Below are 144,179 nucleotides of genomic sequence, written 5' to 3'. Positions count from 1 at the left end.
CATATATATTCACAGTTGTTTTAATTTGTAATATATAGTAAAGTGTAATTTATTCCTGTGATCAAAGTTGAATTTTCAGCATCATTACTCCAGTCTTCAGTATCACATGATCCTTCAGAAATCATTCTATGATCATTTGATGAAAAGGAAACATTTATGATTATAATAATTGTTTAAAACAGCTGTGGAAACCATGATGCATTTTATTTTTCAGGATTTTTTCATGAATAGAAAGTTAAATAAACAGCATTTATTTGCATTGAATAAAGCATGTATAAATCTTGTTATATTATAAATGCCACTTGATCAATTTAATGCATGTTTGATAAATAAAAGTATTAATTTCTCTTTTTTTATCTTACCACAAATGTTTGAATAGTTCATGATTTCCACAAAAATGACGCAGCACAACTGTTTTCAACATTGATAATAATCATAAATGTTTCTTGAGCATCAAATGAACATATTAGAATGATTTCTAAAAGATCATGTGACACTGAAGACATGAGTAATGATGATAAATTCAGCTTTGATCACAGGAATACATTACAAAGATTTTTTTCTTTTTTACTATATATATTCACACAGCTGCTTTACATTGGGATAATATTTCACTGTATTACTTTTTTACTGCATTTTTTATTTAATAAATGCAGCCTTGGTGAGCAGAAAACTTCTTCAAAAACATTTAACAATTGTAATGTTTCCAAACTTTTGATAGGTACTGTATATTTTCTGCCTTATTCAGTGATATTTTTTTTTTACAAAGCATAAAATCCATGGGGACTTAATGCACAAGTGTTTGTAGTACATAAACCAATCATAAAATTGGCATAACATATAGGGAAAACATTATAGATATTAGTGGTTATTGTTCAGCAGTGTATTTGATATATTACTGAATTAAAAGCAAGAGATGAGATCAATTAAATCTGTCAATTAGACAAAGGTCAGAAAAAAACTGGTATTACACCTGACATTTCTGTCCCCCTGATCGTCTTTGTATAGCCATTCACTATTTCATAGATGTCACGTTTATAAACGCACTACATTGGCTGGAACGTTACTTGATAATGTTTTAAATATGGATATTTTTCTTACACAAACGCGTCGATTCGCTTCCGAAGGCCTTTATTAACACCCCAGAGCCGCGTGGAGCAGTTATATGACGGACCAACCCAGTCTCACGGCAGTTCGTGACATAGTCACGAAATTTAATCTATTGATTCGTGTTCATGGACACGAATTTCCCAATTTTTTCGTGTCACTCAGCACAACTTTCAATCTAATGTAGAGACCGGGTATGGTTGTAACACTTTTTTCTTCAGCACCTAAAACTACCTCTTTTTTTTAGCTATATGTCTGAAACTTTTAGGCAAAGTACCCACGCTTGTCTACTACAATTGGCAACAATTTAAATTTCTCCAACTATATCACAGACTTTTTGAGATGATGACAAATACAAGGTGATCCTTTGTTACAACCTACCCCACTACTGGGGTAGGTTGTAACACATACTGGGGAAAGTTGTAACAGGTAGACAAAATGCACATAAACACAAAAAAAGGGTACTCCAAGTGTTATGCCACAACAACAGTTTTATTTTAAATGAATAACGTACTCGGTTACTTAACGTAACCTCGGTTCCCTGAGATAAGGGAAGGAGTACTGCGTCTTTAAGACGCTATGGGGATAGGTTCTCCTATTCTCGAATACTGAAGCATTTATAAAATCACGCAGTGCTACTGCACAGTCAAAACAGAGTCGAGACTACTCGCGCGCTATTGGCTGGCCAGTGGCAACTGCATGAACCAATGGCAGAACAGCGTATCTGAGCGAGCCTATGGGCGCTAAGCCCGAGACGCTGAACACAGAAGCCCGCGAACTGAGCGTAAAAGCCCGCGAAGGGCGCCCTTAAAATACGCTGTAATGCCCCAAAAACGTCAGGTTAATTCGACTGAAGCGAAGGTCACCCGTTGTTTTAGCGCCATTGCACGGCAGTCTACGCAGTACTCCTTCCCTTATCTCAGGGAACCGAGGTTACGTTAAGTAACCGAGTACGTTCCCTTTCGAACGGTCAGTTCGTACTGCGTCTTTAAGACGCTATGGGGGCCTATTTAATCCCGCCGTGCTATGAAGCGCAATGGTATGTACTCCCTCAGTTTGAGCACTATAAGGGGGCCCAAGACTAGAGTTATTGACATGTCATGATATATATTTATATATATATATCTCCCTTTTCATACTGGGCTCATAGAGGCCAGCAATTTAAGGGGAAAAATTTAAGTTATGCATTGAGCATATGAAGACCCAGATGCTTAACTAATAAGGACGGGTTACCCGTTAATACTTATTATTATACAGCAAGGATCTGTGCCTGCAGTGCAGGGACTTCTAGGCTGTAGAATCTGGTAAAAGTAGATGGTGAGGACCAGCCTGCCGATCTACAGATGTCACCAATAGACACTCCACTAGACCACGCCCAGGAGGAGGCCATGCCTCTAGTGGAGTGAGCTTTGACACCTATGGGACATTGAAGGCCCATAGTATCGTATGCTAGCGCTATTGCGTCAACTAGCCATCTGGCTAGACTTTGCTTGGTGACCGGCAGTCCCTTAGTGCGGCCACCAAAGCTTACAAAGAGCTGCTCCGACTGCCTAAAGTGGGAGGACCGCTCAATATATGCTCTGAGCGCCCTAACAGGGCAGAGCAGGTGTAACTGTCTCTCATCCTCAGAGGGTGGAAGAGCAGAAAGAGTGATTACCTGTGCTTTGAACGGTGTTGAAAGCACTTTAGGCACATAGCCATGTCTTGGTTTGAGTATGACTTTAGAATCACCTGGGCCAAATTCTAGACATGATGCGTTCACGGAGAGCGCTTGAATGTCACAAACACGCTTAACTGATGCCAATGCTAATAGCAGGGCGGTTTTCAGTGAAAGCGGTTTTAGTTCAGCCGTCTGCATTGGCTCGAAGGGAGGTCCTTTTAGTGCTCGTAGGACCAAAGAAAGATCCCAGGATGGCACCGTAGGAGGGCGAGGAGGGTTAAGCCTCCTAGCTCCCTTTAAGAATTTTATGACCATGTCGTGTCTGCCTACTGATTGGCCAGCTATAGGCATATGAGATGCGGCAATGGCTGCCGTGTAGACTTTGAGTGTGGATGGAGTGCGTCCTGCATCCAACATCTCTTGTAGAAAAACAAGTATCTGTGATATCTCACATGACACTGGGTTATGGTTCCTGGCTGAACACCAGTCAGAAAACACTGACCATTTAAGGGCATAGAGACGTCTAGTAGACGGGGCTCTAGCTTCACCGATAGTGTTCAGGACACTCACTGGGAGGTTCTCGAGCTCCCCTTGAGGGGCCAAACATGTAGCGCCCATAGTTTGGGACGGGGGTGCCATATTGTCCCGTTCGCCTGAGATAGGAGATCTTTTCTCAGCGGGACTGGCCAAGGGGATGCTGATAGCAGCTGAATCAGCTCGGGAAACCAGTGGTGGGTTCGCCAGAGTGGAGCCACTAGCAGGACTGTGTGCCCGCATTCCCTGATTCTTTTTAAGACCTGGGGAATAAGCGGTACTGGTGGAAAAGCATAAAGCAGGCAGCTGGGCCATTCGTGGGCCAGCGCATCCTTGCTCTTTGAAAAATAAATTGGGCAATGACAGTTGTCTTCGGAGGCGAAGAGGTCGACCTCTGCCCTCTCGAAAACATTCCATATCATTTGAACCGTTTGGGGATGAAGGGACCATTCCCCCGGGGACACGAGGCCCCTGGAGAGCATGTCTGCTCCCTGGTTCAGTCTGCCCGGCACGTGCACTGCTCTTAGCGAATGCATTCTGTCTTTTGCCCATAGGAGGAGATGTCTGACCTGTTGGTTGAGCCATCTCGACCTGAGCCCGCCTTGGCGATTTACGTAGGAGACCACTGTCGTGTTGTCCGTACGGACTAGGACGTGATGACCCAAAAGACGTGGTGAGAAAGTCTCGAGGGCTAGCACCACTGCCAGCATTTCTAGGCAGTTTATGTGCAACCGTGACTCCGCGTTCGACCATGAGCCGAAGGCAGGTTCGCCCTCGCACAGAGCACCCCAACCCGTGTTGGAGGCATCTGTGGTGACCACCATCCGTCTGGAAACTGTTCCCAAGCTCACCCCCGACTCGTAGAGGCGGGGATTCGACCACGGGGCCAAGGCTTTGACACAGCCGCGGCCCACTTTGATCCAAAGCTGGCCTGAATGCCACGCTTGGGGAGGAACCCGTGATTTCAGCCAGTACTGCAGGGGGCGCATTTGCATCATACCCAGCGGAAGTACTGGAGAAGCTGATGCCATAAGGCCTAGCATTCTCTGAAAAATTCTCAGGGGTCTGTTGGTTCCTGTTTTGAACGAGTGTGCAAGCTGCTGTGTAGTCAGCGCACGTTCGTTTGACAGCCACGCCCTCATTTGGGCTGAGTCTAAAATCGTTCCCAGAAAAGAGATCCTCTGTCTGGGAAGCAACGAGCTCTTGGCTGTATTTATTCTGAGACCCAGGCATTCTAGATGGCTGAGTAGCACAGATTTGTGAGATTGTAGCTCTTCCTCCGACTGGGCCAGTATGAGCCAGTCGTCGAGGTAGTTCAGAATGCGCATTCCCATTTGTCTTAAAGGGGAGAGAGCTGCATCCATACACTTTGTGAAAGTGCGGGGTGCTAGAGACAGGCCAAATGGCAGGACTGTGTACTGGTAGGCCTTCCCGTCGAACGCGAATCTCAGAAATGGTCTGTGACGTGGGATAATTTGGATATGAAAGTAGGCATCTTTCAGATCTACTGAGAAAAACCAATCCATCGGGCGGATTTGCGCAATGATTTGTTTTAATGTCAGCATTCTGAACGGCCGTTTGATAAGAGCCTTGTTCAGATGTCTGAGGTCTAAGATGGGCCTGAGGCCGCCATCTTTCTTGGGAACCAGGAAGTAACGGCTGTAAAACCCTGACTCGCTTTGAGCTGCAGGCACCGCCTCTATAGCTCCTTTCATCAATAGGCTTTCCACTTCGGTTTTGAGGACGTGGGTTACGTTGCTCTTCACTGAAGTGTAAGTTATGCCCGCGAATCGCGGTGGTTTGCGAGCAAATTGGAGCGAATAGCCTAGTTGAATTGTTTCTATAACCCACTGTGACACACCAGGGATTGCTTTCCAAGCCTCTGCCCAGTTGCACAGGGGTTTTATAGTGTCGAACGGCGGCGCGTTTTGCCGCGCGCCGACCGTCGTTGTTGAGGGTAGATGTGACTGAGGCGTTGTGAGCAGATGTAAGCACTCAGGAGAAGTTGGATGAGTTTTAACAGATGGGATCTTTTTATTTACCCCAATTAAGGCCAAAGAAAGGCAATCAAAATTAAGAAAAGAGAAAAAAAATATATACAAGAAAAAAAAAATACTATTTAGTAAATAAAATAAATGGACATGAGAGTCCAAAACAAAGAAAAACAATCATAATTTTACAGCTGCTTAGAAATTGACCTTTACACAAGTCACTATACTTAGGGTATCAACAGACTTATGTCTTCTCACTTCCCCCTCCCCTAGAGATTGAAACTACTAGTCTTTTATACACATGAAGGCACCCCTGGAATTGGCACATACCAATTCAATAATACAATGCAGGGGTGGCTCAGGTAAACAAACCATAAATGCTTAAAAACAGCTGAAATGCTACATCTATAAAATTAGAAAAATACAGAATATAATTTCTATGATTTCAGCTAACATTTGGCAAAGCCACAAGTCATATTAACAGCTAAACAAAAATAACTCAAAACTCCGGGTCACTTCCTATTGACCCGGAAGTCATAGCGCTATTTAAACCCCACCATTGCAACAAAAATTCCTTTACACAAACAAACAGGAGACGCTGGTCAGACTTAAAGATGGTATGTCAAAGCTATGTTCCTTTTAAACTAAATAAACAAATACATAATTAACAAAAACATGTGTTGCGTGGTTATTGTAACAAATTATGATTGTGAAGTAATGGCATGGTTTTAAACAGTCAAATATGTATTGAAAGTAATAGCTATAGCCGTAGTTTTAGATGTTAAAAGTGTGCACACGAAAGCTACGGGATTACTATGGTGTTTTGATGAAAGGCTAGATTAACCGCTGATTTAAAACAGTATGAGGATTAACAGAACACATTAAGACGCTATACAAACAAATACAAGCAACATTTGCACTCAGTCTTTGTGAACGGGAAAGGTAGCGCATCGCTACCGAGACAGTAGCTATGCGCCCTGTCACATACCCCCCCCCTTAAGAGAGAGCGTCCAGGTCCAGCTCATGACGCGAAAGAAAGTCAGCAATGACATTGTCCTTACCTGCCCTATACCTCACAGTAAACCTGTATGGCTGCAAGGACAGGTGCCATCGGGTGATTCTGGAATTAAAATCCCGCATTCGGTGTAGCCATTGCAAGGGTCTGTGGTCTGTCTCCAAGACAAACTCTTTGCCAACAAGGTAATATTTTAAAGTGTCCAGAGCCCACTTGATAGCAAGACACTCCTTTTCAATGGTGGAGTACCGAGTCTCGCGAGGGAACAGTTTGCGGCTCACAAACTGTATGGGTCTTTTGTCCTCCCCCTCACCCTGCAACAACACTGCTCCAAGGCCAATGCCCGAAGCGTCAGTTTGCACCGTGAAGGGTAAGGAAAAGTCAGGACTCTGCAACACCGGGTCGTGGCACATGCTCTCCTTGAGGTTGTGGAAAGCTGCCTCACACTCAGCCGTCCAGACCACCTTATTGGGACTGGTCTTGCGAGTGAGGTCTGACAGGGGAGCTGCTCGGCTCGAAAAGTTGGGGATAAAACGCCGGTACCATCCGACCAACCCCAGAAAAGATCTCACCCCCTTTTTGGTTGAAGGCGGCTGGGAGCTGCGGATGGCTTCCACCTTGCTGACCTGAGGACGTATGGTGCCAGAACCCAGGACATATCCCAGGTAGCACACTTCAGACCGGGCAAGCTGGCATTTGCTGGCATTCACTACCAGCCCGGCCTGCCGAATCCTTCGGAAGACATCACTGAGGTGTTGAAGATGTTCTTCCCATGACGAACTGTGAATGATGACATCATCGATATAAGCCGCGGCATGGTCCTCAGCGCCCCTCAGGACCTCATCCATGAGACGCTGGAATGTTGCTGCTGCTCCATGCAGGCCAAAGGGCATAACCCTAAACTGGAACAAGCCAGATGGAGCCTTGAAAGCGGTCAGTTCCCGTGCTTGGGGATTGAGTGGCACTTGCCAGTACCCCTTACACAAATCTAAGGTGCTGAGGAACTCCGCCTTTCCCAGGCGCTCCACCAGCTCGTCCACACGGGGCATGGGATATGGGTCAAATGCTGAGATGGTATTCAGTTTCGAGAAGTCAACACAGAAGCGGAGCCCCCCGTCCTTTTTTGGCACCAGGACCACGGGACTGCACCACTCGCTGTGTGATGCCTCGATCACCCCCATTTCCAGCATCGCCAACACCTCCTGCTTCAGCGCGGGGATCAGTCGCGCTGGAACCCTGGTGGTGGTCTGCCGGATGGGGCCTGGAGAAGTCAGCCGGATGTCGTGTGTGATGACGTCGGTTCGCCCCGGCTGGTCTCGGAACAGGCCTTTTGGGATTATTTTAAGCAGGTCCTCCTGCTGTTCAGTTGTCAAATGGGTAACGGAAGGGCAGGTTGACTCGCCGCCCGCAGTAGGAAAGTACTGCTCCGACGGCTCTTCTTCCTCTTCCACGGTCCGTGCCCACAGCTGGTCTTGGATAGAAGATGGTCGGTCAATCCATTGTTTTAGGAGGTTCACGTGGAAGATCTGTTTGGAGCGACGTCTGTCTGGCATTGAGATTTCATAGGTAACCTCGCCGACCTTGCGAAGTACCTTGAAAGGGCCTTGCCACTTCGCCAGCAAACTGCTTTCTGATGATGGCAACAGCAGCAGCACTTTCTGTCCGGACATAAAGGTGCGACTGCGTGCTGTCCGGTCATACCACGTTTTCTGCCTCGTTTGGGCCTGGGCCAGGTGTTGGTGGGCCCTGGAGCTCAGCTGGTCAAGCTTCTCCCGCATCTTCAGGACATAACTCACAATGTTGGTTGGCTGGTGAGGAGCGTCCCCCTCCCAACTCTCTCGGAGGATGTCAAGTGGGCCTCTCACTTCCCGGCCGAACAAGAGTTCGAAGGGGGAGAACCCGGTGGATGCCTGCGGTACTTCTCTGTATGCAAACAATAAGTAAGGAAGCCACTGGTCCCAGTCAGCTCCTGATTCTGACACGAACTTCCGCAGCATCGACTTCAGGGTCTGATTGAATCGTTCAACCATGCCGTCGGTCTGCGGGTGGTAGGGTGTGGTTTTAATGCCCCGGATCCCTAACAGGGAGTACACCTGTCTCAACGCCTTGCTGGTGAAGTTACTTCCCTGATCGGTTAATATTTCTTTGGGGACACCCACACGGGAGAAAAGTTGAATTAAACTATTGGCCACTTGCCTTGCCTTAGTATTTCTGAGGGGGAATGCTTCAGGATAACGTGTTGCGTAATCACAAATTACTAAGATATAGCGGTGCCCTGCCCTACTCCTCTCTAAGGGACCAACTACATCCATGGCAATGCGACTAAAAGGTGTGTCAATAATTGGGAGACTGATGAGGGGAGCTTTTAAGCCTCTTTTGGAGCGAGCAGACAACTGGCACTCTGGACATGACCTAGAGTACTCTGCTATGTCCTTACTGAAACCTGGCCAATAAAATCTTTGCAGGATTCTCTTCTCAGTCTTCTCCCTGCCTAGATGTCCTGACCACGGAATGCTATGACCTAGGTGTAACACTTTGGCTCTAAGAATCTTAGGAACAACTAACTGCTCTGTGTCTGCACTCACTCGATACAGTTTCTCATTATTGATAACAAAACACATGTCACCCTCCCTCATGGCTTCTCTAGCCTCATCATCGGACTTAACAGAGGAAAAGCAAGAGCTAAGCGTGGGGTCTTCCTGTTGAAGCTTCTTGAAGTCTTCATCAATGATTTCAGTGTCCTCTAGTTGTGGGAAGGACAGACTTTCCTGCACAGCTGTACCTGCCACCTTTGCTCTACGTCTCTCTGCCTTGGACTTTTTAGGTTTGTCCCCAGGACAACCCTCAAATGGTAACTCTGACCACACATTCGAGTCTAGTTTATTATTAGCCTGCGCTCTAGTTGTAACATAAGCACTGACTGTGTTCACACTTTGCAATAGCTCTGTAAGAACTGGCACATCCTGGCCTAAAATCACTGGGTAAGGGCATTTATCCAAAATCCCTACGGTTAACAAGTATTTTTGGCCATTAATCTCTATGAGAACCTCGCTGGTCTGGTGCTCAGACTCATCGCCATGGATGCAGCGAACCCTCACTTTGCCTACGGGCTGAAAATCAGACCTCAAACAGGATTGAAGAACGAAAGACTGACTACTTCCTGAGTCAACTAAAGCCTGGACTATCTTTCCACTTATCTTCACCGGGACAGTAACATCAGTAGACACACAAGGTAAGTGCTTGCTAGGGCCAGGTAGGTAACATAGTCTGGAATCAGACACTTTCTTTAGTGTACAATTAGGCCTAATGTGACCTTGCTGACCACAACCGTGACATATAGGTACTCTAGGTGTTCCAGTTGGAGTGGGGCTAACACTGGGGCTATTGGGGCTGTTAGAGGGCCTAAACACACGACCGCTACCACCTGCAGACCTACCAGAGGCGGTCTTCTCTGGCTCTCTCTGAACTGCTTGGTAGGGTCTTCTCCAGTCCTGCTGTTGTGGACCCAGGTGATAGCCTCTTCTGGTTTGTCTGGCAGCCATGAAGGTCTCCACCAGATCTGCTGCTTGCGCCGATGAACCTGGGGTGCGTTCTCTAACCCACACCTGAAGCTCAGGGTACAGCATGCCCAGGAACTGCTCCAGCACTATTTGGTCGCACACCTGGTCCTTGGTCCGCGTCTCTGGAACTAGCCACTTCTCCATCAGGTCCTTTAGCCGGGCTTGAAGTTCTTTCGCCGTCTCACCCTCCTTGATGGACTTGGAGCGGAAACGCTGGCGGTAGGTCTCGGCGCTGATGTTGAACTTGTTGAGAATGGCTTGTTTCACTTTCATGTAATCATGGCTGTCTTCAACACACATGGCTACGTAAGCAGATCTGGCTTTACCATTTAATAAGGGCACAAGGTACAATGCCCAAGTCTCATGGGGCCATTGACTTGCTGCTGCGAGCCTTTCGAAGGTGGTTAAATAGTGTTCAATATCTTCGTCCTCTTCATACGAGGACATCCTAGGGGGTTTCCACCCCCGCTGGAGGTTCAAAGGTGTGGCAAGGCCAAGGGCGGTGGAGTTGAGGGAGCTCTGCATCCTCGGTGCTGGGTGCTGATCTGGATGTGGCTGAGGAGTTGGTACATCTAGAAAAGGCATGTTGAGTGGATCAAAGGCTGTCGAAGGGCGGGAGCTAGGTGGGTCCATCTGCTGCAGTCCGGCTAATGACTGCCTTGTCACCTGCGTTGATGCTGGATCACCTCTCACCAATTGCTGTAGTTGCTTGAATTGGTGCTCCATACCTTTCCATCTCCGCTCTTGCCGGAGCGTCTCTGCGTCTATCTGGTCCTGCTGATGCCGTTGAGACTCCACCATCGTTCTCACAATCTTCTCCAAGCGATCTGTCCTGTCTTCGACCACAGGAGTGGGATGCCTGGGTAACTCTGTGGATTTGGGCCTGGCACCCATCACTGAACCATCTCTAGGGGGTGCCGTACCTCTGCCCTGATCGTCCATCTTGACTCACTGAGTGCTGCTCGGACACTGTTTACCCGGAAACCGCTGCCACCAAATGTTGAGGGTAGATGTGACTGAGGCGTTGTGAGCAGATGTAAGCACTCAGGAGAAGTTGGATGAGTTTTAACAGATGGGATCTTTTTATTTACCCCAATTAAGGCCAAAGAAAGGCAATCAAAATTAAGAAAAGAGAAAAAAAATATATACAAGAAAAAAAAAATACTATTTAGTAAATAAAATAAATGGACATGAGAGTCCAAAACAAAGAAAAACAATCATAATTTTACAGCTGCTTAGAAATTGACCTTTACACAAGTCACTATACTTAGGGTATCAACAGACTTATGTCTTCTCACTTCCCCCTCCCCTAGAGATTGAAACTACTAGTCTTTTATACACATGAAGGCACCCCTGGAATTGGCACATACCAATTCAATAATACAATGCAGGGGTGGCTCAGGTAAACAAACCATAAATGCTTAAAAACAGCTGAAATGCTACATCTATAAAATTAGAAAAATACAGAATATAATTTCTATGATTTCAGCTAACATTTGGCAAAGCCACAAGTCATATTAACAGCTAAACAAAAATAACTCAAAACTCCGGGTCACTTCCTATTGACCCGGAAGTCATAGCGCTATTTAAACCCCACCATTGCAACAAAAATTCCTTTACACAAACAAACAGGAGACGCTGGTCAGACTTAAAGATGGTATGTCAAAGCTATGTTCCTTTTAAACTAAATAAACAAATACATAATTAACAAAAACATGTGTTGCGTGGTTATTGTAACAAATTATGATTGTGAAGTAATGGCATGGTTTTAAACAGTCAAATATGTATTGAAAGTAATAGCTATAGCCGTAGTTTTAGATGTTAAAAGTGTGCACACGAAAGCTACGGGATTACTATGGTGTTTTGATGAAAGGCTAGATTAACCGCTGATTTAAAACAGTATGAGGATTAACAGAACACATTAAGACGCTATACAAACAAATACAAGCAACATTTGCACTCAGTCTTTGTGAACGGGAAAGGTAGCGCATCGCTACCGAGACAGTAGCTATGCGCCCTGTCACAGTCGTGTGGTGCGGAAGAGAAAGAAGACTCATTTGTTGAACATTCAAGTTCTTTATTGAACACGCAATAACAGCGGCAGAGTGCCATGGAGCGCGCGCAAGCGCGGGCTCGCTGCTCACATTTTTTATAAACACAATATGTTTCTCCCGGGCCGGAACAAAAACGGGCCGCGGGGAGAGAGTCTTTTGGGGGGCGGACCAACTTGGGCGGAGCTCACCCCTCCTCTCTTCCTGAGCAGCCGGTCAGGACTGCTTCCTGTGATCAGGGTCCAGCGTGATCTTAGGTCTGGGGCCCTGACGCTTCGGTGGGAAGCGCTTTGCCTGGTGATGACGCTGACGTTGGTCATAAGGTGGGCGGGGCTGCACGGGAGCGAGCGCGGGTGTGGTCGCGGTCGCAGATCTGCGCTGCGGTTGCTGCTGCTGGTACGGAGCTCTCGGCCGAGTTGAAGAGGCGGCGCTGGCTCTTTTAGGCAGAAAATGGCTCATCGCCTGGGACGCTTTCTGCGCCGTGGTGAAACGTTCCGCGAAACCGTCCACCGCGGGACCGAACAGACCATTCGGAGAAATGGGAGCGTCGAGGAAGGCAGTTTTATCGGCCTCCTTGATCTCCGTGAGGTTTAACCACAAGTGCCGCTCTAACACCACGAGACTAGCCATCGACCTGCCGATGGCCTGGGCGGTGGCCTTCGTAGCTCGAAGGGCCAGATCTGTGGCGCTTCGGAGGTCACGAAACACCTCCTGGTCTGGACCGGACTCGTCCATAGCCCGAAGGAGCTTCGCCTGGAATACCTGCAGGACCGCCATCGTGTGGAGAGCGGAGCCTGCATGGCCGGCGGAAGCATAGGCCCTATTCGCCAAGGCCGCCGTGGTACGGCAGGGCTTCGAAGGGTGCGCGATTTTGGGCTTCCAGCCTATCGCGGAGGGCGGGCAGAGGTGTGCAGCCACCGACTCCTCGAGCGGTGGGAGTTTCTCATAGCCCTTCTCGACTGCGCCGTCAATGGTGGAGAGCGCGTGCGAGGTGGATGGGCGGAGGCGAGCGGAGTAGGGAGCGCGCCATGACTTCGCCAGCTCCTGGTGCACCTCAGGGAAAAATGGGGCCGCTCTCTGCCGAGGGGCCTGCTGGCGCCCCGGGAGGTACCATTCATCGAGACGGCTAGGTGTGGGCTCTTCAGGGGCTGCCCAATCCAGGCCCAGCTCGCCAACGGCCTTATGGAGGACACGGATGAGCTCGGTGTCCGCACCAGCCTTAGCCGCGTCATTCCGCTGCTGAGATGTCGAGGGGGTGGGGTCGCCAACGGAGCCCGACCATTCCTCGGCATCGGAGGCGACGAGGGACACCGAGCCATCGTGTGGATCGTCCTCATCATTGCCGCCGAATGAGACCAGGTCCTCGGCGTCGAGCGGAGGAAGCAGGTCTGAACGAGAGAACGTTACTGGGGAAACGTCTCTCTGAGGCGGGGACGAGGCACGCGGGCACTGGGCCGACGTGAGCTCGCCCGCCTCAGTATAGTCAGCCCTCTGGCTCCGCCGCTTTTTCCGCCGGGGTTCGGACGGGAAAGGGAGCGGGAGAGCGCGAGGGGCGGGGTCGCGCTCTGAGAAGAACGCGATCCGCGAACGGAGGGAGGAGATGGGCATGCTCTCGCAGTGGGAGCAGCCGGACCCAGAGAGAGCAGTGTCAGCGTGGGCCTTGCCCAGACAGGTAATGCACTGATCATGGGCATCCTCCTGATGCAGAGTTGTGCTGCACCTAATACAAAATTGTGACATGTGTATTCTTAATTGTACTCAAGGATACACCGAAGTGTTTTCACCGGCGAGCGCAGGGGAGAAGGAGCGACAGCTCGCGGATGCTGGATGAGAGCGCTGAAGACAGACCGACTCTCACAAGGTCCGGGCTGGCTGGCTCGATTCCGCTGACGGCTCGTCTTTCACGGTAAGCTTCAGAAAAGGTATCAGCGAGGATTACAAAACTTCGCTGAAGGAGAAAAATCTGACGTTTTTGGGGCATTACAGCGTATTTTAAGGGCGCCCTTCGCGGGCTTTTACGTTCAGTTCGCGGGCTTCTGTGTTCAGCGTCTCGGGCTTAGCGCCCATAGGCTCGCTCAGATACGCTGTTCTGCCATTGGTTCATGCAGTTGCCACTGGCCAGCCAATAGCGCGCGAGTAGTCTCGACTCCGTTTTGACTGTGCAGTAGCACTGCGTGATTTTATAAATGCTTCAGTATTCGAGAATAGGAGAACCTATCCCCATAGCGTCTTAAAGACGCAGTACGAACTGACCGTTCGAAAGGGAACTGCAAATTAACAAACATATTTACCCCCATTCCACAGAACGAACAAATGAAAAGCATTATTTATCAGTCACAATAGTGACAAAAACAAACAAATAAATGCATTTTTAAGTCACAATCTTTTTAAAAGACTGGCATCGACTCCACGATCTGTTTTTCTCACCCAAGTTCTAGGCATTCTGTAGAATGATTAAAATCACAAAAAAATTCATATTTGTATGTATGGGGATGGTTGTAACACTTTTCAAACACGTGTTACAACCTACCCCACCACTGTCACCCACTGTTTAGCTAGCTGTATTAGCATGGTACTTTGAAATTAGCAGGAGGTTGATACACCATTCTTTACTTGAGAAACTAAAGTTTGACCTGATATAACTCATACAACATTATCTACAACAGTGGTCGCCAACCCGTCGATCGCGATCGACTGGTCGATCTTTATCCCTGGCCTGTCCCGGTGTTGTGCCTAATTCCGACCCCCCAGCTGGAGACTACCCTCCTTCGCGTGCACGCGCGCAGTACCGTCGTGTGTACTGTAGATGGCGGTTAAAACACGAAAAGTTCGGTCAACGTAATTAATTGCCTATTTAACCCTAATCTTAAACGAGACTGGCAAATGTCCATGGTATCTGTTTTAATAACGCATCGATAGCGTTTTCCCCCGTTTTTTTTTGTCTGTCAGCTTAGATGCTAAGAATGGTTTAATTTTACACTAAGGTGTTATGCTTTTCTGCAACTCTGCCACTAGATGGTAGCAAACACCTGGTTCAACTTCTTAAACGTCAAAAGGTTTGATTCAGACCCAGGCTTAGATGCAAAGAATGTATAATGGGTAATGCCACTTACACCAAAATGTGTATAATATTACAATAAACTAAACTAATGAACTAAAATAATTTTTATATTGCATGAAAATTATCATTTTAACCCACCTGCCTGGATTCCACCCCCCTACTTCTTCTGTCTGGATACCCAGAGAGTTCCTAAAATGGGTCTGATACACATACATCAGCAATACTGTGTGTAAAATTCCACATTTAACTCTATTAACATGAACAGCTGTAGTATTTTGGGGGGGTATTATTTAGGCGGGCCCATTTTAACCCACCTGCCTGGATTCCACCCCACTACTTCTTCTGTCTGGATACCCAGAGAGTTCCTAAAATGGGTCTGATACACGGACATCAGCAATACTGTTCAATGAAACATTTTATTTTATTAAAGTTTAGTTTGATTTATACAGATGTGTAAAATAAAAAAATAAAAAATATATAAAAAACATGAAAGAACAAGGATATAAAAATGTGTTTGTTGATGTCTGTTTAAGTTTAACAGGTATAACACTGAAAGTGCACTTTGGATGTCACCCTGACACAGCTGTCACATGAAATCTGAAATTTGGAAAAAAAATTCTGCAAGGTACTAGATAGACACAGTAACCACTGATGGGATTGTGATAAAATACATCAACTGTTAAACAGTAACTACTTACCCAGTCAATGTCACCACTTTCCTCCCCACAGACATGGCACAAATTGCTCAGGTCATCTAAAATAACCAATTCAGATGAGAAGATGTGTGAGTACATGAAGTAAGCCAATCAATGTACACTATGCATTGTAAAATACAATGTTGCCTATTTAAATCCAATTTGCAGTAGAAGTTCTTCTAAACAAATCTAAGACTCTAAAGATATCAAATAATCATTTAATTAACTAAATGGTGTTTGTCCCACTGCTTTGGTTTTTTGGAGACCAATTTACTCAGAGCCCTATAATACAATATTTGGTTTATAACAATTTCTACAAATGTCAATATAGATTTTAAATAACCAAATAACATTTACTGATGTAAAAGATCTTTGTATAAAATTGATGTATAAATTGAATACCTCTGTATGGTCCCATTCATCCTTTCAACTAGACCGTTAGTCTGGGGATGATACGGTGAGCACAAACTCCTTTTGATCCCAAGAATTTTGGACACATTCTGATTAATTTTATAATAAAACAAAACAATTATTTTTAATTATAGTCAATTTAAATAAATATTTTTTAAACTACATTTTAGCATGACAGCTTAAAATTACCTGATTTACAAACTCTCTCCCTTGGTCTGTGAGTATGCGCTTTGGAGCCTCAAACTGATAAAAAAAACTTAATAATGCAGTTTGTGACCTCCTCTGCAGACTTGCTTCTTAATGGATAGGCCTGTGGCCATTTGGTCACATAATCAATCATTACACATATGTATTGATAACCACTGTCTGTGAGAGTGAGTTTTCCTATCAAATCCATCCCCAAAAGTTCAAAAGGTTGTGTGACCTTGCAAAAAATAAGATAAAAATGGATAATTAGATTTAAATAATTAAATATTTGTTTTTCACAATTTACTGAATTTAATTAAATATTCAGTAAATTGTGTAAATATTCTGTTGCAATACAATTAAAAATAACATGGTGCAGGTGTCGAGGAAGGAAAGAAAAGTCAGTAATTATTGTTATAATTATGTAGGAATTGTTATAAACTTAATATTGTATTTAAAGATATTTACACTGACTAACAGAGTGCATGAGGGACTGACGGACGGACTAATTAATTACCTAATTACCTGTATAGGTGTAATTTTGACTTCCTCTTTGATGGATGCTTTGGTGGCCTGACATGCCACACATTCAGCCACCTGTTTAAAAAGATGTTATCAGTTAACATCAAAACAGAAGAAAGATTTTATTAAAATGGACTTTTGTTAAAAACTTTCAATGGCTTCATTACCCATTTGTCAATATCCACGGTCATCCCTGGCCAGTAAAACCTTTTGGATATGGCATCTTTGGTTTTTTTCTGTCCACAATGTGCCCCAATGCTGCTAGCATGAAACTCCATAAAACATTGGTTTGCATCCTCTGCACCGCAGACAACCTTCAAACTCAGTTCACGGACAGTACTTTTGAACCTTCTATAGTACAGCCGACCATCTGAACGATTCAATAGCAATACAATAACTATTAATTTAAGCATCAAGCATGAATATGACATGACACACTACAGTACAGTACATAATTATATTGATTAATCACATAGTTGTATAGTCACCTTCAATGTCATAAATAGCTGCCTTTTTTCGGAAATTGGACTTCTGGTCCTTGGGTAATCCCAGAGGATACCCACCACCTGTTTTGTAGGTCACAATACCACTATATGTTGCAGGGTCCATAATCTCCAGACCAAAAAGAAATTAACCAAAAGCACTGTCTTCATGCATCAACTAGTTCAGACCAGACGCGCCCCTCCCCCAAACCCCAACAAGCTGTACAACCCAGTCTAGGTGAGGATGCATTGAAAAAAATAATAAATCCTAATTTTACGGAAAATAACTCTAAATGTTTTTAAATATTTTCTTGTAATTTTGAATTATGTTTAAAACTATGTAAAATTACAAACAATAGATGTTAAAAAAAAAAAAAAAAAAAAAAAACGTAACTGTTATTTTAAGGATTATATCAATAATGACAAATTACAGTAATTCAATTTTTTTATACAGGGAAATCACTTTATTATTTATACAGTTTTTGTCTGTTTTCATAAATAACATACAAATTCATGTACAATCACAAACAATATCTTTAAATTAACAATTTGACCATTATTTTTTTAAGAATTCATTTCATTATTGACAAATACTTTTTTTTTTTTAATTATACAGGGAAAATACTTTTTATTATTTATACAGTATATTTTCTGTTTTCTTAAATTACATACTGGGTATCCAGACAGAAGAAGTAGTGGGGTGGAATCCAGGCAGGTGGGTTAAAATGGGCCTGCCTAAATAATACCCCCCTAAATACTACAGCTGTTCATGTTAATAGAGTTAAATGTGGAATTGTACACACAGTATTGCTGATGTCCGTGTATCAGACCCATTTTAGGAACTCTCTGGGTATCCAGACAGAAGAAGTAGGGGGGTGGCCCAAATGGGCCTGCCCAAATGATACCCCCTACATCTAATGCAACTGGATAATTTTCATGCAATATAAAAATTATTTTAGTTCATTAGTTTAGTTTATTGTAATATTATACACATTTTGGTGTAAGTGGCATTACCCATTATACATTCTTTGCATCTAAGCCTGGGTCTGAATCAAACCTTTTGACGTTTAAGAAGTTGAACCAGGTGTTTGCTACCATCTAGTGGCAGAGTTGCAGAAAAGCATAACACCTTAGTGTAAAATTAAACCATTCTTAGCATCTAAGCTGACAGACAAAAAAAAACGGGGGAAAACGCTATCGATGCGTTATTAAAACAGATACCATGGACATTTGCCAGTCTCGTTTAAGATTAGGGTTAAAATGGCAATTAATTACGTTGACCGATCTTTTCGTGTTTTAACCGCCATCTACAGTACACACGACGGTACTGCGCGCGTGCACGCGAAGGAGGGTAGTCTCCAGCTGGGGGGTCGGAATTAGGCACAACACCTGTTGTACTGCGCGCGTGCACGCGAAGGAGGGTAGTCTCCAGCTGGGGGGTCGGAATTAGGCACAACACCGGCACTTTGACTCCGAGTGTTGTTTTATACAATCGTGTGATATGGGAACATTAAAGGTTCTGTAATCAGCTGAAAACAGCCGCGACCATGTAACATCACGAGGTAAATTGGAAAACAGCAATACACACAACTACAAACTTGTCACTCTAGCACAACCAAATTCAATAGTTTATTATTATTTATTTATTTATTTTCGAAACCATAAACCTATGGTAATGAGGAGCATGATTTTACCTGTGACTACCATGCCCATACAGTTAAATGAAACTGACCTACAGTTAAACTCAGTTAAAATGTCATTACACTCTAAAAAAAAGGTTCTATATAAAAAATATATAAATATATATAATATATTCAAAAATGGTTCTTGGCTCAGGGGAGCCTTCTAAGAACCGTTTGCTTTTCCACGGGCTGAGAGCCACAACAGAGCCATGTATTACGTCACTGTATATGTCTCATCTTTCTCAGCAACGCTAGCGAGGCAGCGGGAAACACACACCAGGCTTGTTCAAGATGCATCGGCGCTGCGCACACCGATCCACGTATGATAAAAAACGCATGAGTGAATCAAAAGCATAAGGAGTCATATGCTCTCGCTGGACTCGTTATCATACTGCGATCGGTCTGCACAGCTGCGAACAAGCCTTCCATCAACAATGCAAACGTTGCGTTACTATTGATTCACATGGCTTTACGATCCTACATCGGCATCAAAACACAGCGAATTCAACGCATTCATGCAGTTCGCCGTAATTTGTATAGACGGAAATTACAAACGAGTAGCAGCTGTTAGCTCCATTAGCTGCTATAGAGTCTGGGAAACTACGTCATTGCGCATTGCATTATGGGTAGTCGCCGCCATGTTTTAGGACACGCTCAGGAGCGTACAATGATAACAAAGGTGAATCACCTGAGGAAAAAACGACTGTATTTACTTTAATACTTTTTAAGAACTCTTGCTTGCACTCACTTATAATAAATGGACTAATATTTGAATCTCTTACGTTCATGAGCGCTCAGTCGTGCGGCCAGGACATTGCACATATTCATCACGTTTCATGCAATCAGAAATCAGACGGCCGCCTTCTATCGCACCACACATTGGTTTGTCTTTTGCAGTTTATTATTTAATAGCCTAACTAAAAAGTCTGTATCTGATATATAAAATAATAAATATACTTATAGCTTGATCTCAGCCAGTGGATAATTTATTCAATCAACATAGCCTATATCATATCGCCCTAATTCCTTAACGTTAAAGCATTAAAGGATAACAGATTATGGCTCGTAATGCAGCTTTTGAAATTATTTGTATTTGAAAGCGCTTTAGCCTACAGTACTAAAAAGTTTTACTGGACTTAAATGGAAGTACAATATTTCCTTCTACTGAGAGAAGCTGAACAATGAAACATTTGCAGACGCGTTTCATGCATTCCCAGATAGCAATGAGTCGGCGGACCACCGGCGGTGATCCGGCGGCTGTAGAAGCGTCAGAATTGCGTAATCGCAAACATGTTTGACGGCGCACCGCCGGCGGCAGCCGCTTTTTAAAAGCGGCAGCCGGCTTCCTACCGCCTTCGTACCGCCGCCGGCCCGCAGGCAAACCGCCGTTCCGCCGCCTTTATACCAGAAGGCGGCCCGGCGGAGGCAAACGCTTTTTTCGAACGATCTGCCTCCGCTTATTGTGTAATAAATAATATATATATTTATTTATTATTCATATATTTGTAACATGCAGTTTATGATGGATAATAATTGAACAAACCAGATAAATTCCCATTTGGCATTTTTATTCCACATTTCAAAGTACATTAACTGTCAATGATACAAGATAATATAAATTAAATATAACAGACAATAAATAAGCTTAAATAGGCCTATAAATAACAAAAAACATTTACTAAAGAACCTGCATGTTTCCAATTAAATTTTGGTTTAAAAAAAAAAAAAAACAGCCTTACAAGCAAATTATAACACTTACAATATTTGTTAATAACAAATAGGTCAGCTCTGGGATGAAAAGAATTACCATTAAATATTATATCAAATAATGAGGATATTTGGTACCAAAGAATGTGCAGGATACCAAATAAATCGAGGTATAACATCACATTTAACAAGCCATTTCTAACAATAGCATAAATGGTAATAATTTAGAGTAAAGCTCTGGAGAAGAATAGAACAGTAGTAGAACAGAACATTATAACAAGCCTGACTATGGGTTCTCCGGTTTTCCCCGACCTCCAGAATGAGGCAGCGCAAATTGGCTTATCTTCAGTGATTTCTTGTGCGCCTATATAAAGGACAAACAACCTCGCCATCCCATATCTATCCAAGGAGCTGCCTTCAAGGCAGGGTCACAGGGAATAAAAAAAAAGTAATTTCCACAGTGAACAGTGTGGATTGGGTGAGTGTAGCCTGAAACTTCTGGCTTCTTTAGGGGTCTTGATGTTACTGACTGCAGGATAAAGAAAGGGTTCCAGGTGTCAGTAGTCAGCCTAGGTGTAAGAGGTCGGCTGTGGGTCCCTCTCAGCTGTGCGGCGTCTTTTTCCACCTTCACGATCAGATGCTCCTTTCAGGTAACGCATAGCGCTAACCTGGACCGCCTCATCAGTGGCATCCTGGGTCGCCGGGTTCTTCCGGATGGCTCCTGTAGAAAATACAGATCTGTCATTCCATGTGAATGTCATAAGGCCACACACATCTACTTAAATATATAACAAATTTATATATTTATATATATATTACTTTGAACAATGGTCTTCAGGAACATGTCTCTAAAACATGCTTTATCCCCTACACCCGTCCAGGTTGTATTAATGGAAAGGTGATTAGAGAAGATACTCTAAAGCATTCGCCACACGGTTGTCTTTAGGTCCCTCCCACATTTGATTGCCAAAAACCGAAGCTGAAAATACAAAAAAGTGTTACAAATTACATATCTCTGAAGCTTCTCATACATAAATATAAAAATGTGACAGGCTGTGATTCAGACTGTAGAATATGCAGTGTACAATCTTAAATTTTACTTTTTAGATTACCCTACAGCATTATAAACAAAATCAGCACACTTACTGGAGCTCTTTATCCTGCCTCAAACTGTTGTCAAGCAACGCCAAATGGGTTGTCTAGGGGGAGTAACAGACCCCCTGGCAGGGATAACTCTCCAAAAGACACATTGGCACTGAAATGTTGCAGCATAGTGTCCATTTTGTTGTCCATGCTATGCACAACATCGCCAAACTCTCCAAGACGTCGCAGCATTAGGGTCTGATCTGCACCTACAGGGGTTCACAGAATAAAAGAATAAAGCAGTCAGTCCTGGTCCCTCAACTACTAAACTATGACATTTACAACTAGGTCTACTACATGTACAGGTGGCCCCAGTGGGAATTAAACCAACAACCACAGGTGTTGTTTGCAAGTTGTACCTGATTGCCCAGTACGAGCAAACGTCGTCAACATTGTCCCAACTTGCTTCACCTGCTCATGAAGTGAGCCGCTGTCATCCGAAGCTACAAAATGAAAGGCATTTGGTAATTTTGGACCTACATCACAGTCAAAAAAGTAAAATTTAAGAAAGAGTGCATGTTCTCACCTGCTCGTGCATTGCTTTCCCTCAGGGCTTGGTTCTCATTCTGGAAATCTACATAAAAAATATTTTATTTTAATTATATATATATATATATATATATATATATATATATATATATATATATATATATATATATATATATATATCAACAACTACAGGCACAATTTTCCATACTGTTAAAGTTTCCAACATCTGCAATTTCCTGTTTGTCCATCTCAACTCCTTTCAATATTCTTCTCCTTATAGCCCAGTAACTAGACATTGTGACTAACAATTTATTTACCTTGAAAGCCGAAACGATTGTCCAACAATAGGTCTCTTGGATGAAGATAACCGATTGTGCTCTGGTCAAGGTATCTGCAAGAAAATGTGAACAAAACCGCATTAACGTTAAATACAGAATATACAGTAGCTATGCTGTGGGGGGAAAAACTGGTCAGCCAAATGTGGAACAGTAAAATGTATTCATTCAGTGTAGTGATTCAAGTAAACTGCATTGTCCTCAAACATAATAAGTACAGCAGTTCAGAGAAATAACTCATAAATGACCTTAAATGCTAGAAGAACAGTAGCAACACAGCACATGTTAGCTAACACTTGCTAAAACTGACCTAACGTTAGCAGCATGCTTGTTCGGACTAACAAAATAATTTAAATAACCTATATACATCATTCTGTTTTGTTAGAAAACACCAAAAGTTAAACTTAAGTCTTTCTAGATGTAAAGCTTTGGCTAACTTACCTACAGTAGCTAGATACATTTTAACATGTAGAACATGCTTGAACTCAGTGTGTAAAAAAGGCGAAACAGCACGTGTTAGCTAACACTGTGTATTGTGCACTATATCAGCGTGCGTGTCTGAACAAACTAATTAAAACAACCTACCGGTATATACATCAAAAATGAACATAATATTGTGTGACACAAAAAGGAAACATGTACTTACTTAAACGCTCGTAGTCGAGGATATTTTCTGATCTCCTCTCTTCAAATACTAAAACCATGTGATGAGCGGCCGCTGTTGGTAAATCTGTATGTTTTACCGGTTTGTCTTCCGTCTTTTTTAAGTATACTGCCCCTCTCGGCCGGTGGAGGTACTTCTCTGTTTTTTTTATTTTATTTTTATTTAAATTAGTACATGTATAGACAAGTACAATACAAAAAGTACAATGAGAGAAAAATAAAAATAATAAAGCATTGTGGTACAGTTCCGAATATGTAGAACAAAGAATAACAACAAATGTAACACTGTATATAAAATAAATAATAAAAATAAGAATTCTGAGATAGAAAATACTTTATAATATTAAGGCAGTCACATGAAATTGAAAAGCTTTCAGGTTTCTGTTTTTGTAAGCTTTTTGTTTTGCGACCTCATGTTTGAGAGGGTTTCAAATATTGTAAAAATCAGCTTTATAAGAGGTAATATTAGAGGGCTTCTTTTGAGTTATTCTTGTCTTATGAATGTAGAATTTTTCCTAAATAATTAATAATATATTTTTGTTTTTCAGAAAAATATGGGTTTTGAAAACAAAGTAAAATGTCATGAAGTTAGTTCTAATTTTTTGTCATGTCTATTTTAAAGTCAGTCCAAAAAGAAATAGAAAAAAGGCCAATACAAAAATAAGTGTTATCCTAAAATGAACTTTCAAACTTTCTTAACCCTCCTATTATGCTAAAAAAAAAAAAAGTATTACATCCATTATGGGTCAAATTGACCAACACTGTTTAAACACACTCGACATGCAAATAATCAAGTGAAAATTTAAATGTAATTTCCTAAACCTAACCTTATCATGGAATCAAGAGTCAAGAATCTGTTATAAACCCTAATGGCTTTGGAGCAAAAAAAACTAATATTTGATATAATTCACATATAGGCTATTATGATTTTATAATCGCTTCAAATGTGAGAACTAGTTAAAATGCTGTCAGTTCCACTCTATTTCCCAACAAGCCAAACATAGCCAACGTGGCTGGTCGAATTTGAGAGTAGAAATCCTTGTATTTCACAGCGGCTTGCCGCCAGCCGGCCGCGGTCCATTAGGCGGAGGCAACCGCCAGAGAAAATGAAGCCGGCGGCCCGCCGGCTAGTCGGCCGCGGCATCTCGCAAGAAATGGGAGTGACGTATTCGGCGGCAAACGTTTCATCACCGCCAGCGGGACGCACCTATAGCCGACAGCTTAGGGCCGGCGGCAAAAAGAAGCCGTGCCGATATTTTTTGCTATCTGGGTTATTTATGGTGTGAGCACAAGCGGTTCAGAAAATATTAATCTGTAATATCGGTTATAAATAATAAATACAAATTATAAAGACACATTTTGGCTAAGTTGTTTATTTCCGAGTGTTATGCTGCCTTCACGTGCTCTCGGAATTATTATAAATAGGAGTTTCCTAGGTAAAAATTGCACGTGAACGCGCTCCACCCCTCGAAATATGAACGAGATGAGTTCATACTTCATAATCACGACTTTAGAAGTGGGAATTGTCAAATTTCCGATAGCACGTGAAGGCAGCATTACTTTCACTTACTTTTGTTATTTCCAAGCTGGTAAACTGAAATATTGCGCATGATTTGAGATATGTTTTCCACGCAGGTTGTAAGAGAGGCAATGACAGTTCATAACACAGCAAGCGTTCACCATTCTAATGTGTTTTTAACTGTATAATACAAGTTTTAAAGTCTACCTCCACTACTACTCATTCTCTAATGTAGTGTCTGTGTCCTAAAGTCCGCGAATGCATTGCGTTGGTGACGTCACGTTCCCATTCTCTATTTCACAATGGCGGATCTCCAGGGAGGCCAAGATGGCGCTGTGGTAGGTGGACGCGTTCATAACGTCTCGTCAGGAAATTTTGAAATAGGACGATTATATAGCCATTATAATTAAGACTTTGCTATTTATGAAAGTGTAAGTGATTGCTCTCTTCACTTCACCCCCCTTGTGCCAACTTATCTATGGGTAGAAAGAAAAATAGACAAACTTCCAACGTGACAGCAAATGTGCCTATGTCAACTATGGAGCCTGTTCTAAATGCTGATGGAAATGATAACACCGTTTCCTCTATGGAATTGGTTTCGTCGGAGAATATTGAGGATCATAACTGGTTCGATTCACGTCCAGATTTGGAGAGGGGGTAAAATCTTTGCGTGGCAGGGGGAGCTCCCACAAAAACCTGCCAGTGCTGAAGGCAGCCGTCACAAAACCCGTCACTGTTCAAGGCAGCTCCTCTAAAACCTGCCAGTGCTGGAGGCAGCTGCCAATCCGGTAGATGCGTGTGAACGAGGACAACGCTGTTCTTTTTTTCACAATATGTAATTCCGCCGTTTTTACACAAACTACAGTACGCGAGAGACACTACGGTACGCACAATGGGTCAATATTCACCACTTACCAAACGCTTTTCGCCTGCCTCAAGATCTCTCACTGTTTTAAAGCTGCCAGACACACAGACTGAAGCACGAAAGCAACAGACAGTGCTATCATGTTCTTATTTTACTTATTTGCGACCTTACCATGTATTTTAATCCACTCATTTGTCTGTAATGGAGCGCGCGTCCCGTCACCTAAGCGTCCGCCAGTTTAACGTCACGCCTGCCTCGAGATCAACAGACAGTGCAGTCATGACCTTATTTACCACTTTAATTCATATTTTATTCCGTTATTTGTGTTTGTATGGAACGCGCGTCCTAAGCGTCGCGCCAGCCACAACGTAGCGTCTTACCTGCCTCAAGATCTCTCGGTGTTTTACAGCTGCTTAGACCCAGATTGATACAGGAGATCAACAGACAGTGCAATCTGTAAAACACCGAGAGATCTTGAGGCAGGTAAGACGCTGTGGCAGACGCAACGCTTAGGACGCGCGTTCCATACAAACACAAATAACGGAATAAAATATGAATTAAAGTGGTAAATAAGGTCATGACTGCACTGCCTGTTGATCTCCTGTATCAATCTGGGTCTAAGCAGCTGTAAAACACCGAGAGATCTTGAGGCAGGTAAGACGCTAAGTTGTGGCAGACGCCACGCTTAGGACGCGCGTTCTATTATAAACACAAATAGCGGAATAAAATATGAATTAAAGTGGTAAATAAGGTCGATTGTACTGCCTGTTGATCTCCTGTATCAATCTGGGTCTAAGCAGCTGTAAAACACCGAGAGATCTTGAGGCAGGTTAGACGCTAAGTTGTGGCAGACGCGACGCTTAGGACGCGCGTTCCATACAAACACAAATAAAGGAATAAAATATGAATTAAAGTGGTAAATAAGGTCATGACTGCACTACCTGTTGATCTCCTGTATCAATCTGGGTCTAAGCAGCTGTAAAACACCGAGAGATCTTGAGGCAGGTTAGACGCTACGTTGTGGCTGGCGCGACGCTTAGGACGCGCGTTCCATTCAAACACAAATAACGGAATAAAATATGAATTAAAGTGGTAAATAAGGTCATGACTGCACTGCCTGTTGATCTCTTGTATCAATCTGGGTCTAAGCAGCTGTAAAACACAGAGAGATCTTGAGGCAGGTAAGACGCTAAGTTGTGGCAGACGCGACGCTTAGGACGCGCGTTCCATACAAACACAAATAAAGGAATAAAATATGAATTAAAGTGGTAAATAAGGTCATGACTGCACTACCTGTTGATCTCCTGTATCAATCTGGGTCTAAGCAGCTGTAAAACACAGAGAGATCTTGAGGCAGGTAAGACGCTAAGTTGTGGCAGACGCGACGCTTAGGACGCGCGTTCCATACAAACACAAATAAAGGAATAAAATATGAATTAAAGTGGTAAATAAGGTCATGACTGCACTACCTGTTGATCTCCTGTATCAATCTGGGTCTAAGCAGCTGTAAAACACCGAGAGATCTTGAGGCAGGTAAGACGCTAAGTTGTGGCAGACGCGACGCTTAGGACGCGCGTTCCATACAAACACAAATAAAGGAATAAAATATGAATTAAAGTGGTAAATAAGGTCATGACTGCACTGCCTGTTGATCTCCTGTATCAATCTGGGTCTAAGCAGCTGTAAAACACCGAGAGATCTTGAGGCAGGTTAGACGCTACGTTGTGGCTGGCGCGACGCTTAGGACGCGCGTTCCATTCAAACACAAATAACGGAATAAAATATGAATTAAAGTGGTAAATAAGGTCATGACTGCACTGTCTGTTGATCTCGAGGCAGGCGTGACGTTAAACTGGCGGACGCTTAGGTGACGGGACGCGCGCTCCATTACAGACAAATGAGTGGATTAAAATACATGGTAAGGTCGCAAATAAGTAAAATAAGAACATGATAGCACTGTCTGTTGCTTTCGTGCTTCAGTCTGTGTGTCTGGCAGCTTTAAAACAGTGAGAGATCTTGAGGCAGGCGAAAAGCGTTTGGTAAGTGGTGAATATTGACCCATTGTGCGTACCGTAGTGTCTCTCGCGTACTGTAGTTTGTGTAAAAACGGCGGAATTACATATTGTGAAAAAAAGAACAGCGTTGTCCTCGTTCACACGCATCTACCGGATTGGCAGCTGCCTCCAGCACTGGCAGGTTTTAGAGGAGCTGCCTTGAACAGTGACGGGTTTTGTGACGGCTGCCTTCAGCACTGGCAGGTTTTTGTGGCAGCTCCCCCTGCCACGCAAAGATTTTAGTCCTACTGCAGATTTGAGTGATCTCCTTGCTACTCCCCTGCCTGAAACTCCCTTAAAACCCCTGTCAAAGAAAACAAAGCGGGAGCACATGGAAGGTAACGACTCTTCAGCGGAAATCCTGAAGGCCATTCGCGAACTTTCTGACAAATACGACACGATGTTTCTGAAAATCGACAAGAAAATCTCTGCAATTGATGCAACGACTGGATCTACTGCTAAGCAGATTGAGACTTTGTCGTCAACTGTTACTCAACTTGTTAACGAGGTAGCATCGCTCAAGGAGTCTCTGAAAGTTGTGACGACGGAGATTCAGGTGCTACAAAAGGTGAATAAAACCCTGAAGGAAGAGGTGGGTGACTGTAAGCGTTACACTTGGAGGTGGACATTAAAGCTACATGGCGTGAGAGAGAAGGATGGCGAGGATGTCCGGAAAGCTGCTATCGAGATCCTTAGCAACGTAGTTCCTGGTATCAGCGACAACCTTGAGGATGCAGTTGACATTGCACATCGTCTTGGGCAGAAAAGAAAGGATGGTTCCCACAGATCCATCATCATTCTTTTTGCTCTGCGTCGTTTTCGTGACATCGTTTGGCAGGCTGCCAGAGGATGCAAATTTCTCACAGAGAACAAGTTACGACTCACCGAAGCCCTTTCACCAGAAGATAGGGCTGCCAGAGAGAAACTTTGGCCCCTTGTGAAGAAAGCAAGAGAAGAGGGAAAGAAAGCATCTTTTCGTGGTTCGTTTGCCTTAATTGACGGGAAAAGATTCAACTACTCTGATGTAAAATAGTCAGTTTATGCGGTAAGCCTATGTTTCTTTAAAGGAATATGCTGAATAGCCTATATAAATGACTATGCTGTTTCTTCGTTTTACGTATGAGCGTGACCCACGTTACACTCAAGTTTATATAATCGACTCTTACTTTTTGCTCCTATCCATGAGCAACGAATTTTGTGCAAAAAAAAAAAAAAAGCTTTGTTCCTCCTCTCGTTGAATCGCTACTTTTGTTGGACCGCTAATTTTGTAATATCGCCTACATAACTACGGCTCGTTATACAGTGACATTTTTTCCCTTTTGTTTTCTAATAAATGTTTCGTGACGAGCAAGGCGGTGAAGTGAATTTTCTCGAATTTAACGTTTGAATTATCTTTGGTTATATATTGTTCCTATTTCAAAATAGATTTTGTTATTGTTTGTTCAGATATAAGAGGTACAAGATCTGTTTTCTGTGTTTAATGGACTTTAAGTTTAATTCCTTTTCTGTTGTATCCTTAAATGTTAGGGGTTTACGTGATGCAGTAAAGAGGAAAGCTGTTTTTTTATTTTGTAAAAGCAGCGAGTCGGATATAATTCTTCTTCAGGAAACACATTCGTGTGAAATGGATGTAAAATTTTGGAAAAATCAATGGGGAAATACAATTTACTGTAGCCATGGCTCTCATCATTCTGCTGGAGTTTCGATTTTGTTGCACAAGTTTAAAGGGAACATACTAGGAGTGAAATCTTCCGATGAAGGTAGATGGATTATTTTATCGATTCAGCAGGACAATTCAGTATTTACTATTTGTAATATTTATGGATGTAACTCCCGTTCTGCCAACAAGTCTCTCTTTTCTCAGATAACCTCTAAATTGAAAGAAGTACTTGCTAATTATCCAGACTCTTTTCTGATTTTGGCCGGGGATTTTAATGAGTGCTTGGATGACAACTTTGACAGATTTCCTCCCAGAAGCAACGATAGCTTGCTATCAAATATTAATATTTTATCATTGTGCACAGAATTTTCTCTTACAGATACATGGCGTTTTTTTCACCCTGATCTGCAGGAATTTACTTGGTCTAATAGTAATATGTCCTCCCAATCGAGAATTGACCTCTTCTTGATCTCTTCCTCAACTCTTCAATTTGTTAGAGAGGTCTCTCATTCTTTCGCACCCCTCTCAGATCATAAACAAATAAGTCTAAAATTGTGTAGCAACACTGATCAAACTTCAAAGTTACGTGGTTACTGGAAATTTAATAACTCTCTCTTAAAAGATGCATCCTTTAATGATGGTATTAAGAATTTGTTTTCAGATATATTTTTTGAAAATTTTAGTGATGGTTATAAAACAAAATGGGAATTCTTTAAATATAAGGCTAGGCAGATTGCCATTAAGAGAAGTAAAGAATTAAAAGCATAAAAAAATAAAAAAATAAATGAACTACTAAATAAAATCAATATTTTATTGCGAAAAACATTAGATCAGGAGGAAGAACTGCTTTTGAGAGAATTAAGTGTACAAATTAATCAAGTTTACTTGGATTTGGCTAGAGGGGTCTTTATTAGGTCAAAAGCCAAATGGCTAGAGGAAGGAGAGACTAATTCCAGTTATTTTTTTGCGTTAGAGAAAAGAAATTGCAGGAGAAATTCATTAACAGCTTTAAATATTAATGGTGTCAAGTGCACTGATCCTACCATGATCTCTAAGTTTATTACAAGCTTTTATGACAAACTTTACACTTCCGAATTTAATATGGATAATTGTAAGATTTTTGTTGAAACAATTAAAAATTATATTCCTATCATTGATAATGATTTTAAAGACCTTTGTGAGTCTACTTCAACAATTGAGGAAATTAAATCTGCACTCTTCTCTATGAAGAGAGGAAAATCCCCCGGTATTGATGGATTTTCTGTTGAATTTTACGTCCATTTTTGGGACTTAATAAAATCCCCTCTACTTTGCATGTACAAAGAATGTGTTGCTCAGAAAGAAATGACTACATCAATGAAACAGGGTATAATTTCTCTTATTCCAAAACCTGAAAAAGATTCCCTCTTAATTGATAATTGGCGACCAATTACACTCTTAACAGTTGATTATAAGATCTTGGCCTTGGTATATGCTAATCGATTGAAATTTAAGCTTAATCAAATTATAGCAGAAACGCAGTCAGGTTTTGTCAAAGGTAGGCATATAAGCAATAATATAAGACTTGTTTTAGATTTATTAGATTATGCTGATTTTGTACACTCTAAAGCCATTATTCTTTTCTTAGATTTTTACAAGGCTTTCGACACCATTGAACATGGATTTCTCCTGCACTCACTCAGGCTGTTTGGTTTTGGGGATTCTTTTGTTAACATAATTGAAATGTTTTATAAAGGAATTAGTAGTTCCGTCATAGTCAATATGCACACCTCCCAAAGATTTGTCATAAGGCGTGGTGTCAGACAGGGTTGCCCGATTTCACCCTTTTTATTTATTTTGGTTACGGAATTATTATCATTGAGTATTATGCACAATCAGAACTTAAAGGGTATCTCCATCTTCGATAGGGAAATTAAAATCTCGCAGCTGGCTGATGACACCACCCTTTTTCTAAAAGATAAAAGTCAAATCTCTAGCGCCATTCAGATTCAGATAGTTAAAAAGTTCTCGTATGCTTCTGGGTTAAAGTTAAATATGTACAAATGTGAGATAATGTCATTGCATAATTGTGATGACACGGTAATTGATAGTATTCCAGTCAAAGACACAATAAAGTATTTAGGTATTCATCTAACTAAAAATCTAGTTACCAGACAACAACTTAATTTTTCTAGTCGGATTAAAAAAAACCAAAATATTTTTAATCTCTGGTTACAAAGAGATCTCTCTCTCTATGGTAGGGTTCTCCTCTCTAAAGCAGAAGGCCTTTCTCGCTTTGTATATCCTTCCCTTTCTTTATATGTGACTGATTGTTCTGCTAAATGTGTCAATAAAATTTTCCTTGACTTTATATGGAAAAACAGGTCTCATAAACTTAAAAAAACAGTAATTTCCAATAGTAGAAGTGATGGGGGACTAGAAGTGTTAAATTATCATTAATGTGTTTAAAATAAACTGGCTTAAAAGATGTTTAATAAATCCAACATCTATATGGTTTTTTATTCCTAATTATATCTTTAATAAAATTGGAGGCCTACCTTTTATCTTAAAATGTAATTATATGTATAATAAACTCCCGGTTAAATTATCTAATTTTCATCAACAAGCTCTTCTTGCGTGGAAATTGTGCCACATCCACAATTTCTCACCGCATAAAGAACTTCTGTGGAATAATATGAATATAACCATTAGAAACAAATCTATCTTTTTCCCTAATTGGTTCAGTAGAGGTTTAATTTATATACTTTCTTTATTTGATAAATCTGGTACTATCTTATCCTATGAAAGCTTTATGACTGTTCATGACTTCCCTATTCCTTTTAAAGAATATAATACCGTGATTAAGGCTATTCCCTCTGGTCTAGTGCAACTGGTTAAGAGCCACATTTTGTACAACCAGAAAGATACAAAGGAGTCGGATTTGTTATTGAATGGCATTAGCATTTATGATAAGAAATGTAATAATAAACATATCCGACAAATTTTTTAGAAAAAAGACAAAATTCGCCCTAGAGGCAGATCTCATTGGGCTGCCCTAATCGACAATATAGACTGGAGAAAAGCATGGCTGTTAGCATATAAATATTTTATTCCTAATAAGACTAAAGAAATCCATTTTAAAATATTACATAAGATATACCCGGTTAATTTAACAATATCCAAATATGTTGATATTCTTAGTACTTGCTCATTCTGTGGACATGAAGATGAAACATTGATACATTTATTCTATTCTTGTGATTTGGTTCAAAAGTTTTGGTCTAATTTATATTCCCATTTAAATAGAACTCCCATTAATACACAATCTTTTAATTTGAAAGATGTTATTTGTTATTATACTGACTCCAGCAAATCTAAAGAATATATTTTCAATTTTTTTATTTTGTTTGCCAAATTTTTCATCCATAAACAGAAATTTATGAACTCACTTCCTACTTTTTCACACTTTTTGATCGAGGTAGACTCGCTGCTTAAATCTTTTAGGTTAACTAGCAATAAAAAATGTGATCGATTCCTGAAACAATATGAACAATTCTTTTGTAATGAATCTGATGTTCAAGTTTAACCAGCTTTCTCATGTATTGACAACCCCCCCACCCTTTTTTGTATTTGTATTTTTATTTGTATTTTATTTATTTATTTTATTTTATTTACTTATATTGTCCCTTGTCTTTTATATGTCCTTTTCATATGTATGTAAAGGTTTTTATTTTATTTTATATGCTTCCTTTAGATATTTGACTCTACATACAAATGTCTTTTATGTCTTAATTCTAATGTTCTCCTGAAAGTATTTGTATATTTGTACGGTTCTTGGATAATAATAAAAAAAAAAAAAAAAAAAAAAAAAAAAAGAGAAAGAATAAAATGAAAAATGGCGGATCTCCAGTTTGTGTTGGTCTTGTTGACCCCGCCCCCAGCGCCTGACGTAATCGGTTCTTACTTTTAGCCCTGTTCTAGCCCAGCAATGTTTTGGTGCTACTTAAGAACCACTTTTCCTGGCTCGGAGCTGGGGCTTTGTGTGTGGAAACACAAAGAACTGATTTGAAAGTAGGCTCTGGCTCCGATCTAGCTCTAGCACTGCCTTGGTGGAAAAGGGGTAAGAGGTTCTTCACCAGTTCTTTGACTAAGGTGCTATATAGCACCTCTGAAGAACCGCTGAAGAACCACTGAAGCACCAAAATTGGTGCTATATAAAAAAGGTTCCCCTATCATTATGAGTCAAGAACCATTTTTGCTGCCATATAGAACCTTTTTTTTTTTTAGAGTGTAGGGTAATTAAATTATAATTCTACAAAACAGCTTTAAAGCCTGGATCCCATGCATTAAAGGGATAGTTCACCCAAAAATGAAAATTATGTCATCATTTACTCACCCTCAAGTTGTTCCAAACCTGTATGAGTTTCTTTGTTCTGCTGAACACAAAAGAAGATATTTTGAAGAATGTTTGTAACCAAGCAGATAGAGCAACTATTGACTACCATAGTAGGGCAAAAAAACTATGGTAGTCAATAGTTGCTCTATCTGCTTTGTTACAAACATTCTTCAAAATATCTTCTTTTGTGTTCAGCAGAACAAAGAAACTCATACAGGTTTGGAACAACTTGAGGGTGAGTAAATGATGACAGATTTTAAAAGCAGTAAATTCACTTTAATGTATCCTAGCTCAAAATCAGTGGTTTACTGTCAAGTGCATTTGTCACTGTGTGACAAAAGTGCAATATTACGTTTGTTATCTGCATTTGCAGTAAGTTCGATAATATCCATCATTAGTTGTCCCTGTCCTAGATTTATTTATTTACTCCAATTTAAGGCCCTAACCCCAGTTAAAACATTCAAGAGGAACTCATGGGCCGAATTTTAGCCCCAGTCCAGCCCTGTGAAGAACCAATCATATTAGAGAAAAATTGATGCAATGGATCATATCAATGCACTCAGTACCATCGCAAGGGCTGTGCCAAGTTTGCGACTGCACAGGGCCTCCCGCCTCACCAGGGCCTCGCGTAAAAAGGCTTGTTTGAGATGCGCCTCGCCTGCAGTTCAGCCGAGACTGGGCGGCTGCAGTGAGGGGAGAAGTGAAAAAAGTGCAGGCAAGACGGACAGTTCTCTCTTCTCGTAGTGGATCCGACATCTGCGAGATCAAAGGCGGATATCGCAGGATTCACACTCGTGCGCTTTGTTGCTGATAAACTGGATGTAATTTAAGTTCTGTTACTTTTATATGAAAATATAAATGCAAATGCGCTCGACTGCAGAATCCGACACATCCGCCTTTCGCTCGCGAGAGTTTTTTGACATACGTCGGCATGACATCAGAGCAAGGCGGACCGCCCTCGGACACATTTCTAACCGGCATGCATCTCGCGCTGATCACCGGTGATCGGTTCTGCGCAGATTTTGCTCATCTCAAACAAGCCTAGAGATTCATGCGCATGTCAGTCAGCGCGGCATCACACGTAGTCAAGTCAAGTCAACTTTATTTATATAGCGCTTTTAACAATGCAGATAGTTTCAAAGCAGCTTTACAGTGTTAAACAGGAAAATAATGCAGCATAATTTTATTCAGCCGTCTAGCCATTCTGGAGAAAACAGTTATGTCATCAGTTGATTTCAATTATCATACAGTGACAGTGTGGGCTTTAGATCAGTAATTAGATCAGTAATTTAGTTTATATGGTTAATTTAGTTTAATAATTAGATTTATTTGGATATTTAGTTGAAAAATTGTGAAAAATTTTAGCGTACGTGAAGTTCACAGAGCTTTATTCACAGTCCATTCAAAAATTCAGATTTTGGCCGCATCTGAAATTAGCCTGGCTCCGCCCTCCTACGTACTTGTGCTCAATTTTCATTTTCCTTCAGTACTCCGTCTGGGACTGCGGTATATTCTTAGGTTTTCTCCGAACAAATTTTTACGGGTCCAATTAGCGAACAGAGGGAGTGGCTGAGAAGGATGACGTTGATGTTGTGCTACACTGTAAAAAAAATTCAGGTCTCCAATTGAAAATTTTCTAGTGACTGATCACATCTACATTTTTCAGTTGGCCAAATAGAATTTATGTGAATTGATGCAACTTAATTCACAGAAATTCAATTTGGCCAACTAAAAAAATTAGATGGGATCAGTCAATAGAAAATTTCAATTGGATTTTTTTTTACAGTGTAGTTTGAGTTGTAGTTCAGTAATGGCGGCGTGGAAAGATGCGAGCGAAGCCATTCATTCCGTTGTGGCACCGCTGCCGATAGAGTCAAAATATAATAATATCATGAAATGCTAAAGTGAGGGTTAGCCTATATCTTGCCTCTATAATACTCACCGAGCAATATTACACTATCGGCCCATTTCACAGCGTGATTTCTTGACTGCCACAAATACGGCCCTAACAAAATATAGATTTGTTCACTTTTTATTGTACTGTTTTTTTTATTGGCCTTTGAATTAGCTTTATTGTGTGGTTAAAAAAAGTAATTCAACAACTTCATTAAGTAATTGACAGTACTCTGATCCAATATAGGAATCGTCTGATTGACAGTCCTCTATTCCAGTGTTTCCCAACCTTTTTTCAGTCATGGCACCCTTTGAAAATGTTCTCCATTTTGTGGCACCCCCTTGCATACGTTAAGCTAGGGGTGTAGCGGTACATATGGCTCATGGTTCGGTTTGTATCACGGTTTTAGTTTCATGGTTCAGTATTTGCTATGTTCAGGGAAAAAAGGACTACTGTCAAATAAAAATAAAGAAAATAATAAGAACAAATAATTTAAATACAAGCAGCAGCACAAATAAATACTATTGAGCAAAGATGCTAATAAAATAAACTATGCTTTTCAGGTTTTTCAGGTACGTCTAACATTAGTTTTCAGGTACAGAAATGGATAAAATGTAAAATAACATTGCATATTTGACTGTATAAATTAAAGATTAATCCTATTAAACTTACAAAAGCTATCCAATCAAGAGAAGTGAGTGATGTCCTTGTCTTTTGTTGTTTGACATTAAACAGACAGCAGTAAATGCTACTGCCCCTTTAAGACCTGTTATTCGGTGTACAATCTGCCTAGATCCCACACACCTTCTACCTATTTTTAGTTTACAACCTCAGGCTAGGTAAAGCAGGTCAAATCCTTAACTAGATCATAAATATATATTCATACTCACTTTCTAGAAGAACAGACCCCCTCCGTGTCTGGTTCAGATCAACTCGTTTAGAAAGCAGAGACGTGGCAAACGATTTCTTTTTATAAATCAATTATAAGTAGATTTATTTTTCCAATAACAAAAAGTTTTACATACAATCAAATAAAAGTTTACAAAAAGAAAAAGTCTTAAGTAACAAAAGCGGCAGTTCACAAGTGTCACCAGCAGATGTCAGGCTCGGATCATCAAGCAATGGAGAAGCAGCATAATGCTCTCAGCTTCTGGTGTTCATACAGAGATCAATACCTTATATACCATTTCATTATCACACCTCTTCATCACATATTCAATTACACAGGCACAGTTCATCCAATCCTAGATTTTGAACGATTGTCAACTCCCTCAATTCCTTCAACATTTTAGTATATAACGCTCTGTATTCTTTCATTCTTCTTCTTCTGGCTTGTTTCCTTAATCTCCTCCTTCGTCTCGTCTGCAAGACATCATCCTGGGTAAAACCTGTTTCTTCATTCAATACTTGGTTACATTTATAAATGACTTTTATACATATGACTTAGTGTTTTTCTTCATCTTTTTAATAAAGCAGATTGCCTAAAACATATCTCAGCGTGTTCATTTCAATTATTCAATCAAATACTTTTACAAAGTCTTTGTCTCCATGTCTTTACTATAAAACCAAATAAAACATTTTTACCAAACCATGTGTCTGCATTCTTGCTATGAATCAAAGTAAAACATTTTTACAATATCATGTTGTCATGTTTTCCCATGCTTACAAAGTCATTCATGAAAGTTGTATATAAAAAAACCTCCTTTAGGCTCCTCGGCCTTATCAACAGCTAATACATAAAAGTTGTAAAAAAAACTTTTTATAAAAGTCTCTTGGCCATATAAACAACTTCTTTATTTCACTTTGCTGCTTCTGTTCTACATGTGGCTCTTATAAAGTCCAGTATAAAGGTTCTCTATAAAACCTCCACTACATTTTCTATATATTTCCAACATCATAAAACCATGCATAACATATCTGTGTGGTTAACATATGCCTCTTTACATTTGGCATCACCCTTGGTTACACATTGGGAGCAAGACCTCCATACATTAGGCCGTCTCCCTGTACATACATTGGGAATAAAAGAATCAATTTCATCATTATTCTAACATGCCCCTTATGCAAATTTTAGTCTTTTATTTCCAAATCAAGATAATTCACATAACACTTCCTTTTCTTATCATACTTGGTTAATTGAGCATAAACCTGTCCAGTTTCAGTATAAACATTTCTTTGAGATATGTTCATGTATCTCGCCACCCAGGGTCTCCTGTTCATTGGTCTGATTAATTCACCACCTATTATTTTTCCGTTAATTCTGGTTGTGGAAGGCCAATTTTTTGTACTTTGCTTAATAATCGTCAGGTATGCTCCAAATCTCTTACGCATCCATTTACCATTAGTTATTTCATGCGGACATGCCCCAATTAACTGCCCATCAGGAGCTTCACAGATAAAGGTGCGGCCCCTCCCATTACTCAGACAAGCTTGACACTGGCTGAATTTCGGGATAAAAGTCTCCGGTATTACTACCTCGCTCTGGGCCGTCGTCACTTTCCTGGGGTTCCAATAGGTCAATTGGGGATTGACATTCGGCCTCTCTCTCAATTGGAAGTCCCGCATCTCTTTTAGCTATAAGATAAAATATCCCATTATGTTTAATCACTTTCAAATCACGGCCCCTTCCTTCTGCATACAATTTATGTACAAATAATTGCTCTTCCTTACTCCACAGTCTATGAGCCAATAGGTCGCTATACACTTCTTTCTCCACTGGGTGGAGCTCCATGAACATATATTTCAGTTTCTCCATCATTTGTACATTAATCACCTCTAACATCTTAAACACATCAACACAGTATTCCATCACATCTCGTTCATTGTACCATATTACATTATTGGTTTTTAGCAAAGCATTTGTTGCACAGGCTACCCATGCACAGAATAACTTCTGTCTCCGGCCACAATAGTTCATGGCATCTCATGCATTCGTCTTATACTCTGCTCACACTCCTTATAGGTTTGACTATTCCCCGAGGGGAGTCCCGGGGCCCTTGAGCCAAACTGTTTGATCTCGGTCTGTCCTGCTCACAGCACTTAATATATTTGCCCAATCTCCACGCAGCTACCATACATAATCGTAATACCTTTCCTAATCCTGTGCACTCGATTAGAATCAATACAAATACTACTGTCATCATGGTCAATATCAGTTTAAAGTTATTCATTAGCCACTTTATTGATTCATAGGTATTCTCTCCGATTCCGGCCATTTTTTAAAAATTTCTTTTTCACCTTATCATTTATATTTTGAATTCCCTCTCTCAATGTTGCTCTTCTGGGCTCTATGTCATGTAGTTGTTTGTTGAAGAATAGTTTTTTAGCCAACATAAAATAGAAAGGAAATGGTGGCATACATCTACCATTCTCTTGTGAACTGAAGGTTCCTAAGGTGTCAGCATAAATTGTTTTTTCAGTAGCTACTGGTTCTGAAACCATTCTGCATATTCCTTGATTTATTTCATTTCTCCTCCAATTCCCATCTACCTCTTCATTGTTACACGTCCATCCCGTGTACATCCATCGGTAGATACTTGCACTCCACACTACTGTCCAAAATCTTTTGAAGTCAACCATTTTTTCCTCTTTTGACAGTTTTCCCCTATCACCCCATGTCATCATAAATGCGGGCTCAGGGATATTCTCTTTTCCATGGTACTCCTTTATTTCTTTAGGAATTTTCCACAACATAACTTCTTTATCTCTTTTCGCTCTCACCCTTACAATTGGAATTGGATAATATTTACCTAATAGGTTGTTGTCATAACTGACAACTACCCCTTCTCCTTTCTCCATATCTGTTATTTTGATCGGAATTACTTTTTCATTCTCTCTTGTGGCTACATCTTCCAATATGTCAAATAATCTAAACTGAAGTATCATCTGATCTGTCATTGTGCTATCTTCCGTGATTATATCTATCCATTTTTGAGAGTGCTCCAACATAGTCATTAATTTTACACCTTGACTTATGATTCCATTTGCATTACTAAACAACAACCAATGTTCTCTGTCATCGTAATTATTTTCTGCTCCGTCCTCGTCTACCTCGCACTTCCATTTCTTCATGCACTCACATCCGATCCAACTCATCTCATGTTCCTTACAATCTTTACCATTAAATTGTTTAATCAATTTTTCTATAACTTTTTCTCTCCATATATTGTGCAACTTCCAATTATAGCTTGTTTCGGCGCATTTCTTTAAGTCATTATCACTACACTCTTCCCAGGATTTGTTCGTTTTAATGCTTATCTGATAAAGCTTCTCCTCGTTCTTTCCGAACTTATTTCGTTCCAAAGCTATTTCAGCTATTCTTGTACTTTCACTATACCACTTCAATCCAGGAATTGGATTACTTAGTTTTTCTCTTGTTTCATACATCGTGTACTTTTCGTCTGTGAATTCTTCTTTACATTCGATTCTGATGTTTCTATCCTCTACTCTTTTCATTTTTTCCTCGTTTGTCTCAGGCGACTTCTCCTGCTCTAACTCTCTCCCTTTCTCACTCTGCCCTTCGTTTATCAGAAAGGTTGTGTCCACCTCATAATCTGGATCAATTTGTACTGTGTCTATTTTTTCCTCTATTCCTGCATCATTAAGTTTAGTTCTAGTCCATAATACAATTAAGGCTATCACAATGATGATTACCGCTCCCGCCACAACGGGTCGCTGCGTACACGTCTGATTCCACCTTCGTTCTGTCCTGGGATTTCTTGACATTGAAGGCCCCCGTTGGTTCTCGGCCTCCATTCCTGTAATACATCAAGCTTCCCTTGGTGTTTTAATTCTCAAGTGCTTCACAAATTCACCAACTCTAGTCTTCCTTACGAGTCTTGTGTAATAAGTATTGAAGAGATTTTTAATACTTCAATTGGGCTTATTTCCCCTTCTTAAAAATCCTTCAATATCCATTCCCCTTCACTGCAATTGCAGGGTTTAAAGTATTTCCATACTTACATTGCTTGATGATCCGAGCCATGCTGTACTGCCCATTCTTCACTATATTACTAATTTCAGTAGGCCTAATCATTTTTCTATTGTTGGCTTTTTTGCCAGCCACAGTCTCTTTCATAGCTTTTATTTTACACTTTGGTTACATAGCTGTCTTTTAGCTATATCCTTTTGTTTTTTGATTCTAATAACCTTCAACTTCCATCCAGAAATTTTACAGCTCACACACTGAAATCTCATGGTTACTCACTATCATTTAGTTAAAATGAGGTTATTTTTGCTCCACACGCCATTCTGCTCCAGCTGGACCGTGTGCTTATCTATGATTTTCATTACTCTGTCTTTCTTAGTTATTAAATCTTTGAATGGTTTAGTTGGATGTTTATTTGTTAATTTTATCCACACAGAATCTCCCACCTGACATCTATCCTCAGGTTGTTCGATTTCTGTTTTGGCTTCTCTAATCCCCGTATTCATATTAACGAAGTACAAAGCCTCTTCCATATGTTCATCCCATTCCGTATTGTTATAGTTTGCCCGAAAAAAGCTTTTCAAGCTGCCGATTGATCGTTCACTCAATCCATTGCTTTCTGGACGATAACGTACGGACTTAATCAATTTGATATGTTTCTCCGCTAGCCAGTTTTCAAGCTGATTTCCTACAAAGTACGATCCATTATCTACTCTGATGAATTCTGGTCTATTCCATGCGGACATCAATTCACTAAGTGCTCTGATTATATTTTTAGCACTAGGGTCTTTTAATGGCTTAGCCCAAATCTTATTCAGATATGCCTCCACTACTATTAAAAATAATTTATTACCCTTTTTAGTGCGTGGGTTGAGTGGACCAGCTATGTCCAAGTCCCACTCTACATTTGCCTTGTCTGGGAGTATCCTGCCATAATCTTTCCTGATTGTTCTGTGATATCCCTTTCTCATGCAGCTCTCGCATTTCAGCTTGATATCTCTATATTTCTTCCTCCAATTAGGAATATTTATGTTATTGTCTGACAGTATTTTCCCCATTAGATTTACACCGGGGTGTTTTAAACAGTCATGCAGCTTTTGAAGCGCACCTGTTCCCTTATCCTCGATTATAACCACTCTCCTTAGCCTGGCTAATTTATCAACTGCTTCATTCCCTTGTGATAATTCTGTCTTCTCCTTCGAGTGACCCTTTTGGTGGATTACGACTAAGTCTAAATCTTTCACTAAAGAATTTATGTCCTTCCACAGCTGTTCATGTTCAATGGGCTTTTTATTGTACTTACAGAAACCATTCTGTTCCCAAACTTCCAAGTTTTCATTCAGACTTGCCTCCACATATTTACTGTCAGTGACTATAACAACTTGTTTGGCATTCATTTCTTTCAATTTTTCTAGTGCCTTAAGCACTGCCATTACTTCCGCGGTTTGGGCTGTACCAGGACAAGATCCCTTGTCTGTTACTTCGTTACCTTTTTTCTTTTTGATTATATACGCCCAATGGGCTTCGTTGTCTGCCAAAGTTTTAGATCCATCAGTATATACCATTATGCCTTTAAACAATGGTAAACTTTTCTTTTGACACTTCTTGCGTTCTTTGTTTATTACAGTTATACTGGGATCCAACACTATGTTTTGCCATCTCTGCCATCTGGTATTTTGGGCCTTAGCATCTTTGATCTTGTTTTTGTTCAGATGAGCCATTACCATTTCATCTGTATTAATCAGTATTTGCCTTCCTCTAGCCAGACCTTTTATCTCTGCATATCTCTTGCTGATTGCAGCCAATTTCTTCTCAACTGGTAGAAATTTTTTCTCTGGGCTCTCCCAGTTTCCTGTCATAATGCGTATTGGTATACAGCTTTTTTCGTTTCGCATTATTAGTTGATAACCAGCCTCGTCTATATCAAGATCAACCTCTAAATCTTTGTCATCCTCTCTGCCTTCCAGCTGTCCTGAACATAAGATTGCTTCCTTTAAAGCACACAGTGCATTTTCTGCCTCCTCAGTCCAGCTCAGTCTGTCTCCTTTAATCGTTGCGTAGATTGGTTTTGCCATTTGACTAAATTTAGGAATTACGTCCCTGACATAATTCATTAGCCCCATCATTTGTTGTACGTTTTTGACATTCTCTGGTGTCTTTATCTCAGCTATTTTTTCCTTCATCGTTTGTGTAATGCCTCGATTCCCTGCAGATACCCAGAATCCTAGAAATTCAACTAGGTCTGTCATGACTTCACTTTTCTTTATGTTGATTTTTAGTCCTGCCTCTGCTATTCTTTTCAGCACTTCTTTCACGGTTTTTACGTGTTCTTTCTCGTTTTCATTCGTAATCAAAATGTCATCTATGTATACTTCCACGGGCAGATCTTTTAATATTTCCATCATTACTGCCTGAAACACAACTGATGAGTTCACATACCCTTGTGGCAAACGCTGGTATAGATAATGTTTATTTCCAACAGTGAAGGCAGTTTTCTCTTGACTATTCTCTGATATTGGGACAGCCCAAAATCCATTAATCAGATCCAATTTCGTTAGAAATTTGCCATCTTTCATTTTCTCAATTGTGTCTCTTGCATTAATCAGGTATCGACGGTCTGGACGGGTCAGTTTGTTAAGGGCCCTGAAATTTGTCACCATACGAAATCCTTGATTTCCAGGTTTCGCCACTAATTGGACGGGACTGTTTGTGATAGCTGAAGTTACTTCCCTAATAACTCCCTGCTCCACTAATTCTTTTATTGTCTGATCCAATTCATCTTTACCCAATTTGTTTATCGGATATTGTCTCTGTGGTTTATGTGTTCCGCCCAAAATCTCATGTGCGTATTTTTGGTCAACCAAACCAGTGTCGTTTTTATATTTTCCACATGGAGCTTCTCTCAATGCTTGTATTAATTCTTCCTTTGATTCTTCACTACCAATCATCTTCTTTTTGATGCGAGTTAACTCCTGTTCCGTATCTACCTCCTTCAATCTCAGCACCTTTTTAAGATCTCTTCCTGCAAGTAAATTCTCATTACCTTTTATCATTTTTACACCAAACTTTTCTCCCATTGGTTCCTCTTCTATATTTCCATTGTATGTCTGAACTAGCACTTTTCCTGTGTAATTTATTGGCTCTGTCGTGGAGGATATCTGAGCTCCTGTATCTAACAGGAATTCCACACCTTTCACTTTTACAAACAAATCTTCATCTCTTTCCAAAACTCTCTCATCACAGATATTCTCCTTCAACAGGCCAATTTCGTTTCATTGTTCATTATTTTCTGTGTTGTCTCTATCTCGGACATTTTGTCCTTTTTGCGTGGCTTCTTGTACTTCTGTACTGTGAGTCACTTTGTTTCTGCCAAATCTTTTCACACTGGAATCAGTGCCTCTGCGTTTTTGAATCACTTGATCTTTCTGTGCTGAGGTTAACTTCTCCCATTCTCCTGCTGGAACATAACTTGTTTTTTGCGCACTACTATATCTGTCATCCTTAAAGGGTTTTCTGGCACTATTATTCTTCTGCCATGCTGGCTTCCTTGCATTCCAGGTTCTGGGCCTATTAGACTGACCTTTCTCACCCTGCCTAGCTTGGAATCTTGTGTTATATGGTCTCGCGTTCTCCACGGTGGCTCTCTGTTTATTCATTACTTTATCTTTTTGTTGTTTTTGAACCCTAGCTCCTTGTGGTTCCTTTCTTTTCATAAACTGACTATTTAAATCATATTCAGCTAGTCTCTCTTCTATCTGTTTTTTGGTCGTGCTATTTAGTATGGTTCCTAATTTTTGCCCTCCTGGTATTTTACGCCCTACGTCTCGTAGCAGCCTTACTTTATCTGACATTGGGATTTCATCCTCAATTGATAACCATACACTAAGTAAGGGCATTTGCTCTCTGTTTGCATTTACTAACATATCTTTCCATTGTTTGTATTTGTCTTCAACTCCTGTAAGGTCTCTAACCTTTTCTAAGGCCTTCGCCGTTATGGCATGTCCTGTGCACGTGTGCACTAATCTTGTTATTGCCTCAGAACCTAAGCCAGCCTGCGTTGCCGCTTTAATGATTCTGTCCATATAACTGCAGTAATCTTCATTTGATTTCTTTGAACCTATTTGGTTTCTCACAACGTCAGTTAATTTTAACTCTAATAACTTTGCTTGGACATTTTGCTCCTCACTTCTCTCTCCCTCTGTTCTCCGTGGAGTGCTGAACTGCAGCTGCCTTACTGGAGTTTCCCCATCACTGGGGGCCTCCCGTCTCTCTTGATATACGGCCTCCTGGCTTTCTTCCTCCCAGATTTCTTCTGGGGCCACATTCAGATTCTCAATTTGTCTACAAGCTCTATTTGTTTCTAAATCTCTTTGTAATTGTTTATTCTGATTCTTCAATATTTTTATCATATTATCTAATTCTTTTACTATTTTTCTATTATACTCATATCCTTCTTGGAATAAAGTTTGCTTGCCTGCCTTCGACCAACCTTCTTGTTCGGCTATTTCTGTCGCAGACGGAGACATACTGGCAGTCTTTATTTGACCATAAGTTACTTCCTTTTCAGGTATTACTCTTTTATTCCATTTACTTAACAATTCCTGATCTCTCTTCTTTCCACTGGGATTTCTATACTTAGTTCCCCTTAACTCTACTTCTGGCCAATCATTCTGTATTTGTTTTGTTACTCTCTGTAATGTTATTTTTACACCTTTTTTGTGCTTTAATCTAGTCTCTTTTCTGAGCACTATCTCTTCCTCACTGATATCACAATCAGTACTAATCCTTGTGGAATTTAATTCCTCATCTTCACTCTCCTCAGAACTTGAATTGTTTTCTCTGTCAGTTCTTTTTCCTGTTACTCCAATCGGAGTTCTATTTTCAGAAACTAGGTTTCTTCGCTCACCTAGCTCAGTTTCTTCCCTAGCTTCATCCATATTTCTATTTATTGCTCCTTGCCTTTCAGGAGTATTACTTCTCTCATCAATTGTTTGTTCTTCTGACATTTTCTTCAGAAACTTTTTAATTGATTTCATATACTTTTGTTTAACAACTTTCTGGATGGAAGTCACAGCTAAAATCGCAATTTGCTCTTATTGTCGATTTTACTTCATCAAGCTCTCTCTATCCATATCAGCACTTAGTATATCTTTGATATTACACTCTAATATGGATCTGCTTTTCACTATGATTCCCATTCAACGATGTGCACTTCGTTGAACAGTTCACATAGTCTATACTAAATCTCTTGTACTAAAGATTTAGCCAATCTCTATTTTTTCAGCCTATTAATGTATTTATCGGAGCGCGCTTCTCTTATACGAGCTCTCAACGCTTTTCTATATTCCGACTCAATACTTATAGAGATTTTAGTAGTGTCGTGCATGCACTTAATAACCCTACCCAGGTTATAATAATAATTCTTCCCTGAATTATTTTTCGTCTACAGGATTCCTTCCTTTTTTAGACTTTCATCTCACTCTTTGAGATTTCAACACTACTGGTTTAACCTTTCATTAGGTTTAATATAATTCGTTTCTAAATTATATTTTCGTTTGACTTTATAAGTCCTTCTAGGATTTTTCCTTAATCCTATCTTTAGGCTTTTTAATAACCCATTCCCAGGTTATAATAATAATTCTTCCCTGAATTATTTTTCGTCTACAGGATACCTTCCTTTTTAGACTTTTATCTCTTTCTTCGAGATTTCAAAACTACTGTTAGTTTTAACCTTTCATTAGGTTTAATATAATTCGTTTCTAAATTATATTTTCGTTTGACTTTATAAGTCCTTCTAGGATTTTTCCCTAATCCTATTTTTAAGCTTTCTTTCTTTTGTACGTTCTATACAATAGTCACGTTTTTTTTCAGCACTTTGTTTATTGATTTTGGCCAGAAATCAATAAGCAATCGTGCCCCGCTAGTTGGGCGCCATGTTATTCGGTGTACAATCTGCCTAGATCCCACACACCTTCTACCTATTTTTAGTTTACAACCTCAGGCTAGGTAAAGCAGGTCAAATCCTTAACTAGATCATAAATATATATTCATACTCACTTTCTAGAAGAACAGACCCCCTCCGTGTCTGGTTCAGATCAACTCGTTTAGAAAGCAGAGACGTGGCAAACGATTTCTTTTTATAAATCAATTATAAGTAGATTTATTTTTCCAATAACAAAAAGTTTTACATACAATCAAATAAAAGTTTACAAAAAGAAAAAGTCTTAAGTAACAAAAGCGGCAGTTCACAAGTGTCACCAGCAGATGTCAGGCTCGGATCATCAAGCAATGGAGAAGCAGCATAATGCTCTCAGCTTCTGGTGTTCATACAGAGATCAATACCTTATATACCATTTCATTATCACACCTCTTCATCACATATTCAATTACACAGGCACAGTTCATCCAATCCTAGATTTTGAACGATTGTCAACTCCCTCAATTCCTTCAACATTTTAGTATATAACGCTCTGTATTCTTTCATTCTTCTTCTTCTGGCTTGTTTCCTTAATCTCCTCCTTCGTCTCGTCTGCAAGACATCATCCTGGGTAAAACCTGTTTCTTCATTCAATACTTGGTTACATTTATAAATGACTTTTATACATATGACTTAGTGTTTTTCTTCATCTTTTTAATAAAGCAGATTGCCTAAAACATATCTCAGCGTGTTCATTTCAATTATTCAATCAAATACTTTTACAAAGTCTTTGTCTCCATGTCTTTACTATAAAACCAAATAAAACATTTTTACCAAACCATGTGTCTGCATTCTTGCTATGAATCAAAGTAAAACATTTTTACAATATCATGTTGTCATGTTTTCCCATGCTTACAAAGTCATTCATGAAAGTTGTATATAAAAAAACCTCCTTTAGGCTCCTCGGCCTTATCAACAGCTAATACATAAAAGTTGTAAAAAAAACTTTTTATAAAAGTCTCTTGGCCATATAAACAACTTCTTTATTTCACTTTGCTGCTTCTGTTCTACATGTGGCTCTTATAAAGTCCAGTATAAAGGTTCTCTATAAAACCTCCACTACATTTTCTATATATTTCCAACATCATAAAACCATGCATAACATATCTGTGTGGTTAACATATGCCTCTTTACATTTGGCATCACCCTTGGTTACACATTGGGAGCAAGACCTCCATACATTAGGCCGTCTCCCTGTACATACATTGGGAATAAAAGAATCAATTTCATCATTATTCTAACAGACCTAATGCATGGATATTCGTCGCCTTTTTCGACTGTATAAAGTTTCCTTAAGACATACAGACTATGTCTGCTAGAATACTCATCAAGATGGACATGTTGACATACTTTTTGTGTGAGTTTGTACGTTCAAGAGCAAGACTTGAAAGTAGGGTGACCACCTGTCCCGCTTTGCGTTGCGCACAGCATTTTCACCCCTTGTCCCGCACGTCGCATATTGAGAAAATATCCCGCATTTTCATCAGTCTGTTGGTTTTTAATTATCATATTAAGAAAACATGCATGCGTTCTTTTGCCTTTTTAAGAAAGCATTTCATTTAGTCTTTTTGCGGCATCGTTTTTCACCTAGACATATTTAACAGCGCTTCGTCAGAAGTAAATCCCGCCTTTCACAAATACAACAGCCGTTTTTAAAATCCTATCCAATGGTTGAAAAGAAGGAGTAAACACGGTCAATCAAGGGTTGTGACCGCTGTCAATCAAAATGTGGAGCGGTGATTCGTTCCATGTATAAAACGAATGGATAATTCGGTAAATTGGTTATATTCTTAATATATAATTTTACAATTTACAAAAATATACAATTTTCTTTTATACATTTTCAAATATAAAATACTATTTATACTATGGCTTGGCTCTTGTAATATTTAACTAGTGAACTAGTTATGCAGATATCAATAATCCCTGTGAGTGATGACATCATTGATATCAAGAATGAACTTTTTTACAAGTTAACATGTAATTCCTGATATCAAAAATAGACATTGGTAGATAAAAATGCAACTAAGTATTACTATTAGCTATTAGTATTAATGTTATTAGTATTAGCTATTATTGACTAACTATTAGTAAAAATAATCAAGAATTCACATTGCAAATAGTAAAAAAAATATATGTAATGCTTGATATCAAAAATGCATAAACTGTGAATGAATAAAAGCTAAAATGGCTCGCCATAGCATGTTAAAGTTTTTTTAAATTTTTGTAATACATATGGTGAAGCAATTCTTGATTTATGGTTATTATTAACTGAGGGATGTGCATCCACACATTGACCAGCATGTCCAGCTAATCAACATTTTAAATTCAATATAGCCTATAAATCAAGTCAATCACTGTCAAATTATCAATACATTGCTTTCCATCTTGCATAATTAGTGCAGTGCAGTTGTATAGAGTTTTTAACTACACATTGACTGAGACTAGATAATCAGTGTCTTGTTTTAAAAGTATGTATGTATAATGTGCACTTTTGATGAGGAGTGCCATCATTCACGCCCATATATTGTACAGTCTGTCTGGTCTCCACATATATTTCTGCTTGAAAAATGTGCATTTCATTTCGTGCATATGAATGAACGCATGATAACACACGCGACGCGGTTATCTTTTCCGAGCTGCAGTAAACAAACACCGTTGCACTTTGTCATTTATCAAAAACAAACGTAATAAATAATTGTATTTTACTCTCACTTTTGTCAGGCACAAAGTGATGCAAGAGATGCACTGCCTGCCTGCCCAGCTAGGTTAGCAAGACCAAAAAAACACAACAGAAATGCACATAAACTTTACTTTACTGACATCAAACTTAGAGAGAAGACAAGTTTACCTGATTGTTGTTCCCGCAGTTCACTTTCATGGGTTTTTTTTTTTTCCTCTTTTCATGACCAGAAGGATAGTTTCGCTTCATTTTGTCATGGATGTTGTAAACATTAATTGACGGTGACGTGACGCGCTATGACACGAGGAGGAGGCGGGGCCTTGAGTAATTTGCGGGGCCCTACGCAGCTTGCGTAGTGAGCGTATAGGGCTGATCGGCTCTGACACTAAGTCAGAACATTCTGAAGTTCTGAGCCGAGTTTGGAGTTTGTAGAGTTAAAACTTTAGGAGGAGTTAGATTTGTAAATTTTAGGGTCAGAAGACAATAGGATTTCAGTAAGTTGTCTCTCTCAAGCCAACTTAATTATATGAATATTGTTGAGATTAATCACATTAAAGATCATCATGATCACATTGTGATTGAGACTGAGACAAGACCTTAAAACAATGGTCCCTACTAGGCCAACTATAACACTATTTAACATTATAATAAAGTGAATCTTCAAAAAGTTTAGAGGCTTTGGGCTATACATCAGCGAATAACCCCAAAGGTTATTCAAATTATGAATTAGCAACATGGACTAATTGACACTGATTTGAACTGGAAAAGTCTTACAAACTGACACTGTCACATACACGCACACATCTACATCTACTACACTATTTAACCACAACGCTCCACCTCCTGTTAACTTGAGACAGTTCAGATAAGGAAGTTTCGATGAGAACTGTAAACGGTTTAATGCCACACTCCAATTTTATTTTAAACTTAAGGTTTGTTATTACTTAAAATAATTTGGAAAGCTGCTCAAATGAAAATGGTTTACACAGTAATATTATATTGTGTGTGCTTATGGTATCTGGTTGGTAAGTAGAAATATATTTCTATATTTCCTATAGTTGTATTTATAATTAATACAAATTAATTCCAATATAAGCTACCTTTTCAATTTTATACTTTTTAAATGCTTTTTTTTCTCATCTGAAAAGTGTTTAAGACACATTTATTTCAGTGAGTTACTAAACTTCCATCTCTTACTATATCAGTTTCTCAAGCAATTTTGCCACTAAAGCTTTTAATTTACCAAAACCAATGCTGCTGTACTGTACTTTATTTGTTTCTGTAATCCAATGAGATCCCACTTCTAATGCTTGATTCACTAATAGTGTCAAATTAGTGGAAACAGAAAGATAATCAACAGTTTCACTAGTTAAACAAAAGAAAATTACTTTTTTGTGTGAGCCATGCGTTTAATCTGTGTTGAGTAACTGTTCTTCTTGGTTCTCTTTAGGTGTGCTCGGTGATTCAGATGAAATTATGTCAGTGTCAGTGATGGAGGGAGATTCTGTCACTCTAAACTCTGGTCTTACTGAAAAACAGATTGATGATTTTACAGAGTGGAGATTATACAGCACTCGCATAGCTAAAGCAAACATTCCTGAATATGATAATGATAGGAGATTCAAACACAGACTGAAACTGGATCAGACTGGATCTCTGACCATCACAAACACCAGAACCACAGACTCTGGACTTTATCAACTAAGCACCATTGTTGGGAGTAAGGAGATAATCAAAAGATTCAATGTTACTGTTGATGGTGAGTAGAGAATTGCATTGCAATTTTTCATGTATGTAAACACTATTTAATAATTTTCATAACACATTCAGGATGATTCATATATGGGAAAATCACGCTTATAGATACATTTCAGATGTATAAGCGTATCTATAAGTGTTTTTTAATTTTATTATTTAAATTTTTTTTTTAATGTTTGTTCTAATTATCAAATAAAAATTATCCAACATCGACACTCTGTCCATGACTAATTCCGCCTCATATTACATCTCATGCAAGGGGGGAAAGGATCACAGATTGTGTAGAACCAAAATAAATATGGTTAAAATATTCACACACACACAAAAAAAAATGATACGTTGGATTTACTTAATTGTTTTATGTGAACAGGTTCCACGTAATTGGGTTATGTTGAATTTAATTAACATTGTTTATTTCAGTAAACTTTAGTTTTTTACGTAAGGTTAATTCAATACCATTTAGTTAAATCAGGGGCTGGTTGCATAAACCGTTAAGACTAGTCTTAAAAGTTAAACATACATTTTTTTCTTTATAATTTTTTTTAATCAGTTACATAAAAACATAGACTGGCCTAATTTGATACGAAAAGTAAGACTGAATGCCACTTGCCTAACTGCTAGTGGCTCATACTAGATCTTAAGACACTGTCTTAACATAATGGCTTACACTGTAAAAAATACTGTGCCCATTTTACTCAATAAAATTGAGACAACTATTTGCATCAGCTTTTTGAGTACATTAAACTCATTTTATTTGTGTTTATCCTATTAGACTTTGCATGTTTTCAACTTGGACTCTTAAGTAATAGCAACTTAATTTTATCAATTTAGAAAATTATAGTTTTAAGTATATCCAATATAATCTTTTAAGTAAAAATATTTACAAATGTCTCCTTGTAAGCCACACATTAAGTTACTTTTTTCCAAGCTACTTTTTTTATATACATTTAATTATTTTCAAAAAAAATTTAAAGTACCATGAAACAGTAAACCAGCATCTCAATACAAAACATTTATTCATTTTAAAATGACAATGCAACTGTGCAAAACACAGTAGCTTATTTTTTCACCTTTACATAAAGCTGACTTCAAGTAAAAAAAACGTTATGTACTACAAGAGAGTATTTCATTTTCGTATAACAGTTTTTTCAATGACCATTGGTCTGTTTAACCAACTGAGAACAGTAATTCAGTCATCTAATTAAAACAATGTTTCGAACAATGTTAAAAACATAAAATTCAAATACATCACAATTATTACATCAGAAAAGTGAACACCAATTTAAAGGGTTAGTTCACCCCAAAATGTAAATTCTGTCATTAATTATTCACCCTCATGTCCTTCCAAACCTTCGTTCATCTTCAGACACAAATTAAGATATTTTTGATGAAATCCCAGAGCTCTCTGATCCCTCCATAGACAACAATGTGATGAACACTTTCAAGGCCCTAAAGTATAGGAAAGACATAATTAAAATAGTCCATGTGACTCCAGTGCTTCAAACTTAATGTTATGAAGCCACGAGAATACTTTTTGTGCGCACAAACGAACAAAAATAACAACTTTATTCAGCAATTTAGCTTTAGCCTGTTAGCGTTAGCCAAGCCATGTAATTCAAGGCAAATTTAAGTATTTATCAATACAAACATGTAGCTTTATCCTTGCTATATTTAAAGCATCAAACCATTGAACAGTTTATATTTAATGTCATTCTTACCTTTTTTAGTGTCGTTGGGTTGCCAGCAGTGCAAATTCAGTCCTGTCACCCATCAAAATGGCGTCTGTCATGAACATTTGTGTTTTTGCAACAGCCAAATCCACTTGTTTAGACTTTTAAATAAATTTTACTTAAAAAGTATCTCGAAAAGGCACACATCTAAAAAGCCCAGTAAACATTACTCAAGATAATACACGCAGCATTTAATTGTAAAAAACAAGTGTTTACAACAACATTATATTAAATAAGTTACTCAAAATATTAAGTAAAGTACCAAACATAGATTTATTTGTTGAAAATATAGAATTTATTTTTGTTACAATTACAACCCCACAGAGTCATTTTTCCCAGTGTAGTTTATGCAACTGGCCCCAGGTCAACATTCTTAATTTTGTCCAAAACTATTCAATTTAATTATTCTAAAATGAATATAAAAAACAAACCAAAACAAGTAATCCAGTTTAATTGATTATTTTTATTTAGTGAAATACAAATTTTTTTTTAAGGTCTTATTGGCTATCAGAAGATGGTTTTGCTACATCCATGGCATACCCAAAGTAGTCGTTTTTTATTATTATAACAACTTTAATTGTTATTAGCAGGTCCTCACCCCAAGCACACACTTCACCACAATGGTAACCTCAAAAACACTAACATAACAAAAACTTTTAAATACCAATATAACAAAACATTAAGCATTAAAAATTCTCTCCATTTTCTCATCTTGTTAAAAATGCATCAAAAATAGCACTTTATTTAAACATTTACTCTCCGAATTCAGCCCCTTTGCAAAGCATGATGGGAAGTGAAAGTCTTGTTTGATTGGGTTACTTGATTGAAACATGTTATTTCAAAATGAAAACATCAAGTTATGTCAAAGAGTAACGGTTTTAAGTCAGTTTAACATGAATGAATTACATTTGAACCAGAAACCTGATACAATTGTGTTAAATCAAGATGAATTGCTTAAATAAAGTGAACAGCATCATAAAATAATTTTTTGAGTGTTGTTTAGGATATGCATTTCATTTAGTCTAATCTCAGTAGTATTGCAGCACTACACAGCAAAAAGTAAAGTAAACAAAAAGTAAAACTGAGTAGATACACTCTGGGAGAGTGTGATACAGGAATTTGTATAGAGATTGGGGGTCATTGTAAATATTTTATCAATTTCTTTGATGACATCAGATCAAAATAACTTACAAGAACATTTAAAACGCAATGAAAAATGAGCTGTTTCCTGAAAAGCATACAGCAGCTGGACTGGATATGCATTTTAATTAAATGCCTAACAGAGATGAGGAGAAGCTATTCAAATGAATTAATTCCTCTTTAATGAGCCTTAATAATTGTGACTAACATATTTTATAAGAGAATTCTTTAGGAGAGAAGCTAGATGGTGCTTAGCCTACCTTGGCAGTTAAGAGCTACAATCTCAGATTTTGTATCTTTTATTTTGTTGCTGGACAATTCAAAAATGATTGAATTATATTTTATAATCTGAAATCATTATTAGGAGGGAAATCAGGACTGTCAGTATTGGCACTGATGTGACTGACTGACATCACAACAAACTCTCATTCAACACATGACAACACTGACAAATACAGCAGTCCTCTCACTTACTGATGATTTATTCACATTTCTCTGGTTCTCTAATATTTTCCAGTTGATCTGTCCAGCATCACTACACAACAAGAAAGTGTGAATACTGAAGGTAATGACACTGATATTCAGATCAACAGCACAATTGTGAATGTGATACTGATTTTATACAACAGTTCAATAAACTAAAAAGTTAATATTGAGTTATGTCATTACTAGGGGTGCAATGATACACGTATTCGTACCGAACTGTTTCGGTGCAGGGCTTTCGGTACAGTGCACGGGTGTACCAAACGGTTTCCGAGTGCAATCTTTAACAGTTAAAGGTCCCATGGCATGACATTTTCATTTTATGAGGTTTTTTAACATTAATATGAGTTCCCCTAGCTTGTATATGGTCCCCAAGTGGCTAGAAATGTTGATAGGGGTAAACCGAGTTCTGGGTGTCCTGCTCTGCCTTTGAGAAAATGAGAGCTCAGATGAGCTGATCTGGAATCTTCCCTTTTGTTATGCTGCACAACGAGGCTCTTACTGTATTCATATCAACGTCGTGTTTGCTGTTAGTTGTGGTCAAAGCATTTTGTGAGAGAAAAAGTGCTGCAATGATGAGATCACTGCAGCCTTTCATGTGATAGGAAAAGATCGAAAAAATAATGCTCGACAGCTGTAATGGTAAAAAAACGTAGTAAAAATATTCGAGAGGGGTTCCACATGTTACAAAGTTCGTAGAATAAGGAGGAAGAAGACAGGGTCAGCGTGACTGGGACTCGTGTTTATTCAGAACTCTCAGATTCAAACAAAATAAACTTGCGCGGACAGCGCTCTCAACAACTCACAACAATATAACTTTTCTCAGCAATCTTCCTCCAGCTCTCGTCTTTCTGGTCTACAAGTGCCCAGTCCGTCTCGCTCTCTCTGGCAGCGCTTGCAGACCTCGCTAAACCACGCCCAAATGGCACACTTCATGTGCACTTTCTGTCTTGTGGACTTACAATGCCCGCTGCGTGCGCGTGTCCGCTAAGTCCACAAGACCGCAGGGTGTCCCATTTGTCATTTTAGGTCTCAGAAGGGTCCCCTTCTGAGGTCGAAATGCGCCCTCGATGCGCACTTCTGCCGAGCCCGCACTGGTGCAGGTTACGCAGTGGACTTCTTCCCAGCAGGCAAAGCACCATTACGTCATGAAAGTGCGGACTCAGAGGAAGACCGCATGGGTTTAGGGTGCCATTTGGGACAGGGCCATTTTCACTGAAGTCTCACAGCAGACACGCCCCTTGAAATAGAGCATTCAAGCCAGAGGACTAATATCAGAATAGAAAAATGTCTTTTATTTCTAAATTATGACATTTATATGATGTAAAAATCATACTAACAATATAAGTACACCTCATGAAACATTATAAAATATATATTTTTTAAATCCACGCCATGGGACCTTTAACAGTCGGCTTGTTTTAAGCGTGGAACACACTTCAATCCGAGTTCCCACACGAATATATGAAGTATCCAGTCCATTTTATGACAAAATTCAAATGATAAATGCCGTTTAGTTTACAGCAATATATTCAATACATTTTAGTTATAATTTAATTTATTTAAGGACAGACACTTTTTTTTGTTCAGTAAACCACTGTTTAATAAAAATAAATAAAAAGCAATTTTGTAAAACTGCTGAACCGAACCGTGACTTCAATACCGAGGTACGTACCGAACCGTCAGTTTTGTGTACCATTACACCCCTAGTCATTGCATAATAGTCCATTAATCTTGTCTTTTTTTCTCTGCAAAAAAAAAAAAAGTTCCTAGCAAAGCCAAAGCAGGCAAGCTCCTTAAACTTTCTAAACAAATGCAATTGAGCCATAAACATGTTAAAGAAGGCTGTAGTCTCAGACGGTTAGTGAACAGACTGTGTGCATCTTAGGGTTAGGTAAAATATGGGTTAGGTCAGACTGACAGATTGTCTCTCACATCCTCCAGTGTCTCTGGTAGTGTTGATCTCTGCTGCGGCTGCTGGATCTCTGTTGATTGTTGCTGCTGTTGGGATCTTCTGGATCTGCAGGAAACACAGAAGAACAGACCAAGAAGGCAAGCTTCACCTACTGATGATATATCTGTAATAATAACATTTTAACACGTCTGTCATTGTTTTTTTTAAACAGTTCAGACTCGTGATGAAGGGATAACTTACGCTGATCCAATGTTCTACAAAAGAAATACACAAACAGCGGTAAGACAATTCTTGTTAGAGTTCACATTGTCCAAATTGAGACTTCTGACAGGGTCCTCCCCTTACCCCCCGCAGCTTGTCAGAGGCCCTTCCTATGGTCTAGTGCCCTCGGCACATGGCATGCCCGGTAGACCTGTGCGTTAATCCGGCCCTGCTTGTGTCTTGAAATGCTCAGGTGACAAGTGAATGCCTTATCAGCAGATATGTGTGATGCTGCTTTAGCATTTGGCCTAAACAAGGCATCTAAAAGCTGCCTACAGCTGCCTTAATTTCCGGAGTGCTACAGTGATGTTTTAAGATATCATTTCAAAGGCTAGATTACTAAATTTTGAAAAGAGCTATTGTATCTAAACTGCAGTTAAGCCTTTAAAGGGATATTTCACACTAAAATGACAATTAAGTCATCATTTACTCACCCTGGTGTTGTTCTAATGCTGTATGCCCTTTTTTCTTTTATGAACCATGAAAGCACAGCATTTTTTTTAAATGCTCCGCCCGCGCTAGTCCATATAATGGCAGTGAATAGCAGCCAGCGTCAAGCTTTAAAAAAGATACTAAAGTATCACAGAATGATCCCATATGACACGTGCCATGTATTACAAATGTTCTGAAGATATACAATAAGGTTTGGTGAAAAACTGAAAAACTTAGTTTTTTTAATTTAATGTATTATTTATTAAAAAAATTGTCTGTTGTCCTCATTCTTTAGACACTATTAGCACCACAGTTTACTCCGCCTCGCCCAAAAAAAGCATACAAGTTGTGAGAAATAAAGATAAATAAATATGTGACATGAAATACAATGGCAAGAAATCTCAACATTGTATCTGTGCACTTTCTTCACCGAGCTAAATATCTCTGGACAGGAACTTGGGTATCAGATGATTTAAAATGACAGTTGACAGATCCAATAACTTCTTGTTACGATGGACACAATGGATATATTCACCTCAGAGAAGAAGGTACATGAGTTCTCGCATTTTCATAATCTTTTTCTGGGTGAGTTTGAGTGAATTGCGGCGCTAATAGAGTATCTTCAAAAGGATTTTCATTAAATTATACATTAAATTTCATATTGTATACCCACAGAACACTTGGAATACATGGCTCGTGTCACAAGGGATCATTCTCTCATTTAAAGCTTGATGCTGGTCACTATTCACTGCCTATATATGGTTGAGCGCGAGCGGGACATTTAAAAAAAAAAATTACCTTTTGCGGTCCAAAAAAGAAAGAAGGGCATATGGCATTAGAACAACACCAAGGTGAGTAAATGATGACATAAAGGCACACGCCGACTTTTTGGGACTTCTTATTCACCGTATCCCCCAGAGTTAGATAAGTCCATACATACCATTCTCATCTCCGTGCGTGCCATAAGTCTGTCTGACCGCTAGCCTAGCTTAGCACAAAGACTGGAGGTAAACGGCTCCAGCTAGCCCTGCTCAATACGTGACAAAATAACGCCAACATTTTCCTATTTACATGTTGTGATGTGTATAGTTACATCGTGTACTAAGACCGACGGAAACTGAAAAGTTGCAATTTTCTAGACCGATATGGCTAGGAACTATACTCTCATTCCTGAGTAATAATCAAGGAACTTTGCTGCCGTACCATGAGTGCAGTGGAGCAATGATATTACACAGCGCCTGAAAATAGGCTAACTTCCGTCAACATAACCAGCGTGACAACCTGCTGGCACATGGAGCGTGCTGGGGACTATTTTCAGGCGCCGAGTAATAGGGGAGAGCGGGGCACAACCTAACGCTTTTTGACTGTCTCAGTTTGTGTAAATCCACTTGGGGTTCAGAGTATTTATTTTTTCCCACATTAATTTCCCACATGTCTAGTAAAATTATGTATTTTTTAGTGCTGTCAAACGATTAAAATATTTAATCGCGATTAATCGCATTAATGTCATAGTTAACTCACAATTAATCACAATTAATCGCACATTTTTATTTATTCTAAATGTCCCTTGATTTCTTTTTGTCCCATTATTTTTTCTTATTTTAATGCTCTTATCAACATAGAAAAGTGGATCGGCTTGCTTTGTTCAAATGTTTGTTTTATTGAAAAAAACATTGGCATACTTTAGTGTTCGATTTCACACCAACATTCTCACTTGGAGCAAATAATCTCACACAATGTAACACTGCCCATCAATAAAAGGGTGAAACAAATACTTTGTTGCACAAACAGCCCCTTCAACAGCCCTTTCTAAGGGATCAAAACAGGGTGATACAAAATAAAATTACAAAGTGCACATGCAAGGTAAACTAGGACTCCGCCTATAGTGCAGTTAAACCAGGGGTCGCCAACTAGTGAACTCCGGTCCGAATCCGGACCGCGAAGCCTTTTGACATAATGAAACAGTTAACGTTGCAATGCTCACTGTTACTACGTTCAGACCCAGACGCGCGGTCAAGCATGCAGTGAAGAAGAGACTGATGGTGCGCTCACACCGGACGCGAATGACGCGACATGCACACCGCTTAATCCGCGCCGCAGAATGTCTATTTGCGTCTTTGCATTGACTTAAATCACTCGCGCAAAACGCTTCATTCGCGTCTGGTGTGTAGGCTACGCACCATCAGAGCAGAAAGCAGCGCTCAAGACAAGCACTTTTAGTTGAAGACCCCTGAGTTAAACCATGGCTTAATACGTTTCTCATTTCGGCGTCTCACGCCTGCCATCCACGTCTACTCTTTTAATGGCCCAAACAAGTGTGGGCAGCCGCAGCGTGCCTGATGTTTTGTTTCCGGTCTAGCTACATCCGGAGTGGTGTTGTAGTTTTTCTAACGTTACTAGTTGTTGCAACAGCATGTGAAAAAACTACAAAGTTTGTTAGACCAAAAAGAACGTTAATCTCGCGATAAAAAAATTGACGCCGTTAAAATAGGTTTGCGTTAACGCCGTTAATAACGCGTTTAACTGACAGCACTAGTATTTTTGTTTCATTAATACAGTGCATACTTTTTTCTTGATATACCCCGAAAGAATGGAAGTGAAATGTGACAACATGCCCCATAGGTGGGGTACATTGCAACATGACCAAATAACAGCTTAAAATGTTACCTGGTATAATCAAAGAAATATACAAGACAAACTAAAATATTTTATCAATAAAATACAATGATTAACTTTTTAAAATAAAAGAATGTCATTTTTTAATCATTAAAAATAATGCAAATTTTTGCGTTTCACAACAAACACATCGCTAAACACAGTTATACAGCATAGTTCAAAAAATTATAATAATGAATAATTTCTGAACATTGACTCTCAGTCTTTATTCACATTTTTCTCATGGTTTCTCAAAAGAATTCATAAAAGTATAGAATATATTAGCATATTTCTAATAGGGGCACATTTTAACGCAGTGTTACAATGCACCCCACCAATGAGATTTAAACCCCGGCTCGTGTATTCTGTTGGTTAGATCAACATTAAAGAACCATCTCAACTGTTAAATAACAGATATAAGATTGAAATAATATCAGATTTGTCTTATTTTAAATAAACACAAAAAACAAAGATTAAAAATAAACTTAAGTAAGAAATTTACTTTTGCTATTGTTAAATAAATATTCAGTCATATCTTCTGAAGATTTTTAAAGGTCCCATGGCATGAAATTTTCATTTTATGAGGTTTTTCAACATTAATATGAGTTCCCCTAGCCTGAATATTGTCCCCAAGTGGATAGAAATGTTGATCGGTGTAAACCCGAGTTCTGGCTGTCTTTCTCTGCCTTTGAGAAAATGACAGGCCAGACGAGCCAATCCTGAAGTCTCCTGGTTTGACGTCCAAGCAGGACCGGTTACCTCCCTTTCCTCCGCCCAGAGAATCTGGCATGCCCATGCAAACGCTCGAGAGATCATGGGTTGTGAACGAGTGAATGTTGGCAGTTTCTCAGTGTTTGGATGTACAAATGAAAACAGAAGTCTTTTTTCAGTTCCTTCTGATCTGTGATCAGTGATTTCTGATGTGTAGCTAATTATTTATTATTCGTGCACACACTGCGGCTTCTCTCTCTCCAGACAGAACGGTGTTTTCGTGTTTTCTATCTTGTGAGTCAGTGTTTTTGTACGTCCTCGTCGCATCTATCGGTTCTAAAATGTGCATACACTCATGAGTTTCTGCTCAACATCGGCCTCACACACGCCGAAGCTCGGGCTGCACTGGCCGGTGGCCTTCAACATCCCCGACCCCCAGTACTGCATCTGACCCACAGCGGAGGCACCAAACGCGGCGTTAGATTAAGCAGAAGGGGGGTAAGCGTGAGCATATTCGGGCTAACCAGCCTAGCCCCACAATAAACTGGATTACATTCGATTACTGCTGTTGTGTCTGTGTTTGCGCTGTGTACTCAACGCACGTCACTGACGCTTTTATTTTATTTAAAAAATAATGCTATTATCAACACTTACTTTTAACTCGTTCATCTCGACAGCTGTAATGGTACTTTGCATGTGTTACAAAGTTGGTAATAATGATGAAGACGGACTCGGTGTGACTGGGACTCGTGTTTATTCAGAACTCTCAGATACAAACACAATAAACTCGCGCTCTCATAACTCAGTAGTTACTATAAATAACTTTGTTAGCAATCGCTGAGCTCAGTCTCTGGTACATTAGTGATGTTCGGTTCGCGAACGATCTTTCTTTTGAACCAGTTCTTTTTAGTGAACCGATTCAGTTCACCAAATCGGACTGAATCGTTCTAAACGGTTCGCGTCTCCAGTCAGCGCTGATCCATAATTTACTAAAGTTACTAACTTTCTGACATGAGTGACAGTCCCTCCGACTAGAAATAGACTAATAACCTGAAGTATATGCTGTAACTACAACAGTTCAGACATGCTGAGAACTGATGTGAAGTGAACTCAGGTCCATCCGTCTCTCTGGCAGCAGCTCGTGCCTGCTCGTGCCTCGTAGACCTCGTTAAACCACGCCCCCTCTGCTCATTTAAAATGCAAAGATGTCAGCCAATCACAACAGTGGGCGTTTTTACTGAAGTCTCACAGCAGACACGCCTCTTGAAGCAGGGCATTCAGCCACAGGGCAAACAGTAGTATAGACAAAATGCCTTTTATTTCTAAATTATGACATTTTATGATGTAAAAGTCATACTAACAATATAAGTACACCTCAGGAAACATTATAAAATAATAGAAAAATGCCATGCCATGGGACCTTTAAATTTTCATTATAGGGTGAACTATCCCTTTAACATGGACAAAAAATCTGACCTCTGATACAAAAAAAAATAAATAATAATAATTTGTTACATTTATATAGCGCTTTTCTGGGTACTCAAAGCACTTTACATATGGAAGGGGGGAATCTCCTCAACCACCACCAATGTGCAGCATCCACCTGGATGATGCGACGGCAGCCATATTGTGCCAGAACGCCCACCACACACCAGTTTATTGTGGAGAGGAAATAGAGTGATGAAGCCAATTAGTATATGGGGATGATTAAGTGGCCATGATGGACATAGGCCAGTGGGCAAATTTGGCCAGGATGTTAAACCCCTAATCTTTTTTCGAAGAATATCCTGGGATTTTTAATGACCACAGATACCCCTTTTCCACCAAGGCAGTGCTGGTGCTGGTTCGGTAGCCAGAACCTATTTTCAAATCGGTTCTTTGTCTTTCCACACCCATACCCCTTTTCCACCAAGGCAGGGCTGGTGCTAGTTCGGAGCCAGAGCCTAGTTTCAAATCGGTTCTTTGTGTTTCCACACCCAAAGCGCCAGCTCCGAGCCAGGAAAAGTGGTTCTTAAGTAGCACCAAAACATTGCAGGGCTAGCAATTGTCAGTGCGGTCACTGTCACACACACTGTCCTCTGGGATACTCTCCATTATTCTGAACTGAGTGCTTGACCTGTGCTGTCCCTGTTTGGTAGGCAAAATGCAAATTTGTCTCGGTATGTATGTGTAAAGTTGCCATTTAATGCCATAATATGTCATTTTTAAAGGTTATTTATGTTGATATATTTGTTAAATGTCTGTTTTATAACAATATAAGACAATTCAAAACATATTTGCAAAAACAGAACAGATATACTAGCAGGTTACAGAAATCAGACTTTATGCAATCTGACTCCACAGTTGCATGACGTCCACATGCGTGGACAGTTAGTTTTTGGTGTATAAAAATGAGTTCCCTTTCAGTCGGTCACGTTCGACGTACGTCGGACGTACCGACGAATTGGGATCACTTCAGGGAGCCCCTATCAGCTTCGAGATATAGAGAACAGGCCAATGGGCCATTGCAGTGCGAGATTTGCATCTCGCGCTCCGCCCCGCGCCGCGGGTATGAACAGGAAGCGAGAGCGAATGCACGCTGTCATTCACTTCGGAGCCGAACGGCGTTGATGAAGCAAGACTGCTTTTCTAAAAGAGAACCTATCTGCAAGAGAGATGCTCCAGAGAACGAGAAGGACGCTCTGTGTTGGCGAAAAGGCACAATCAGCGCGACCGCGTGCACACTGCTGCATCAGCATAACAAACTGCTGTTCTCACAGCAACTGTCGGTTTTGGTGAGGGCGTTTGTTTCAGTGAGTGCAAACACAGGACTGCACTTACCACCTGTGTGTTGCCGCGGTCTTCCCCTGGGTGCTTCAGCACTGTTGAAAGAGCGTTTCCTCATAAAAGAGCAACACGGGTGTGACACTGCATCTTTTTCAAGACGTCATTCCACTTGTGCGTTTCTGGATGCGGTTGTTTCCTGTCCTGACGGCCACGATCCCTCTTGCATAAACATGTTGAGACCGTGTTCGTGGGTGATCCGTGTTCTCTCGGGGGAACGGGATCACGTCGACGCGCTGGTCATCTCAACTTCTGCGTGAGGGTTTGAGTGTTCAGCGCGCCGTGTGCCATCTAGCTGCCGGGTGACAGCGCGGGTTGCCACGGCAACCCAGCGTGCGTCACTCGGCACCTCCGATGCGCGGTCGAGACTATGATGCCTCAAACGGGGTTGAGTCCCTTCACTTATACCCCGATCTAGTCTCTTTTCTGGTGCACTAGAGGGGGGACTATTTTGGCTGATAAGCCTGGGTGATCTGAGGATTACAGTGAGGCTTCCCTGCCGCGTACATCTCTGTGGGCCCCTCACTCCTCTATCGCATCGCAAGAATGTTGAGACTGTGTTTGTGGGTGGTCTCATGAGAGCATAGCCACCTCGGCGCGTTGTTCGTCTTGCCTTTTTCATAGGGGCTTAAGTGTTCAGCGCGCCGTGTGCCGTCTCACGGCCACACTCACTATCTCACATGTCTGCTGGTAGCTTACAGATGGGATTGCTGGTCCTTAAAAGGGGACCTAGCGTTTCATTTGGGGCTCTAGCAGAGGACAGATGTCAATCGCTGCATCGGAGAGAGGGCTGTTATGTGTTGAAAATGAAGATGATGCTGAGATTCCCACCGTAATATTGGGCGCTCGTGCTGAATCAGATTCATACTTGACAGCCATGCTTTCACGGGTGGCTGAGGCATAGTGCAACGCATAAATCGCCTTGCCTGCCCCTTGCCTTTTCTTGGATGTGCATTGGAAGGCTTTGGCATTGTGGAACTATTGGTGCCAAAATATGGAACAGCAATAGGGCCATAATCTGTATAAAGTTTTCCTCTCTCTCACTACCCTCATCGGTGGGGTGGCAGTGCCACTGGCAGGCCACCTCCACCCTGCTTAGTGCACGAGGGTAATTCTGAGCCGAGGTTGAGCTGCGCACAGCGCTGGCCCTTGGCTAGACGATGTCCACCCTGGTCCAGAAACACCATTGACCCGGATTCGGTCTGGAACTGTTCTTCCCCGGAGGAGGGCCGGGTGGAAAACCATTAGTAATTCTGTTCCGCCACTGATGTTAAAAACAGCCAGTGGTACCCAAATAAAAAAATAAGAGCAGTTCCAATACCTCTGGGTCTCGGGAGTTCAGGAATGGCAGCGTGTGACGCTACAAAGCCTCGCCGCTTTCATTCCCCTCCTCACAAGAGGGCGAGAATGGCAGTGTGTGACGCTACAAAGCCTCGCCACTCTCATTCCCCTCTTCTCAGCGGTGCGTGGACAACAGTGCGCGACGCTATGCCTCGCCACTCTTGTTCACCGCTGAGGCAGACCGTGCGCAACGCCACAAAGCCTTGCCACGCTCAGCCCCCTCCTTCATTTGGGGAGCGCGCTTGACGGTGTTCAACTTGACGGTGGTCAAGCTCCCATGCTTCGCCACCCTCAGACGCCTCTCCCTTCGCCAGCAGGGGGCACCGGCTGTGGGAACGCACTCAAGCGGCCTCCCCACACTCGCACGCCCCCTCCGTGGACGCAGGTAAGTGTTGCACAGCACACTCAGATCCCACTTCGGGCCGCTCACATGCCGTCCGAGTCAGATCCCTGCATTCCGCGTCGCTGCCCCGCTGCGGGTACGTCTGTGGTTAATCCCCTTGCTCGGTGTCTGGGAGCCTGGCTAGCGCTTCCCAGCCCGTCTCGGGGCCGTACCATCAGACTCGGCTATGTGATTCAGTTCGCCCGGCGTCCCCCTAAGTTTGGGGGCGTTCACTTCCCAGTAGCGAAGGAGAACGTCCCCGTGCTCCAGGCGGAGATCGCAGTCCTACTGGCGAAGGACGCGATGGAGCCGGTCCCACCAGCCGATATGAGGTCCGGGTTCTACAGCCCGTACTTCATTGTACCCAAGAAAGGCGGCGGGTTACGGCCGATCTTGGACCTGCGATTCCTGAACCGGTCCCTTCACAGGCTGCCGTTCAGAATGCTAACGCAGAAGCGCATCTTCAGGTGCGTCTGTCCCCAAGATTGGTTTGCAGCGATCGACCTGAAGGACGCGTACTTTCATGTCTCGATTCCCCTCAACATCGGCCCTTTCTGTGCTTCGTGTTCGAGGGACGGGCATGTCAGTACCGCGTCTTGCCCTTCGGCCTGTCCCTGTCGCCCCGCGTCTTTACGAAGGTTGCGGAGGCGGCCATTGCTCCCATGAGAGAGCATGGTGTTTGCATTCTCAACTACCTCGACGACTGGCTGATCCTTGGCCAGTCGCGAGAGCAGTTGTGCGGACACCGGGACAAGGTGCTCAGTCACCTCAGCCAGTTCGGACTTCGGGTCAACTGGGAGAAGAGCAAACTCTGTCCCACACAGAGGATCTCTTTTCTCGGTATGGAGATAGACTCGGTCGCCATGACAGCGCGCCTCACAGAGTGTTGAACTGCCTGAATTCGTTCAGAGGCAGGACAGCGGCACCACTGAACACTTTCAGAGGCTCCTGGGGCATATGGCATCCGCAGCCGCAGTAACGCCGCTGGGATTGCTTCATATGAGACCGCTTCAACGCTGGCTACACGACCAAGTCCTGAGATGGGCGTGGCGCAGCGGTCCCTCCGCGTCCAAGTGACTCCGAGGTAACGCCAACCTTCAGCCCGTGGTCGGACCCTTCGTTTCTACGGGCGGGAATTCCCCTAGAACAAGTGTCCAGGCATTCTGTTGTCTCCACGGATGCCTCATCCACCGGCTGGGGTGCCACGTACAACGGGCTTGCAGTTTCGGGTCTGTGGACGGGGCCTCAACTGCAATGGAATATCAATTGCCTCGAGTTGTTAGCAGTTCGTCTTGCACTCAGCCGTTTCAAAGTTCCGCTCAGAGGCAAGTACGTTCTGGTCCGTATGGACAACACTGCGACCGTTGCATACGTCAACAAACAGGGTGGTCTATGCTCCCGTCGCATGTCACAACTCGCCCGCCATCTCCCCCTCTACGAGGCGCCTCTATGCGTTGAAGTGGAACCTGTTCGTCGATTGGTGCTCTTCTCGCCGAGAAGACCCCCGAAGATGTTCGATCAGGTCTGTGCTTTCCTTTCTACAAGATGGAGCGAAGGCTGTCTCCCTCCACCCTTAAAGTCTATGTTGCCGCCGCTAATCATGAGCTAGTAGATGGAAAAGGTTCCTGAGGGGGGGAGGAGACTAAATCCGCCTCGCCCTCCCTCTATACCCTCTTGGGACTTAACTCTAGTGCTGACTGCACTACAGAGAGCGCCCTTTGAGCCTTTGCAGTCAGCTGAGTTGAAAATCTTGCCGTTAAAGACAATACTCCTGACTGCGTTGGCCTCCATCAAGAGGGTAGGGGACCTGAAGGCATTTTCGGTAGACGAATCGTGCCTGGAATTCGGGCCTGGTAACTCTCATGTGATCATGAGACCCCGGCCTGGACATGTGCCCAAGGTTCCCACTACTCCCTTCCGGGACCAGGTGGAGAGCCTGCAAGCGCTGCCTTCGAAGGAGGCAGACCCAGCTCTAGCTTTTCTCTGTCCCGTCCGTGCTCTCCAGACTTACGTGGACAGAACGCAAAGCTTCAGGACCTCAGAGCAGCTCTTCGTCTGTTACGGAGGACAGCAGAAGGGAAAGGCTGTCTCCAAGCAAAGGATGGCCCACTGGATAGTGGATGCCATCGTCTTGGCTTATGAGTCCCAAGACGTGTCCTGCCCGCTCAGGTTAAGAGCCCACTCCACTAGGGGTGTTGCCTCTTCCTGGGCGCTGGCTCGTGGCGCCTCGCTGACAGATATTTGTAGAGCTGCGGGCTGGGCAACACCTAACACGTTTGCTAGATTCTATAGCCTCCGTGTAGAGCCGGTATCTTCCTGTGTGCTCACTTCCCATAGTCAGTAACACCGAAGTGCCTGTTCTAGTGTCGGCTTGCTGCGCCATTCCCTCCCCTATGGTAGACGGATACGTGCGCTTATCTGCTCCAGTCGAGGTCCCCAGAACGGCGAACCCTGTTGAGTCCTCCGCAACCCATGGCAGTCAGACGTGGTGGAGCGTTCGACGCCAGGTCTAATGGTGCGTTCACACCGGACGCGATTCGCGCGATTCGCGCGAGTGATTTACATGTTAAGTCAATGCAGAGACGCGAAATGGCATTCTGCGGCGCGATTCGCATGAATGAGGCGGCGAGATTCGCGCGATTGAGGCGGCGAGAAGGACGCGACTTGAGCGTTTTGAACGCGCGATTCGCTCAAGTTGAAAAATCTGAACTTTGGCGGATATTTCGCGCCGCGTTAACCAATCAGGAGCTTGCTCTAGTAGTGTCAACAATGAGGAGAAAATCTGTATATTAATATCTGGTTCAGACAATATGATTATCACTGTGTGTGATAACATTAAATGACATGAAACACAACCCAGTCTCTTTTTGTTAAATGCAAGTTTATGTATGATCAATAATACAAAAGTATAAGTAATGTATAACAAGCTATACATGAAAAAAAAGCAAACAATGCAGTCAAACATTCAAAGTCAGTGCTAGTAGGCTAACGTTACAACTGCAACGTACAGTTATAGCCTAAAAATATAAAGTAATGAAACTTATCTTTGCCCTCAGCCTAAACGATTTGCCAGGGAACAAATTATAGATCCATGAGACCAAAGATCGGCCGTTACAAGACGAATTATAGCTCGAGACACACCACAGAGACATCAGAGCCAGCGGTAGACGGCAGAAGGACTGGCCGAGGAAAGGTTGCCCTCGCCGGCTTTCACGTGCGCTGAGCGCGCTGTCCGCTGGAGCTCACAGCTCCGACAACGGCAGATAAAATGTTCAAATAGGCACTGTTTATGTAGATAAACCACAGATTTGAGCTTTAAACAACTACATTATCGACTGAAAAAGTCTTAAAACTACGTTTTGTCACACATTAACAGTAGATATGAACAAAAAAAAGACATGTAAACACAGCCCATGTCAGCCATTTCTCAACGAGACGAGCTGCTGGCGGAAGCCCCGCCCATGACGCGAATTCGCATCTGTTGTGCAGTGAATGTCACGCGCGATTCGCGCGAGTAAACTCAAAATGTACACGCGTCCACCTTCGCGCGATTAGCGCGAATTATTCGCGCGAATCGCGTCCGGTGTGAACGCCACATAACACTCGTATGCATTGGTGGAACTTGTGTTAGGCTGGGTTCCATATGTTGTGACCCCCACGGCGGTCCCATATGTGTATTCTTCCACGGTATGGCTCCCTACGGCAAGCCTGTGTCTTTCCCTCGGCAGAGTCTCCTCTGCTGTCTCAGGAAGGTGTTGTCCCCCTCCTCTAATTCGCCGGGGCCACCCCTAAGACCTCAGTATGTTGTGCTGCCCACGGCCAGCCCATACGTGTATTCTCCACATGGTAACTCCCTCTGGGCATGATGTGGCTTCCGCAGCGGCCTTCACAGGCACGCTTTCCCAGCGTTATCCAATACAGTCAGCTGAGTGGGTCTTGCGGAACAGCAGCTTTGACTCTCCCTGCGTGAATTCCCTGCCTGCATCAGATGTCTGAGGGGCTCATCGCTGGGCGCTGGGCGCTGGAAGTGGTAGTAACTATGGCGTTTTCCAAAAGGATCCCAATTCGTCAGTATGTCCGACGTACGTCGAACGTGACCGACTGAAAGGGAACGTCTCGGTTACGTATGGTAACCCTCGTTCCCTGAAGGAGGGAGCGGAGACGTACGTTCCGTCGCCACAGTTGCTGTACCATCACTGCAGGGCCGAGTCACTAAGTTCGGCTCCTCAGTGAAAAACAGTGTGCATTCGCTCTCGCTTCCTGTTTATACCCGCGGCGCGAGGTGGAGCGCGAGATGCAAATCTCGCACGCCAATGGCCCATTGGCCTGTTCTCTATATCTCGAAGCTGATAGGGGCTCCCTGGAGTGATCCCAATTCGTCGGTATGTCCGACGTACGTCTCCGTTCCCTCCTTCAGGGAACGAGGGTTACCATACGTAACCGAGACGATTTTACCCTAAATTTTACTTTTTAAAATACTAACATATTCATCATACTTTACTGTACATACTAATATATATATATATTTTTTTAGCTCAATTGACCTTCTTATGTAAAAGTTTTTCACAGATATGCCTGGGGCATTTGGCACATGGCTATCGCTGTCAGCCATCTTGGATTAATGATGTCATCAAGCAATGAATATTTGGGATACAAGACAGTAGCCACTGTTAAAATATTGCTGTCAATCTACTGACACTGCCCTCAAGTGGTTTGGAGAGAATTACCAAGATAAATGAACCCTAAATGGAGTTAAATTAACTGTCCCCAAATGTGGACACCATGCATGAAATGGTTAATAATATTACTAAGCCTTTAATTCTACAGTATGAGATCCTGTGTTTTAATCAGATAATCTTTAAAAAGACATTTTACACTAAATATTTTGAACTCCGGCATCTATTAGACTCACTCAGACATCAATAATCAGCATATGAATCTCAATAATTGTGACATGCTTAATACCGCAATGCATTCTTGGAGCCATAGATGAGTTTTGTATGATGCACCCAGAGTGCATTGCAGCATGAAGCACATCATCGTTGTTGAGATTCATACACTGGTTCTTGATTTCTGTGTGTCTCAACAACGAAAGAGTATACATTTTTCTTGTGCAAAATGTGTTTTTAAAATCCTTCAGATTATTAGATTAAAACACTACTGATAGCTCACAGGACTATTTTTATCATCAATAATGTGACATTAACAGCACAACATTTTATATACTCAAAGACTAGACTCTGAATATGATCAGTGAATCAGACCACCACATGATGATTATATCTTTATCACCATCAAGTAGGCTAGGCAACATCATCTGATCACATTTCTCTTGCTGTTCTTGCCATAACAAACACAGTCAAGAGCCCAACTAAAGCAAACACTGATCACCATAACAGACAAAACAAAATATGTTCAACCAAACATCAACATCCAAACCAATGTTAAAGGGGTCATGAACTGGCTTTTTCATTTTTTTATACTGTTGTCTGGGGTCAACTTTTGACGTTTGCGTGGTTTTTACATTCAAAAACATCATAATGAATAAGTAATAGGCTCTTTTCTACCCTGAGCCTATTTTTGAGCCTATAGCTCTTGAAAACGATCTGGGCATGCCGCATTGAAGACTTGGAAGTAAACACCCACTGCCATGTTTGGATAACAGTTTTGCAAATTATAATGAGCTTCGACTCCGTCAGCAGGGGCGTAGCCGTCTTTTCCGAAGTGAGGGGGACAGAAATGTCAGGTATAATACCTGTTTTTTTTCTGACCTCTGTCTAATTGACAGATTTAATTGATCTCTTGCTTTTAATTCAGTTAGATATCAAATACACTGCTGAACAATAACCACTAATATGTATAATATTTTCCCCTATATTTTATGCCAATTTTATGATTGGTTTATGCACTAAAAACACTTGTGCATTAAGTACCCATGGATTTTATGCAATGTTAAAAAAATATCACGAACAAGGCAGTTTAGAAAAGTTTAAAAAATACAATTGTTCAATGTTTTTGAAAGAAGAATTCTGCTCACCAAGGCTGCATTTATTTAATAAAAAATGCAGTAAAAAGTAATACAGTGAAATATAATGCCAATGTAAAGCAGCTGTTATCTATGTGAATATATAGTAAAAAGAAATTAAGTAATTTATTCCTGTGATCAAAGCTGAAATTTCATTCTAATATGCTGATTTGCTGCTCAAGAAACATTTATGATTATTATCAATGATGAAAACAGTTTTTGTGGAAACCATGATACTATTCAAACTTTTGTGGTAAGATTAAAAAAGAGAGAAATTAATACTTTTATTAATTAAACATGCATTAAATTGATCACAAGTGACATTTATAATATAAATAAAAATTTCTATTTAATAAGTGCTTTATTTAATGCAAATAAATGCTGTTCATTAAATTTTTCTATTCATCAAAGAATCCTGAAAAATAAAATGCATCATGGTTTCCACAACATTTTTAAACAGCACAACTGTTTTCAACATTGATAATAATCATAAATGTTTCTTGAGCAGAAAATCCTCATATTATAATGATTTCTAAAGGATCATGTGACACCGAAGACTTGTGTAATGATGCTGAAAATTCAGCTTTGATCACAGGAATAAATTACACGTTTACTATATATTCACATAGTAAACTGTTTTATATAATAAATGCAGCCTTGGTGAGCAGAAGATACTAAACATTAAAAAGGATGTCAGTTAGCACTGCATTATTCATATACTTTATTGTCAATAAATACCTTGAGATGGCTTGAAAAACACACATGAACCATATATTGTCGAAATCATGTGTTTGTCGTCGCGTTTCATCAGTCATAATTATGGTTCAGCGCTGTTAATGCCTTTGGAACGTGATTACTTCTACAAATCCGTTTTGGACTTTCTGTGAGAGGGCGCCCTCCGGCTTCGAGTATGAATTAGAGTGTTGCACGAGAGTGTTAGCAGCACTCATGGTGTTCAGATCGCCTTGTTTTTGGATACGAATAAAATGACAGGTCATGTATATTTTATTTTGTGTATTTGAATTTAAATCTAGATTTATTCACATTGGCTTCTACGTTAACAAACTTGCCCGTGTAACAGACGTAGGCCAGTAAGAGCGGTGCGACTAGACGCCGGTTCGAATCCCCCACGGAACGGGTCGACTTGGACTGGCGAGACTCGGTAAAGTGCGGGGGACGAATGTACGTTTTATTAAAAGTGCGGGGGATACGTCCCCCCCCCCGTCCCCCGCGTAATCTACGCCCATGTCCGTCAGTACATGTGGGAATTGTTTTGAAAATGGCCACAGGGCTCGCAATACATCTTTATCAAACAAACACAATGATTCATCTCTCATCCACCCGCAATTCATTAGAATGTTATTTTTTATTACTTGGCCAGCCCGATCGGTGGTTATGACTGCGAACCTTGCATCACTAAAACACAGACACACATACACGTGAATCAGCTTCCGCGATTGTATTTTCCTTAAAATATCAAGTCAAAAGAGTGAACAAAGCACATCAAGAAAGGAATGTTATTTCACTATTTAAGATAGCCCGTCGGGCAGGCCGGTGATACATTTCGGTAGCCCGTCTGGAAAACACATAGCCCCGGGACATTGGGCTTTGCGAACCCTGCCCATACATGTTTGAGTCTGATCCCGAATCGCAGGACAATGAACCAACAACACATCAAACTGCATACTGCAGCCTGTGACCGCGTGCTAAGTTATGTTTAGACACATATTCAGTAGATGTCAAACGATCTGTAACAATGCAATACTGTCACATATAAAACATTTTTTTACTCACATTTCTGTCAGATCCAGCACACAGCATTGTTTTTAATCTCATTCAAATCCAGTCTCTTGTTTACAAACGAATCCACAGTGAAATGAAGCGAACAAACTTGCAATGTCTTCCCCACGTGAGCTGGATATTCATTAAAAATAAAGTTCAACCACGCATTCCTAATATTGGAATCTGAATGAAGTTTATGCTGCATGTTTATTACTTGGAAGTTCGATCCGGTTTAGCTCCACACACGTAGGCCTATGTTATTTATCTTTATTTAAGTCAGGCAAGAGTCTGTGGGCATTTCACTGCATTCTGACATCACAGGGAAGCACATTCTCATATCGATCGTTTGCTGAGCCAGCTGTCCATAAAAGCTTTTCTTTGACTAACAAGGAAGTTTTCAGCTCTGGATGTCCTCATAAATGTACTTTTGTTTCACACTTCACAGTAGAGATTGTAATAAATTTTTAATTATGTAATTATTCATTCATTTTCATTTGTCAATAGTAATTATCCATCTAAGACTATGCATGAGGAGCATGAGTCTCCAGATCCAGCGCCGATGTGCATCCTACATTTATTAAATTTACCCTTTTTAGGGTGAAAAAGTAATTTTGAATTTGATGGTCACATGTCAAAATTTGGGACAGTGGTTTTGGCACCACTACAGCTGTTGCCTCAAATAGTGCCCTATTTAAGGGTATGGCGGCAATTTCGGACACAGCCGTAATTACAAAAAAAGGCCTGGGTGTAGGGGTGAGCGGGGCACAACCTAGCGCGGGGTTAGTTGTAACACACATCGTTTAAAACTTTCCACGCATGCCAGCATGACGAAACTTAGTGTATTTACTAGTTGCCATATCAACATTATTTAGAGAAAAAAATACACCAAAATTAAAAAAAATCTTTGGAAGATATCACTGAATATTTATTTAATCATAGCAAAAGTAAATCTCTGTTTTTTGTTTATTTAAAATGAGACAAATCTGACATTATTTTAATCTATATATATTTTTTAATAATATCTGTTATTTAACAGTTGAGATAGTTCTTTAATGCTGAGGACACGAGCCAGGTTTAAATCATGGTTGTGCAGGTGAGGCATGTTGTCACACTGTTACAATGAGCCCCTATTAGAACTGTGAATCTCGCTGTCAGTCATCACAATTTCAAGAGTGAATCCCGCATTTATATGCGGATGGGCCTATATGTATTGAAGTGTGTCAAGAATGGAACACAAAAAGTTTTATTCAAATTTTGAATATATTATAGTCCTATTAATAATTTTTTTTATATCACATAGACAGCGTGCAAAGAGCGCTCCCTTTATAATCACTAAAAGCTGTCACTCATTCAATGAACACTATCTGACAAAGTTACTTTATATTAATCAGTGAAGCTTCAAGCTGACGACACAACGAATCTCTTATTTACATAATGGGTACGTCTCAATCAGCTCCCTAGCTTCCTAGGTCGTGAATCAATATATCATGTACATGAATGTGGCGACTCCCTGATCAGTGCCCTGACTACTGCACTAGGGAGCGGATTGAGATTAGCGCATGTGCAGAACTCAGCACTGGACAAAAACTTGAGCAGTGAGTGGATTCTAACTGAAACACCTGTGATTGGCCATTGCGTTCTAGAAATCAACAAACATGCCTGTGATTGGCTGCATTACTCACCGAAGCGAAAGCACGTTGGAAATTTAATCATTCGATGAGCGCAAATACAGATACGCACTAGATCTTTGGCCAACTATTTTTCTCTAATAATATGCGATTATTAGAAAGAAAACATATCCTCAGCAGTTATCTGCAGCTTTTCCCTCTAAAAGCAATCAGTAGCAGAAGCAGCAGCGGCAGTCATTTGAGTGAGCAAATTACACACTATTATCAAGTCTGTCTCCCTCTGTCCGGAGGGTGGCACAGGGATGTCCATGGGGTCCATGGCCAAGCCACCCCTGACCCCCACTCTGGTGCCGGTCCTGGTTTTGTGTGTTTTTCGCTGCTTTCACGCTGAAAAAAAATGCTGCCGTCTTTTTGCCACTCAGTGGGCATTACCAGCTGCATACCCTCAATTGGTGAAGTCGGAAAGGAGCTAGGTGGCGAGCCAGAAACTTCACGAACAGTCAGTAAGCGGAGTTGAGAGAAGAAAACGCATAACATCTTCCTGTATCTAACCTTCAAAGTAGTCCTGTGATGTGTTTTGATTGACACCCAGGGGTGAGCACAATCTCCTGATCTTAGTACAGCGTTTGTGTCTTAGTACAAACTCCTCTACACAAACATCGAAATGAAAGTGTTTTTTTTATTTCTTATCAGTATGATCTCAGGACACGAACAAAGAATCAGACAAGTAGACTCCAGACAGAGTCAGAGTAAGATCAAGACCAGATGAAAATGGTTTAAGAATGAACAGCTTCATTCAAGCCATCTTACTACTCTCGTTGAGTCTTGTGTTCTAAGTTAAGTTTTGCCGCAATGTTTCAGTCAACGATTCTACAGCAAAGCCTGCTTCAACTTCAAACCTCATCCACAAGACTTTTCATTCATCTGCCAACACACCAACGTGATTGGCTTCACAAGAAAGATGTCACTCCAGGCCCGAAAAGCCCTCCAGCGAAAGGAATCCCATAGACTGTATAAAACAATGTACATAGAATCCGTGACGTCACCCGTAGGTTTCTGATGAGCATTGTTGAAGCCCAAAGTGGGCGGAGCCGGCCGTCGCCATCTTGTCAGCGTGTTACCACACGTCACTCCCAGATAACCGAAAATAGGCAGAGGCGGGATGTGGGTGGAGCTGAGGTGGCTGGTTGCTGAAACAACACCCAGCTTGACTGTAGTGACAGCAGCGGCAATCCACCTGTCACTCATGTGGCAACGCCCTTAATTTTACAGAAATTTAAGGCTTAATATAATTTGAACGGATGAGTTATAAAAAAAAATTCACGCCCCTCAGAGTTGTCATGAAGGGCAATGGCTTCATAGACCAAAACCACTTTTATGTACCAGGCTGTAAACTTTGTGAAAAAAACAATTCTGTCGATTCAATATCAATGGGATTGACTCCCTTGAGTTGAGGAATTGCAGTTTAAGTCACTTCTGTGTTGGATTCAAGAGAGAAGGCTTGTTTGAGATGCGCCTCGCCTCGCCTGAAATTCAGCCGAGACTTTTGTTTAAACCAATAAGCATTAAGCAGTGTCGTCAGCAAGTCGTTTCCCATCATGGTTTTGATCAGAGCAGTCGGTGGAGAGCAACTGTGCCCGACTGCGCAATATGAAACAGCCACCTTGCCGCCGCGAGAGTTTGTTGGCACACGTCAGCATGGCATCAGAGCAAGTCGGACGTAACTCAGACACTTTTCTAACCGGCATGCATCTCGCGGTGATCACCCGTGATCGGTTCTGCGCAGATTTTTCTCATCTCAAACGAGCCTAGAGACTGGAAGGTTACCGCTTGGGAATCCCCAAAGAAACACAAACACAAGTAGCCCTCCAGATTTTAGCTGATCTGGTGCATTGATATAAAACTTAATAACCCCGCCTAAGAAACGATAGAAGGGTTAAATTAATGATGGATGGTTCGTTCAGGTAATGCTTATAAAGTGCAAAGTCTGGTTTATATTTTTAAAGAGAAGTGTCTTGTGTTATGTGCTTATGAATTTAATGTATTAAACTGCTTGTTACCTTGCTTTTAATTAGTGTTTTCACTATCGTTTGGATATTAATATCCGCAGCAGAGCTGATAGTTATGGCCCGTTCAAATGAACGCTTGGCGAGTAATTTTCTCGGCCGTAAAATGCAGGTGCTGGTCATATTTATTATTAGAATATCATCAAAAAGTAGAATTATTTCACTAATTCCATTCAAAAAGTGAAACTTGTATATTATACTCATTCATTACACACAGATTTATATATTTCAAATGTTTATTTCTTTTAATTTTGATGATTATAACTGACAACTAAGGAAAATCCCAAATTCAGTATCTCAGATAATTTGAATATTACTTAAGACCAATACAAAGAAAGGATTTTTAGAGATCTAGGCCAACTGAAAATTATGAACATGAAAAGTATAAGCATGTACAGCACTCAATACTTAGTTAGGGCTTAGTTGCCTGAGTCGATCAGTCTGTGGCACTGCTCAGGTGTTTGAGAGCCCAGGTTGCTCTGATAATGGCCTTAAACTCTTCTGCATTGTTGGGTCTGGCATATCGCATCTTCCTCTTCACAATACCCCATAGATTTTCTATGGGGTTAAAGTCAGGTGAGTTTGCTGGCCAATTAAGAACAGGGATACCATGGTTCTTAAACCAAGTACTGATTGCTTTGGCACTGTGTGCAGGTGCCAAGTCCTGTTGGAAAATTAAATCTGCATCTCCATAAAGTTGGTCAGCAGCAGGAAGCATGAAGTGCGCTAAAACTTCCTGGTATATGGCTGCGTTGACCTTGTACCTCAGAAAACACAGTGGACCAAAACCAGCAGATGACATGGCAACCCAAACCATCACTGACTGTGGAGACTTTACACTGGCCCTCAAGCAATGTGGATTGTGTGACTCTCCTCCCTTCCTCCAGACTCTGGGACCCCAAAATTTACTTTCATCAGAGAACATAACTTTGGACCACTCAGCAGCAGTCCAGTCCTTTTTGTCTTTAGCCCAGGCGAGACGCTTCTGACGCTGTCTGTTGTTCAAGAGTGGCTTGTCACAAGGAATGCGACAGCTGAAACCCATGTCTTGCATACGTATGTGCGTAGTGGTTCTTGAAGCACTGACTCCAGCTGCAGTTCACTCTTTGTGAATCTCCCCCACATTTTTTAATGGGTTTTGTTTCACAATCCTCTCCAGGGTGCGGTTATCCCTATTGCTTGTACACTTTTTCTACCACATATTTTCCTTCCCTTCACCTCTCTATTAATGTGCTTGGACACAGAGCTCTGTGAACAGCCAGCCTCTTTTGCAACAACCTTTTGTGTCTTGCCCTCCTTGTGCAAGGTGTCAATGGTCGTCTTTTGGACAACTGTAAAATCAGCAGTCTTCCCCATGATTGTGTAGCCTACAGAACTAGGCTGAGAGACCGTTTAAAGGCCTTTGCAGGTGTTTTGAGTTAATTACATTTACATTTATGCATTTGGCAGACACTTTTATCCAAAGCGACTTACAGTGCCCTTATTACAGGGACAATCCCCCTGGAGCAACATGGAGTAAAGTGTCTTGCTCAAGGACACACTGGTGGTGACCACTGGGATTGAACCAGCAACCTTCTGTGTATCAGTTCCATGGTTTAACCCACTGGACCACCATCTCACAATTAGCTGATCAGAGTGTGGCACCAGGTGTCTTCAATATTGAACCTTTTCACAATATTCAAATTTTCTGAGATACTGAATTTGGGATTTTCCTTAGTTGTCAGTTATAATCATCAATATTAAAATAAATAAACATTTGAAATATATCAGTCTGTGTGTAATGAATTAATATAATATACAAGTTTCACTTTTTGAATGGAATTAGAGAAATAAATAAACTTTTTGATGATATTCTAATTATATGACCAGCACCTGTAAGTGACTCTTTCGACCTCACAACTGTCATTTTTGCTACAATTTGCCATATCAATACAAAATAAAAGTACCTAAATGACACAACATGCTGAGGTTTATTTTTTTTAATGAAAAACCCAAATAGAGGCAATAATATATTATAATACCGGTAGATGACTTAAAAAACTATATTAATAAATAATATATAAAAATAATATTAATAATGCTAACATTAATAATATGAATATCCTAACATAATAATATTAATACAAATAAATGATTATTAAAAAGACAGTCCTGCAGAGTTTAGCTCCAACCCTAATCAAACACACCTGAAACAGCTAATTAAGCTCTTCAGGATTACTAGAAAGCTACAGGCAGGTGAGTTTGATCAAGGTTGCAGCTAAACTCTGTAGGACAGTGGGCCTCGAGGACCAGGGTTGAGAACCACTGCTATAGCCTTTACCAGGGGTAGGCAAGTTCGGTCCTAGAGAGCCGCTGTCCTGCAGAGTTTGACTCCAACCCTGAAAAACCCTCACCTGCCTGTAGCTTTAGTAATCCTGAAGACACTGATGAGCTGGTTCAGGTGTGTTTAATTGGGGTTGGAGCTAAACTCTGCAGGACAGCGGCTCTCTAGGACTGAACTTGCCTACCCCTGGCCTATACAGTAACACTTTCAAAGCATGGTTCTTTATGGAACCTTAAAAAGGGTTCTATTGGGTTCTGCTATTGTTACTGTTTAGAACCATTTTTCTTACGAGTGTAGTGATTGGGATTTCATTGGTTTTCTTTAGTTGTAAGTACTGTTCTTGAAAAACAGAGATATCCGAACATACTAAAGCATTTGTCTCTTTTGTTTTTTCTTTCAGAGCATTAAACAGGAGGATGAGGTGGTGTATGCGGGTGTTGTCACAAGACGTTAATTCGTTTTTTTTTGTGATAAGGTTCCTGCTAGAGATGCACCGATAACTCTGGATAACTTACCTAAATGCAACGTTAAGTGACCAGCTCTTTTATTGACGTCATTCCACAGTTGAAACACTGAGGGATTACATTAGACATAAGCTTTCAGTAAGTTGTACTGTATCTTTCAACATACCTTTTGAAGTTCATGTATGTTTTTTCATGCTATAACTTGAATTTAAGTGGAAGAAAAGACTCAAGCTTGAACCACTTAAACTTAGGCGCTACAGCAATCTGTCACATCACATTCTAGAGTGTCAAAATTCCATTTATTGTTTGAATTTTGTGATAAAATGGACAGAATTTGAAAGTTGTCAAGCACAAAGCTCTTTGCGATTATTAGATGGAAGGCGCTACAAATTACTCTTGGTGTAGGGAAAAACTGCAGACCTGGCAACCCTGGCTTGAACTACGGTTAATTCATTGGGTCAAATAGAGCCTCCTCTATTTTTGAACTGTAATGCGTTATTGACGCATTAAATTGCCCTAAATTCAAAACAAGAGCCATTCTTCACACACAGTACGAGTTGCAGTCTTACATGCTTTTCCGCACCCTTGATTGACAGGATCGGCCTACAGTCGGGCCTGATCATTGACTATTTTAAAACAATCAGCCGATAGTGAAAATAATTGCTTATTTTATATAGCCTACCGATTTAATTTTTTATTTAATTTTATATGCCAATACATCGGTACATCTCTATTTTCTGGTCATAATAACTGTCGTTATGCTTTCATTTGTGTTCTGATTTTTTTTTGATGAGGTTTATTTGTACTTAAGGTAAAAAGGTCAAACATTATAAGCATCATAAAACATGTTTATAGCTGAAAAGGTCATGTCTACAACTGTCTTGATGTTAGATTTCAATTAAAATTATATTATTAGCTCATACCAATTTGCCTCTACACATGATACACATCTTTATTTTAAAACATTTTAATCAGTCAGTTTGCCTTTTATTTGAGTTTTTTTTTTAACAGTACTGTAAGATCTTGTACATCATTGTGTTGTCCATGCTGTAAAAATGGCTAAAATGTTTTCTCTTGATTCAGAGCAACAGCCTTTTCAGTGTCTATACTGTTAAATTCCATTAATAAATGACTGATAAATGTTGTTAATATGTAAAATGACTATCTGAAAATAACTTTTTTTTCTAATATAATTTTTTTTTCTTTTTTACTTTTCAAAAGTGTGTGGTTCTTTCCTTGAACATTTGCAGTGGGGCGCAACCTAACATGGGACACACATGGTTAAGTCCCCCTGTGGTGAAAATCGAGTTTAAGGGCGTTTTCACACCTACCTTGTTTGGTCCGGATTTTCGGACTTTTCAGTTTGGTCCGAATAAAATTTTCAGGTGTGAAACCTCCCCCGTACCACGGTCCGGACCAAACAGACGAAATTTGGTCCGGCGAAAAGAGGTGGTCTCGGTCCGGATCAAACTGATCAAAGGTTCGGTTCGTTGTTAGTGTGAAATAATTTTCTGTATGGTTCGGACTTTCAGACCATTTACAGGAAGTTCCTGTTTATGTTTAAAAATTATAACGTTATTTTTAAATTCAATCTAGGCTACATTGATTATGAAAAGTGAAAATATGCGCAATATGTCAGAAGACAGAAAGTCAGAAATAATTTTGAACAAAATTTTGTATGATTTTGCTTAGAAAGCATTTCTTTAATGGGAATTTCGTTCTGTATAAATTGTATCTTAATTTTAATCAACGTTTAATCAGATAATTGCCTGGATTTAATAAATAAGAAGCAAATAGTCTATAGCAATAATCACGGGAGCGATCACATGCTTTGCACATGAACTGGACCGCGTCTCAAATAAACCCAAACTCAGCAGGCTACTTGCCTCACAAACATGAGAAATATGTGTATATAAAGCTTGAAATGTCATTTTTTAAACGTAACGAATAAAACAATAGTCAAGCAATGCGCACTGTTCAATAGTGGCAACGATATGCGTCCGTTCATTCAACTTGTCAAAGACGCTGACGTCAGACGCACGTCCGTTTACAAACCAATCAATGTCCAGATGCAGCCCACATAGATGATTACGAGTGGACGCAAGTGCGTCATGTAAAGTTCTTTAGTCCGCTCACATAATTGCAATGTGAAACCAAACCAAAACTAACCGAATATATAAAAAGTATCAAAACATGAACGTCGGTTCGGACCTTGGTGCGGACTTTCAGGTGTGAAAACGCCCTTAATGTTGTTTATAATGTCTATGTGGTGTTTTTAATATGCTTTAAGACAAACCATGTTGAAATTCAGCAGTCAACACCATTGCTGAGTATTTTGTCTCAAAAACGCAGTTTGAAATCACTGGTGTTTCTGACGTCACAAACTACCTTGTAACCAATCACGTGAACTTGCAAGCGTGCTATAGCATATCATTAGCTATGACCGCTCTGAAGCAGGCAAGTCTCAGTCATAATTTTTCTGATGATATGAAAAATCAGGTACATTTAGAGTGGGTAAATTATGTATATGATGTATATTATGGTGTTATGATAAAGTTTTTCAAAGTGTTTGTTATGCAGTTAGGACTGCACAATTTTCAAAGCAGTCAGATCACTGTTATTTTCACACTGCATGACTCTGGTATAGCATTCAGTCACTACTGTGTTCACACTGCACGATGGAACGATGCATCCATGCGTGATGAGATATTTTGCATGCTAAATATCTGGACCTGTCTGCGATTCAAAATCCTGCTGTGTGAAATGTGTTCTGACTGAAAATTATCATTTTATCAATCTCAGTTTATTTAAAGGGGTGATGAATCGAGAAATCAACTTTCCTTTGAGCCTTTGATATAAAAGTTCATTGTGATATAAGAATATCCTGTAAGTTTAAGAGCTGAAAACATCCTTGTTAGTCAAAGAAAACTTTTATAGACACCAGGCCCAGAAAACGAGAGATCTCAGAATATGTCGACCCTTGACGTCATAGAAGCACCGCCTCAAGCCCGCCCACCGTCTCGTGGAGCTAAACGGGTCGTTACAGAGCAATAAACGTTCCAGCTCACGTGCGTAAGACATTGAGCATTTGTTCGCTTCATTTCACCGCGGAATCGATTGTAAATCGAGGTCGAGACTGGATTTGCAGACATATTGAGATTTAAACACAATGCTGTGCCTTTTCTATTGGATCCGACAGGAACGGTGCAACACACTTATGTGAGTAAAACATGTTTTTTATATGTGTTCGTATTGCATTGTTACAGATCGTTTGATATCTATTGATTACATACCTTAGTACACTGTCACAGGCTGGAGAAGGTGTTATTGGTTCATCAGACTCGGACTTGTAACGTCAGTGCTCGCAAAGCCCAACGTCCCGGGGCTTTAGGTTTTTCAGACGGGCTATCACCGGCCTATCTTAAATAGTGAAATAACATTCCTTTCTTGGGTGCATGTCATGAAGGGCAAAATTAGCCGTTTAGACCAAAACCATAATTTGTACGGGGCTGTAAACATATTTTTTTTTTCTTTTCTGCTGTAAAGTTGGCCATTTTAACATGGGGCTCATTGAGATTCTGCTCCCTTCTGGAGCATGTCCCTTGATGAAGTGCAGTTTAAGTTACTTCCGTATTGGCGTCAAGAGAAACTGCGGGAGGTTGCCATTTGGCAACGGCCCACCGCTTCTCTATCCATCATCGTGCCAGCCAATAGCGCGCCAGGTGGATAAGTCTGTAATTGGTTCCCGCAAAAGTGTAACAGTAGAAATGAACAGGTTTCCAGACTGAGTTGCCGGGCGAAATCAAATCGCTGGCAGATCAGGCTGGGTTTACCCAGTCTATAATTTTATGTACAAAAAAGTTAATAATTATAGCCTATTTATTGACAAAACATAGCTTTTCTTATAGCCTATATATATTCATTATTAAATCACCATATTACATAATGCACATAATATAGGCCTATCCACAAATGCACACTGCAAATGAACATTAAGTTACACACAACGCAATACTGTGACAGGTTTTCAATGGACAATTAAATGCACAGCCATTCGCAATTTGTTCTCTGCTTCGAAAATATTAATGAACATGATGTTGCATACCTTTAATAACTTTTGAGGCTTATTTTGTGTAGTTTTTATATGCCGTTTGGATGGTTAAATAGCCGTGAAGAGCGGTTACACTCAGAGTGTGGATGAATCGCGTTTGTGTGAAGACAGGATCTATTGAAGAGAACGTAGTAAACGCAGAAACTCATACAAAGCGGAAATAACTGTCGTTTTTTGATCCATTAATGCATCCCTCACTTACTGTGTGCGATATCACTGTTTGTAGTGCCAGTCAGAGGAAAATGCCTATATATCAACGCTGTCATGAATAATTAAGCGACTGCTGTCATGAATTAAGCAACGCGTCTTCTCATAGGACAAAGACACGCAGTCTAATGAATAATTATGACGTTGACATGAAGACGAATTTAAACCAGGAAGTTGAAAATATAGCAAAAAGGTTTAAAATTAACTAGTTTTCTCCCACATTCAAAACTAACAGATGGTCACATGTCTTCCTGGCCTGGATGCCAGCCGAATTTAGCCCCGCCCACAAACATTTTTGCTCGGGCAATTCGGTCTGGACTCGCTCCATAGAGGAGGAATTATGCCCGAACAGAAACTGTTCGGACCAATGAAATTGTCAGGGCGGGCTTTAGACGATGATGGACAGATGATCAACAGTAACGTAATCATCCACGTCATCGAAGGCTCTTGGGAATTTGCTCTTATCCTAAATGGAGAACTTGTTCGTATATGCATTCACCTTCACTAGTTCTCTCAGAAACGATGATCGTGTTGGTAAGTACTCTGTGTATCCTTAAATTATTTCATTACTGGCAAAGATCGTTTACACTCATCTTTTTCTTGTAACGTTACTTAATCCAGCGTGCGTGCAGACAGGGTTTCCAAGTGTTTTTGCAATGTCGCGCACAATTGCTATTCAAAACTATAGCCCAAAACTATAACTTTCCGGGGGGTTCTCCGGAAAAAAATGGCGTTTGGTTAACAAAATATGTTATTTTGGCAAGGTTGCCTGCTAAAATTCGCATTCCTGGGTTTATATAATCACATAATTGGGGTCGCTTCAACCCGCGGACATGGAGAAAAACACGGACTTGGTAACAGTGCAGTTGAGTTCTGTTGACATTTGACAACTAACGTTACGCGTCGCTCCGTTGCTCTGATTGGTTGTGGGTCTATCCAATTGAGGTCTTTCCTGGCTCGGTTGAAACACGCCCCATAATCAAAGCTCAATGGAGCGGTACCAGACTCATATTCTGACAAGAATTGAGTATGGCCACGCCAGGCTAATGTCTTCCACGATGTTCAACACACATACTTCTGCTCAAATATTAGAAAATTTGGTTTAGGGTTTCATGTTTCATGACCCTTTTGTTATATTTTGCCACTGAATAATCTGTATAATTTGATTCATCTGGTAGGCTATTATGCGTTTCTACGCAGCTGTATTATATTAATAACACACAAAGTAGGCTATCTTCAGTAGTCAGAGCACTAGGCCTATAGCCGGGGAGGAATCATTTAAGTTTACCTAACCTAAAAAATAACCCAACAAAAACCCACTGTTGCTAAATACGAAAACTTATTCTAGCATAGCCTACTACTCTTAGTATTCCTGCTATATAAAGATATAGTAAAAAATAGTAAGAGTATAGTATGTAGGCTATGTGGTGGTTCCGAACTCTGCATTGAGTATTGATTCGACGGTCACATGTTTTCTTCAGTTCAGTCTCAAGTCAACAGAGATGTATGGGATCAGATTTCCGCCAAATGTATTGCAGTCATGCATAAAAAAAAATATAATAATATAACAAATTTTAAAACACATGTGAAAATATTACACACAAAACTGAAAAATCAATGCAAAGTTAACCAGAATCACAAACAACGCAGTCACTGAAATAAAAATAATAAGCGTAAATCAAATATTTAAAGCAGCACTAGGTAACTTTTCAACCTTTATAATATATTTTCAAACCTCTTGTGATGATACATCGACTTACAATAGGTTGAATGACACGTCTGCCATAGCCTGACGGGGTCTATATAGTTTTTAATCGTACTTTTAAACTTCGGGTTTCGGGTAGTAACCAGAGAAAAAAAAAGAACTACAAAATTCGACTGCTTTACGCCATATACGTCACTTCCACCACTACCCCCACTTCCTTAAATTTGGACGTGCGAGCCAAACTATAATTTGTTTGCCGAATGTTATAGTCATGGCTGAAGCAGCACAGAAAAATACGAAAGCAAAGGTTTTGTCGGAGGAAAGCAAAAAGAGGAAACGAGAAAGTGATCGGATTAAAGGCAGGACGAGGATCAACATTGGGCCAGTGTTTGCTCGTTGGCGTGAGCTAAAGGAGGAGGGTCTTGCAAATAAATACATAAGACGTACAAAATCATATTTTAGGATACATAACATGTCTGTGATATTGGTTTATATGTCTTGCCTCAAGCTATAATGCAAATCGATTTTTCAAATTTGCAGATTCATCTAGGGTAGCTTCTTGATATTATAATATTGACGATATATGGTTATTACCTACCACTCAAACATTGAATTGAAGTATCATATAGATTCCGTAAAACGGTAACCAATAGACTAGGCTACTATAATGACGCTGGCTTGTAAACGTGAGCATCGCGATCATTTGGCGTTTGAAAAAAATAAAACCCATGAAATGATATTCATATGACATGCTGAAACATATGCCACTGTACCTGGGATGAAGACATTTCACGCGCGACGCAAGCAGAACACCTGCATGTGAACTCCATAGACATGTGAACTCCTGCTGCAGTGTTCAGGGCTATCATAGTTGTCATGTCAACAAATGCACGTGCGATGCATCCACTGATGTAGAATGACAGTTTACGACAGTAGTAGAGGACAATACTGTTTCCCAACTGTAGGGGGACCCCGAGAGCAAAAACTACCTAGTGCTGCTTTAAACAAGTTTAAAATGATATTGCTCAAAACTGAATCATGAATTCAAAATTATCTGAATCGCTCACAAAATCATGTCTGCGTGGCGTGTCTGCGTGTCACTGTCTTTCCTTTTACGCAACAAAACAGGATTAATTTAAACACATTTCTTTATATGTATTTATCTCGTTATTTTATCTGACTCCATTAAAAGGTTTTCCAAATATGTTTAGTAATTTAGAAATCTGAATAAACGTTTGATTACTCTATTCCCTCTTTATTCAATATTTTACTCGTTCATTAGGAATCTATGTCGCTTTGAGGTCCTCATGCCGGCCGGACACGGGTCTCACGATCGCAAACTCGTCAGTTTCGGTCACTAAAACAGAGGTAAATGACTATACAGTTCAGAGTGCCGCTCTCAAGCTTGCTTCCTCTAAAAGTATTTTATTTAGTCCCCACAGATCTGTGTACACTTGAATTAAAGTAACATTATCTCTAGTCAGGGGTCATGGCCACTTCTTTAGCTATAAGTCGACCAATGTAATAGTAGTTTTGGGATGGCCATGCCATGGTTTCCCATGTACACTTAGCTAGAATAACTTTACTTTAAGCAGAGGTAAGACTCACTCTATTTAGGTTGGTTAATCAACATTAATGTATAATAACGGAAATTCCCTTTTAGTCTTCACAGTCTAAGTACACTTGAAATAGTACAAAAAGCTAGTCAGAATTCAAGAATCTCAGTTAGTGTGCTTTATGCTCCACTCAACTGTATTTTGGTCTGATACTCAGCCTGATACAGATTTGTGGTAACATACGCCTTCACGTAATCTACTTGAGAGAGATAACGTCAGAATAAATCAGAATAATTCCAAACGTAACAATTTATTTAACCAGGTAAGAAACATCAATCAAAATTCAATTCAAGGAATAAAAGCATCAATCAATCAATCACATGTAAAAACATTAATTCAAAAATCAAGGATTTTTTTAAATCTTTACCTGGTAGTGAAAAACTACACACAAAAAGCGGTGTGGGATATCTGGGTGCAGATTCCCAGATTCTTGCATCACCTTCCCTTAAATACCCAGATAATTCAATAAATCCACAAATGGTGGTGTTTGAGATTATAATTAGATTTTGTTCCCTCATTCAGGGGGGTCACAGACGGGCAATCAGAATGTGTATTTGAATGGGTTCTAAACATCTGTGAAGGAGGGTACTTATTTACATACAGGAGGCACTCTGAGTGGATGATCTGCGCGAGGTCACCTTTTGGTGATATACAGTATTTTTATCAGCTTATCTAACTTCTTGGAGGTTTGCATTATGCTTGGGAGAATGAGACCATTTTACCAGACGCACTTACACGTTTCAAATGATTCTAAACATGCATAGTTACACATTAAACACACTTAACGTTGCATAGACTTTGAATGGGTTTCAGGGTAGGTGAGAGTGAGTTACGCAGGGGGTGGTGTGCAGGGTGTGAATGTGAGGTGTGTGTGTCTCAGTGTGATGCGTCTCGGGTGGGGCTGTAGTGTATGCAAGAAAGTGTTCAAATGGTAATCTTTGGAAAAGTCCTTTGTTTCCGGGAAACTACGGTTTCTCTGTCCAGACTGGTTGGCACCTTACAGTTTACGTCACTCCAATGCGACTCATGCCGCAGTTCAGCCAGCCGCTGTTGAGCTACTGTATGAGTATAACGCGTTCTCTATCACTATATCTGCAAGGAAATACATTATTGTAATGTTATGAATATAATCTTAGGACTCTATTCTTTTGTATGATATACGTTTATGGGGGTTTCTTATAATTAAAGCAGTCAAATTAACATTATCACTTACTGACGCTTGACTGGCCATCCAGCAGCCACTGTTGAGCTATGAGTATAACACGTTCTCTATCATCAGTGGTGGAAGTAATAGGCTACAAATAACCAGAGACATATTGACTTTAGTAAAAGTAGAAGTACCACAATGACAACCCTACTTAAGGAAAAAAGTACCTGATTTGAAATGTACTTTATGAGAATTAAAAGTACTTGCATGACAATGTATTCTATTAATGTCTATTCTAATAATTAAAAAAAGTTTAATTAAGTTAGTTTTGGGTTAATGTAATTGGGCTTACCATCTGTGGCCCAGTTTGCGTAGAAAGAGCTCCAAAGATTAGGTAGATTTTCCTCCAAAGTGGAGAGCGACTTTCTGAAGATTTCGTTCATTTCTGAAGCTCATTCCGCTCGCCGCATGCTCAACCCAGAATGCACTATGTACCATGCTGGTTTAAATATAGGCTATCTGAAATAAATAGCTAGGGCTGCCCCCAACTAAAAAAAAATTCTAGTAGCTTATTTGTTCATTTAAGCCGTTGTTCACACAGCACTGGCGCCTCCATGTCATTGTCGGCTTACTCTGCTTTATTTGCTTATTATTATTAAATCAAGGCAAATGGTTGATAAAACATTGATTAAAATTAAGATACAATTTATACAAAACGAAATTCACTTAAAAGAAAGGCTTTCAACAAAACAAGTGTTCTCAAAATAATTTCTGTCCCCCATGTCTTCTGACACATTGCGCATCTTATCCTGTTCACTTTCATAATCAACATAGATTAAATAAATAAAAATTATAATTATAATATTTGAACATATTAAATTAAATACGTGTTTTAAAGGTGTCATGAACTTGCTTTTTAAAATTTTTTATACTGTTGTGTGAAGTCAACTTATGACGTTTATGTGGTTTTTACATTCAAAAACATCATTCACTCATGACAACTCTCGGAGTGAAATAGATTCAACCAGCATTTTATTAGCATAAAGCTTGGAATGTACATAGTGTGGAGTGTTATAAGTGAGGAGACTGGAGACAGAGATGCGTCGAGTCGACTTTACTATCCACTTCAAACATGCATTACTTTACAGCGTAATGTAAACAACAGTCACACAACGTTAACCCGGAAGTGCTTAACTCGAAACCCCGCTCCCTTTAAGGTACAGTCTCTAGGTGAATGTCTCTCTATTTAACTTGTGGGTCACCACACAGGCCCCCCCAGAATTCACCCATAATAACAGGCCCATACCGAACGGGTACTCAAAATAGAACAATCCAGCTCATAACAGTCCCTAAGAGTCAACGTATAGGGGGGCGGACCAGGCGACCGTACCGGCTGCGCTTAACAGGAAAAGGGCAAGGGGCAAGGGGCGGGGCAGGGACCGTGCCAGGGGAGAGGGCAGGGGCCGAGGCTGCTGCTGGAGGTCGCCCTCTCCGTGGGGGCTGGGCCAGCTGAAGCGGTTCGCCAATGTCCACAGGAGCAGGCTTGAGACGGTCTATAGCCACCCGCTCAGGCCTGCCCCCCATATCCACAACAAAGTTCTTAGACCCTCCGGCCAGGACACGGAAGGGCCCATCGTAGGGGGGCTGCAGCGGGGTACGATGGCCATCGTGGCGGATAAAAACGTACTTGGCTGACGGTAAATCCTTGGGCACGTAGGACTGGGGGAGGCCATGGTGAGACGTTGGAATGGGAACAAAAGCGTCTGCAATGTTCCTGGACACAGCACGATGGGCGGCAACCGACCAAGGGGCCGTGGCACCTGGAAGAAACTCCCCCGGAACGCGCAGGGGCTGGCCGTACACCAGCTCGGCTGATGAGGCTTGAAGATCTTCCTTGGGGGCGGAGCGAAGGCCAAGCATAACCCATGGGAGGCGGTCAACCCAGTTGTTGTCCGTAAGGCTAGCCCTGAGCGCAGCCTTCATGTCCCGATGAAACCGCTCGCAAAGTCCGTTGCTTTGTGGGTTGTAGGCTGTGGTACGGTGGAGCTTCACCCCCAGAACCTCGGCGACCGCCGTCCAAAGCTCTGATGTGAACTGTGGACCCCGGTCCGAAGAGAGGTCGGACGGTGTTCCGAAACGGGCCACCCAAGCCATAATGAATGCCCGGGCTACTTCGGCTGATGTAATGGAGGACAGGGGAACCACTTCTGGCCACCTAGTTGTCCTGTCCACCATAGTGAGGAGGTAAGTATAACCACGGGAGGGGGGCAGTGGGCCCACCAGGTCCACATTCACGTGATCAAAACGTCTCTCTGGCACTTTGAAGGGTGCCAAAGGTGCCTTAGTATGACGAGTCACCTTTGCACGCTGGCACGCCACACAGGCAGCAGCCCAGGCCCTAACGTCCCTCCGCAGGCCTGGCCAGACGAACTTGGCCCCCACCAGCTTGGTAGAGGCCTTCACCCCGGGGTGGGAAAGGCCGTGGATGGCGTCAAAAACCTTTCGCCTCCAGCCAGCAGGTACCATGGGGCGTGGTTGGCCAGTGGAGACATCGCAGAGGAGTGTAGCGTTGGCTGTGTCAAACGCCACATCTTTCATGAGCAGCGCCGTGGGGGCCGTCCTGTAGGCTTGTACCTCCGAGTCCGCAGACTGATCCTCAGCCATGGCTGCGTAGTCGAGACCCAAGTGGACGGATCCAGTGACTGCCCGGGAGAGGCAGTCGGCGACAAAATTATCTTTGCCGGCCACATGCTGAATGTCAGTGGTGTACTCTGAGATGGCAGAGAGCTGGCGCTGCTGTCGACCAGACCATGGCTCCGAAGACTTGGCCATGGCGAACGTCAGCGGCTTGTGGTCAACGAAAGCCGTGAACCGCTGGCCCTCCAACAGGAAACGAAAATGACGGGTAGCGAGGAAAAGACCCAGGAGCTCCCTGTCGAAGGTGCTGTATTTCCTCTCATTGTCACGGAGCTTCCTGCTGAAAAAGGCCAGCGGCTGCCAGGCTCCTCCTACCCACTGCTGGGGCGGTCGGAGACGGGTGCGCCAGCAGAGCAGCGTTGGCCAGCGCGGTTTTGGCAGCCTCCAGGGCCCCATTCATCTCCGGGGACCAATCCAACACGTCCGCCGGTTTTCCACCCCGCAAGGGGTCGTACAAGGGTCGCATAAGTTGGGCCGCATGGGGGAGGAAACGGTTGTAGAAGTTCACCATGCCCAGAAACTCCTGCAGGGACTTCACGGTGCGTGGGCGTGGAAAACTGGCTACGGCGTCCACCTTGGCCGGGAGGGGAACAGCCCCCTGCGGGGTGACGTGGTGGCCGAGGAAGGTGATGGACGACTCACACAAACTCGCACTTGGCCGGGTTAATAATGAGAACATGCTCACTAAGCCGGCCAAACAACTGCCGGAGATGCGCCAGGTGGTCGTCGGCGGACGCGCTGGCCACGAGAATGTCGTCCACATAAACAAAGAGGAAAGGCATGTCCCGCAGCACAGAGTCCATGAGGTGCTGAAACGTCTGCGCTGCCCCCTTGAGGCCAAAAGGCATCCGTAGAAACTCAAAAAGGCCAAAGGGTGTGATGACTGCTGTCTTGGGGACATCCTGCGGGTGGACAGGCACCTGGTGGTAACCGCGAACCAGGTCCACCTTCGAAAAGATGGTGGCGCCGGCTAGGTGGGCAGAGAAATCCTGTATATGCGGCACTGGGTACCGATCGGGGGTGGTGGCATTGTTCAGGCGACGGAAATCACCACAGGGACGCCAACCGCCATCAGCTTTGGTCACCATGTGCAGAGGAGAAGCCCACGGGCTGTTGGAGCGTCGCACGATGCCGAGGTGCTCCATGGTGGTGAACTCCTCCCTGGCGATCGCGAGCTTGCCGGAGTCGAGGCGCCGGGCCCGTGCATAAACCGGGGGGCCCACTGTGGTAATGTAGTGCTCCACGCCATGCTTAGCCACCGCCGATGAGAACGTGGGCGTGGTGATGTCAGGCAACTCAGCCAGTAGGCGTTGATACCGGTCTCCAGTGGCCAGCGTGTTTGACAGACAAAGCGCCCCCGCCCCTCCAAGCGTGCAGGGGTATGAAGCAAAAGAAAGGGCGTCGATCAGGCGGCAGTTCGTTACATCCACCAACGAGACGTAGACACAGCGGCCATGACGAAATCCCAGCCAAAACGCCGCCCGCCGAAACACACTTCCACATACCTCGTGCCATAAGTACGAATGGGTGTGCCGTTAGCGGCATCCATCGGGGGGCCATGGCCGGCAGCCATGGTGTCCACAGGCTTCGCTGGCAGGATGCTGCGCTGAGCCCCCGAATCGACCAGCAGCCGCCGGCCAGACAAGGCGTCAGTGATAAATAACAGCTTGCAGTCGCGGCCAACGCCCATAGCTGCTAATGAGCGCCGGCCCTGGCTTTTCCCTGGGCTCCAAAACTGCAAGGCTGGCGACATTGCTTGGCCTTGGCCCCAAACCTGGAGTGGTAGAAACACCACCCGTCCTCGCGCTGTCGGCGGGCCGTCACAGCAGCTGCGGTGTCCGGGTCGTCCACCGGGGGTGGAAATGGGGCAGACTGGTGTTGGGGAGGTAACAGCACATGAACAAACTGCTGCCGGTTGGCGAGGAAAATCCTGTCTGCCTCCACAGCCATCGCCCGGTAGTCTCTGGAGGAAAGGAGGGGGGAACTGGCCAGTGTGGTGCGAACGGGTGCTGGAAGCTGCCGCAGGAAAATGTGGGCGAAAAGGAATGATGGATCCGCTGCACAGCCAGCATCCTCTCCATTAACTCAGATGGCTTGCTATCGCCCAGGCCATTCAGGGAAAGCAGGCGGTCTGCTTTCTCCAGCTCTGACAGCTCAAAGAGGTTCAGCAGGAATGTTTTAAGCGCGTTGTACTTGCCGTCAGCCGGAGGAGCCTCTAATAGCGCCATAGCCCTGGCTGTCGTCGAGGCATCCAAAGCCGCTACTACATGGAAATATTTTGTAACGTCCTGTGTTATCCCTTTCAACTGAAACTGAGCCTCGATGTGCTGAAACCACGGCCGTGGATTGTTCTGCCAAAAGTCCGGCAACTTGATGGTGGCCGCATAGATCGCGCCGACATTAGCCGCGCCGCTAACAGCGGCCGGCGCCGCAGCCGCATCATTTTCACCACCGCCGTTGTGTGACATAATTCAACTCGCGTCGGGGTCACCAATGTGGAGTGTTATAAGTGAGGAGACTGGAGACAGAGATGCGTCGAGTCGACTTTACTATCCACTTCAAACATGCATTACTTTACAGCGTAATGTAAACAACATTCACACAACGTTAACCCGGAAGTGCTTAACTCGAAACCCCGCTCCCTTAAAGGTACAGTCTCTAGGTGAATGTCTCTATTTAACTTGTGGGTCACCACAATAGGCTTGATTTTGGCGGACGAGATCTGCTACGCTGCTGCTGAGCAAATACATAATGTTCAGCTTAGTCAAGATAAGACTAAGCTGAACTTTGCACAATTCTTCACGACTTTGCACAATTCTTCACAAACAAAACAACAACTATCAGCAATCAGTTCTCACCCCCACACACTGTGGAGTTTAGATCAGCCACTTCCACGACCGAACATACTCTCTCCTCATTTTCCACACTCACTGAGGCCGAAGTATCTAAACTTCTCCTCTCCAGCCATCCTACCACCCGTCCTCTCGATCCCATTCCCTCACACCTCCTTCAAGCCATCTCTCCTACTCTCCTTCCTGCACTCACACACATCATCAACACATCGCTCTGCACCGGCACTTTCCCTACCACTTTCAAGCAGGCTCGGGTAACTCCACTGCTTAAGAAACCCACTTTAGACGCATCACTCATAGATAACTACAGACCTGTCTCTCTCCTGCCATTCATAGCAAAAACTCTTGAACGAGTTGTTTTCAACCAGGTTTCATCCTTCCTCTCACAGAATAACCAGCTGGACTCGAACCAATCCGGTTTCAAAAGGGGCCACTCCACAGAGACTGCATTACTGTCGGTCACCGAAGCCCTGCGGATAGCTAAAGCTGAGTCCAAATCATCAGTCCTTGTCCTCCTTGATCTATCTGCTGCCTTTGACAGGGTAAATCATCAAATTCTTCTGTCCACCCTCTCATCACTGGGCATCACAGGGACTCCGCTCCATTGGTTTGAATCTTATCTCACAGGTAGGTCCTTCAAGGTTGCCTGGAGAGGAGAGGAATCCCAAGCGCATCAACTGACCACAGGGGTTCCTCAGGGCTCAGTGCTTGGACCTCTCCTTTTCTCCATTTACACTACTTCATTAGGTCCCATCATACAGGCACATGGCTTCTCATATCACTGCTATGCTGATGACACTCAGCTCTACCTATCATTCCAACCAGACGACCCCACAGTAGCTGCACGAATCTCCAGCTGTCTGGCTGACATCTCTGCATGGATGAGTAAAAATCACCTACAGCTCAACCTGGCAAAGACTGAGTTCCTCATCTTTCCCGCCAGTCCCACTATGCAACATGACTTCACCATCCAGCTAGGTCCATCCCTGATCTCCCCTTCAAAATCAGTCAGAAATCTTGGAGTTACATTTGATGACCAGTTGTCCTTCAGAGATCACATTGCTAAGACAGCTCGCTCTTGCAGGTTTGCGCTCTACAACATCAGAAAGATCAGACCGTTCCTAACAGAACACGCAACACAGCTTCTTGTCCAGGCCCTGGTTATTTCTAGACTTGACTACTGCAATGCGCTTCTGGCTGGACTCCCCTCTTGTGCGATCCAAACACTTCGAATGATCCAGAATGCTGCGGCACGTCTGGTCTTCAACGAGCCCAAAAGGACCCACGTCACACCACTCTTCATCTCTCTGCACTGGCTACCACTCGCTGCTCGCATCAAGTTTAAGTCGCTGACGCTTGCCTACAGAGCCACCACGAACTCAGCTCCTGCATACTTTGACTCGATTCTATGTCGTCACACCCCCACCAGAAGCCTTCGTTCAGCTAAGGAGCGAAGGCTTGTGGTACCATCACAGAGAGGCAAAAAATCCCTCTCCAGAACATTTTCATTCAACGTTCCCAGCTGGTGGAATGATCTGCCCACCGCCATCCGAAATGCGGATTCATTGACAACATTCAAAAGTCAACTAAAAACTCATCTCTTCCGTGAGCACTTAACCTCCTAAAAAAAAAAAAAAAACTTTCCTTTCCTCTTTTCCTCCTCTTTCCCTCCCTACTCTAGCCTGTGCTACACTGAGAAATGTACACGGACCAAGTATTTCAGGCACTTGTTGCGCTCACTTGACTCTTCACGACCAATCGCTTATTGTACCCCCATGTTGTAAGTCGCTTTGGATAAAAGCGTCTGCTAAATGCATAAATGTAAATGTAAATGTAATAAGAACAAGGAAGGCTGCTACAGAATTATGTAACCCCCTCAAAGCAGTGGACCTACTGGTCCATGCTGCATAAAGGAGGTGGCCGAATTACTCAGATCTGTACGCCAAAATATGTGTACTGCTGCTGCTCCTTAGGGCCCGTCCACACGGAGACGCGTATCACTGTATACGTATACATTTTTTATCATATTGGCGTTTCGTCCACACGGATCCGGCTATTTTTTGAAACCGGGTCCTAAAGTGGATAAATCTGAAAATGACACCCTTGCGGTTTCGTGTGTACAGCCAATCCGTATATTTTGTGAAACGATGATGTCATCACATCACGTGTCGGCTGCGTCACACGTAACAGCAACAACAATAATGGCGGACTACATGATTGTGTTCGTGCTGCAGAAGCTACTAAGCCTACTAGCTTTATTACAGCAAAATCTATTGCTTCTATGCAATTGTGGTGAGCAACAAGCGATAATGGACAACACCATACGCCACATGCTCTTAGATCCACCGCGAAAGACAACCAGGAGAGCAACCAGGAGAACATTTTTGATAAGACCAGGTAGAACTAGCAGTTGGTGGGACAACTTTGTCAATGGCGTTGTTGTGGAACATGAATGGAGGGAGAATTTCCGCATGTCCAAAGCATCTCTCGTCGCCCTGAGCGAGGAACTCAGTCCGTATATTGAAGGGCAAACAACAAACATGAGGGCACCAATTACTACACTCAAAAGGGTTGTGTTAACTCTGTATTATTTGAGCGACGAGGGACGGCTAAGGAAGACTGCTAACGCCTTCGGCGTGTCGCGACAGGCTGTGTCTGTTGTTGTCAGGCAAACGTGCAAACTGCGATCGCTGTCCACCTGGGTCCAAAGTACATCAAGTTGCCTTTTACGGAGTCCGAGGCCGAGGATCTGGTTTTGCGTTTCCATCGTGCTCATGGCATGCCACAGTGTTTAGGAGAGGTCGACGGCACACACATAGAAATCAAGCAGCCGTCTGCCAACTCGATGGACTACATCAACAGGAAAGGCAAACATTCTTTCAATGTACAGGCGGTCTGTGATTATAAGTACAGATTTATGGATGTTGTGATAAAGTGGCCCCGGAGTGTACACGATGCACGGGTTTTTGCTAATTCAAAGCTCAACCTGTACTTTAAGACTGGCCAGATCCCTCCTCTGAAAAAACAGATTGTGGACAACGAGGAGGACATACCAATTTATCTTCTTGGTGACCCAGCCTACCCTCTGCTGCCTTACTTGATGAAGGAATATGCAAACGGTGGCTCTACACCTCAAGAACAGTACTTTGGGCTAAGTTTGTGTAGGGCACGGATGGTCATTGAGTGTGCTTTTGGTCGTCTCAAAGCCAGATTTGCTGCACTGAAAAGGCCTATGGACATCAACTTGCAGGACCTGCCCTTTGTCATTTACGCCTGCTTTGTTCTCCACAATTTTTGTGAAAACTGTAAGGAGACTGTGGCTGAACACACTGTGTTGGGAACGATGCAAGGTGATAAAGACTTACAGCCTCCTACACAATGCAACAACTACCTCACAGACTGTAATGAAGTAGAGGGAAAGAGAGTGAGGAGAGTACTCACAAAGTACCTGGCCATCAAGTTTTTTTTTCTATTTTGTTCAGGTTTTTTTTAAAGTATTTACCTTTTCGAAAATGTACTAATGATTATTTTGAAAGTGTTGTATTGAATATGTCTAGTGAAAATAAATGACTGCAACAATTCGAGAACTTGTTTTTATTGGAAAATAAATATTTAGGTCAAAGAACCATTTGAAAAAACAGGTAATATTGAACAGGTATAAAGTGCAACAGAGCACAAAACACAATAACGAAAGTGGAAAATTGTGTCATCATTGACTCACCCTCATTTTGTTTCAAACCTGTATGAATTTCTGTCTTCTGCTGAACACAAAGAAAGTTATTTTGAAGAATTTCGGTAACCAGACATGGTTACCGACATTCTTCAAAATAACTTTCATGTTCAGCAGAAGAAAGAAATTCATACAGGTTTGAAACAACATGAGTTGATGAATTGATACAATTTTCAACTTTGAGGTGGACTATTCCTTTAAGTTCAACTCATAAGCTTGAAATCATAAACCTGGAGCAAATTTTACCTGGAGCAAATCCCAGCGCTGCTTTACAACTGCAGATGGAAGACAGTCGAGGGATTCAGTGGAGTTTGGAGAATCGGAAGGCAGCTCCACTGTCGATGTCGATGTAGACGACTCTTCCAGGTCACCTGTCTTGATGCCGGTGTCGATGGAGCGTGTAGCAGGTGACCCACCCCAGATCTCCTCGCAAAGCTCATAAAATATGAGTACTACCCGTCCTTGACCACTTTGACGCCCTGTGTCAACCGCATGCCTGTATTTGCTGCGTATATTTTTCAACTTTGCGGTGACTTGGGTTTTTGAGACCATGCTAGCATCGTGAGGGAAATCCTTCTCGGTTAGCTCCCTCGGATACTGTGCCTGAAACGCGTCCGTTATATCACAATATTTAGAGTGACACGACTCCCAGTCAACGTTTTCTTGGAGCTTAGTGGACTTGTTGTCAAGTGTGACTCTAAGTAGTAGTTCGACTTCGTCGTCAATCCATACGAAAGACTCCACTCTTGCTCTTGCTCTTGAAGTTGTTGCGTTCGCCATCTTTGTCTTCTTCTTCTTCTTGGTTCGTATACAGCGCGCAAGGTTATGCGCATGCTCAAAGTCTTCTTCTCCATGTATAGTGTATATCTGTGGCAGAATTACAGCACCCCATACTGGTCTGGCATATATACTACACCGTTTTCAGTGGTTTCGTGTGTACGCAGATATTTCTTGAGACGACGCCGTTTATGGAATTTTTTTTTAGAACAAGGAAAAAAAATGATCGAATAGGGAATGCACCGGTTTCGTGTGGACGTGGCCTTAGAGCTATAAGCGTGTGCACGGCTATCTATGTGTGCCCAGGCCTGCTTTGCCGAATGGCTTAACACTAATGGACTTACCTGTATGTGTGCCTCTTACTTATTGCATAGATGTAATGTTTTTTTTTTTCTTTTTTTTAAAGTATGGAATTACTAGAGCCCAATCCCGCGCCACCTGATTTTTTTATTTTTTATTTATTTATTTTATTATTAAATGCTTATTTGCTTTTGACCTTCCAAGATGTCTTTGGAATTAGGTCTAATGTAATGTTCGTATGCTGACGATTTCCAGCGCCCCATCTCTTTAAGGGTTCCGGATGGCACTCTCTGAGCAGCTGTCGTTGCTGCTCTGATTCTGAAAGAGTGAGGGGTGTATACTTCGCCGTTCAATCCGCAAAGATGGCATAGCCGTTCCATTTTAGCGGAGAACCAGGCGCTGGTCATAGGTTTGCCGTCTGCTGTGAGGAACAGCGGGTCTTGGGGGGGGGCGGCGTTTCTCCGGGATTGCAGGTATCATGACATGGAAGAAAAAGGGCAAAACACAGAATTAATCCTGGATAATAAAATATGCGACCCTTTATTGGATTTGTCGGTTTTTGAGTGCTTTAAGAGTAAAGAAAAATGTTTTTTGAAGAAGGTGAGATCGGCTATAGTAAGATCTATATCAGGATTAAATGATAAGGATTTGCATGTGAATTCCCCGCACCTTAAAAACCCATAAAAGGCTGCAAGAAAAACTGCCTCTAGGAGTGTGTTGGTATAAAGATCGAAAACACCCTTTTTAAGACGGAGAAGCAATTTGTGCAAAAGAGGTAGAGTAATGGGTAACCGTTTGTCTTTGGTTGCAGGAGAAGTCTTCACGATACCGTTCAATAGCAGACGAATAGCGGGATGTTTGAAGAGGCTTGGTGCGTTTGGGTCCATGCAATGAAGATGGAACTGAATGCCTGCCAGTGTAGCTTTGATGGAAGGGGGTTGTAATTTGCGGGAATTAACACAGTAGACCATGAAAGCGGCTAGCACTTTAAAATGTATTGGACAAGGGGAGAATGCGAAGGCTGCACAAAACAGAGAAAAATTAGACCAGGCTGAGTCGTAAGATTTAAGGGTGGATTTAGCCATTCCCTTTCTCATGAGTTCTTTTGCTTCCGTCAGGTATGAGGCGAGGCTATTCAATCTAGAATCGTTAGGCAAAAAGGAGGGCATGGAGCGCTGAAAGGAAGGGCGTCTGGGCAGAGGGAGTTAAATTCCTGGAATCTAAAACGGGATAGAGCGTCAGCTTTGTTATTGAAAAAACCTGGAATAAATGTGGCTTTAAGAATGAAATTCTTTGTGATACTAATCCAGATAAGGCGTCTGATTAAACAATTGCTAAAAGGAATAGATGAACGGCTTTTGTTGATTATTTCTACGGCAGCTTGGTTATCACACAGAACGGTTATCTTTTTCCTAGACCATTCGTTTCCCCAGAGTAGACATGATATGATAATGGGGTAGATTTCGAATAGCGCGGTAGATTTAATATCTGATGCAAGGTTAATGATCTCGGACGGCCATTTGTGCTTGAACCACTTGTTCCCGAACATCCCCCCGAAACCTGTGGATGGAGCGACATCTGACATCTAAGAGTCTGGATATGAAAGCACGGCCGTGAGGAATAATTTGCATAGCGAAATTAAAGTTACCTAATAAAGACAGCATATCTCGTTTCGAAAGAGACCAAACAGTTTGGAATTCGGAGATAATTTGGCGAATGCGTTTGAGTTTTTCTTCTGGGAGGGATGCTTGCATTGTTTTGCTATCCAATATGATGCCTAAAAATTTGAGACGAGTAGATGGACCGATTGTTTTTTCTTTTGACAAGGGAATTTTTAACTCGGAAAAAATTCTCTTGAGTTTAGATAGAGAGCACTCAGCGGGAGAATTGGGAAAAATCGACCACAAGAAAATCGTCTAATAAATGTAAAACGAAAGGGAGTTTACATTTGTTAAGCAGAATCCAGCATAAAGCTTCCGAGAGACAATCGAAAATCTAGGTATCTACACCTAATAATACTAGGTGTAGAAGAATTGTGGGGAGAAGAGAGATCGATAATTAATCTTTTCTTTCCTGAATATTTCCTGGTAGCGATACCTATAGGATTAATGCGGAAGGTAGGAAACCGAGATTTACTAAAAGGACCTATTATATATCCTTTATCTAGCTCTTTTTGAATTAGATTATCAACGATTTCAGGTTGATTTGTGGCTGACAGTAAATTTTTGCAAACGTGTATGGAGGAAGGAATTAGACTGAGCCCAGCTAGGAAATCTTGGGTTAGACCTGTAATGACGAAATTAACCCAACAGCGATTTGGATGAGAAGATAAATTTTTTTTTAAGTTTTCACGTTGACAGGAGTAGAAGGATGTTTATTCATCTTTTGAAATGTTGCGGGTTCTTGAACCTACGGGGACAAACATTTCTAGGATGAATGTCGCCACACAAAGAACAGCAGTGAAGAAATCTACATTTGGTGTAAGGGCACACTGATTCATTAAAGTTAATACTTAGAGGAATAGCAGAATTAAATGTATCGTTCACCTGTTTAGAGAAAAAAGTGTTTTTTGTCCCAGAAGGTGTTTTTGCAGAGTTGATGGAACTTCGCTGGGTTTGAAGGTATGCTGTTCTGGGGCATAAGCTTTTGGTGTGAGAGAAAGAACCGCAAACTGAGCACGAAATCGCCCTGTGGCCGGTGAAGTGCCAGCTGATCAGTTCGAGGTCTATAACTGACCAATCGAGTTTTTGGTTAAAACGGGAGGTATACAAAGCTGCTTTTGCTGAGAAAGACTTATAAGTCTTAGAAGAACAAGTTACTTAGAAGAATACCTGAGAAGGTATTCGTAGAAGAGTGAGCCGCCATAATTAAGCGCGAGGTCGGAAATGATGGCGTGGTAAGAGTCTAATTCAGCTCTTCTATCGGGGAAAACTTTGCAAAAGGTGTCTCTGTAAACTCCAAAAGCTATGTTGAATTCGGCTAGAGATAAACTTTTGGACAGTCTTGGGTCGCAATCTTTAAGGACGACAGTAATGTCTCCACAATCAACAATGCGTTTATCGATTGCATTAGTAGAGAAAAGCAGGATTTTCACGAGATTGATATTGTTTCTCAAATTGTGAGGGATTGCTGCTGCTGGAGAAATGAACGGAGACCCGTTTGATGGAGCTGGCAGTGCTGAAGCGATGGTGTGCCGTGGAGCTGGAATGATGCACAGTGTTACGTCGACCGCATGATGATCTGCTGGAAGAGCGCTGGATGTCGAAGGAGGAGGGACGTTCTTTTCCAGGGTTGATACCAGTGGCGGCTGGTGATAATTATTTCTTGGGGGGGGGGGGGGGGGGGGGTGCATCAGTATCAAGATGCATGTTGACTAAATTCAAGCATTAAAGAGAAAACAGTGTCTTCACTTTTATCTTTTTACACATTCATTTCCCACATATAATTGAATGAGGAAAGGAAAAACAAAAAAGTAAAAAAGCATGTTGACTACTTGAACATACATTTTGCTCTCCTTTCTTTCTGGCCAGCAAATTTCTCAATGACTCTCTGATTAAAGTCAGTCATCTCAGTAGTGTCATGACGTTTGCATTTTTCAGTTAGATATTTGAGGTCTCTTACCCCCCTTGTTGTCCACAAAATTTCAGTACCGACACTTAGAAATAAAAGACAGGGAAAGCAATAAAGGGCATTGCTAACAACACATCCAGCCAGCCACCTAAGTTTCTCATAACAAGCTCCGAGTGCAGCTGCGTCCTGTGAACAGAGTGTGTTGTTTCTGGAATACACAATAACGGTTCATACTCTTTACTGGTAAAAACGTTATAGGGTTCAGCTGCAGGCTGAAACAGACACAGTTCCACAGGAAACTGGACTTCCGGAACAAAAACCTGTGAAGATATATTTGTGTCTGTGAGAGAGAAAGAGTGTGTATACTCCAGTCTTCATTAGAAATGTTTCCTTTTAGTCAAACCTTCTTGAAACTAACCAAAAGTGGTAAAACATGTTTCTACTCAGAATTGAGAGTAAAATAGTTTCATTATAGCCTAATGTTCAAAAGAGTGATATTGGAATATTGTCATAACGGTGACATGAAAGTGAATGTCTTAAGAATGTTTAATTTAATAATTTCAGTATAATTTACAGTAAAAGAAAATAATTAAAATAGAGTTTTTAAATTGAGTTATGACTTGTAGTATGAGAGGGATTTCTTGGTGTTCTTGAAAATCACCTTCCTCTGATTTACTTTTTTACATTTGTCTCTTTGTAACTTGTGTTTTCTTTCAGAGTGTTAAACAAGAGGATGAGGTGGTGTACGCTGGTGTCGTCACGAGGCGTTAAAGGGTTAGTTCACCCAAAAATGAAAATTCTGTCATTAATTTCTTACCCTCATGTCGTTGGACACCCGTAAGACCTCCGTTCATCTTCGGAACAGAAATGAAGATATTTTAGTTGAAATCTGATGGCTCTGAAAGGCCTCCATTGGCACAATGGCACGGTTCACTATCAAGACCCTTAAAAGGTACTAAAGACGTCGTTACAAAGTCCATCTCACTACAGTGGTTCTAAAATAACTTTATGAATCGGCGATAATAGTTTTTGTGCGCAAAAAAACCCTAAATAACGACTTACATAGTGATGACGATTTCAAAACACGGCATCATGAAGCTTCGAAGCGTTATGAATCAGCGAGTCGATTCAGCGGTTTGAATCGCCAAATTTCAGCAGTTTGGCGGTTTGACACGCGATCCGAATCATCATTCGGCTCGCTGATTCATAACGCTTCGAAGCTTCAGGATGCCTTGTTTTGAAATCGTCATCACTATGTAAGTCGTTATTTAGGGTTTTTTTGCGCACAAAAACTATCGCAGATTCGTAAAGTTATTTTAGAACCACTGTAGTGAGATGGACTTTGTAACGACGTCTTTTGTACCTTTTAAGGGTCTTGATAGTGAACCGTGCCATTGTGCCAATGGAGGCCTTTCAGAGCCATCAGATATCATTTCTGTTCCGAAGATGAACGGAGGTCTTACGGGTGTCCAACAACATGAGGGTAAGTAATTAATGACAGAATTTTCTTTTTTGGGTGAACTAACCCTTTAATAAAATTCTTCATAAGTGTGTTTTGTTTTGTATGGTGTTAAGATTGTCTCTAAGGCCACGTACACACTGTAGCTAAACTTAGTTGTTAATTCCCCTTTTATTGCTTACACACAGTTCAGTCATTTATAGGATTTACAATCTCATTCTACAACTGAAATTCTATGCAGTTTGTACAGAACGTTAAAGTGATAGTTCACCCAAAAGTAAATCCCATGATTTACTCACCCTCAAGTCATCCTAGATGTATGACATTCTTCTTTCAGGCGAATACAATCTGAAAATATGAATGGCTGTTTCTGTTTTGAAGTCCATAAAAGTGCATCTCTCCATCATATTACTGCTCCACACGGCTCCGGGGGGGTTAATAAAGGCCTTCTGAAGCGAATCGATGTGTTTGTGTGAGAAAAATATCCATATTTAAAACTTAACAAACTTTAATCTCTAACTTAAGCTAACTGTCAGACGCAAGTTCATGTTCCAGCGTATGACATAGGACACAGACGTAACGTAAGTTCTGATGACAAACCCGTAAAGCGCAGAGGATAGAGCAAAACAAAACTTGATTCTCGTGAGAATTAGCATATTTTCTCACTGGAGTGTCCAACGTCATACGCTGGAATGCCAGTCTCTCGTGAACGCACGCACGACAGTTAGCGGAAGTTGGAGATTAGAGAGTAAATCATGGGCTAATTTTTATTCTTGGGTGAACAATCCCTTAAATGACGTATATACTTTATTTAAAAGCACATCAGAGATGTGTCTGGGTGCTTCTCTTTCTCAAATGGAAGCAAGGCTGCATGTCTCGGCTGCCACACCATAAAGCTCTGTCGAAGAACATCTCAATTTGAAGGATCCTTTGAAGATATCCATGGGCTACATCCGAAATAGCATACTCTCTTTAGTAGATACTTATTTTGAATAAGTAATTACTTTGTGTAATAAGTAATAAGTAATTACTCCGCTAAAAAAGTATGTTCATATAGTATGAATGAAATTCGTACGTACTACATCCATCATGTTATCACTGTCATGTGACCTACGGCATCAGTGGCGTACGCTTCACTGCCATTCACAAATCCTCTAATGTGTCCTCATTGGATAGTAAAGTGTCCATCATGCACGCACGTCCTAATTTTGCCAAGTTGAAAGTTATTTTGTTGATCCTGGAGCAACATTCCTGTCTGAAAACTGAATCCTTACCATATCCCATAACCTAATCCACTCTTTGTACTCGACAGAGCAAGAAGATTTATAGAAAAACTGAGCCATTCAGGGTCGGATTGTTCGTACAGTATCTGTGATTGGAAAAACGACCCAACGCAATGGCCAGAGGTGTCATTTTGCTCCCACAGATATTACTTGCCTACTTCGTTAATTGGCCAGTCTTTCGACTGAAGATGTTTATTCAGTGTTCCTCAATTTAATGGATTTAAAGACTTGTATGGCTTAATATAACATAAATTATGTCTCTTACTGAAATATGTAGTAGAAAACCCATAAAAGATCCATGTTATTTAAAAAATCCATTATATATTTGGACAATGGGCAGCGCCATTTTGTTTGCGTTCTAGGTTGATGACGTAGAATGGTTGCACTCAATCAACTGGCCCTACCCGTAGCTATTTTTACCACAACACAACTCGAAAAATGTAATGGAGGACAAAGATGTCATTGAAGACCCTCTTTCTTCTGTATGAGCAGGAATAAACCTAAATAAATCCAAATAGTTTATATTGAAAATAAGACCAAACTATCATGACCTGCACCTTCCTACTTTAAAAACTCCATAAACTTTAAGAGCCAAATTCAAACAAGCCCAACGATGTTTATAATAAGTAGATATGCAACACTTCAAGAGAACGCTCTGCAAAGAAACCTTCCAAGAACAAAACCTTACAAAACACTTTTAGGGGATTCACACTTATATTTAAATGTGTGTCAGCCCTGAAACTTTACAGTGTGCACATGGCCTGAGTGATTTTGATGAGGTAATTTGTGTTCTTTCATTTTAACATGTGATTAATTTGGACTAAAGGTAAAATGTCTAACATCATAAGCAGCCTAAATCATCTTTACAGCTGAAAAGGTCTACAATTGTTTCCTGGTTTTAAGGGTGAAGGCCAAAACCTCTATCAATTTAAAGCTCACCTCTGTGGCCGAGTAGATGATTTTATTCATATTTGCCAAGACCTCTTTGTCTATAAACACTCATATTTTAATGTTAAACTTTTCAACCAGTTTGCCATTTATTTTTAATTTTTATTTTATTTGTATTATTTTCTAAGTAGGCTTACTGTAATAAAATACGGACCTTGTATGTCTCATCATGTTGTAAAATTAGTTTTTTTTGCAGATGACAGCTGGAGCTAGTACACACTAGTGTATATATAAGTGTAAGAATATTGCACTGTCGGGCCTTGTATATCTAAATTTCTTCATTGTTTTATGAAATTAATGCTATTAATCATCCTTTACGTCTGTATGTGGGTTTTACAAATATTTAACCAATAAAAAGAATTTTAAAGAGTTTGTGACTAGTGTGTGTGCAGCGGGTTTCCAAATTTCATTGTATTTTGCACAGTACAATGGCAAGACTTTCGGTTCTTCATTTTACTCGCATCAAACTTGTCTTTTCACCTTGTAAATAGAATGTTTAATACATCAATAAATTAGGCCTAGATGTATTTTTGATAGCTATATAAAGCCACAATACCAACTTTGGCGATGTTTAAAACACAAGGTTTGCGCCCTACAGCGATGATAGCGATGATGTAAATCACCAACATCATACCATTGTGTTCCTACCTGACTTAAGCTCAAGTATCACATTAAATGCGAGTAGGCTATTACTAATATAACAACTAGTTTTTATATACCATTTGAAGCAATGCATGTTTGTGCAATTTTGTTCTATTTCTAAATATTGGAGTGCCGTGTGATTTTTTTACTTATCAAAACTGTGCCATTGCAAAAAAAAAAAAAAAAGGTTGGGAAACACTGCTTTAAAAGATATGTAATATGGGATAATGTTGGGCTAATGATAATCATTAATGTGTAAAATACTATATGCAAAGGCGTATATAAAAACTTTAAATATGTGTGGCTCTTTTCTTGAACATTTCCATAATATATGCATATTGTGTGCATATTCATACGGCCAATTACACCAACTTTTTATTGAATTTTAAATCCCATGATATATATAATTTTTTTATTATTATAATTTTTTTAATTAGCCTACCTTTTTCTGTTCCATATGAAGCCCCACTATGAGCTGTAGATTATAGCCATGTATGATTCACTAGAAAGAACCGACTCAAAAAGTCATTCGTTCATGAATACGACTACACTGGTTGACCTGTAGGCTATGTTTTTGATTCACTAAGACGAATCGACTCGTTAGAATCATTCGTTCGTGAATCGGATTACACTGGTGACGCTGTTCCACGTTAGGTTGTGTAGTCATGGCTGTAGGCTACACACGGACCTCGTTATTTTTTCCAAGGTGTTTGTGAAATAATTGCCTAATAATAACAACCATACTTTAGTGCTGCACAAATATGTTGTACAATACCATAACCACCTTTCTCATGTCTGATGTTATAACATCTAGGGTTGCAAACTATGTTTCTGGCCTTTAATACTTCCTCTGTAGTTGAGGGGCTATCATGTCCTAGTGCAGGTGGACGTTTGTTATATTTCGTCACTGAATAATCTGTATAATTTGATTCTGGTAGGCTATTATGTGTTTTCACGCAGCTGTACTATATTAATAACACACAAGTAGGCTATCTTCAGTAGTCAGTGCACTATAGCCGGGGACCCAGCCAACACGTGTATGTGGGGCCCACATGGGTATCTTATCTGGGGCCCACTTGGGTCAACAAAATAGGTCCGACATGGGCAAACCCAGCTGGGCTGTCCCAGCCAACACACCCATGTGGGGCCCAAAGGGGTTAACCTTGCTTAATAAAGTAAAGAATGAATTACTGGTTTCTGTTCATTGAATACCTTTAACATTTTAGTGTGGTTTAGTGGATTACATGTTATGTTTGTATTTAGGGGTTTACTCTAAAATAAGGTAACCCAAACAGAAAATATGGTAGCCCATATATTATATATAATATATATATATATATATATATATATATATATATATATATATATATATATATATATATATATATATATATATATATATATATATATATATATATATATATATATATATATATATATATCCGTCGTGGCCCAAAAAAGCCTTACAAAACACCTATCTGGGTCCCATCATCAACCCTTATGGGCAGACCCATGTAGGCCCCAAATGGGTACTACCTGAGTTACCCATATGGGCCCGATATGAGCCCATCATCAACCCATCTGGGCTAACCCATGTGGGGCCTCCATGGAAACTGAGGACAAAATTAGCTGGGTCCCAGTTGGGTAGCCCAGGTGGGCCCCAGATATCAGGCCATGTGCAACCCCTTTGGGCCCCACATGGGTGTGTTGGCTGGGGAGTCTGTCATTTTGAAATAATAACCCCCCACTCTTAGTATTCCTGCCATATTAAGATATAGTAAAATATAGTAAGAGTAGTATTTACCTATTTGGTGGTTCCGAACTCTGCATTGAGTATTGGTGCGACAGTCACTTACAGGAAAAGTTTTCTTCAGTTCAGTCTCAAGTCAACAGACATGGAGGAGATGACTGCTGAGACACAGAAAACACACAGTCACTTGACTCCATCGACTGGATTAATGATGTAACATACAGGGACAACGACTGAACAAAATAATTCTAAAAAATAAAACATTTTACTCCATTATAGTCATTTCTCAAACTATGCGCTTTTTAGATCTTATGTGTTTTCTATTATGGTAATATCTCTGCTTTTAATAGTCCCTTGGTTAATTATGAATTTAAAATTCAAGTATTTAAATATGATTACATTTTAGGAAAAACTATAAAATAAAAGAGAGACAATCCCCTAAACCGGGACCACATCCATCCCACTGGAATTATAAGCAACAGCAGCAAAAAATGACATTGCAGAAAATACATCTGTCCATGTCCAAAGTAAAAAAAAACAACACAAAACACCAATATGACAAAATGATAAGACACAACAATACAACAACAAAAATAACAAAAATGCACAGCACTGTTCAAAAAAAATAAAAATATCGAACTCACTTAAAATCTCACTTAATAAATGACAAGGGTCAGTTTGTGTCTGCTGAGACAGATACTGTCAAACATCTACAGGATGTGGTCTATGGAAACTCAAAGTGACAAAAATATATGAAACGAGAAGTGAAAATAACAACACAAAGAATTCAACTTAGTTCTTCATTGCACTTTATTCACTGTATTTCGCGACGTTTGTAAATGATGGAGAGGTTAATGCTTTCACAGAATACTTTTGACACTTGCAGCTCAGTTTCTGAGTCAAAGTGAAACCTGCTGCGGTCTGAGTTTATTTACTGTCAGAGTGACCCGAATGAATGTGGTTTCTGTTGAGTGGACAAACGTTTGCTCCTGTTTACTACACTCTAGAAAAACCCTGGGTTATTTTTTCTACCCAAATCCTGGAATGAGCCTTTTGAGTATTTTTGGGGTTATTATTATTTTTTTTTTTTTCAGTTTTGGGTAGTTTTTGTGTTATGCAGAATGCATATCCTGGTCAGACATAACATATAGGGGTTGAGTTATTTATTGCAAGCAGTTTGCGACTGAGGTCACGCCATCTACACTTTAAAATACATTGCGCGTCCACATGAGGTTGCGGGGTAGGCTAAAGGTGTGGGTGCCTGGTGTTGATAGACATATTTTAACAATTCATAAAAAAATAAATACAATTAATTGTTTTCTGCAAACAATTCTGCACCCGATTCCTGTTCTATATCTCCTAAAGTACCACTGTGTTTTTAATGTTGTTTAACTTTTTCATTATTTAATAATTGCATGCCAACGTCATAACCAATACCATTTACCTCAATACAGACATATAAAAAAAAAATCATAGAAAGATGAAATCAAATTGTTTTCTGCAAACTCCACCATATTCTTGTTCTACATTTCCACAAGTTCCACTGTGGTGATTTTCATGTTGATTTATGGTTTCATTATTTAATAATTGCATGCCAAAATCATAACATATATATATGCTCACTGTGTGTTTTTTATCCGCATCAGCCCAAATATTCTGGTTTCTGTTTCCAGCTACGCACAATGTATGTTACCAATCAGTGTTTGCCAGTTTGTGGATTATGTATTATTATCATCTGTGTATCTGTACCTGTCTCTCAGTCACACAAAATTATAAAGAAATAAAAATTGTTGTGAATTTGTATTAATCTCAGATTTTATATGTTTGGCTGGCTTTGGGATAACCAACAAGTTTTGATCTTGACTATTTAGCCTATTTTTATGTTTGGTAATTCTCCTTTATATGGTATGAACTGCCTCTGTAATAATGCAGAGCTGGAGCTAAAATTTGCACACAAAAAAGAGCGAGAGTGCATATTAGATTTTTAGCGTATGTTAAGTGTGTTTTAGTGTCTTAAATAGTAGTGTTAGAGCCAAAATGCTGTTTTGTATTTGGGTTGTAATTCCGTTGTTTAACACTGGGTGGCGTATGTCTGTAACTTAGCCTTAGGTATAAAGGCAGCAGATACAATGTTGTTGACAGGTGTTTGACCCGGAAGGGCAAAGGGTTTTGACCGCTTGCGTGCGGCGCTTTGTATTGTTACACTGATGGAAACTATGGACAATGCTGTATTAAAATAAATGGACCACTTTGGACTTCAACTTTCGTCTTTATGCATTTGGTTTAGCACAGGGCAATCAAGTGAGCGTAGTAACATAGCGTGTCAACCACGCCTTCCCCGGGTTCAAACAACTAAGTAGTTCGGCATTAAAACGAACTCCTTAAAATTAGTCAAAAACCCCGCATCAGCTCGGACCTTGTTTACAAACGTCGGAGTCTTCGGCATGCATGCATGGAATTGAGAGCAGCCGAAGAGCCGTCTGTTTCTTTGTGGATTATTGTTTGGATATAACATGGGCTTTCTGGTGATAAGGAGTTGGTTGGATACTGAAATCAGACCACGGAGTACAAGAGACCATCTGATGACTGCACGGCGCCCAACGAAAGAGGTATTTGTAGCGCTACAATCTTTAATGGCCATTTAAATTGTGTGCACACATACCCGGGTATAAAAAACAAACACACGTGTTAAACACCGGCAGACTGACCGGAGACTTTTTATGACTTTGCGAACTTTGTGTTAGACCTACGGACTTAAAAGCGAATCGTTTGATCTATTGTTTATCATGGATAAACAATCTCCCGCGATTGAACAGACTGCAATGCAAGCTGGTAGTAAACCCAGCAGTGTTAATGTTGGTGATCACAAGATTTCTAAACGTGCAGAATTGCTTGTTGATAAACTAACTACGTTGCAAGCAGATAGAAAGTCTAAACTGGACAACGCCAGCATAATTAGAAAATCAATGCAAGGTTTAAAAAATCAAAAATCACAGTTACAAAATGCTCTGAAGGAACTAATAGAAACATGTAATGATGCAAAACGTATTCATGAGTCTTTGTTGAGTTTATTGCCTATTGATGAAAAGGAAAAACATAAAACTTGGTTTAAAGCAAAGATGATAGCTAACAATGATGTTATTTCTGAAACAAAGGGCTTTGTTGCAAAGTGTTCTGAAAATGGTAATTTTTCTTTGTCAACTGTGTCACCTGAAATGTTTGACGCTGGTTTAAATGAAAATGGCAACTGTGGGGATGGTGTCAATCAAAATGACAGTGTGTCTAATATCAGTAGCAAACGGTCACATAAAAGTGTTAGCAGTGGAAGATCCAGCACTTCCTCAGCTAGGATAAAGGCTGAGGCCGAAAGAGCTGCACTTGTGGCTAGAGCTGCAGCTTTAAAAGAAAGACACGCTCTTGAGGAACAGGAACAGCAACTGAGGAGGAGAAGGGAGCAGCTTGATGTAGATGCAGAGTTGGCTGCATCTGCTGCTAGGTTGTCTGTGTTACAGGCCGCCGATCAGAAAGGTTGTTCAGTAGCATCTTCAAATGGCATGAATTCCTATGTGGAAAAAGAAAAAAGGAAAATGCAATCAAGAAGTGCCTTAAACCCTACAACAAAGGAATTTCAACCTCGATTATCAAAGCTAACACAACATGTCTCCGTCAAAGGACCGCTACCACCTAACAACCCGTTGTCACCAGACGTGCTTAAAAGGCAAACTGAGCTGTGGTGTAGGGATGCCTCTAAACATCAGTACGATCCACGTGAGCTACAGCAAGGAACATTGGAACCAGCCGAGTATCAGCAGCAGGTGACAACCATGAAACAACATGAACCGCAAAGGTCTTACACAGACCAGTCAGCCAATGGAACTCATTCCCCAGATCTACTCGCCATTATGCAAAGACAAAATGATATCACCGCTACCCTGGTTTGTCAACATCATGCATCATCTCTGCCATTAAGAGAGATTCCTGTGTTTGATGGGGACCCTCTCCAGTTCAGATCATTCACCAGAGCCTTTGAACAAGGTGTGGAAAGCAAAGCTGGAAGTGCAGACTGTCTCTATTATCTAGAGCAGTTCACCAGAGGTCAGCCACAAGAGTTGGTGCGTAGCTGTCAGCATATGGAGACTGATCATGGCTACAAAGTGGCAAAAGGTCTGCTGCAGGAACACTTTGGCAATCCATACAAGGTCGCCACAGCTTATATGAAAAAGGCGTTGGCCTGGCAAGTGGTTAAGGCGGAGGATTTAAGAGCACTACAAGACTATTCATTGTTTTTACGTGGCTGCTGTAATATAATGGGGGAGCTTCATTATGTGCAGGAACTGGACATGCCTGTCAATATGAGGACCATTATCTCCAAGCTGCCATATAGGATGAGAGCGCAATGGAGAACTACAGCTCATGACATCATGGAAGGGTCTCATGACCGAGCCCACATTAATGACTTGGTCCAGTTTATTGAACGCCATGTCAAAATCCTTTCCGACCCTCTGTTTGGCGACATACAGGATCCACATACTTCCTCAGCACCAAGGCTTTCTTCAAGGTTTAATTCACAGCCCAGGAGCTATGTAAGGGGTAACATTGTTGCTGCTGCTGTGACTGAAGAGTTGTTTGAGGATGTAAAGGAGCAACCGTTGGGTACAGAGCACATGGAGGAAGCTAAGTGCCTTTGGTGTGATCGTCGCCACCTTGTGGAGGAGTGCAAGCAGTTTAAAGGTAAAATGCACAAGGAGAAGATTCTCTTCCTGAGACAAAAGGGAGTTTGTTTTGCATGTCTACGCGCCGGCCACATGAGCAGGGACTGTGAGGGTCGCTTGGCATGTAAAATCTGTGGACAATCTCACCCTACTGTGTTACACATTAAAAGACAAGTGACTCAGGAACAGTTAACAGCTTCACCTGGCCAGCAACAGTCTTCTCCTCAAACATGTAGGACATACAGGGGCCGGTAAGGACCAGAGTGTGTTATCCATCCTTCCTGTCAAGGTGAAGTCGGCAAAGGGAAGCCAGGTAATTACAACATATGCTTTTCTAGATCCGGGAAGTTCCGCCACATTCTGCTCTGAACACCTGATGCGGAAGTTGAACATCACAGGCAAAGCAACAAGCTTCATGTTGCACACAATGGGGCAAGAAAGGGTCGTTTCATCATTTTCTTTGTCAGGTTTGGAGGTGTCCAATTTGGAGGCTAATGATTATTATACCCTCCCTGAGGTATTTACACAGAAAGAAATGCCAGTCACTGTGGATAATATGATACGGTCGGAGGATCTGGCTAAGTGGCCTCATCTATCAAGTGTGCGCATTCCAAGTGTGAAGGCAGATGTTGACCTCTTAATCGGAACTAACGCACCCAAGGTATTAGAACCCTGGGAGGTCATTAATAGCAGCCAGGATGGCCCGTACGTTATTAGGACAGTGTTGGGATGGGTGGTTAATGGCCCACTGAGTGGAAACAGTGATGCATCATTATCCTCAGCCACAGTGAACCATATCTCTTTGCAAAGGCTCGAAGATATGCTTGTCAGTCAATACAACCATGACTTCAGTGAGAAGGCTGCAGAGGAAAGGGAAATGTCTCGAGACGACATCAGATTTATGGAGATCATGGAGGATTCAGCAGTGCTGCAAGATGGAAGGTACTGTTTAAAGTTACCCTTCAAGAAAAAGGATGTTTCTCTGCCTAATAACTTGGTTGTGGTGAAGCAAAGGATGCAGGGCTTAAGAAGAAGGTTCTTGAGTAATGACAGCTTGCACCAGGAGTATGCACAGTATGTGAACGGCCTTATCGCTAACACCTATGCAGAGCTTGTGCCCCAGCAGAAGCTTCAGGGTGAGCCTGGAAGAGTGTGGTACATTCCCCACCATGCGGTCCACCACCCAAGGAAAAGAACACTTCGGGTTGTGTTTGATTGTGGAGCCACTTTTCAAGGAGCATCCTTGAATAAGGAGCTGCTTCAGGGCCCTAACCTCACCAGCTCGCTGCTTGGGGTCTTGTTTCGTTTCAGAGAGGAACCTGTAGCATTCATGGGCGATATACAAGCCATGTTTCACCAGGTAAAGGTTGCAGAAGAAGACCGGGATTTCCTCCGTTTTCTCTGGTGGCCAAATGGAGATGTTACCCAGGACTTGGTGGAGCATAGGATGACCGTTCACTTGTTTGGTGCTGTGTCCTCTCCCAGCTGTGCAAGCTATGCACTGAGGAAAAGCGCTGATGATCATCAGTCTGAGTTTGCTGTCAATGTATGTCAAGCCGTCAAGAAAAACTTTTACGTGGACGACACTTTGGAGAGCTCCTCCACTGAAGGGGATGCTATCCAGATGATCCAAGACCTAACTTTACTGTGCCAGAAAGGAGGTTTTGTCTTGGAGAAGTGGATTAGCAACAGCCGCACCGTCTTGCATGCCATTGCTACAGAGCGAAGGGCTAAGGATTTAAAGGAGTTGGATCTGGATCGGGACAAGCTGCCAGTGGAGAGAGCTCTGGGTCTATTGTGGTCTGTAGAAACCGACTCCTTCAAATTTAAGATCGAAGTGAGGCAACAGGCACTTACCAGACGTGGTATGTTGTCAACCATCTGCTCAGTGTATGACCCCCTAGGCTTCCCGGCACCAGTGACACTGCCTGCAAAGGTGATGCAGCAGGAACTATGCCGAAGAGGATGTGCATGGGATGATGCCTTGCCATCTGACATCTTAAACCAATGGAAAGTATGGTTGGAAGACCTGGACCAGCTCAATGCTTTTGAGTGCATATTAGATTTTTAGCGTATGTTAAGTGTGTTTTAGTGTCTTAAATAGTAGTGTTAGAGCCAAAATGCTGTTTTGTATTTGGGTTGTAATTCCGTTGTTTAACACTGGGTGGCGTATGTCTGTAACTTAGCCTTAGGTATAAAGGCAGCAGATACAATGTTGTTGACAGGTGTTTGACCCGGAAGGGCAAAGGGTTTTTGACCGCTTGCGTGCGGCGCTTTGTATTGTTACACTGATGGAAACTATGGACAATGCTGTATTAAAATAAATGGACCACTTTGGACTTCAACTTTCGTCTTTATGCATTTGGTTTAGCACAGGGCAATCAAGTGAGCGTAGTAACATAGCGTGTCAACCACGCCTTCCCCGGGTTCAAACAACTAAGTAGTTCGGCATTAAAACGAACTCCTTAAAATTTGTCAAAAACCCCGCATCAGCTCGGACCTTGTTTACAAACGTCGGAGTCTTCGGCATGCATGCATGGAATTGAGAGCAGCCGAAGAGCCGTCTGTTTCTTTGTGGATTATTGTTTGGATATAACATGGGCTTTCTGGTGATAAGGAGTTGGTTGGATACTGAAATCAGACCACGGAGTACAAGAGACCATCTGATGACTGCACGGCGCCCAACGAAAGAGGTATTTGTAGCGCTACAATCTTTAATGGCCATTTAAATTGTGTGCACACATACCCGGGTATAAAAAACAAACACACGTGTTAAACACCGGCAGACTGACCGGAGACTTTTTATGACTTTGCGAACTTTGTGTTAGACCTACGGACTTAAAAGCGAATCGTTTGATCTATTGTTTATCATGGATATACAATCTCCCGCGATTGAACAGACTGCAATGCAAGCTGGTAGTAAACCCAGCAGTGTTAATGTTGGTGATCACAAGATTTCTAAACGTGCAGAATTGCTTGTTGATAAACTAACTACGTTGCAAGCAGATAGAAAGTCTAAACTGGACAACGCCAGCATAATTAGAAAATCAATGCAAGGTTTAAAAAATCAAAAATCACAGTTACAAAATGCTCTGAAGGAACTAATAGAAACATGTAATGATGCAAAACGTATTCATGAGTCTTTGTTGAGTTTATTGCCTATTGATGAAAAGGAAAAACATAAAACTTGGTTTAAAGCAAAGATGATAGCTAACAATGATGTTATTTCTGAAACAAAGGGCTTTGTTGCAAAGTGTTCTGAAAATGGTAATTTTGCTTTGTCAACTGTGTCACCTGAAATGTTTGACGCTGGTTTAAATGAAAATGGCAACTGTGGGGATGGTGTCAATCAAAATGACAGTGTGTCTAATATCAGTAGCAAACGGTCACATAAAAGTGTTAGCAGTGGAAGATCCAGCACTTCCTCAGCTAGGATAAAGGCTGAGGCCGAAAGAGCTGCACTTGTGGCTAGAGCTGCAGCTTTAAAAGAAAGACACGCTCTTGAGGAACAGGAACAGCAACTGAGGAGGAGAAGGGAGCAGCTTGATGTAGATGCAGAGTTGGCTGCATCTGCTGCTAGGTTGTCTGTGTTACAGGCCGCCGATTAGAAAGGTTGTTCAGTAGCATCTTCAAATGGCATAAATTCCTATGTGGAAAAAGAAAAAAGGAAAATGCAATCAAGAAGTGCCTTAAACCCTACAACAAAGGAATTTCAACCTCGATTATCAAAGCTAACACAACATGTCTCCGTCAAAGGACCGCTACCACCTAACAACCCGTTGTCACCAGACGTGCTTAAAAGGCAAACTGAGCTGTGGTGTAGGGATGCCTCTAAACATCAGTATGATCCACGTGAGCTACAGCAAGGAACATTGGAACCAGCCGAGTATCAGCAGCAGGTGACAACCATGAAACAACATGAACCGCAAAGGCCTTACACAGACCAGTCAGCCAATGGAACTCATTCCCCAGATCTACTCGCCATTATGCAAAGACAAAATGATATCACCGCTACCCTGGTTCGTCAACATCATGCATCATCTCTGCCATTAAGAGAGATTCCTGTGTTTGATGGGGACCCTCTCCAGTTCAGATCATTCACCAGAGCCTTTGAACAAGGTGTGGAAAGCAAAGCTGGAAGTGCAGACTGTCTCTATTATCTAGAGCAGTTCACCAGAGGTCAGCCACAAGAGTTGGTGCGTAGCTGTCAGCATATGGAGACTGATCATGGCTACAAAGTGGCAAAAGGTCTGCTGCAGGAACACTTTGGCAATCCATACAAGGTCGCCACAGCTTATATGAAAAAGGCGTTGGCCTGGCAAGTGGTTAAGGCGGAGGATTTAAGAGCACTACAAGACTATTCATTGTTTTTACGTGGCTGCTGTAATATAATGGGGGAGCTTCATTATGTGCAGGAACTGGACATGCCTGTCAATATGAGGACCATTATCTCCAAGCTGCCATATAGGATGAGAGCGCAAAGGAGAACTACAGCTCATGACATCATGGAAGGGTCTCATGACCGAGCCCACATTAATGACTTGGTCCAGTTTATTGAACGCCATGTCAAAATCCTTTCCGACCCTCTGTTTGGCGACATACAGGATCCACATACTTCCTCAGCACCAAGGCTTTCTTCAAGGTTTAATTCACAGCCCAGGAGCTATGTAAGGGGTAACATTGTTGCTGCTGCTGTGACTGAAGAGTTGTTTGAGGATGTAAAGGAGCAACCGTTGGGTACAGAGCACATGGAGGAAGCTAAGTGCCTTTGGTGTGATCGTCGCCACCTTGTGGAGGAGTGCAAGCAGTTTAAAGGTAAAATGCACAAGGAGAAGATTCTCTTCCTGAGACAAAAGGGAGTTTGTTTTGCATGTCTACGCGCCGGCCACATGAGCAGGGACTGTGAGGGTCGCTTGGCATGTAAAATCTGTGGACAATCTCACCCTACTGTGTTACACATTAAAAGACAAGTGACTCAGGAACAGTTAACAGCTTCACCTGGCCAGCAACAGTCTTCTCCTCAAACATGTAGGACACACAGGGGCCGGTAAGGACCAGAGTGTGTTATCCATCCTTCCTGTCAAGGTGAAGTCGGCAAAGGGAAGCCAGGTAATTACAACATATGCTTTTCTAGATCCGGGAAGTTCCGCCACATTCTGCTCTGAACACCTGATGCGGAAGTTGAACATCACAGGCAAAGCAACAAGCTTCATGTTGCACACAATGGGGCAAGAAAGGGTCGTTTCATCATTTTCTTTGTCAGGTTTGGAGGTGTCCAATTTGGAGGCTAATGATTATTATACCCTCCCTGAGGTATTTACACAGAAAGAAATGCCAGTCACTGTGGATAATATGATACGGTCGGAGGATCTGGCTAAGTGGCCTCATCTATCAAGTGTGCGCATTCCAAGTGTGAAGGCAGATGTTGACCTCTTAATCGGAACTAACGCACCCAAGGTATTAGAACCCTGGGAGGTCATTAATAGCAGCCAGGATGGCCCGTACGTTATTAGGACAGTGTTGGGATGGGTGGTTAATGGCCCACTGAGTGGAAACAGTGATGCATCATTATCCTCAGCCACAGTGAACCATATCTCTTTGCAAAGGCTCGAAGATATGCTTGTCAGTCAATACAACCATGACTTCAGTGAGAAGGCTGCAGAGGAAAGGGAAATGTCTCGAGACGACATCAGATTTATGGAGATCATGGAGGATTCAGCAGTGCTGCAAGATGGAAGGTACTGTTTAAAGTTACCCTTCAAGAAAAAGGATGTTTCTCTGCCTAATAACTTGGTTGTGGTGAAGCAAAGGATGCAGGGCTTAAGAAGAAGGTTCTTGAGTAATGACAGCTTGCACCAGGAGTATGCACAGTATGTGAACGGCCTTATCGCTAACACCTATGCAGAGCTTGTGCCCCAGCAGAAGCTTCAGGGTGAGCCTGGAAGAGTGTGGTACATTCCCCACCATGCGGTCCACCACCCAAGGAAAAGAACACTTCGGGTTGTGTTTGATTGTGGAGCCACTTTTCAAGGAGCATCCTTGAATAAGGAGCTGCTTCAGGGCCCTAACCTCACCAGCTCGCTGCTTGGGGTCTTGTTTCGTTTCAGAGAGGAACCTGTAGCATTCATGGGCGATATACAAGCCATGTTTCACCAGGTAAAGGTTGCAGAAGAAGACCGGGATTTCCTCCGTTTTCTCTGGTGGCCAAATGGAGATGTTACCCAGGACTTGGTGGAGCATAGGATGACCGTTCACTTGTTTGGTGCTGTGTCCTCTCCCAGCTGTGCAAGCTATGCACTGAGGAAAAGCGCTGATGATCATCAGTCTGAGTTTGCTGTCAATGTATGTCAAGCCGTCAAGAAAAACTTTTACGTGGACGACACTTTGGAGAGCTCCTCCACTGAAGGGGATGCTATCCAGATGATCCAAGACCTAACTTTACTGTGCCAGAAAGGAGGTTTTGTCTTGGAGAAGTGGATTAGCAACAGCCGCACCGTCTTGCATGCCATTGCTACAGAGCGAAGGGCTAAGGATTTAAAGGAGTTGGATCTGGATCGGGACAAGCTGCCAGTGGAGAGAGCTCTGGGTCTATTGTGGTCTGTAGAAACCGACTCCTTCAAATTTAAGATCGAAGTGAGGCAACAGGCACTAACCAGACGTGGTATGTTGTCAACCATCTGCTCAGTGTATGACCCCCTAGGCTTCCCGGCACCAGTGACACTGCCTGCAAAGGTGATGCAGCAGGAACTATGCCGAAGAGGATGTGCATGGGATGATGCCTTGCCATCTGACATCTTAAACCAATGGAAAGTATGGTTGGAAGACCTGGACCAGCTCAATGCTTTTGAGGCACCAAGATACGTCAAGCCAGTGGACTTTGGTGAGGTTGCCGAAGCCCAGCTACATCACTTCGCTGACGCCAGTGAAGCTGGTTATGGGACTGTTACATACTTGAGGATGCTGAGCCAGCAACGTCACATCCGAGTCTCCTTTCTGCTCGGCAAGGCTAGGGTGACACCGTTGAAGACCATCACTATTCCACGACTGGAGTTAACAGCAGCAGTTCTTGCTGTACGTGTAGACTCAATGCTAAAGTTGGAATTAAACTTCAGGTTGGAAGATTCGGTCTTTTGGACAGACAGTACTTCCGTTATAAAGTACATCAAGAATGAGGATAGACGGTTTCACATATTTGTGGCTAATAGAATTTCAACCATCCGAGAGGCATCAGAACCCTGGCAATGGAGGCATGTCTGCTCCAAGGACAATCCGGCTGACGACGCATCGAGGGGTTTGACGGCTGCAGACTTTCTACAGACCACCAGGTGGTGGGAAGGTCCTACATTTCTGTGGGAGCAGGAGGAGGACTGGCCTAATAATGCCCCGGATGCTTCATTGAATCCTGACGACCAAGAGGTGAGAAGAGAGGCCACCACAAATGCTATAAATGTGCGTGACTTAGTCACGCCCACTGATCAGCTTGTTAGCTACTTTTCTGACTGGAGGAAGCACAAGAGGACAGCCGCTTGGTTTCTCCGTTTGAAGGCAGTGTTGTTGGAAAAGGCTCGCTGGAGAAAATGGCTAAAGGAGCCTTTGGTAATCCAGTCAGAGGAAACTAGGCAATCCAGTTCAAGGCAGACTGATGGGAAAGGGTTCATTGTGATTCCTAGGAGTAAAACCTTGACTGTAGATGACTTGTCAGAAGCAGAGGCTGCAGTGATTAAATATTGCCAGCAGAAACGATTTGAGGAGGAGATTGCTTCATTGTCCTCTAAGAAGGCAGCGGTGAGTCGTCAGAGTCCAATATATAGGCTGGACCCTGTCCTAGTTGATGGTTTATTGAGGGTTGGAGGGAGGCTGAGTAGGGGAGCGATGCCTGAGGAAGTTAAACATCCCATTATCCTCTCCAAAGAGCAGCATGTAGCAACGCTCATCCTCAAATATGTTCATCAGAGTCTGGGCCATGCTGGACGTGCTCACACGTTGTCATCAGTAAGGAAGAAATTCTGGATTACTAAGGCGAATGCGGCCATCCGAAAAGTTATTACGGAATGCAGCTTCTGTAGGCGCTACAATGGACGTCTTCTGGAACAAAAGATGGCTGATCTTCCAGAGATGAGAATTCAGCCAGACCTACCCCCTTTTACCAACACGGGAGTGGACTTTTTTGGTCCCTTGGAAGTGAGGAAAGGAAGAGGAATTTGTAAGCGGTATGGAGTTATACTTACCTGTTTAGCCAGCAGAGCTGTCCATCTAGAAGTTGTGGCGTCCTTGGAAACTGATGCCTGTATCAATGCTCTGCGGCGCTTTATAAGCAGAAGAGGGCAAGTAACTCACCTGGTGTCTGACAACGGTACAAACTTTATTGGGGCGAACCGAGAACTGAAGGAAGCTCTTGTTGCACTTAACCATCAGCAGATTGAAGGAGTCCTTTCCCAAGTTGGAATTCGCTGGAGTTTTAACCCACCAGCCGGGTCCCATCATGGCGGTGTGTGGGAGAGGATGATCCGCATCGTAAGAAGGGTCCTTAGCTCTGTCCTAGGTCAGCAGACGCTAGATGATGATGGTTTGCATACAGTGTTCTGTGAAGCAGAAGCCATCTTGAACGACCGGCCACTTACCAAACTGTCAGATGATCCAAATGATTTGGAATCACTTACACCTAACCATCTACTTTTGCTTAAGGGGAAGCCAGCCTTACCCCCTGGATTGTTCAAGCCTCATGACCTCTACGTAAGAAGAAGGTGGAGACAGGTGCAATATCTCTCAGACTTGTTTTGGAAGAGATGGGTGAGGGAGTACCTGCCTCTACTTCAGGAGAGGCAAAGGTGGAACGACAAGAAGAGGAGTTTGAAGATTGGAGATATTGTGGTCGTCATGGATGCTTCAGCCCCTCGTGGTTCTTGGCCACTCGCCAGAGTACTTGAAGTTTTTCCTGATAAGCAGGGCTTGGTACGCTCTGTGAAGTTGCAGACAAAATCTAATATCATTGAGAGACCCGTGATCAAACTTTGTTTGGTGTATGGGGTTTAAATGAGAAGATATAATTTTGATTTTCATGATATTTACTTGGTTCCTTTTGTTTCATTTGTTTTAATTGTTGTGTCTGCCGGTCATCAACAATTAGGGGCCGGTGTGTTAGAGCCAAAATGCTGTTTTGTATTTGGGTTGTAATTCCGTTGTTTAACACTGGGTGGCGTATGTCTGTAACTTAGCCTTAGGTATAAAGGCAGCAGATACAATGTTGTTGACAGGTGTTTGACCCGGAAGGGCAAAGGGTTTTTGACCGCTTGCGTGCGGCGCTTTGTATTGTTACACTGATGGAAACTATGGACAATGCTGTATTAAAATAAATGGACCACTTTGGACTTCAACTTTCGTCTTTATGCATTTGGTTTAGCACAGGGCAATCAAGTGAGCGTAGTAACATAGCGTGTCAACCACGCCTTCCCCGGGTTCAAACAACTAAGTAGTTCGGCATTAAAACGAACTCCTTAATAAGTAGTATTGGTCATGACTTTGTCCAATTATTAAATAATGAAACAATTAAAGAACATGGAAACACACCACATTTGTACTTTAGGAGATATAGAACAAGAATCGGGTGGAATTTGCAGAAAACAAGTTGATTTTTTTAAAATATGTCTACCGTCACCAAGCGCACACTCCCTAGCCTACCACCCTAACCTCATGCTTCTGAAGCGCGCAGATCATTTGCGACCTCTTCAGGAGAGAGCAGTGCAGTGCCGTCAAATTGGTGCATGTCTTCGGTAAAATACAGGTTTGTGTACATTTTATTTGATTTACTTTATTGTGCTGTATATAGTTTAATTGTATGCAAAGTAACATACATTTTGTGAAGGAAATGTATTTTTGAGTGTGTAGCAAAAGAGTTGACAAGCTTTTGGGACATAGGCTACTGTCGTCACATAGCCTACATATATCATACAATTGCGTCTTTAACGGTTGCTCTGTGTCATCCTGACACGCATCCTAATAGACACACTGTAAAACTGGACTGTCAATCATTTTGTCACAGTTAAAATCCTCATCTTTGATTTCCTACCGTATCGGAGAGAAATGCAGTAGCACGTTGATCTGCAGGTGCAGGTCTTTCCTGCAGAGAACTCTCCTCATATTAATGGAGAAACGGATCGTAATAAAAGTCCACATTGTTATTGCAGATTAAATATAACATGGATACATTAAATAAATATATTTTTATCAGGTTAAACTTTGAATATCGTCAAAACTTTATCTCACAGTCGGTCGCACATACCCGCCATGTTTTGTTTTGTTTTTAAACACTTTTTACTCGTGTTTGTAGTTCTGAGCCGAATCCTCCTCCAAAGCGCAATGGGTTGTGGGCAATATTAGCCTTAAGAGTGAGCACCGTGCACGGATCCACTTCTCAGTGGCAAATATTGTATTTTTTATGAAAAACTGATTTTTTACACATGGATATTAAATTTTGATATTATTGTTTAAAAAAATATGAACAGTAGGCCTATATAATAGAATCACTAAACATCAAATATATCAGGGATGGGCAACGTCGGTAGCCTTAAGAGTGTGGCAAATATTATTATTTTTATTTTTTTTATGAAAAACTGACTTTTTACGCATCTTAGCAACATGGCACCTGAGTCAGCCCTGCAAACCTGTGTGAGAGTGGAAATATGCACTCATCCCAGATGATGTCCCGCTTTCAGACGCCGCAGCGCAAGAGTCTCTTTATTTCATTTGCTAATTAAGTTGGCTTGGGGGACTCCTCCTAGAGCTTTAACTCCACAAACTCCAAACTCGGCTCAAACCTGCAGACTAGTCTGACTCATGGTGCGTTCCATTATGGTCAACGATCCGACTCGGCCCTCGGATATGACGTCACTTCCACACTTCAAGCGTTCTGGTATGTTTTGCGCGTCCGAGTCGGAGAAAAACATGGACGGCGCCTCGTCATGCAGTGCACGCTCCACACTCCGCACACACACTTGGTTATGCGCCTAATAATAGCTAACAATAATCTAGGTTAACGTTATCAAATCAAATCATGCATTTTCTAACGTTACCTACCGCGAGTCAGCGCTGCGCCAGTTTGAAAAAGGCGGGTACAGGACCCTTTTTAATGAACGTTTGTTGTAGATCTACTAGGCATAGAGATATCTGAACATCTTTGCCAAATGAACATTTAAACAACTAAATCGGTCCAAAAACAATGAAAACAATTCATACTTACAAGTCACACAGGTCACAGCCATCTTGTATTCCGATTCGGAATTCTTGCTCGGTGTCCTCACGGTTGTCCAAACTTCCAAGCGGCAAAATCCGAGGAAAGGGGGCGTGTTGGTGCGTGTTGCTAGGTAACGTCTGTCTTCCTAGTCGGAGCTCCGACACGGATAAATAATAGAACGCAGCATCAGTATGCTATATCTTTTCTAACTGATCTGACTTACGGTTTTCCTAAAAATGCTGATTAAAACTCAGAAAAACTCCCATAGACTTTCATTGACGGAATGTTCAGATTTTCAAACTGTCCAACTGTCAAAAATTCAAATCTAAACACTGAAGCCCAGACTCACTCAAACTGACATTCTGTGAAATACATCTGAGCCATAGAGTGCCAAAGTTATGACGTCACTTTGTAGGCCAAAAGGCGGAAGTGAGTTAGCATTTTAGCACTTCCGGTTCCCTCGCCCCAAAAGTCTATGGGTTTTTTGAATGGGTTTTTTTCTAAATCGCCTGAAATAAGGTCTGTGGTTAACAAAGCCTCTAAATATTTTCACGTTTTGATCTATGACATAAAACACATTAGTTAAAGGAGCTGTATGTAGGACTGTGGCCAAAACTGGTACTGCAATCACTTTCAAATGACTGTAGAGCGGTGTATCCCCTCTCCCCCTCCCCCTGACTCGAGGTGGCCAGATAGGCTGCAGGATCCAGCAGGAACGTAGGCTGCTACACGGAGCTTTCAATGGCAAGTGACGAGTCGTACACAGTACGTTTTTTTTCTTTCTGTAAATTATGTTTATGCTTCAAGAGCGATGTTTTGTGAAGTAATTATGAATCGCAAAAATGTACTAATGGCGATTAGCCAAATATAATCATAAATATGAACGCTCGTATGTGACAGTATGAAAAAATACTATAGTAAAATTACAGCAAAGCTAAATAACATTAGCAATGGTCATACAGGTCAACTTGCAGCATGTTTTGTCCACTATATATGCGAAGAACGAATGAGGAATCATTTTTACTGAGGTAACGTTAGGCTACTGTCTCAAATACGTTTACACAGTGGTAATAGGCGTGCTAATGTTGTTTTCCTCAGCGTCCCAGCATAATGACAGAGAAACGGGCTCTGATAATGCATTACTAATGTTAGCAATGACGACTCGCCGTTTTTATTTACCAAACAATTCCTTAACGTTACCTTTTCAATTCAATGACCCACCTCCTCCATCTGCGCTAACCTAACGTTACTTTGCACGAACATGCATATCTTTGTTCGACTGTCATGAATATTTGAAATGTCCATTTACATTAAGTACAAGTTAGCCAAACATAGATGAACCTTACCTGTCCAGGAGAAAATTAGCAACGTTGGCATCAGTCTTCAAATTATTCTCCGTTTTCAGCCGTCTCTATCTTTCAAAGGCATCTCAAATCCTTGTTTTATTTCGGACACTGTCACAACGTTTTTCTGATTCATAACGAGGTCGTTTAGGTTTCGTAAAGTTAGACATTGTTTATCCAAAAAGTTTGTAGCTGCAGCTGTGGTAACTAGAGCAGAGCGGGCAACCCGAATGCAGAAACACTACTGACTTCGTGATTGGTAGACAGGTGGAGGGTGGCGCTTCAGGCCAAAACACAACATGTCAACATCAAAATCAGTTGAGGGCTGCAACTTCACTTTTAAAATGACAATATCTTGGCCGGACAACCGTTGTCAGTGATATAAATATTTGAAATTAACATGATTTCTTAATGTCTAGTGACATATCAGGGCCATTTTATGATTAATTGAAATACATTTCTTACATACAGTTCCTTTAATATATTAGTATTATACAATTTTATTCACAAATTTAAACAACTATTTTTACTATTTAGCTCTTGCACATGCTCAGGGGCCGTATTCACAAAACATCTTAAGGTTAAAAATAGCTCCTAACTTGCCAATTTAGGAGAAACTCTTCAAAATAATGGGCGTGTCAGTTCTAATTTTAAGACTCCTGGGCCCGTATTCATAAAGATTCTAAGAGTCCTCTCAGAAAACTCCTAATTTAGCTTAAAAACTTTTACGTAGGAGTCTTAGCTTAAGAGCTATTCGGGACTGATCTGAGAGCAACTCTGAGCAAGGAAAATAAAAAAACTTTTATCTTAGTGAAGAGGAGGGGCTGACCCCGTTGCTACGTATGACACAGTCTTTTGAAGACTGTGATTGGTTGGTTGTCCAAAAAGGGGAAAAAAGGAGTGCTTTTAAGTATAGGGTCTATTCTAAGCCTTCACTTTGAAATGACAAGCGCAAATTGTCCTATTTTACCGTTCTCTCTCACACACACACATTATATATATATGTACACTGAAAAAAAAATATTATGACCCGATTAAATTAAGCATAATTAATTTGTGCTCGTTTAAATAATTTAAATTTAGTTTTTTGATTTTAATTTTAAAAAATGAATTGGTTTTATGGGAATTGCATGTGTTTTTGTTTAAATTGAGATCAAATAATTTGATTGCGACCACTTACGATAACATTTTTTAGTAAATAAAAAAAAACAAAAATGTTTTCAGTGTATATAAATCCTTTTATTATTTACCATGCTGTTAATTTCCTATAAGGTATTTGATTGGTTTAGAATTATAAACATTGTTCCACTCTTTCCAATTACACTGATTGCTGGCATGTCTATTTAATTGGTGGTTTGAAAGTTGGGTTTAATGCAACAAACATGATCCCTGCACGATCTAATCTATAGCGTCTTATTAAGTCACTGTTATCCAATGTCTGCAACACATTTCTTCTCCTTCTTCGTCTTTCTGCCATTTTCTCTGCTGCTAAAGAAACTCTTAAGCCTCGTAAAAGTCCTCGTCCGTGCTCCTAACAAATTTGACCTTAAGACCTCTTTTAAGGGTTAAGATGCTTTCTGAATTACTTTTTTCTTTACTAGGATTTTTTTGTTAATTTTAAGAGTAAACGCCCACATTTCTAAGAATTTTCTGAGAATTTTGTCACTAGGAGCTGCTCTTTGCATTAAGATTCTTTATGAATACGGGCCCTGAGGCTGTATTCACAAAACATTTTATCTTACCACTAAGAGTTCTCCTAAATGGCAGTAAAAGTTCTTAAGTGTTTTGTGAATACCATCCATCCATCATCTTCCGCTTATCCGGGGCCGGGTCGCGGGGGCAACAGTCTAAGCAGAGACGCCCAGACTTCCCTCTCCCTAGCCACTTCCTCCAGCTCTTCCCAGGCCAGCCGGGAGACATAGTCCCTCCAGCGTGTCCTAGGTCTTCCCCGGGGGCCTCCTCCCGGTGGGACGTGCCTGGAACACCTCCCTGGGAAGGCGTCCAGGAGGCATCCTATATAGATGCCCGAGCCACCTCAGCTGGCTCCTCTCGATGTGGAGGAGCAGCAGCTCTACTCCGAGTTCCTCCCGATAGACTGAGCTCCTCACCCTATCTCTCAGGGAGCGCCCAGCCACCCTACGAAGAAAGCTCATTTCGGCCGCCTGTATCCGGGATCTTGTCCTTTCGGTCATGACCCACAGCTCATGACCATAGGTGAGAGTAGGAACGTAGATTGACCGGTAAATCGAGAGCTTTGCCTTGCAGCTCAGCTCCTTCTTTACCACGACAGACCGGTACATCGACCGCATTACTGCAGAAGCTGCACCGATCCGTCTGTCAATCTCCCGTTCCATCCTTCCCTTACTCGTGAACAAGACCCCAAGATACCTGAACTCCTCCACTTGAGGCAGGAACTCTCCACCCACCTGAAGCGGGCAAGCCACCTTTTTCCGACTGTTTTGTGAATACGGCCCCATAATTTTAGCTCTAAGAGTATTTCACAAAGCATTGTAGTGCTAAAACTAGCTCCTAAATCTGTGAAACGTTAAGAGTAGTCAAGAGGACTCCTAAGACTCCAAAGAGAGTGAGTAGTCAGGTTGGCGGAGGGATGCAAAAAACTGTGGAGGTAACCAGGTTTCTCTGTGAATCGGCTGTGTATACTGTATGCCTCCTTTCAGCTGATTAGATCCTCCCGAACTTTGTTTAAAAAACATAATTTGTTGCTTGAATTCTACAATCTCTGAAGGCTGACAATCAGCTGAACATAAACTTGTTTAATTAGTGACATTTGGCCTACTTTTAAAATCTTTATTTTAATATGGTAGCATTTTTTTTTAAAAAAACCTTTATTTAAATATGGCAACATTTTTATTTTAAAATCTTTATTTGAATATGACATGATACCTCGGTTCAAACAAAATATTTCTATAATTCAATCACTGACAGAGACCCCTCCCCTATCAGCCAATCACTGTGTTCATAGTTAGTAAGCGTGATGACATCATCCTTAGCATCGAGGTCATCCCTGCTCTTAGCTTAATACTTCTCTCTATTCCTTAGTAAAAGTTGCTCCCAGCAGCTTTGTGAATAGGTTTTTAAGAGAAAATTCTTATCTAAGAACTTTTACTGCTATTTAGGAGAACTCCTAGTGGTAAGATAAAATGTTTTGTGAATACGGCCCCTGAGCTACAAAAGAAAAAAATGAGCTTGACTTGTGTGTCCACAATGACCAGAGAGAAAGAGCAGATAAGATCTTGACACTTCACTCAAAAATAGCTGTGAAACAGTTCATGTGTTGGGGCTCAGGGTGTCTCGGCTAAAATTAACACTTCTAGACTAGCTACTAAAAGTATAAATTTCCTGTAATGTAAAAGCTGAACATAGATATGCAAAATTGAACATGGGAAAAACATTTTAACATTTGCCTTTAAAATTCAAAAAATTCTCATTTAACTCACTGTAAAAAAAAAAAATCAGGTCTCCACTTGAAAATTTTCTAGTGACTGATCACATCTAAATTTTTCAGTTGGCCAAATTGAATTTCTGTGAATTGACGCAATTTAATTCACAGAAATTCAATTTGGCCAACTAAAAAAATTAGATGTCACTAGAAAATTTTCAATTGGAGACCTGATTTTTTTTTTACGGTGCTACAATGACAAAACTGTACTGGATGTCCTCATAAATGTACTCTTTTTTTTTCACAGTAGCAAGTTTAAGTTGTTAATTTTCATTTGTCAATTGTAATTATTATACCTTGCCATCTAAAAATTTTCCTTGAGGAGAGTTAGTCTTCTGATCCATCACTGATAGTGATAGATTTCCATCAATAGTAGTTTTTTGCACTATACCAAGGATTCTGTCATTGAATGACCAAAACCTCTTGATGGACCAGCTAATAAAAGCATCTACAATCCTTCTTTAAACAAGTTACTGTTCGCCTGCCATGCTATGCAATTTGCAACACGCAAGGTATAAAGCAACAAGACCAGGACCATATTTTTTAAAACTATAGTCAAGACCAGCTCATTTGATTCCAAGTCCAGGCTGAGTCTAAATTAGGGATGAGCGATACCACTTATTTTGTTTAAATACCGATATGATACAGATACTTTCAAGGCCAGTATCACCACTATTGATACTGATACTGATACGATACTTCTAAACTGAACTTTTTAATTATTAAATTTATTAAAATATTAAAATTACTAAGAGTAAAATGGGTAAAGATACCCACCTAACATTATATTTAAAAGGTATTTTAACATTCAATAATATGCCTTAATTGAAACTTATTAGATAATATTTTTGTTTATACATGGTTAAAATATGTTTACTTGTAGTGGTAAGCATGGATATTTAAAAATAGTGGAACTACGGTCACTTTAGTAAAAAATAATGGTTCATTTTCATAAGGGACTGCCAGTGACAGGACGTTGCACCCATAAAATGCAATCTTTTTATTCTGACATTATTTAAATTAACATTAGTTACAGAACATGATCAATATCAGCTTTAAACATTACATTTAAAGAGTAATTGCACTATGTAGGCTACAATTTCTATTTGTTTATTGTGAAATAACTCAAACATATGTTTTCTGTCTTCTGGATGAGCATTGTTCTTGGCTGCGTTTCCAAAAGCATTAATGGTTTCTTATGATAGTTTTGGGAAACGCAGCTCTTTTTGTATAGTGTAATCAGTGAGCAAACGCTCTCTCTCAGTGATTGATTGGTTCTGTCTTACTGCATTTGCGTGCGTTCAGATCATGGTTCAGATGAGCAGGAAAATAGTTCTATTCTATACTACACAACTACACTACACTATACTACACTTTTTAAAAACGAATTAAATAATTCATTCATTTAAATCAAAAGTAACATTAAAATGTTGGAAAGTAATTTTCTGTCTTTTAAGTAAGGAAGGAAATTTGGTGTTAACAGGCCGATGCAGTTGATAGTAAATGAACATTTATTAAACAGACATTAGACATTATTTCAACAGTAAATAGCATGATAAATGTAATACGTTTTGCAGCAATCAGACAAGTGTGTTAAATCCAACAACCTGAATAAATTTGTGAGTGGACACAGCGAAGCCATTTGAAAGGAAAAATAAATGGCACGTAATCTAGAGACAGACCGGAATAAGATCACAGCACAAACAGAGTGTGTTGTTTCTGGAATGCACAATAACGGTCCATACTCTTTACTGGTAAAAACGTTATAGGGTTCAGCTGCAGGCTGAAATAGACACAGTTCCACAGGAAACTGGACTTCCGGAACAAAAACCTGTGAAGACATGTCTGTGTCTGTGAGAGAGAAAGAGTGTATATACTCCAGTCTTCATTAGAAATGTTTCCTTTTAGTCAAACCTCCTTGAAACTAACCAAAAGTGGTAAAACACGTTTCTACACAGAATCGAGAGTAAAATAGTTTCATTATAGCCTAATGTTCAATGGAGTGATATTGGACTATCATAACGGTTACATGAAAGTGAATGTCTTAAGAATGTTTAATTTAATAATTTCAGTATAATTTACAGTAAAAGAAAATAATTAAAATAGAGTTTTTAAATTGAGTTATGACTTGAGAAGGATTTCTTAAGCATTGTTCTTGAAAATCACCTTCCTCTGATTTACTTTTTACATTTGTCTCTTTGTAACTTGTGTTTTCTTTCAGAGTGTTAAACAGGAGGATGAGGTGGTGTACGCTGGTGTCGTCAAGAGGCATTCATGAAATTCTTCATAAGTGTGTTTTGTTTTGTATGGTGTTAAGATTGTCTCTATGGCCACGTACACACTGTAGCTAAATTTAGTTGTTAATTCCCCTTTTAGTGCTTATACACAGTTCAGTCATTTACAGGAGTTACAATCTCATTCTACAACTGAAATTCTATGCAGTTTGTACAGAACGTTAAAGTGATAATTGACCCAAAAGTAAATCCCATGTATTCTGCCCTCGCATGTACGACGTCTGATTTGTACTAGCTAGACAGATAGTTAACAGCAATGAAGAGAAACTCCAGAAGTCTTGTTGAGGATTGATGTTTTATCTTTTTGTCTCTTTTCTTCCTCAGTTTTATTTCTCAAGTTTTTTCCCCATTTAAGTCTGTAAGACTGAAATAATAAACAGAAAATAAACATTACAGAAGTGTAAAGTCTGTTGTTCTTACACAATCACAAATAAAGTTACCCAGTAACTCAATATGGATAAACAGTTGGCTATTATATGTCAACACTTTACCCAATACTACAGATGTAAATAAATCAACTAATAATTCTGAGGCGAAGCGCTGAGGCTCGTTGCTGAGCGGATAAATCAGTGAATCAAAAAACAAAGGCTTCAATCTAGAGCATATATGCGATCAAAATGATAAGAATCACGAACGTAATAACACACATTACTTAATGTAAACATATACATCATACAGAAACCACAATTCTGACGAAAAATTACTTACAGACAAAGATTTGACCAAACTCTGTAATGACGCAGACTCGTTGGTGATATCAGCGCTGTTGCTCGGCGAACACTAGGTCCGTCACTAAAACGGGTCCGACTAGGAAACAAACTAAACGCCAAAGGGCGGAACACTCCTCGCCTGGTATATTATTATACCACTATCAACATCTTAATTACTCAAAGATTAATCAACCAAACAAATATACAATCAATCACTAATTACATTTATGAACAGTATTATTACTTATCAGAATGTCCATCACTTTATCAGTCCTTAGACATAAGAAAAACAAGCTCTGAGATGGGTCTGATGTAAGTTTTTGTTGTTCCTTGCCTCACAACTTTAACTTCAACCTTGCGGACTTTGTTGTCTTTGCTAGGCAATGTCTTTACCACAAGTCCAATTGGCCAGTCGTTCCGTTTAGCCTGACTGTCTTTCATCAGAACTACATCATCTACTTGTATGTTTGGCTTGTCATCAGTCCACTTGTGACGTTTCTGGAGAGTCACCAGATACTCCTGTCTCCAACGTTTCCAGAAGCTCTCTGCCAGACACTGCACTTGTTTCCACTGATTTTTGTGAAGATCCTTATGATCAAAGTCACCTGGAGGCGCTGTCACTGGAGTTATCTTTTGAGTAAGAATCATCGCAGGTGTCAATATTGAAGGATTGTCAGGGTCAGTTGACACTGGAATCAATGGCCTGGCATTAAGAATGGCCATGACTTCTGCCATCAGAGTCGTCAACACTTCATGTGTGAGGTGTTTCGTGTCAGACCGCAGCAACATCCCTTCCAGAATGCGACGCGCTACTCCTATCAGTCTTTCCCAACAACCTCCCATATGGGACGAATGGGGGGAGTTGAAAGTCCACGAGCATCCCTGCTTGTCAAGGAAACTTGTCAGTTCTGGATCACTGGTGTTGAATTTTAACTCTTTGCACGCTCCAATAAAGTTTGTGCCTCTGTCGGAGCGAAGCTGTTTGGATGACCCACGGATAGCAAAGAATCTGCGTAAGGCGTTTATAAAACTTGAAGTGGACATTGATTCTAACACTTCAATGTGTGTCGCTCTCGTGCTCATGCATGTGAATAACACTGCCCATCGCTTACTTTCAGCACTACCTCCACGAGTGCGCCGAGTGACAATGCTCCATGGTCCGAAGACATCCAGACCGACATGGGTAAAAGGGGGTTCTGAGGTGAGTCTGTCAGCTGGTAGTGGTGCCATTTTCTGCTCCATAAACCTCCCTCTCAGTTTTTTGCAGGTCACACAGTTATAAATGACACTTGACACCAGCCGTTTACTTCCCACTATCCACACTCCTGCTGACCGGACGGCACCTTCGGTCAAATGACGACCTTGATGAAAAACATCCTCATGGTAATGTCTCACTATTAGAGTTGCGATGTGATGAGTTTTGGGCAGTATGACAGGATGTCTCTCGTCTCTGGGTAAGTCAGCGTTGGTAAGGCGTCCTCCAATCCGTAGGAGTCCATCCTCGTCGATGAAGGGATTTAACTTTCTCAGTGGACTCTTTTTTGAGAGCTGAATCCCATCTCCCAAACATTTTAACTCTTCTCCATAAAACTCTTGCTGTACACAACGAATGACAACTGTTTTAGCTTGCCAACGTGCATCAACTGCGTCCACTTTTTGAGTCTTGGAGTATGTTCTGGTTACTTGAATAAGTTTTGTGATGGCTTGCAGTAGTCTCGTCCAGCTAGAAAAACGTTCAAAGCGTGCTGAGCTGAACTGACCTTCTGTAGCTTTGGTGTAGTTGACAGCAACTTGGGCTCGAACTTCAACATCAAGATCTGGGTCAACCAGATCAAAGCTCTCGCTTTGTGGAGGCTCACTGCTGCTTTTCAAGAATTCAGGGCCTGAGAACCAGTTAGAGGCTCTGAGGATGTCTACAGACGTGGGTCTGGTGGCGTGATCTGCCGGATTCTGTTCAGTGGCAACATACTGCCATTGTTGTGAATGACTTGATTTCCTGATGCGATTGACTCGGTTGGCAACATACACATGAAATCTTCTTGAGGTGTTATGGATGTATCCGAGAACAATCCTGCTATCAGTGAAAAATCTCACGGCATGCATCTCAATATCCATCTCACAGCAGATTGTGTCCGCCATTTCAGCTGCCAGGACAGCGGCGCACAACTCTAAACGTGGAACTGTATGGGCTGGATGTGGTGCCAATTTCGCTTTGCCCATAATAAATCCTACGTGGCACTGGTTTTCATCATTGGTGACACACAGGTAGGCTACTGCAGCGATAGCCTGAGTGGATGCATCAGAGAATAAACAGAGTTCTCTACTTTGAGATGAGACAAGAGAGATAGGCACATACCTTCTCTTGATGTGTAGCTTCTCTAATTCCAGAAGAGACTCTTTCCACAACTTCCAGGACACTTGCTTGTCTGCAGGGAGAGGATCATCCCAATCATATTCTTTGGAAGACAGTTCTCTGATGAGAGCTTTTCCTTGAACAGTGATGGGAGCCACGAATCCCAGTGGATCATAGAGGCTCTGAACTGTTGACAAGATGCCTCTTTTTGTGAACGGTTTCTCTTCGTGGGATACTTGGAAACCGAAACTGTCACTCTCCAGATTCCATATCAGTCCAAGGCTCCGCTGAAGTGGGAGAGGATCTGCACTAAAGTCGAGGTCTTTTAACTCTTTTGCAAGGTCCTCGGGGGCAAATGCTGTCATGACTTTGCTGCTATTGGAAGCGATTTTGTGGAGTTTTAAGTTCGATGCTGCTAACATTTTTTGAGTCCTCTGTAGAAGATCAATAGCTTCTTCTTCTGTCGGAACCGACATCAATCCATCGTCCACGTAGAAGTTCCTCATGACGAACTCCTTGCTGTCTGTGCCGTACTCCTCCTGATGCTCTTGTGCAGCTCTCCTTAGACCATAAATGGCAACTGATGGTGAGGGGCTGTTGCCAAATATGTGCACCTTCATTCTGTATTCAGTGATGTTATTGTTCAAGTCGTTATCCTTGTACCAAAGGAACCGCAAATAATCACGATGATCCTCTCGAACAACAAACGCGTAGAACATCTGCTGAATATCAGCGGTGACTGCGATGTTCTCTTTCCTGAAGCGGATTAAGACACCCAGCAGGGCATTATTTAAGTCTGGCCCACTGAGCAGCACGTCATTCAGCGATACACCGTCATGTTTGGCACTTGAATCAAAAACAACTCTTATTTGATTTGGTTTTTGAGGATGATAGACCCCGAACAGAGGCAAGTACCACCTTTCTTGATGTTCCTCGATCTCGGGTGCTAGTTCTGCGTGGTCATTCTCAAATACCTTTTTCATGAACTCCAGGAAGTGTTCTTTCATGTCTGTGCGTCTGTCTAGAGTTCGACGGAGAGATACGAGTCGTCGCAGAGCCATCTCTCTGTTGTTTGGAAGACGACGACGGGATTTGCAGAACGGCAGCGGTGCTACCCAACTGTTCGCCTGATCCACATAAACCTCTTTGTCCATGATGTCCAGGAATGTTTGATCGTCTACTGACGGAGCTACTTTTTCATCGTCAGGGTGGCTGTCGAAGACTGTGGCTCCAAGTTTTTCTGTCTCCTCACCTTGGAATGCGCAGTCCAGACTTCTTGGTTGGTGAGTGTTTTTTCTGTTAAGTGTCTCTTTCACTTGAATTTTGTTAGGACAGGGACTTAACATGGATGTCCGTCCATTAGGCAGTGTGTGAGTCTTGTACACACTGACACTGGGTGGTTTGTGAGCCCGGTCCAGACAAACATCTCCTACGATAACCCACCCGAGATCAAGACGTTGAGCGTAGGGGTCTTCATGGTCTCCGTTATACTGCTGCCTCACTTTATGCACTCGCAAAATGTCTCTTCCTAGCAGGATAAGGATCTGAGCATTTTCATTGAGTGGTGGTATCTTATCTGCTACATGTCTCAGATGGGGGAAACAGCGAGCAATTTCGGGTGTGGGAATTTCGTTTCGATCGTCTGGCATCATTTCACACTCAATAAGAGTTGGAAGCTTGATTTGGATCTTTCCATCATATGATTCCACCACAAAATTTGTTGCTCTCCTCCCTGAGGTTTCCATAACACCGGAGCAAGTTTTTAATGTATAGGGAGATGCTTTTTCATAGAGGCCAAAGTGGTTGAAGAACTCAGGGCGAGCAAGTGAGCGATTGCTTTGATCATCTAACACTGCATAGGTCTGAATTACCTTTCCTGGATGATCTTCTGGGTAGACTTTAACCAAACATATTTTACAGCAGGATTTGGCGTTGGTGTTTCCCCCACAAACCTCTGTACATTTTGACGTTACTGCAGGGAGAGTTCCAGGAGGAGTCTCGTGAGTCTCTTCCTCCTCGCCTTGATCTGCTGAAACTTCTGAGAACCAGGGTGCTGGACCAGGATGTAAAGCTGATGTGTGAGTCTTGCTGCCACATTCTCTGCATACTATTTCTTTATCACAGTCTTTTGCTCTATGTTTGGTCGAACCACAGCACCTGAAGCAGATGTTCTTCTCCCTGAGGTAGGTTTTACGCTCCTCTATTGGCTTGCTGCGGAAGGTACGGCATTTTCTGAGTGCGTGAGGTTTGTTATGCAAGGGGCATATTCGATCTGGATCTGTAGCTCCTTTTTCAACAGAACCGGTAGGAGCTGCTTTGGCTTCAGGAAACACGCCAGTCTTTCTCACAGACACTGGTACTTTGTTGTTGTATTTTGTGGGTCTCTCTGACTTTGTTGGACCTGAGTAGAGTGCCTGAGGTATCATAAAGCTAGGGTCGTTTCTGGTTTTGGCTTCAGAACGAATGAATTGTGAAAAGAAGGCGAAAGGTGGATATGAAACATGATAGTTTTCTTTGTACTTTGACCCTTGGGAAATCCACTTTTCTTGGAGACTAAATGGGAGCTTTTCTAAAATGGGGTTCACTCCACGTGACGTATCAAGATAAGCTAGACCAGGGAGGTATCCTCCTTCTTTTGCATATTCGAGTTCAAGCAAAAGGTCACCAAGCTCTCTTAATCTCACATTGTCTCTGTTCGAGATTCTGGGAAATTCCTCTATCCTCTTCAGGAGTGAATGTTCAACTGCCTCTGGGGTTCCAAAGGTCTCCTCTAGTCTTTGCCAAACCATGTTTAGCCCTGCAGCTGAGTTGTGGCTGTGTATGGCTCGGATTCTTTTAGCTTGTTCCTTAGATGCTGGCCCGAGCCATTTAATCAGGAGGTCTAACTCTTCTCTTGGAGTTAAGGTGAGTTCCTCAATGACGCTTTGAAAGGAAGTTTTCCACGCCCAATAGCTTTCCGGGTGGTCATCGAACTCCATTAAACCAGATGTAACCACTTCTCTTCGCATTAGGTATTTTGCGACATCTGGTGTGGTTGCTGTATGCTTTACAGAGTTGTCGGAGTCCCTTCTCTGTTGTGCAGGATGTCTCAGGTAAGTTGCATCCACACATGAATCTAAATGTCTCTTTTTCTGTGTCTGCACAGAAGGAACATTTCCAGGAGTACGTTGTGTGGCGTTTGCTGATTGTTGAGATTTCACATTTTTAGGAGCTATTTGTAGGTGAGTATCTTCAATGTCAATTCTGAGACTACTCATTTCTTGTTTTACTGACTCTACTGCAGGTTGTGAAGATGTGTGCATAGGTATGGGTTCTGATGCACTACTGCTGTGTTGCAAAACGTACTCACTTGTCCGTTGTGCAGCGTTGGATGGCGAGAGTGGTAAGTCAATGTCATGACGAGAATCTATATCTGCATTTTCCACAGCAGCCACAAACACTGCTTCTTCGGCTGTGGCTGTAGCGGCCTCCTTTTCTAACTTTAGAATGTGCATTTTTGCTTTTAATGTTGCTTCTTCGACCATCATCTCTGCTTCTTTCTGAGCGAATGAAACCTGCATGCGGGCAGCTTCGGCCCTGGCTCGAGCTCTGAGTGCAGCAGAGCTTGTTGTTGATGATTTTCTACTTGATTGGGCGATGGATCTAGTCACCAAGGACTGATACATTTCTTTGTTGTTACTCCGTTCATCCATCCTGGTTGCTTGGATGACGATGGGTCAGCAATGCTGAATCAGTGTTGAACTGCTTCGTGATGAACTTGGCGCATTACTGTCTTCTTACTATTCTGCCCTCGCATGTACGACGTCTGATTTGTACTAGCTAGACAGATAGTTAACAGCAATGAAGAGAAACTCCAGAAGTCTTGTTGAGGATTGATGTTTTATCTTTTTGTCTCTTTTCTTCCTCAGTTTTATTTCTCAAGTTTTTTCCCCATTTAAGTCTGTAAGACTGAAATAATAAACAGAAAATAAACATTACAGAAGTGTAAAGTCTGTTGTTCTTACACAATCACAAATAAAGTTACCCAGTAACTCAATATGGATAAACAGTTGGCTATTATATGTCAACACTTTACCCAATACTACAGATGTAAATAAATCAACTAATAATTCTGAGGCGAAGCGCTGAGGCTCGTTGCTGAGCGGATAAATCAGTGAATCAAAAAACAAAGGCTTCAATCTAGAGCATATATGCGATCAAAATGATAAGAATCACGAACGTAATAACACACATTACTTAATGTAAACATATACATCATACAGAAACCACAATTCTGACGAAAAATTACTTACAGACAAAGATTTGACCAAACTCTGTAATGACGCAGACTCGTTGGTGATATCAGCGCTGTTGCTCGGCGAACACTAGGTCCGTCACTAAAACGGGTCCGACTAGGAAACAAACTAAACGCCAAAGGGCGGAACACCATGATTTACTCACCCTCAAGTCATCCTAGATGTATGACATTCCTATTTCAGACGAATACAATCTGAAAATATGAATGGCTGTTTCTGTTTTGAAGTCCATAAAAGTGCATCTATCCATCATATTACTGCTCCACACGGCTCCGGGGGGTTAATAAAGGCCATCTGAAGCAAATCGATGTGTTTGTGTGAGAAAAATATCCATATTTAAAACTTAGCAAACTTTAATCTCTAACTTCCGATAACTGTCAGACGCACGTTCACGAGAGACTGGCGTTCCAGCGTATGATGTAGGACGCAGACATAACGTAAATTCTGATGACAAACCCGGAAAGCGCAGAGGATAGAGCAAAACAAAACTTGATTCTCGTGAGAATTAGCATATTTTCTCACCCGAGCGTCCAACGTCATACGCTGGAATGCCAGTCTCTCGTGAACGCACATACGACAGTTAGCGGAAGTTTGAGATTAGAGAGTAAATCATGGGCTAATTTTCATTTTTGGGTGAACTATCCCTTTAATGACGTATATACTTTATTTAAAACACATCAGAGATGTGTCTGGGTGCTTCTCTTTCTCAAATGGAAGTAAGGCTGCATGTCTTGGCTGCCACTCCATAAAGCTCTGTCGAAGAACATCTCAATTTGAAGGATCCTTTGAAGATATCCATGGGCTACATCCGAAATAGCATACTCTCGAGTACATACTTATTTTGAATAAGTAATTACTTTGTGACCGCTAAAAAAGTATGTTCTTTATAGTTTGAATGTGTATAGTATGAAGGAAATTCATACATACTACATCCACCATGTTATCACTGTCATGTGACCTACGGCATCAGTGGCGTACGCTTCACTCCCATTCAAAATTCCTCTAATGTGTCCTCATTGGATAGTAAAGTGTCCATCATGCACGCACGTCCTGATTTTGCCAAGTTAAAACATATTTTGTTGATCCTGGAGCAACATTCCTGTCTGAAAGCTGAATCCTTACCATATCCCATAACCTAACCCACTCTTTGTACTCGACAGAGCAAGAAGATATATAGAAAAACTGAGCCGTACAGGGTCGGATTGTTCGTACAGTATCTGTGATTGCTTGGGTAGCTTTCCTGTAGCTCAAACAGTAGAGTGTGGTGCTAGCAACGCCAAGGTCATGGGTTCGATTCCCAGGGAAAGCAAGCAAATGTAAAAATGTGTACCTTGAATGCAATGTAAGTCGCTTTGGATAAAAGCGTCTGCCAAAAGCATAAATGTAAATGTAAATGTAAATGATTGGAAAAACGACCCAACGCAATGGCCAGAGGTGTCATTTTGCTCCCACAGATATTACTTGCCCACTTCGTTAATTGGCCAGTCTTTCGACTGAAGACGTTTATTCAGTGTTCCTCAATTTAATGGATTTAAAGACTTGTATGGCTTAATATAACATAAATTATGTCTCTTACTGAAATATGTACTAGAAAACCCATAAAAGATCCATGTCATTTAAAAAATCCATTATATATTTGGACAATGGGCAGCGCCATTTTGTTTGCGTTCTAGGTTGATGACGTAGAATGGTTGCACTCAATCAACTGGCGCTACCCGTAGCTATTTTTACCACAACACAACTCGAAAAATGTAATGGAAGACAAATATGTCATTGAAGACCCTCTTTCTTCTGTATGAGCAGGAATAATAAACCTAAATAAATCCAAATAGTTTATATTGAAAATAAGACCAAACTATCATGACCTGCACCTTCCTACTTTAAAAACTCCATAAACTTTAAGAGCCAAACTCAAACAAGCCCAAAGATGTTTATAATAAGTAGATATGCAACACTTCAAGAGAACGCTCTGCAAAGAAACCTTCCAAGAACAAAACCTTACAAAACACTTTAAGGGGATTCACACTTATATTTAAATGTGTGTCAGCCCTGAAACTTTACAGTGTGCACATGGCCTGAGTGATTTTGATGAGGTAATTTGTGTTCTTTCATTTTAACGTGTGATTAATTTGGACTAAAGGTAAAATGTCTAACATCATAAGCAGCCTAAATCATCTTTACAGCTGAAAAGGTCTACAATTGTTTTCTGGTTTTAAGGGTAAAGGCCAAAACCTCTGTGGCTGAGTAGATGATTTTATTCATATTTGCCAAGACCTCTTTGTCTATAAACACTCATATTTTAATTTTAAACTTTTCAACCAGTTTGCCATTTATTTGGAATTTTTATTTTATTTGTATTATTTTCTAAGTAGGCTTACTGTAATAAAATACGGACCTTGTATGTCTCATCATGTTGTAAAATGAGGTTTTTTTGCAGATGACAGCTGGAGCTAGTGCACACTAGTGTATATATAAGTGTAAGAATATCGCACTGTCGGGCCTTGTATATCTACATTTCGTCATTGTTTTATGAAATTAATGCTATTAATCATCCTTTACGTCTGTATGTGGGTTTTACAAATATTTAACCAATAAAAAGCATTTTAAAGAGTTTGTGACTAGTGTGTGTGCAGCGGGTTTCCAAATGTCATTGTATTTTGCACAGTACAATGACAAGACTTTCGGTTCTTCATTTTACTCGCATCAAACTTGTCTTTTCACCTTATAAATAGAATGTTTAATACGTCAATAAAATAGGCCTAGATGTATTTTTGATAGCTATATAAAGCCACAATACCAACTTTGGCGATGTTTAAAATACAAGGTTTACGCCCTACAGCGATGATAGCGATGATGTAAATCACCAACAACATCATACCATTGTGTTCCTACCTGACTTAAGCTCAAGTTTCACATTAAATGCGAGTAGGCTACTACTAATATAACATCTAGTTTTTTTATACCATTTCCATTTAGCAATGCATGTTTGTTCTATTTCTAAATATTGGAGTGCCGTAGGATTTTTTACTTATCAAAACTGTGCCGTGGCAAAAAAAAAAAAAGGTTGGGAAACACTGCTTTAAAAGATATGTAATATGGCATAATGTTGGGCTAATGATAATCATTAATGTGTAAAATACTATATGTAAACTTTTTCTGATTTGGGGTTGTATGATTCACTAGAAAGAACCGACTCAAAAAGTAATTCGTTCATGAATACGACTACACTGGTTGACCTGTAGGCTATGTTTTTGATTCACCATGACGAATCGACTCGTTAGAATCATTCGTTCGTGAATCGGATTACACTGGTGACGCTGTTCCACGTTAGGTTGTGTAGTCATGGCTGTAGGCTACACACAGACCTCGTTATTTTTTTCCAAGGTGTATACATTTGTGAAATAAGTGCCTAATAATAACAACCATACTTTAGTGCTGCACAAATATGTTGTACAATACCATAACCACCTTTCTCATGTCTGATGTTATAACATTTAGGGTTGCAAACTATGTTTCTGGCCTTTAATACTTCCTCCGTAGTTGAGGGGCTATCATGTCCTAGTGCAGGTGGACGTTTGTTAAATTTCGCCAATGAATAATCTGTATAATTTGATTCTGGTAGGCTATTATGTGTTTCCACGCAGCTGTATTATATAAATAACACACAAGTATTATTTGTATTATTTTCTAAGTAGGCTTAATTACTGTAATAAAATACGGACCTTGTATGTCTCATCATGTTGTAAAATGAGTTTTTTTTGCAGATGACAGCTGGAGCTAGTGCACACTAGTGTATATATAAGTGTAAGAATATCGCACTGTCGGGCCTTGTATATCTAAATTTCGTCATTGTTTTATGAAATTAATGCTATTAATCATCCTTTACGTCTGTATGTGGGTTTTACAAATATTTAACCAATAAAACGCATTTTAAAGAGTTTGTGACTAGTGTGTGTACAGCGGGTTTCCAAATTTCATTGTATTTTGCACAGTACAATGACAAGACTTTCGGTTCTTCATTTTACTCGCATCAAACTTGTCTTTTCACCTTATAAATAGAATGTTTAATACGTCAATAAAATAGGCCTAGATGTATTTTTGATAGCTATATAAAGCCACAATACCAACTTTGGCGATGTTTAAAATACAAGGTTTACGCCCTACAGCGATGATAGTGATGATGTAAATCACCAACAACATCATACCATTGTGTTCTTACCTGACTTAAGCTCAAGTTTCACATTAAATGCTAGTAGGCTACTACTAATATAACATCTAATTTTTTTATACCATTTCCATTTAGCAATGCATGTTTGTTCTATTTCTAAATATTGGAGTGCCGTGGGATTGTTTACTTATCAAAACTGTGCCGTGGCAAAAAAAAAAAAAAGGTTGGGAAACACTGCTTTAAAAGATATGTAATATGGGATAATGTTGGGCTAATGATAATCATTAATGTGTAAAATACTATATGTAAACTTTTTCTGATTTGGGGTTGTATGATTCACTAGAAAGAACCGACTCAAAAAGTAATTCGTTCATGAATACGTCTCGGTTACGTATGTAACCCTCGTTCCCTGAGGAGGGAACGGAGACATACGTCAGTGACTGACGAATGGGGGTTTCGCCTAGAAGCCAATTACCTTCGAGGTGTTTAACAGCGCCCAATGACGTGCCAATGCCATGTGCATGCGGAATTTGCATGCGTAACTCCGCCCCACCGCGTGGGTATATAACGAAGTACGCTGGCAACATCGCATTATGTATCTGCTGCGGAGCCAAGATCTGAACTCCATGTTCCAGCAGCACAGCTGACGTGGCTGAGGAACGTACGTCTACGTTCCCTCCTCAGGGAACGAGGGTTAGATACGTAATCGAGACGTTCCCTTTCGTTCAGTCACTCCGACGTACGTCAGTGACTGACAAATGGGGGTTCCAATATAACCGCGCCACTCAGCTGTCGTCCAGTGCCCTGCGTAAGTGTGAGATCCCGTCACTTAAGGCCGTAGGACTCCCACTTATCACAGGATTACCAAGGGATTACTGGGAAGCATATCCCAGTGAGGGAATGCCAAGATGCCTACCCGTGGGGAGGACTTAGAGAGTACACATATGACCCGCTGTGGGCTGCATATGGGAAACTCTAGGGTACCAGCCGAAGGTGGATTTTTAACCCTAGGGGTGGCAGGGGCTTGCCAAGGGAAAGACACCTAATCACTGAGGAGGCTTACGGTGGAAATACTCGTGTGGGGGTCGCCGGAGGGAACCATGCACACGGGGCACCTGGCCGGACATGAGGGTCTGGGCTCGAAAGGGCAGACTGAACTGATGTCGGCGCCGACAGTGCTGGAGGAGCTCAGGGCTCTCGGGGAGCTCCCCTGAGGAGAATATCGCACGTATCCAGTCCGTGGAGTGGAGTGGCGAGCAAGCGAAGACACCAGAGCCTGGTCCATTACCGGCCCCTCGGGGGGGGCGAGTACATAGTCGGACACTGGCTCCACTCGGAGATTGTAGAATCTGGCGAATGTGTTAGGTGTCGCCCAGCCTGCAGTTCTGCAGATGTCTGTTAGCGAGGCGCCATGCGCTAGAGCCCAAGAGGAGGCCACACTCCGGGTGGAGTGTGCCCTCACACCAAGGGGACATGGTCGACCTTGCTGCTGGTAAGCCAAAACAATGGTGTCCACTATCCAGAGAGACAACCTCTGCTTTGAGAGAGCACTTCCCTTCCGCTCTCCACCATAACAGACAAAGTGCTGGTCTGAGGTCCTGAAACACTGCGTCATGTCTACGTAAGCGCGGAGAGCGCGTACTGGACAGAGCA

The 144,179-nt window shown here is 41.4% G+C and overlaps 1 protein-coding gene and 1 long non-coding RNA gene across 6 annotated transcripts; one reads left to right on the top strand and one right to left on the bottom strand.

The window, feature by feature from the left end:
- Positions 1-20,505: 20,505 nt before the first annotated feature.
- On the bottom strand, positions 20,506-24,566 carry LOC307120108. The gene is made up of 7 exons (XR_013815751.1): positions 23,278-24,566; positions 22,614-22,687; positions 22,334-22,381; positions 22,167-22,250; positions 21,811-22,016; positions 21,484-21,643; positions 20,506-21,385 (listed from the first exon to the last, which is right to left on the bottom strand). It is a non-coding gene; the product is annotated as an uncharacterized lncRNA (long non-coding RNA).
- A 25,540-nt stretch (positions 24,567-50,106) lies between these two features.
- Positions 50,107-131,040, top strand: LOC307120394 (uncharacterized protein). 5 transcript variants are annotated; one of them, XR_013815783.1, is made up of 7 exons: positions 50,107-50,273; positions 50,699-51,007; positions 54,394-54,441; positions 56,126-56,219; positions 56,304-56,411; positions 56,486-56,553; positions 79,104-80,383. XR_013815783.1 is itself a non-coding variant. In XM_079807415.1 (7 exons), the coding sequence occupies exons 1-7, from the start codon at positions 50,219-50,221 to the stop codon at positions 79,155-79,157; spliced, it is 663 nt and encodes a 220-aa protein (XP_079663541.1). In that variant the 5' UTR covers positions 50,112-50,218; the 3' UTR covers positions 79,158-80,383. The 5 variants fall into 5 exon arrangements, 4 of the variants coding, with proteins under 4 accessions (XP_079663543.1, XP_079663544.1, XP_079663541.1 ...); XM_079807415.1 differs by having other exon boundaries at positions 50,112-50,273; positions 56,126-56,146; XM_079807417.1 differs by lacking the exon at positions 56,126-56,219.
- The last annotated feature ends 13,139 nt before the right edge of the window (positions 131,041-144,179 follow it).

This window comes from Gobio gobio (genome assembly GCF_949357685.1).
Source record: "Gobio gobio genome assembly, chromosome: 24".
Classification (NCBI taxonomy): Eukaryota; Metazoa; Chordata; class Actinopteri; order Cypriniformes; family Gobionidae; genus Gobio; species Gobio gobio.
The sequence above is the reverse complement of the archived record's forward strand: the minus strand, read 5'-3'. Positions and strand labels throughout refer to the sequence as shown.

Coding starts and splice junctions, on each gene's coding strand:
- LOC307120394 (XM_079807415.1), top strand. CDS start 50,219: ATGAAAATGGTTTACACAGTAATATTATATTGTGTGTGCTTATGGTAT. Junction 54,442..56,125: donor AGAAAGTGTGAATACTGAAG/GTAATGACACTG, acceptor AAAAAAAAAAAG/TTCCTAGCAAAGCCAAAGCA. Junction 56,147..56,303: donor TCCTAGCAAAGCCAAAGCAG/GCAAGCTCCTTA, acceptor CACATCCTCCAG/TGTCTCTGGTAGTGTTGATC.